Source organism: Leuciscus leuciscus (assembly GCF_965113295.1).
Source record: "Leuciscus leuciscus genome assembly, chromosome: 17".
In the NCBI taxonomy this organism is placed as follows: Eukaryota; Metazoa; Chordata; class Actinopteri; order Cypriniformes; family Leuciscidae; genus Leuciscus; species Leuciscus leuciscus.
Window position 1 is genome coordinate 4,991,572 of NC_138741.1, and position 144,179 is coordinate 5,135,750.

General features: G+C 40.7%; 3 protein-coding genes across 3 annotated transcripts in view; 2 read left to right on the forward strand and 1 right to left on the reverse strand.

Annotated features, from left to right (window-relative positions):
* The first annotated feature begins 46,958 nt into the window (after window positions 1-46,958).
* Window positions 46,959-90,215, forward strand: LOC309479643 (uncharacterized protein). Its single transcript, XM_082143826.1, has 2 exons — window positions 46,959-47,231; window positions 87,651-90,215. The coding sequence occupies exon 2, from the start codon at window positions 88,282-88,284 to the stop codon at window positions 89,644-89,646; it is 1,365 nt and encodes a 454-aa protein (XP_081999952.1). The 5' UTR covers window positions 46,959-47,231; window positions 87,651-88,281; the 3' UTR covers window positions 89,647-90,215.
* An 8,158-nt stretch (window positions 90,216-98,373) lies between these two features.
* LOC309478969 (uncharacterized protein) lies at window positions 98,374-100,672 on the reverse strand (the record flags this gene model as incomplete). The annotated part of the gene is made up of 3 exons (XM_082142815.1): window positions 98,374-99,688; window positions 99,832-100,114; window positions 100,236-100,672. The coding sequence occupies 3 exons, from the start codon at window positions 100,670-100,672 to the stop codon at window positions 99,029-99,031; spliced, it is 1,380 nt and encodes a 459-aa protein (XP_081998941.1). The 3' UTR covers window positions 98,374-99,028.
* Window positions 100,673-121,518: 20,846 nt separating this feature from the next.
* LOC309479602 (leucine-rich repeat and fibronectin type-III domain-containing protein 2) overlaps window positions 121,519-144,179 on the forward strand; it is a 131,148-nt gene continuing 108,487 nt past the window's right edge. Inside the window, exon 1 of the mRNA XM_082143759.1 lies at window positions 121,519-122,049. The gene's annotated coding sequence lies outside the window, so the exon portion shown is untranslated. The remainder of the gene's footprint in view (window positions 122,050-144,179) is intronic.

A 144,179-nucleotide genomic window follows, 5' to 3' on the forward strand; every position in this document is an offset into this window, starting at 1 on the left:
CCACATCAGCTACATAAATTTAAACATAAACAAAAAAGGTTTTGAAATTTTCAGGACACAAGCTGTTGTAGCTCCGCCCCCTGTGCCGGGAGCAGCAGCTCATTTGTATTTAAAGGGACAGACACAAAAATGGTGCATTTTTGCTCACCCTTAAATGTTAACATGCTATATAAATATCTGTGGGGTATTTTGAGCTAAAACTTCACATACACACTCTGGGGACATCAAATACTTATTTTACATCTTGTGAAAAGAGTATTATACCACCCCTTTAAGCTAGATAAAATGGTTCTGATTGAACCAGTCCACGGAGACTGGTGAGAATTATACATTAGATGGCACACAAATGGATAGCATCAGGTTTGAGGTCTAAACACTGTAAAAAAAAATATATATAAAAAATTAATAAAAAAAACTTGCATAATCTATTAAAAAAGTTGAAAATTGCTTAACTTATTTTAATGAGTTAAAGCAATTTAAAAACACACTTCAAATGTGTTTTGGTAAAAAAAAAAAAAAAGAAACGACATTTCAATTTGCAAAATTGAACATGTACAAAATATACAAAATGATTGCAGACCCTGTTGATGTTCAATACATTCTTGACAGGGCTGCTGTTTTTTATGTTAATTTTGTGCACAAATAAAGCATGTTGATTTATCCTCCTTTTAAATGATCTGCTCTGTCCTGCTGTGCCTCCTGCAATACAACATCAATGCTATTAAAATAACCGATGCAGTCACTATTGATCATTCTGGAAGTGGTTTTGCTTTTACTGTACAAAACGTACCAAAAATTACTTCTAATTTTTTATTCAATGTTTCTTTCTTTCTTTTTTTTTTAAAGAAATATTGAGGACTGCATGTTAATGTGACATCTGAGAAATTAGTAAAGGCTCTCCATGAAACATTCATCCCTTTTTAAGGTTATTAAATGGAACCAATTACATGAATTGACCAATTTCACACCCAAATCTACAAGCAGGATCTGTTATTATTGTGATTGGCAGACGATGGGAGAAATAAAGCAAAAAAGGGTTACACTTTATTTTGATGGTCCACTTTAGACATTCAACTAACTAGAAGTAACTTTGCAACTACATGTCCACTAACTCTCATTAGAACTTATAGGGCTAGGGTTAATAGTATAAGTTGACATGTAGTTGCAAAGTTACTTATAGAATGTCTTTTGGGGAGCATCAAAATAAAGTGTTTATAAAATAAAGTGTAAGCCAGTCTACTAATACTCTGACTAGTAGTTGACATGTTGCAAAGTCACTTATATTTAGTAGAATATTTATAATAAAGTGTAACCCCCCAATGTTCCCCATGGAGCACTACTTAACTTTTTGTCTAGTTTGAAACATTAAATTGAGCCAACGAATCCTCATTCTCAGCTTCATAATTGTCACGATAGACAGACAGACAGACAATGATGTTGTACTTGTTATTGGAGGATGTTTATTTCAGAATACCAGAGTAAAAACAGTAACAACCAAGGTGAGAGACAGCACTGTAAGTTGCAGGAAAATGGATGAATCCTAACTCTGTTTGATCACAGGAAACATGTTGCTGAAGAAGGTGAGGAGACACCACACAATATACAACTCAAACTCAGAACGACACAAGATGAAAAGTGAGAGTATAAAAAATTGTCCATGATGAGGGAGGTAACAGTGAACAGGTGAAGGTGATTCTGACGAATGAGAAGACATGGGGTTGGAGAACATGACAGTAATGTTGCTGCAGCATTGCATGTGTACAACTCAGCTGTTGGCTCAATTTTTACTGTCAATACAAATGATGAACCCTCACATACCTGCCCAGCAACCCAATGTTGGATAGCCTGTGCCAAACTGGTTATAACTGGATCATTTTCTTTCAACGGTCATTTTGTGTTCTGTACTGAGAGGAATCTTCCTGAATGAAATTAAGGTTTGTATTAGCCTGCATTGTATTCCTATCAAATTATTATTGTACAAATAGGAAAATGTCTGTGGTCTCACATTTTACCTTTTTGTTTACATGTGCGTCGCATATTTTATCCGTTTGTATGTTTTCTTGCATTGAACCCATGGGAATTGAACCTTGGCATTCCTAGCTGCATGCTTAAAGGGATATTTCACCGCAGGAAAGATGAATATGTATATAAATTGGGTCATTTATGTAGTAGAAATGTGAAATTATTTTAGAAGTTGGTGCCTTCTAGACTGAGAAAAGCCAGAAAATGTATTTTTGGCTCATAAGGGTGAAAGACAACAACTCCCAGAATGCACTTGCTTCGCTGTCCTACGAGGACACTCCCAAGCCACGCCTACCGGTTACAGAGGGCAGTATCGGAAGAAATGATTCAACTAGGCTACTAGTCGTCTCGAAACTGAAAAGACGCCGTTTTATGGTGAGATCCCGCTATGGGCGGGTTGAACACATGCAGAACAAGCTCCTCCTACTGGCTGTAGTCTCTCGCCTCTGGACAAAAGAGCCTCAGATGACGCTAAATTACGATTTTTGTGTCATCAGAGTTTTTTTCCAGACACACAATACAGAAATCTCTCGTCTCAGGGGGACATGAGGGAGGGAAGCACGGTCATTCGAAAATACTACCCGGTTTCTACTGATACAAAGCTTAATGCTAATCGGTGGAGTATCCCTTTAACTACTGATTTACAGAAATCAGACCTTACTAAACCTTAGATGACTTCACAGTGATATGATACAGCTAATCATCCAGGCTATTTCAGGATTTCACTTGTTGTCAGATATTCAAATAACACTGCCAAAACTTTGACTGCCTTCCCGCAACTAGCAACTGTTTTTTGTAAGGTGCCATTTTGGGTTGTGTGTTAAATAGATTCAAGTTTATCAGGAAGGAGAATCATCTAAAAAATCATGCAGACCCAAAGACTAATCTACAGTCATTAGAATTTTTATTTTATTTTATTGTTATTATTCTCATGTTGCCTATAGTTGTCTGTTTATTCGAGTTCAGGTCTGCATGTTTTGCAGTGTTTTTCTGAAGTCTTCCTCCTCAGAATGTAGTGAAAAGTCTTGAATCAGGCATTTAGTAATCAGAGCACTAATAGATGTAGGAGGGCAAGCTGTCATTTAACTAGAACTAAATTATATATATTTATTTTTTTCTTTAACCTCTGATTAATTATACAAAATCTGAGTCATCGAAAAAGTTTCTTGTTAAAATCCACATTCTGGCACGACTAGTTTTCCTGGAGGAGGTTAGGTAAATTTGTGTTTCACAAACATTATTTATTTGTTAATTCTCATATCACAATCAAACACAGAGCATACTCTGAGAAATCTATATAAATCTTTCCTAGGGTCTTTGCTGACTATCATACCTCAGCTGCCAACTTTTTGTGTAAAGTTACGGTTTAAGTCCTAAGATTTATTTTGTGAGGTCATTTCTTATTGTCTTGTTTATTTATAGCACTTTACACATTGTTTGAAAGAAGCTTTAAAGAAAACCATGATGTTAATATCTTAATATCTTCATGCTTTTCACATTTAGCAGATCAGAGCTGGGCAATTTTTTATTATCAAGCAGATGAGATTTACTACATAGTATATATTGCTTTATGTGAGTATACATGCAAATAAAGTTGTATATATTTCTAGCTTTATATATAGAGCAGTGTGATCACACAGTTTACAGTTTTTACGGCATTACAAACAGATTTGCAATATATGGTATATATTGCTTTATATGTACACAGATATTATATTATATTATATTATATTATATCATATTATATTATATTATATTATATTATATTATATTATATTATATTATATTATATTATATTATATTATAGCTTGCACAATGGTGTAGTTCAACCATCTACCCAAAAAAATATAAATACATGCATACATTTTTGGCAAAAATCATCTCAGATGTCATTTAGAAAAATAATACCATCCAAATAATGATGATTTCTTGTAAAAGGGTTCGGCAAAGTTAGGTTTCACACAAACTTGTACTGATACTGTATAAGCGCCACGGTGTGGATTTAATAACCCAATAATGGCATTTCATAACTGTTTTAGATTTTGGCGAATTGGTTGGCTGAATTCATACAATCCCATTTGCACATTTTGTACAATCTGCTTACGCCCCAGTGATGGTTATGTTTAGGGGTGGTCCTTCATGTTTTTTTTTTTTTTTTTGTTTTTTTTAAATCATACAGTTCAAAATCACCTCCTCTTAAAACAGTTACATTTATCCATGATATTGGGTTGGATTCACCCATAAAAACTCAGTGTTTTACACTGGACTAAAATTATCTCGGCTAGAGCAGAAGAAATGTGATAATTACTTGGCTAAATATGGACTGTAAATGTTTATCTTATGCCATCCCGAGTGACATGCTTCAGATATGTTTTACAAATAACCAATTTGCACACAAACTGCAAGAAGTCTAATTGATGTTGGCTGATTAGATATGTTCAAAATATGTTAACAAGTGACTGCACACCAGAGAACATCTAGGTTTTCAGAGTTAAACTTGTCAAGGCCATTCAAGGCATGAATCATCGCAAAAATGTATGCAAAATCTCATTGACAGCATGTTGCTATTCATAAGAGACAGGCTTGTTAGTTGAACCATCCAGGTGGTTTCATTAAATATTAACAGAACTTTATAGAAATAGACACAATTCAGATAACAATTTCTTCCCCTTTTTGTCGCCCATTTTTGATGTGTTGGTACATTTTGTTACAGAACCAGCTGAATGTTACAGTCTTTACAGTAGCTTTGTTTGCCCTGGCGCACTGCAGGGATTTCTGCAGGGAGAAATTTTTATCCTATTTCTCAGCAGGCCCACGGAGAGTTGTCTAAGAGAAGTGTCTGATATGGTAAATAGGCGCAGAATTACATAAATAATTTAAGGGGGGGCGTTCATTAATAAAACCTACTTTACAAGTCTCTTTTAAGCAGAGAGATGCAAGCTTGTGAGAAAGTGCTGACAATTCTGACCAGAGACGGACAAGGTCAGGACAGGGTCACTTGTCTCTGTGGCACAGATGAATATCTGTTCGACCCCTAAACAGATTAATCATAACAGAGAGGGCCGCACCCCACCTCGCTCATGCATTTTACTTCCACACACAATCAAATAAGCCTCACTTGTGGCAGTGCTGTTCGGCATCTTTTTCTTACAAGGTCTTTGTAACCTCCATTCATTCATCTCCGATGAAAGCCTACATTACAAGGACTCAGTGTCAGTAATACAGGCCATTCTTTGTCGAGCTAACAGCTATAATGGAGGATGGATATATCAGATAATAAATGTCAAAATAGGACATCGGGACCCAAATATCAGAATCAATGATCTCATATCGAGATCCGAAGTATTGTCATAAGATGACATTAAAATCACAAGACGTAAATGTGCGTGTTAGTATGAAAGGAAGTGAGGCTCTTCTTAAGTACATCAAAGCAAAGGAGACCTTTTAGCCTAATTAGTTTGTCCTTTATAAAAGGATTAAGGGCTCAGATTGTTATATATTCATCATCAGATAGCTTAGGAAAGCTAATGGATGAATCAATGCTTGCTGCAACTGGTAGATTCTGTACACATAGTTACTTGTAGTAACATAAAAGTTCTGCCATCAACTATTCAACTTTTTCCTTGAATTTGCTCTCATTAAGCATTAAGAAAGTGAGAACCAACTTTAGAAAGTTTGGATCAACTTTGGATCAATCAAATTTGTGTGATAAAACCTGTCTGTGCAAAGTTACAGCCAAATGTTTGTTTGTTTTTTTTTTTTTATTATATGAATGACTTGGTTCAAACCTTTAGATTTTGATTTAATATTAATCAAAAATATTATTTTTTTTTCCAAAGACACAAACATTCACAGAAATAAATGGTGTTCTTTTTTTATTATAAACACCATATTAATCAATTTATTTCATTCAGACGTAAGCCATGTATATATATGTGTGTGTATATAAGAGGCATATATACAAATGATAATGCACATAACAAGAAACAGGTGCTCAACATAATCAGTAACTATAACAAATCAGTGACTAAGGAAACTCAGGGAAACAGGACCTATAAACAGAAACAAATGGCAAAAAAAGAGTCCTCAAAATACAAACAGAACGTGACAGTACTCCCCCCTTCCAAAAGGTGGCTCCTGACTCCTAACTTTGACATAAACCAGGGTGGCGGAGGGGGAGACCACGGCAGAACTGGCAGAGTGGGATGCCCTGATGGAGCTAAAGGGAAGTAGACCCACACCGGAGCCTCAGGAGGTGTGGACCAGTTGGAGAGATGGAAGACCGAGGCCCGGTCGGGCAAGTCGGAGACCAAGGTGGAGCCGGAGGGCTAGAGAACCAGGGTGACTCTGTTGGACTGGAGGTGGAGCCAGGGGATCCAAGGACCAAAGCGGAGAGTTTTTAGGCAGAGCCGGTGGGAGTGTTGATAACAGTAAAACTGAGGAGATGGAGGAGCCCATTGGATTTGAATGAGTGGAGGAACCAAGTGCAGCCACAGGCCCAGAAGTATGCAGTGGAGCCAGGGGGACAATAAACCCAGGCAGAGACGCTGGGACGAGGGACCTGGTGCAGGCGGAGGGATGACAGGACAACGGTGGAGCTGAGGGAGCAATGGAGCTTTTTCAGTGTACTCCATACAGCAGCATTGCAGATAAATAGCAGATAACACATTGCATCAGTTGTATCAGTCAGTGTAGTGGCATATTCTTTGAAGGATGAAAGCTGTTGTATTTGAGCCCGCTGTTGCATCTATGAGCATCTATGGGTAAATCATAAATCCTTGTATAATAAAAAAAAACAAGGCTAGTTAATTAGTTAACACAAAAGCAAGCAACAGTACAGACTACAGAATACTCTGAGAAAACAGCTAGTCTGCCAGTCGATAGCAAGTGTTTTCCAATGCAATAATGTGTCTATGACTGTAGCTTCAAGCAGAGCTGTTAAGCGCCATCATTTCCTTTCATTGCTCAAGAACCTCAGAAAACAGAATGATTCATTTTTATATATAAAAAAAATATCCAAGCCAGAAACCTTGGATAGATGACATTGTAGAGCGGGTTTGTATATATTGACAGTGGGTAGACTGAGTTGGTAATATCTTTAATAATAATAATAATAACTTGTATTATTTTCCTTCCTGCAGGCATAATGACTCGATTACAGTCATCTCTGATTTAGCATTTAACACAGAGGGAAATTGATAGGTTGATTCATAATTGAAATATGATCACGTGCATTTTTATAATTTTTATTTACTTTTCGTTTTCAGGGCTCTGACCTTCTGAGTGCAGGTTCATCTGTTATATGTCTGAGGTCATCTGAGCAGAGATCATTACTTTATTACACAATATCTATGTTTTTTTTCCATTGCTGGGCTAAAACTGTGGAATAGCCTTCAGTATCCCTCAGAGTCGTTTTAACAGATCCAACAGCTAAAACCACATCTTTTTGCATAGGCTCTGTTCCTAGAGTCTAAGAACCACTTATAACTGGTTCTTCCCACTGCTTTGCAGTCTGTGATGTTTATTTTAGTATATGGTTGAACACCACACTGGTGAGCTACATGCTAAGATGGTGGCGCGCACAGACGCTGTGGCTTCGTGCTCCCCACATAGGTGCTGTTTTATGTCAATTTTTTTTTTTAAGATTGACTATCATTATATCACAAACGAGTGCGAACACTTACTACAGTCGCCAGAAGCTGCTACAGATCGGCTTGAATTACACAGACTATTATTATAACTTGGAAACAATACCGCTGGAGATTCTCAGATCACCGGGACTATCCCATTGATTCCTATTCACAAAGGGAGAAGACGCAGACGGCGCAGGGAGAGGAAGGTAAGCGAGCAGGCCTACTAGTGAGACTAAGAGCTGCTCCCCATTAAACCCCACTCCCTAGTGTCTTTCTTGCGAATACTAGATCACTTACCAACAAAATGGATGAGCTTCGACTGGACATTGTCACACATAAAACTACAAAGGAATGTTGCCTTCTGATTTTCTCAGAGACTTGGCTGAACCCCAGCATACCGGTGTGGTGAACAAATGAGTCCTACTGAAGAGATGAGTCCGAGCTTAGGACCCCATTACCCCGAGCTTGCGCTAATTATAATGATAAAAAATAATGACATAATTATAATTGCTGTGAATACGGTAAGGCAGTGTCAGGGCAGTATAAGCTCAGGTAAAGCTCAGCTAGCATGATCATCGGATAACGTTAGCTGTATGCTATGCTACTATCTAAGCTAACTAAAAAAACACACTAACAACGAGAAATGTTTAATTTCACAATCTATAGCTTCGGTTACATACTAGTATATGAAACGTATAAGTTAAAATACATTAATGAGTCGTTATAACTTAGTACAAACGTCTTCTATAATAAAGTGATTTTGTATGATTTGTAACCAGGCACTAAACCGATTACCCATAAAACGTGCTTTGAACCAATCGGATTGCTTGGGTCCTAAGCTCGGACTCATCTCTTCAGTAGGACTCATTTGTTCACCACACCGGACGCTGCAGTTGAGCTAGCAGGCCGTACGCTACATCGTGCAGACAGAACGTCCGAATCCGGTAAGAAAACAGGAGGAGGACTTTGTTTTTATGTTAATGATTCCTGGTGCACTAATTCAACTACAATCAACAAGTTTTGCACTCCAGATTTGGAATATTTAATGTTAAGATGCCAACCAATTTACTTGCCCAGGGAACATACAGTTGTGATTGTTATGGCCATATACGTACCACCTCAGGCTAATGTTAAGTAAGCATTGGAGCAGGTATATGACGTCAACAGAACAAACACCCTCATGGAGTTTTTATCATCGCGGAGGATTTTAATCAAGCGCATCTTAAGACTGTACTTTCCAGATTTTACCAACATGTAAAGTGTAAAACTAGAGGGGAAAACACCCTAGATTACCACGACCCCACCTCGGACAGTCAGACCATATCTCCTTGTACCTCGTTCCTGCATACAAAGCCCTTGTTAACAGTGCTGAACCAACTAGCTGGATTGTTCAAGTTTGGCCTGCAGTTGCCATTAACCAACTCCAGGACTGCTTCGAACACACAGATAGGAACATATTTTCCCATCAGTCAGGCTTAGAGACATTTACTTAATCTTTGTTTGTCATATATTAGTTATTGTGTGGATAACGTCACTGTTAATACAAATATCAGAGTTTATCCAAACGAGAAACTTTGTATGGACAATGAAGTCAAACAGCTGCTCAGGGCAAGGGACATAGCCTTTAAATCAGGAGATATATCTGGTCTGCAAAATTAAAGTACAAACAGCAGGATTGAAGAGGAATGTGGCAAGGCATCCGATCAATCACAGACTATAAAAAGAAAAATGACACACAGCATATACCATTCAACAATAATGCTAACCTTGCAGAGGAACTTAACAGCTTCTTTGCTCGGTTTGATAAAGATAATAACCAATTTCCAGTTCACTTGACAGGGGACTCACAGCCCCTTGTCCTACATACACATGAGGTATGGCGGGCACTTGACAACAGCAACATAAGAAAAGCAACTGTTCCTGATGGTGTACAAGGACGTGTGCGCTGACCAACTGGCGGAGGTTTTAACAAACATTTTCAACTTCTCCCTCTCCTTGTGTATAGTCCCCACATGCCTGAAATCCACAACCATCGTGCCTGTTCCAAAAAAAAACATGATAACATGTCTCAATGACTATCGACCGATTGCTCTCACTCCTGTCATTGCAAAATGTTTTGAACGACTAGTAATCACTCACATCAAAGACTCTGTACCAGCTGATCTAGACCAATTTCAGTTTGCCTACCGGGCAAATAGATCGACTGAGGATGCTATCTGTGTAGCTATGCATGCTGCCCTCTCACATCTGGAAAAGCCCAACACATACATCAGGATGCTCTTCGTTGATCACAGCTCGGCATTTAACACCATCGTACCAAGCCAGCTGATCAACAAACTTCATGCATTAGGACTAACTCCCTCCATATGCAACTGGTTACTGAACTTTCTCGCCAACCACTCCCAGTCAGTGCGGTTGGATAAGCATACATCCTCTACCTTAACCTTAATTACTGGTGTGCCACAAGGATCTGTGCTAAGCCCCCTCCGTTATGCACTTTTCACCCATGACTAAGCGCGTTTCCATGACAGATTTGCGCAAAACTTTAGCGTTTTCTTCTTCTTCTAAATATCAATAAAAAACTATTGCGAAATGACGGCGTTTCCATTAACCGGTGTTATGCGACTAAAACGTAATTTTTTCCTCTCGCGATAAGTCATTCCAAAAATCATGGCAACGGACGTTGGTAGGTTTATATATCTATCACAGCCACCATACTAGACATTATTATTATTATTATTAATGGAAGGAAACCAAGGTGTGTTATCCAAGTATTAATGGCAAGGAAAGACCCTTACAGTGAGTGGCACATATGAGGTGTTTCTGGCTGTTTCTCACTCATTTCTGCTCCGAGGTCTTGATTGTGGCACCACTATGAGGTTTAGAATCCAGTATTTCTGTAATTCTTTTGTCTTTTATGAATTTAATGAAGAACTCGTATTCTGTCCAAACACACCGCGTTTTCTGTCCAAAAACGACCTGTAAATGCGCAAAAACTGTTTCCATTGCAGTTTTGCGAAATATTCCTTTTTTTCTAATTGCCTGAAAAACCACCTCATGCGAGCGTAAACAATTTTTTTGCGATAAATGGGAGTTTTTGCGAATTTTGTTTTCCATTGGGCATATTTCGAACATTCTGGTCAAATTTACAGATGATACGACTGTCATTTGGCTTATATCAAACAATGAAGCTGCATATAGGGAGGAGGTTCAAAACCTGACAGCGTGATGTGATATCAACAACCTGGGGCCTGTTTCAGAAAGGAGGTTCAACCAACTCTGAGTTAAAACTTGAACTCTGAGTTGACTTACCCTGAGATGGGAAACTCTGAGTTTTCGGTTTCAGAACAGCTGAAATGAGTTAGTTCAATCAACTCTGAGTTGACTGACTCTGAGTTAAGCGCGTGCACCACAACTATAAAAAGCCATTATCAGTGGAGCGCAGATATTATGAGTCACCATGACAACAGCGCCAGACAAAAAGAGGTCTGCATATTTCTCAGCAGAAATGGATGTGCTTCTGCAAGCATGGAGAGTACGAACACATATTATTATTATTATTTTTTTTAAATATAATAATAGAAGGACAGTGAGTTAGCTATAGGGAGAAAATAGTTGCTCGAGTCAATGCGTAAGTTTACATTTTAATTACTGTTATACAGTGTTGGGTGTAATTAATTACCAAGTAATCTAAATACTGTAATTTAAATAAAGGGCTTACTCTTAATTCTTCTGTAATTTAAAGTAAAATCTGATGTAATTGCATTTCTGTATATTTAACATACATTTTTAAAAGGTATATTTTTAATGTAACCTTCTCCCTCTACACACTTTGGTCAATTCAAGAATAATTCATGCAATTGTATATTGTTTATTTGACAGCATTAAAAGTTCAGTTTCTTGCCTCTCCTTGTATTGTTCAAGTGGTTGAGGTTGATATGGAATTTAGTAATAAGTAGACCAATACTTTCTAAAGATAGTCATTATTAATCTAATTACACTGTTGAAGATGTCATTTGTAGTTTAATAACTATTTTAGAGTAACTTACCCAACTGTTATAATATCAGAGGTGAAACTGGAAGAACAGTATGTTATTCAACCTAATTTTAATTTTCATGTAGGTGCAATCCTGCAGGTATTAAAAGAACATGACAGCAGCTGAAAATTAAATATAAAAACATAATTCAATCAGGTAAGGCTTGAGCATATCATGGGTGTAGGCTACAAACATTTGACATATTAAATAACTAAATAGCATCCAGTGTCTATAGTAGTGCAGCAGCATTTTTGGCTGAGGGAATTCCTGGAGGGACTTCAGAGCCAGTCATTGTGTGTCTACACATCAAACAATCTACACATTCAGATTTTTTTCACATTTTTATGTGGAGTAGCCTATAGAATCTAAGTTTATATCTACGTATAAACGGGTATTCATATCTCTCCCCCGCCCCCAGAGTGTGGAAGAACAGCAGGAGGACAGTCCATCAACTTCTGTTGCACAGATGAACAGAGTTCAGTGATTTCCAGTAAATGCCAGTTTAATTCTGTAGAATTTGTTTAGAACTACATTATGTAACTCTAATCTACTAGTGTATTTTCAGTTGCCAGTTAAGGAGTTATATAGACTTCATCTTATTAAAAAAATGGGGGAAAAAACAGCAGTAAAAACAGCAATAAATGTTCTGAAAAAATGAATAAGGGTGTTTAAACACCGCTTCCTCTTTAAAAAAGGGGAGGAGACCGAAATAAACGTACTCGGTTACTAACGTAACCTCGGTTCTCTCTAGAAGAGGGAACGAGTACTGCGTAAGATATCTTACGCTAGGGGAAAATCCTTTTCCGCGAGATATTGAAGCCAAAAATTATCCTTAATTTTGTAATAATGCAAAACGCGTTGCAGCAGCAATGCAGACATAGGCGAGACAGCTCGCGCGCCTATTGGCTGCTCTGCGGCAACTGCAGCAGCCTATCGAGCGAGGCCTGGCGTGACGTCAGACCCAATCAGGGCACTTCGCGCCCGCTGCGTCACGTCCCGCCGAAATGGGCGTGGTCTAGGCCTATAAATATCGCTCGCAGGCAGCTATTATCTGGTTTTTCATCATCGAAGCAACCAGAGCGTGTGCATGCACGGCAAGATACGCAGTACTCGTTCCCTCTTCTAGAGAGAACCGAGGTTACGTTAGTAACCGAGTACGTTCTCTTACGAGAGGTCTCTCGTACTGCGTAAGATATCTTACGCTAGGGGACCCAATGTAAAACGCCGTGCATGCTGAGATCTGACACCAAAGACCCAAGGGCGAAAGCCCGGGGTACATATAGTGCACAATCACTCAGGGAACTCACAGGGAGTCCGGGAAGAGGGAGGGGTGCAGCCTCACTTTTCCACATATAGTAGCGTCGATGGGACGCGAATTTCATCATACAGACAGGGCGGGGTACGGCCTGAACTGATGGGGAAATGTGGGTCTTACACAGTTTGCCCAGCTTTATACTGTCGAACATTGAGCTGTGCTCAGCAGACGCAGCATTCTGAGCTGATCGCATCAGGTCAGATAATACTGGTAAATTTAGACCGACAGCAGCCTGGCCTGCAGGGCGGGAACCTCTAGGTTATAAAACCTTATAAATGTAGACGGGGAGGCCCAGCCTGCCGCCATACAAATATCTTGCAAGGCAATCCCACTTGACCAGGCCCACGAAGAGGCCATGCCTCTCGTGGAGTGCGCTCTGACACCCAATGGGCACTGCATGCCCTTGGAGGCGTATGCCAGCGCTATAGCATCAACTATCCATCTGGATAGGCTCTGTTTCGACGCGGCTAGTCCCTTAGAACGTCCGCTAAACGAAACAAAAAACTGCTCCGTCTGTCTGAAAACAGACGAGCGAGACACATAAGCTCGTAATGCCCTGACTGGGCAAAGGAGGCTCGCGTCTCTTTCCTCATCAGGGACCGGTAGGGCTGACAGGGAGATAACCTGCGCCCTAAACGGTGTGTTGAGGGATTTTGGAACATAACCGTGCTTAGGTTTGAGTATAACTTTTGAGTCATTGGGCCCAAACTCCATGCATGCCGCGCTCACAGAGAGCGCGTGCAGATCCCCTATGCGCTTCACTGAAGCGAGAGCCAGCAAAAACACCGTCTTGAAAGACAGGTGTTTCAAATCGATTGACTGTAAAGGCTCAAATGGCGCACCTTTCATGGCTTCCAGAACCGTAGAAACCGCTGTTGTGATAGTCGCGCTATCATGGATAGTGAGTCCAGTTCTGTGCCCAGGAAAGATATTTTCTGACTGGGTGACAGGGAGCTCTTCGCCCAATTGACACTCAGACCCAAATCCTCGAGGTGATCGAGTAAAATGGTCGTGTGTTCTATGAGCACTGCGCGAGATTGCGCTAGAATCAGCCAATCGTCCAAATAGTTCAGCACTCGCATGCCTCTCATTCTGAGGGGTGCGAGCGCCGCATCCATGCACTTCGTAAATGTACGGGGTGCCAGGGACAAACCGAACGGCAGGACTGTGTACTGATATGCCTGGCCCTCGAAGGCGAATCTCAAATACCGCCTGTGACGTGACGCTATCTGTATTTGAAAATACGCGTCTTTCAGATCTATTGACACAAACCAATCTCCTTGGCGAATCTGCACAAGGATTTGCCTGGTCGTGAGCATCCTGAACTGTCGCTTCATAAGCACTTTGTTCAGTTGCCTTAGATCTAGTATGGGTCTGAGACCCCCGTCTTTTTTCGGTACCAGGAAGTATCTGCTGTATAGCCCTCCTTCGCTCTGAACTTGAGAGAGAGGCTCTATGGCCCCTTTGCTCAATAGTTTCGTCACTTCGGCTCGAAGTAGATGTGCTACTTCTGTTTTTACCGTGGTCTCGACGCGCGCCACATAGCGGCGAGGGCGTCGGCGAAACTGCAGCGAATAGCCTCTTTCTATAATGTTCAGCACCCACTTCGAAACCCCGGGTAGCTTTGCCCATGCGTCTGCATGGATAGCTAGGGGTTGAATACGAAGCGCGCTCCGCTCGCTCAGCGATGGAGAAGCTTCGGCGTGCTGTAACACAAGCGTGGCGCTCGTGACATTTGAGGCATGGGGCGCGCTGATGACAGCGGGCAGATTGCCCGCGCTCGACTCCTCTGCGGTGGTTAACCGCGAGGGGGAGGGCTGGGCGGTTCCCGTGGGAACTGTCATGTCTATGTGTGGATGTGGGCGCGGGACAGCGGGCACATTTATCACACCGAAAGCATCGTTCGCTTGCGTGAAGCGAGTGCACGTTGGTTTCGTTTTTACAGAAACCGTGAGACATGCATAACGTGGTGTTAGTGGGCACTGGGTAGTGGGCACGTTCACCATGTTTGAAGCGCAACCGATCTGAGTCGGTTTTATGTGCGCGAGCCCTGTGTGACAGGCTGTGCTTGTGTGTAGGGATGGGAACTGGGCAGTGGGCATTCTTACTACACATGAAACACCATCGGCCGTGGCCGGGACACCAGAAAATACACTCTTTTGGGGATTTATCTGGGTAGCCGTGAAAACGGCATTTGTGTGCAGGCAAGCGGGTGACAGAACCGACTTGTTGGCTGCAGAAAACACTGGAACAGTCACATTTTCTGGAACTGGACGAGCGAATAGCTTTGGTGTGAGTCCGGCCGCAGCGGGACTGGAACACCGTCGTTTTCCTAGCTGTGCTAGGACGACTTCGGGGCCTCGGGCTTCACCGTGATCCTAGGTCGCGAGCCACGTCCTGCGGGGCGGCGACCGGATGAGCGGGAGCGCGGTCTCGCGCTTCTGGCCTGGCGGCGCTGTGAAGTGGAGGCAGTGGACGGTGGCTGTGGCTGTGAGCTCTGAGCAGACGGTTTCGCACGGCCTGCTGCAGAGCTGGAGCGCTTCGGGAGGAAGTGCTTCATAGCCTGAGACGCTTTCTGTACCTCTGCGAATCTCTCCGCGAAGTCCTTGACGGAGGATCCAAAGAGGCCTGTGGCGGAAAGCGGGGCGTCGAGGAACGCGGTGCGTTCAGACTCGGCCATTTCCGAGAGCGTCAGCCAAAGATGTCTCTCAGACACGGTGAGAGAAGCCATAGTCCGTCCAATGGCTTGTGCTGCGGACTTAGTAGCACGAAGAGCGAGGTCCGTGGCACTCCTTAAGTCCGGCACGCAGATCGCGTCAGGTCCTTCCTCATCCAGCTTACGGAGGAGATCGGCCTGGAAGATCTGGAGCGTTGCCATGGTGTGCAACGCTGACGCAGCTTGCCCGGCGGCGGAGAAAGCGCGGCGGAGCAGGCTTGACGTCGTGCGGCAAGCTTTAGAGGGCAGGGCCGGCTTAGCGCGCCGTCCAGCGGAGGGCGGGCATAAGTGGGCCGCTATCGCCTCTTCAACCGGCGGCAGCGAAAGGTATCCTTTGTTCTTGGCATCGTCAACGGCGGAGAATGCCAAAGAAACAGCAGGACGCACTCTAGCAGAATAGGGGGCGTTCCAGGACATGGCGACTTCTTCGTGTAACTCAGGAAGAAAAGGCGCCGGTCTGGACGCAGGCGAAGCGCGCTCCCCAGGCAGGAAAAATCCATCCAGCCGGTTGTGAGCGGGCTGCTCAGGCGAAGACCACTCGAGGCCGAGGCTCGCCGCGGCCTGTGCGAGTACTCGCATGAGTTCCGTCTCAATGGAAGCTCTCTTGCCTGACGACGTGCGGGCAGGGGGTGCGGGGTCCTCAGAGCCCGCCCAGTCCTCACTGCCTGACGCCAGGATAGAGCAGGAATCATCCTCTCCCAGCAGGGCTTCCTCATCCGCGAAGTCAACGGAAGCGGCGGCAGACGGCGGCCGCTGTCCGTCAGGAAGCGATACAGACGAAGCCGGGGAAGCAAGCGGGCGAACCGGCGAGCTTTGGCGGCTGAGGGAGGGTTCCGGGGCCCGCTGGGTACGGCGCTTTTTACGGCGCGACGCCGCGGCGGGCGGGGGAGCAGTCTCGGTGAAGACGGCTAGGCGAGTCCTCAGAGTCGCCATTGCCATCAGCTCGCAGTGAGGGCATCCGCCGTCAGCGAGCGCGAGAGCTGCATGTTCCTCACCCAGGCAGGAAACGCAGATCACGTGGCGGTCCCCGCTTGAAGGAGTGTGGCTCTGCACGAGCCGCAGGAAGGCATCTTTAAAAAGACGCTAGCTCTTTTAGAATGTGTCGCGGCGGCGACACACACACACAAATACAGAGTAATAAAGAGAAGGATATAAGCGCCGGAAAGCGCAGCAGGAAGGCAGGAAGGCAGGAAGGCGGCGCGGCCAGCGACTTCAGTGACTCGTCCCGCTGAAGGTGCTCTCTCTCGACGGCGCGGCTTCTAATCCAGCTCCAGCGATGCGTGTGCTTCGCTTGAAGGATGAAAAAACCAGATAATAGCTGCCTGCGAGCGATATTTATAGGCCTAGAGCACGCCCATTTCGGTGGGACGTGACGCAGCGGGCGCGAAGTGCCCTGATTGGGTCTGACGTCACGCCAGGCCTCGCTCGATAGGCTGCTGCAGTTGCCGCAGAGCAGCCAATAGGATTTTCCCCTAGCGTAAGATATCTTACGCAGTACAAGAGACCTCTCGTAAGAGAACTCTGGGTTTCCCGAAGAAAACCTGCTCCTGACCAGGTTAGGTTCACAGAGTAAGTTGCCATGGTAACTGACTCTGAGTATAAGTTACCTCTCTTTCAGAAACGGGCTTGACTTACTCTGCTTTCTCAGGTTTGACATACCTCCCATTCTGAAACCGAAAACCCAGAGTTTCCATCATTTCAGGGACATACCTCCTTTCTGAAACAGGCCCCAGGTCTTGAACATCAAAAAGACCAAATAAATGATTGTGGATTTTAGGACCACTAAAAAGATCACCCACAGCCAACCTCCACGTTTCTAGGAGTTACCATCACAGAGGATCTCACATGGGGAGACAACACTGCAGGTATAGTAGGCAAAGCACAACAACACCTCTACTTTCTGAGAAGGCTAAGGAGAGCTAACCTTCCCCACAAGCTGTTGGTCAACTTCTATAGATGTACTATAGAGAGCATCTTGACTAATTGTATGAGAGCCTAGTATAGCAGCTGTACCAAAGCTGCCAAGAAAGCCCTGCAGCAGGTTGTAAAAACAGCATAGGACATTGTTGGCATTGATCTGCCATCACTTGAAAACCTTCATAACACTCGCTGTTTGAGAAGTGCCAATAACATCATCAAGGACATCACTCACCCTTGTCGTAACTTGTTTCAGCTCCTCGCATCCGGCAGGCGCTTTCGGTCAATCCGTTTACGCACAAGCGTAAGAAGATGCAGAAAAGTTAGTTCATGCATTCATGACCTCGAGACTGGATTACTGTAATGCTTTATTAGCTGGTTGTCCTGCATCCTCAATAAACAAGCTACAGTTAGTCCAAAATGCCGCCGCTAGAGTTCTTACTAGATCAAGAAAATATGATCATATAACACCGATTTTATCATCACTGCATTGGTTACCTATAAAGCTCCGTATTAATTATAAGGTATTGCTACTGACTTATAAAGCCCTAAACGGCTTAGCTCCAGTCTATTTAACGGATCTTCTATCGCCCTATAATCCATCGCGCTCTTTAAGATCACTAAATTCAAGGCTTTTGGTCATACCTAGGATATCCAGAACCACCAAAGGAGGGAGAGCATTTTCACATTTGGCTCCAAAACTCTGGAATAGTCTTCCTGATACTGTTCGTTGCTCAGACTCGCTCTCCCAGTTTAAAACTAGATTAAAGTCGCATCTCTTCAGCCAGGCATTCATATAGGCCTAATATTTTTAATCTTACAGTTCAAACTACAATCCTGCCTCTAGCTCATAAATGCCAGAGGAGAACTGGCCCCCGACTGAGCCTGGGTTCTCCCAAGGTTTTTTTCTCCATTAGGTCACCTGATGGAGTTTTAGGACACCATTAGGTCACTTGATGGAGTTTTTCGGTTCCTTGCCACTGTTGCCTTTGGCTTGCTCAGTTGGGGATATTTAATTTAATTTTATCAATCAATAAATTCCACTTGAAACAAACCTTGTTGTATTATTTTAATTTAATACTGTGAAGCTGCTTTGATACAATCTGTATCACAATCAATTGTGAAAAGCGCTATACAAATATACTTGACTTGACTTGACAAGCAGACTAAAAAACTGTTTTTTCCCCCCGACAGCAATGACCATGTTAAACTCTGATATCGCCCTGTTGAACCATGTATAATAAGGATGTTGGCAATGTGCGACTCACTGTTCAAGTGCAATAATAATTCATAATGCTATACACTTGTGCAATAATAATAGTGTTGGTACCCTTGCATTAACAATGGATATGGCATTTTGACAATATTCTGAGCAATTTTGAAATATTTTGTATTATGATTCAGTTTATATTGCAGTTATTTATTATATTGTTATGCAAATTATTTATATTTACTAACTATTTCATCTTGAATTGTATTCATTTGAATCTTAGTACATGTATTGTTAACTTCTTGTGCTGTTTTATTTTAAATGGATATTTTTCTCTTGATTTATCTTTTAAATGCACCTTTGGGGTTGTCACAAGAGTAATTTCATTGTTCTACACAATGACAATAAAGTACTTGAATACTGTTGTTTTTACTGTGCTTTATAAAAAAATTTTTTCTATGAAACATCATGAACATGTTTCTTGCGTTTGCCCCTGTTTATAGTCCTTTTGTTCATTGGTTCCCCCTGTTCATTAGTCTTAATTGTTCCCAGGTGTGTCTTGTTATATTGTTAGCCCTTGTGTATTTAAACCCCAGTGTTGTCTGTGTGTATTTTTTTTTTTTTTTTCAGGTCTTGTTCTTGAACAGTATGGCTGTTTGTTTAGTGCAGGGGTGGGGAACGTTGATCCTGGAGGGCCGCTGTCCTGCAGAGTTTAGCTCCAACCCTGAAAAAAACATTCGGCTGCCTGCAACTTCAGTAATCCTGAAGACATTGACTACGTTTACATGCAGCCAATAACCCGTTCAAAACCGGGATATTAGCAATAACCCGGTCGCGCACGGCCATGTAAACACCGGCAAAAACCCGGATATGCTCATATCCCGGTTTTTAAAAACCCGGATATTATACCTGGGGTACCCCCTTTCTAACCCGAATATTTGGTCATGTAAACGCGTATCGGCATATCCCCATCAAAAGGGACATTGATTTGTGTTCTGCGCATGTTCTATTCGCAAGGAATCTTGGTCTTTTGAGGAGAGACGGCGCATACAGAAACCCGCGTGCAGTATACCGGAAGTAAACAAGTAGAGGTAAACATGGCGAGACGCAGCACAGCACCAGACTTTTGGAGCGAGGAGGAAATCGCAAACAAAGGTGATCGCTATCTGACCCGAACTATTCATTATCCGCGTGCTGCTGCTGTTGTTGTTGCCTTTGGATACAGGAAGAAGAGTTGGAAATGACGCACATTGCGTCTTAACGTTGTCCGTACGTCCAGACGCTAACCGTGCGTCGCCGTTTACATCGGGGTATTGCCAATTGATTACAAATTGTATACAGGAGTAACTCTCTCTACTCACGCATGTAAACGGGTTATTCTGAATGTTTCAGAAACCCAAATAGTGACCTTAACCCGACCATAACCCGATATTTGACAGCATGTAAACGTAGTCACTGATTGGCTTCAGGTGTGTTTGATTAGGGTTGGAGCTAAACTCTGCAGGACAGTGGCCCTCCAGGATCAACGTTCCCCACCCCTGGTTTAGTGTTATCAGTTCTACTCCAGGGCCCGTATTCATAAAGAATCTTAATGCAAAGAGTAGCTCCTAGTGACAAAATTCTAAGAAAATTCTTAGAAATGTGGCCGTTTACTCTTAAAATTAAAGAAAAAATCCTAGTAAACAAAAAAGTAATTCAGAAAGCATCTTAACCCTTAAAAGAGGTCTTAAGGTCAAAATTGTTAGGAGCACAGACGAGGACTTTTAAGAGGCTTAAGAGTTTCTTTAGCAGAGGAGAAAATGGCAGAAAGACGAAGAGGGAGAAGAAATGTGTTGCAGACAATGAATAACAGTGAGTTAAGACGCTATAGATTAGATCGTGCAGGGATCATGTTTGTGACTGATCTTATTAGAGACACGCTAATACCTCCGAAACAGCACAGAAATGCCATAGCGCCAGAAATGAAAGTAATCACTACATTACGATATTTGGCAACTGGGAAAATTCCATGTTTGATACAATAAAACCAACATTCAAACCACCACTTAAATAGACATGCCAGCAATCAGTGTAATTGGCTTAGAATGATAAAAATTGTTCCACTCTTTCCAATCAAATACCTTATAGGAAATTAACCATTGCATGGTAAATAAATAAAAAAAAGGATTTATAGACACATATATAATGTGTGTGTGTGTGTGTGAGAACTGTCAAATAGGAAAAAATTACGCATGTAATTTCAAAGTGAAGGCTTAGAATAGACCCTATACTTAAAATCACTTTTTTTTTTTCTTCTTGGACAACCAATCACAGTCTTCAAAAGATTGTGTCATACATAGCAACGGGGTCAACCCCGCCTCCTTACTTAGATGAAAGTTTTTGTCTTTTCCTTACTCAGAGTTGCTCTCAGATCGGTCCCGAATCGCTTTTAAGCTAAGACTCCTACGTAAACGTTTTTAAGCTAAATTAAGAGTTTTCTTAGAGGATTCTTAGAATCTTTATGAATACGGGCCCAGGTCTTTTTTGTTATTATTTTAAATCTTATTTTAAGTAAGTCTTACTCTGTATTTGGATCCAGCTTTCCCTCATTTCTGAATTTCATCAATGTTTTTTTTTAAATGATGTGTTGTACTTAGTAGGATTCAGTGGTAAACAATTTTGGGAATAAAATGACCAACTAAATTGACTTGCAAAGGCTAATTTCAGCTGGCATTTTATATTATTACTATTCTCATTGTTATTCACAACGCAAATTCTTAGGCATATTTTAATTTTATTATTTTAGAATATTGGTAAACACATGGAGTAAAATGATAACACTACAATAAGGTCACTTTAACATTAGTTAATGCATTTGTTAACTAACTATGAGCAATATTTTCTACAGCATTAATCTTTGTTACTGTTAGTAAATAAAAATACAATTGTTCATTGTTTGTTCACATGCATTAGCTAATGTTAACAGATAACACTTTCTTTATCTGTTGTATTAGTGTACACAAATATTGTAACACATAAGTTCAATAAAGATGAAGATGAGGGTTATAGCACACAAGGTTTATTAGAATAATCCTAACAGCCAACATGTGAAACAGCGTGCAGATGCAAATAATACCGGACAAGGAGTGCAGGTGAAGGAACAACTTAAGAACATAGATGAGGATAATTAATCACATACAGCAGCTGGCACATATGAACTAATGATAACGATAACCAAGGGGACAAACGAGAGGCGGGAATCTGAACAAAGAAGACGTGACAAATGAAAACAAACCGAAACTTATCAGTACAGAATGGTGACAAATATATTAGAAAATGTAGAAATTAACTAAAATTAAAAAATGTTCATGTTAACTAATATAGTTAAATACTATTTGCACATCAGTGCAGTGTACCCTAACCTACCCCCTAACCCTACCCATGGAAATCTAATATTTCTAATATTAACGCGGGTCCTAAAGCTCTTGCCTGATCATAACCCTTCTTTTTCCAGTGAAATTCCTCTGAGCTTTTCTCTTTTGTAATGTCTCTCAGCCATCTCTCTGGGTGCTTCTCAATATCCCTCCTCGACTCCTCGCTCCTCCGTCCTCCATCCTATGACCCGGAAACCGATCGAGCTCAGCCATCTCGAAGGGCATCTTAATTCTCTAATTGCACCGCGAGGAGTCGAGGATCGAGGAGTGAGGAGGCTTCCTGAGGAGTCATGAGCGAGGATACACAGGTGTATCCTATGTGGAAGTGTTTTATCGACTAAACGTGATGCACGTATAAATTCTCCTCCCTCTGACGTCGGTCACAATCATTTTAATTTAGATTTTACCTTTGCAGTTTATATAAACCACACATCTCACATATTTCAACAGGGTATCTTGCTTATTATTATTCATTATGAATTTCTTAAATAACCAAACTTCAACAACGTAAGGGCAGATCCTTTGAGCGTAGCTGATGACACGGTGATGCTCGAGTGATCAAGTATTCCAATGTATAAAAAAAGCTTTCATTCGATTCCTCTGTCCTCATTTTCTTTCCTTGCAGCCTTCCCTCGTATCCTACAGGGGGAGGAGCTGAGACGCGAGGAAAGGAAATGAGGATGTACAAATAAGAATTGAGAAGCACCCTCTTTCTACAGTCTTTCTTCAAATCTCGCTCTCTCTCCTCTCTCATTATGAGAGGACACGCCCCCTACTGCTGATTGGCTACAAGTGTGTCGCGCTGCTCGGTCCGATACACTTTCAACAGCGTTTCTCAGAAATCGCTTGCGGTACCTTTAAATACTAGCCTGGTCCTACCAGACTCTCATTTGTACAGAGAGTCTGGCCACTCACATTGACAAGCGTTAACTTCCTAGAAGGCGGGTACTCTGTTGAAGTTTAAAACTATTGGATCTGCCATAACCAATCGTTAATGTTTGGTCGTGACGTAACCCTACAACTCAAACTAGCGCACGACATCAACGTCATCGTTCTCAGCCACTCCCTCTGTTCGCTGATTGGACCAGTAAAAATTTGGCTGGAGAAAACCCACGAGTATACCGCAAACCCAGACAGAGTAAAGAAAATGAAAATTGAGCGGAAGTACGTAGGAGGGCGGAGCCAGGCTATTTAAATACCCCCTAGGCACTTTCATTAATTCATTTTTATTTAAAATAAACGATGGGAAAAGAGAGAAGAATGAGTTCGGAAAAAATGGCAGATTCAAACTCAGGTCGGTCGACTAACGCCACCCTCCTTACTCTCTACTTCACCGGACAGTTGACCACATCCCAAATCCCACAGTGGGATACCAAACAAGTGTTTAAAAAAATACCATTAGGTTAATTACACAACCGTGTTCTCGAAAAGGAAAAAATATACTTCAATGCATTTTCTCTCCACAGTCAGCACAGAAATAGGATTTTGCTGAGAATTTGGTAGCATCCGGTTTCAACAATTTATATATCAGGCAGGCAGTGCTCCCTGTCAAGTGACGACATGTTATTAGTGCTTCCGTGATCGGTCTCCCGAGGCATCTCACTCCTGTTATCAGAGAGCCAGGGTTACGTAAATAGCCTCACATTCTGGAAAATCACTATCAGTGTGAAAACACCACATGAGCCTGCTGGTGCAGCTACACTACTTTCACTTTTAGTGTGAAAGGACCTTTACATTTGCCAGAATTAGAACTTTATTTGCAATTAAAAAAACAACCAACCAAGCCCAGCCCAGGTGAGAAAAAGTAACTTAAAGACCCACTCCGATGAAAATCATGTTTTTCTAGGTGTTAACATGTTCTTGTGGCATTTTTCTTATGCTAGAGGACATATCTTGAGAAAAATAAGCTCAAAGTTGTATTTCTGAGTATTTCTGCATTCAAATGGCTGTGAATCAGTAGCAGACGCTAAAATGCCGGCTAAAATAGACTGGAGTTGTGACGTAGTAACTCCACTGGGCGGGGCCCGCCCGGTCGGTCAGGTTATGAGGAGTAGAGAAGACGATGGCGGATCAATACCTATGTGCGGTAGCGGGTTGCAATGCTAAGAGGAGAGATATTGGTATTAGCTTTCATGCTTTACCAAAACATGTTGCTGTGAGAGATGAATGGATTACGTTCCAGGGTTCCAGACTGCGACCATTTTTTGAGAATGTGCGAGTTAAAATTTTATGTGGTCGCATTTGTGCGAGTGCATGGTTATGTACTACTCAGTTAAATTCACGCATGAATTTTCCTGCATTGAACTTATTTTAGCGCCCGCCAAAGTGATTTTTTGTCCCGCCAAAGTCTTATTTGATCGGTGAGTAATGTAGATGAACTGCTGCGCTTGTGACAGGACATGTTTATAACTGAAAGAACGAGCAGAGAGAGAGACCCGGACGCGCGCGCGCGCACTCTCTGTCTTCGGAGCCAGGCGAAAATGTAAACAAGACCTCACCGTCTCCAAACTAAGCGCTGTCTTGCTCTCTCTCCCTCGCACATATTAATCAAAACTAGATGTACCGCATCGCGGTACAAAATATGACCGCCGCTCAGGCCTGCACTGGCTTTCCACAAAAATAAATGACGTGGAGTAATTTGGCTGTATTGCGTGTTTATGTATATACCTAAAAAAAGTAATAGTATGTGCATGTCTGTCTGTGTGTGTGTGTGTGTGTGTGTGTGTATGTGTGTGTATTTGTGTATGTGTGTGTCTGTGTGTGTGTGTGTGTGTGTGTGTGTGTGTGTGTGTCTGTGCGTGTATGTATGTGTGCGTACATGTGTGCGCGTGTGTGTTTGTGTGTGTGTGTGTCTGTGCATGTGGATTTGTATGTGTGTGTATGGGTGTGTGTCTGTGCGTGTGAATGTCAGTGTGTGTGCATGCTTGCGTTTGTTTGTATTCCTGCATGTGTGTGTGTGACAGTATCATCCTAAACCAGCAACCCTTCGCTCAACAGCACCATCTACAGGCCGATGATTGTACAGTCACTAAATGTGCACATAAATGAATTTATTTTATACCCCCCCATGGATGAAATTCTACAAAACTTAGCAGAGGATACCCCCAGAGGTTGTCAAGTTAATCATACACATGAAATATGGTGCAGTTCTGAACATCTCCACTGAAGATAGGGGCGATTAAAGCAGAATAATATTGCATTTTCATTTTTTATGGGAGGGGCGCAAATCACAAATGAGTGATTATGGGCTAGGTTGATGTGCCATAAAAATGTCTTCATCCTCGGTGCCACGGTTCAGGTAGTTATTTAGGAAAAACTGCATTTTTTTGGGTTTGGGGGGGCCCAGCGCGGGGTTGGGGGGGTTGGGGGGGTTGGGGGGGGGGGGTGGCCCCGGGGACCAAACGAAATTTTTCCGTAGAAGTCTAGTGGGGCTACATGCCCACCAAATTTCATGTTTCCCGGTGTTTCGGTGTCCCTGGTATCGTTGACGAAAAATTTACGGGGGCCCCAGCGCAGGGGGGGGGAAGTGGCCCCCGGGGACCAAACGAAATTTTTCCGTAAAAGTCTAGTAGACCAACATACCATAAAAATTTCTTCATCCTCGGTGCCACGGTTCAGGTAGTTATTTAGGAAAAACTGAATTTTTTGGGGTTTGGGGGGGCCCAGCGCGGGGGGGGAGTGGCCCCCGGGGACCAAACGAAATTTTTCCGTAGAAGTGTAGTGGGGCTACATGTCCACCAAATTTCATGTTCCCCGGTGCTTCGGTGTCCCTGGTATCGTTGACGAAAAATTTACAGGGGCCCCAGCGCGGGGAGGGGGGAGTGGCGCCCGGGGACCAAACGAAATTTTTCCGTAAAAGTCTAGTAGACGAACATACCATAAAAATTTCTTCATCCTCGGTGCCACGGTTCAGGTAGTTATTTAGGAAAAACTGAATTTTTTTGGGTTTGGGGGGGCCCAGCGCGGGGGGGGGAGTGGCCCCCGGGGACCAAACGAAATTTTTCCGTAGAAGTCTAGTGGGGCTACATGCCCACCAAATTTCATGTTCCCCGGTGTTTCGGTGTCCCTGGTATCGTTGACGAAAAATTTAAGGGGGCCCCAGCGCGGGGGGGGAAGTGGCCCCCGGGGACCAAATGAAATTTTTCCGTAAAAGTCTAGTAGACCAACATACCACAAAAATTTCTTCATCCTCGGTGCCACGGTTCAGGTAGTTATTTAGGAAAAACTGAATTTTTTTGGGTTTGGGGGGGCCCAGCGCGGGGGGGGAGTGGCCCCCGAGGACCAAACGAAATTTTTCCTTAGAAGTCTAGTGGGGCTACATGCCCACCAAATTTCATGTTCCCCGGTGTTTCGGTGTCCCTGGTATCGTTGACGAAAAATTTACGGGGGCCCCAGCGCGGGGGGGGAAGTGGCCCCCGCGGACCAAACGAAATTTTTCCGTAAAAGTCTAGTAGACCAACATACCCTAAAAATTTCTTCATCCTCGGTGCCACGGTTCAGGTAGTTATTTAGGAAAAACTGAATTTTTTTGGGTTTGGGGGGGCCCAGCGCGGGGGGGGAGTGGCCCCCGGGGACCAAACGAAATTTTTCCTTAGAAGTCTAGTGGGGCTACATGCCCACCAAATTTCATGTTCCCCGGTGTTTCGGTGTCCCTGGTATCGTTGACGAAAAATTTAAGGGGGCCCCAGCGCGGGGGGGGAAGTGGCCCCCGGGGACCAAACGAAATTTTTCCGTAAAAGTCTAGTAGACCAACATACCATGAAAATTTCTTCATCCTTAGTGCCACGGTTCAGGTAGTTATTTAGGAAAAACGGCATTTTTTTGGGTTTGGGGGGGCCCAGCGCGGGGGGGGAGTGGCCCCCAGGGACCAAACGAAATTTTTCCTTAGAAGTCTAGTGGGGCTACATGCCCACCAAATTTCATGTTCCCCGGTGTTCCGGTGTCCCTGGTATGGTTGACGAAAAATTTACGGGGGCCCCAGCGCGGGGGGGGGGAAGTGGCCCCCGGGGACCAAATGAAATTTTTCCGTAAAAGTCTAGTAGACCAACATACCACAAAAATTTCTTCATCCTCGGTGCCACGGTTCAGGTAGTTATTTAGGAAAAACTGCATTTTTGGGGGTTTGGGGGGGCCCAGCGCGGGGCTGGAGTGGCCCCCGGGGACCAAACGAAATTTTTCCTTAGAAGTCTAGTGGGGCTACATGCCCACCAAATTTCATGTTCCCCGGTGTTTCGGTGTCCCTGGTATCGTTGACGAAAAATTTACGGGGGCCCCAGCGCGGGGGGGGAAGTGGCCCCCGCGGACCAAACGAAATTTTTCCGTAAAAGTCTAGTAGACCAACATACCATAAAAATTTCTTCATCCTCGGTGCCACGGTTCAGGTAGTTATTTAGGAAAAACTGCATTTTTTGGGGTTTGGGGGGGCCCAGCGCGGGGGGGGAGTGGCCCCCGGGGACCAAACGAAAATTTTCCTTAGAAGTCTAGTGGGGCTACATGCCCACCAAATTTCATGTTCCCCAGTGTTTCGGTGTCCCTGGTATCGTTGACGAAAAATTTAAGGGGGCCCCAGCGCGGGGGGGGAAGTGGCCCCCGGGGACCAAACGAAATTTTTCCGTAAAAGTCTAGTAGACCAACAGACGATAAAAATTTCTTCATCCTCGGTGCCACGGTTCAGGTAGTTATTTAGGAAAAACTGAATTTTTGGGGGTTTGGGGGGGCCCAGCGCGGGGGGGGAGTGGCCCCCGGGGACCAAACGAAATTTTTCCTTAGAAGTCTAGTGGGGCTACATGCCCACCAAATTTCATGTTCCCCGGTGCTTCGGTGTCCCTGGTATCGTTGACGAAAAATTCAGTAAGGTGACGAAAAAAAAAAAAAAAAAAAACTTTGACAATCCCTATATGACCGGCTAGCTACGCTAGCGGCGGTCATAATAAATCGACACGGCGGTAAAAGGTCGGAAGACCAAAGTTTCGTGTGGAGCATTCGGAGATTTTTTTTTCTTTTTCTGAATTGCCGCTGGGTGTGAATTGTGCTTAAAAAGTTGCCTTATCTTCTCTGAAAAGCGTTCCGGACATTCAGCTGACATAAAACAACACTTTAATTAAACGAAAAAAACTATCCAGTGATGAAATGTTTTCTGTGTTGACAGAAAGAAAGAAAGACAGAAAGAGGCTGTTGCTGCCTATGTATCTCGCTTCAGCCAACGGCTCCGCCCACAACGCAGAGGCGAATTGCTAATGAGCTACTGCCGCTCTGCTGAAGCGAAGTCCCAGAAAACGGCACAGGTTTTGTGATTTTGGCTAAAAACGGCATAATCATCATTTAAAGACCACTGAGAATGTTTAAAAATAAATCTAAATATGATCGGAGTGGGACTTTAACACATTACTTCCCATAAAAAATAACTATAATACAATAAGTTACTTTTTTCTAAGGAGCAATGCAATATTGTAATGCTTTACTTTTATAAGTAACTTTCCCCAACACTGATCCTAAGCTAGACTGTCACCCCTTATGCTTTTTAGAGATCTTTTTAATGTACTGATTCCCAAGACAAAAAAACAAAAAAAACAAAAAAACAATCAACCCAAATGATTTCTGCCCTGTAGCATTTACTCTTGTGATTTGAGAGGCTAGTCAAAAACTACATCTGCTTCAGTTCTCATCCCTCTCTGGAAAACAATGCGAGAATGTTTTATGTGTGTGTGTGTGTGTGTGTGTGTGTGTGTGTGTTCATAATTCAGAGTTTACAGTAATTCCCATCAGACTGTAAGTAATTAGGACTGACACCCCCCATCTGCCAGTGGGTCCGGGACTAAAAAAATAAGAAGTTTCAATTAAAATGCTTAAACTTAAATGACACTCTAAAAAAATAAAAAAAATAGTTTGCAATTACATTTTTGAGTTATGACAACTTCTAATGAAATTATGCTCAACAACAACAAAAAATACATTGAGTTTGAGAAATAGTTGCTTATTTCCTTTTCCTTTTCTTTCTTTTTTAAATTTTTTTTTTTTTTTTTTTTTTACATCATTTCACATTGATAGGAACTGGTAGACAAATAATTTCAATGCAATTGTACAAGTGTGTATTTGAGGAATAAAACACTGAACTCTAATGAACCATGGGATTAAGGAAAGACTACTTGACTCAGTAAACTAGTTCATATTGTGATAGCTTATTGAAAAAGCTACTCTACTATGCTACTGTAGTATATTAATAGCAAATGTTGATTTATTGTCCCTTCATAACTATTGGTTGTGTGGGCCTACAGGGCTGTGGAAATTTCACTTACACCGCTCAGAAAATGTAATTTTACACAACTGTGGACCTCATAAAGATTCTGCTCCAGTGTGCAAAGAAAGGCAGAGAGACAGAGAAAAAAATGGTCTTGGCCCTGGTTTAGCCCTCACTATTGCACTCTGTTCCTCTCCAGTTTTTATCTCCAGCCTGTCCCTCACTCGTACATCTCTGTCATTTATTCAAAGTCCTGAAACCATCCCACAGTGCAGGGTGATTTACATCTAACACCTGTTAGACTCTGTGTGATGGACCTTCTAATTGAGTCCTACTAAACCAGCAGAACCCAGTCGGACACCTGAGCCGAAGTTTACCTGGAAGCCCAAACAATATTCTGTGGGGTCTACCCCCTGCATGATGAGGAGGCGTAATGAAGGCCCAGTTTACAGGCACCATCGAGCACAACTAATCGTGTTTTGCTTGGCAACGGTAGGTTACGCTGGCCTCAGACAACTGCAAAGGCCACGCTGTGTAGTCAGGCTGAGAATTCTTCCTCTACATCCTTCATTGGGACTGACAGTGACTGCCAATTCACTAACATTTCATGCCAGATTTTCAATCCAGCGATAAGGCCGTTTAAATGCAGTGTGACAAAGCAGGGGAATCAGTGTAACTTTCACAGCCAAACATAAACAAAATATCTGGAGTTTAAGATACACTGTTTTTGACGGATTTGTACTGAAGAATACATTGCAATTACTATTAAGAAAATGAACCATGATTTTACTACAAAAAAACATGATTATTGTAGTTAAACCACGGTAAACGAATTAAGTTTCCCGACCGGCTATATATATATATATATATATATATATATATATATATATATATATATATAATGTATATGTGAACCTGGACAACAAAACCAGTCACATGGGTGTATACATAATTCATAATCTGAAAGCTGAATAAATAAGCTTTCCATGTACATATGGTTTGTTAGCATAGGACAATATTTGGCCGAGACACAACTATTTGAAAATCTGGAATCTGAGGGTGCAAAAAAATCTAAATATTGAGAAAATCTCCTTTAAAGTTGTCCATTTGTATTCGCGATTGTGCTGCATTCACTCACAAAAATAAATGTTTTATATATGCACGGTAGGAAATTTACAAAATATCTTCATAGAACATGATCTTTACTTAATATCCTAATGATTTTTGGCATAAAAGAAAAATCTATAATTTTGACCCATACAATGTATTGTTGGCTATTGCCACAAATATACCCGTGCGAAATGTGACTGGTTTTGTGATCCAGGGTCACATATATATGAACACATTTTTTTTTTTTTTTTTTTTTTACAACAAAAATTAACCAACACTGAACTTACTTAAAGGTATAGCGGAGGATGTTTTACTTCCTGGTGGGTAGTCTAAACTATTGGTCCTCCTAATTGTCAATCATTCTGGTGAATCAATCAAACTTTTCAAAAAGTGGAGAGGGCGGGTCTTATCTAAAATTTGGAAAGATCCTCCGCTATACCTTTAAGCTGGACTATGACACTATTTTCTTCTAGACACAAACTTTGTTGCATTATATTGCTGTTATCACTGTAAAGCTGCTTTGAAACAGTCTGTATTGTAAAAAGCGCTATTTAAATAAAGATGACTAGACTTGACTTGACATAGTTTAACCATGGTATTCGTAGTAGAACTGTGGTTATAAAAATGGTTAATTTTCATAAGGGTATACATATGATGATATATTTCACCACCCTGCATCCATTATATTGGCTGAATGAAATCCAATACTTTTTGTTTTTGTTTTTTGGTGTGCTGATTACAAATTTTTTTGGGGGGTTTTGCTCCAGCATGTCATACTTTGTCATAAAATATGATGTGCATTCCGTATCATTTACTTTCGACAAACATTTATAAGGTGTGTTATAATTATAATTACCAGACAAATTTCTGCAAAGACATGATTCCTATCTTTTTCTAAACCTATTTGTTTGATTCTCATTCTTTTATGCCTATTTTTTCTAGATGCAGGGCTCTGTTATTTTTAATGCATAATCTATAATGATTTTATTATTTAGCATCATTTATTTGTTATTCCAATCCAAGGATCATTCAGCAGAAGTCATAAACATAAATAATAATGACAGTAACTAACAGATAATTCTTCATAAAATGAACTGAATGCTCAGAAAAATGCTGCTATAAGGGAAAGTATCATTAATCTTTCTTATCACGGATAATTACAAATAGGTGTTTAATAGAACTCCAGTGAATTACAAACGATCTGAAGCTAAAATCACTCAATAACTTTAATCAACAACCACCGTTGGAATTGTGATGCTTGGATCAATATTTACATACAAATGATCTGCATTGTGCCGCAGGTCATGGACAGAGCTGAAGGTGAGACGTGTTACTTTGAAATATAGTTAATCTGACTTAGTGAGGGCTGAAGGTTGCTCATTTTTAATTTATATTATCCACAAGATGAATGGAAGCGCAAACCTAATCTTGAACAAAATGGGAGAAGTTGAGCTAATCTACCCGAGCATTCCTATCAACTCCTCGCTTCTTCCCTGTGAAAGTCTGATAATATAGTCCTATCCTTTAATGAAGATGTGGCTTCTGTCAATGTGCTATAAAACAAGAAAATGTCGAACTTTGAGAACTTCAAAAAAGCAGTAAAAAAGAGAAAATGTAAAATTGTTTTATTGTAAAACTTTTTTTGAATGAGGCTCTTGATTTTTGCATTCATCAATGCACTGAATAAACAGTATATTAGCTTGCATTGATTACTACTATATTGCTGATATTTACAGGTGAGGAATATGGCAAAAACGTCTTAGTGACTTCTCCACTATAGCAGGCCAAATCCTGCCGTCAGTCATTTTCATCAGCTCTCCAACTGATTTTTATGACTATATGATCTATATTTGCAGAACACAGTCCATCTGAATCAGTTTTCGTGTCTTATCCAATCAAATGTATTTATGCAAATCGCTTATCTGCAGACAGATATTCAAATAGTCACTGCTAAATCATGCTTGCAGAGCAAGAAAAGGCTATTTTTTCCCACTGAAAATAAAAAGACAGAGATGTGTGTTGAGTGATGCGGGTTGTCAGGTGACTTTTGTCTTTTCCCAGAACCTCTCTTATGTAATCACCTCATGCAACTCTGTGATGATGATTTAGACTGATGAGTGATGCAATGTTTGAGAAACCGCAAAAACCCTTTAAAAAGACACCGAACCTCTCCGTCATTAAAGTCTCTTGTGCTCGATGATCTTCCTTTGCTTCTTAGACATTCCATTTGATGACATTTTCTGAAATCTCTTTGATTTCAACCCAAGGACTATATGGACTGACAGGAACAGCCAATAATGAGTTCAAAGAAATGAAGAGCTTATTGAAGATTTTTTATTAGCTTTTTCCCCCCTGCTCTGTCATGCCATGAAAACCAGTGCAGCCCGTAGCAAAACACCACTCATTTCAGGTGGTAAATAACATTATGGAATGAATAAGCTGCTTAAAATCTTCAATTAGAAATGACAGTAATGCACAGTGTGATAAAAATGTTTTCCATCAATGGCAGTGACATAAAAAAAAAAAAAAAAGAACAATAAAATATACATGTGAAAGTGATTAAGAGAAAACCAACTAAATGGGTTGTACGTCTAGCATATTTCAAGGTAATTAAGAAACTCAAGTTCACCAAGTGTTACTGTTATTAATTCATTATGCAGTGAAACGTCTCAAGGGAATGTTTTATCTAGATTTATACAAGGCAGATAATTTTCATTACTCTACCCATAATCCTAACTGAATAATACATTCATGGAGCCGGAAACACATTAATATGCATCTAAGAAATCCCAGGAGACACAGTTCTAATTTCTCGACTCCCAATTGAGGAAGGTTGATACATTATCCCCATTTGTAAATTTGGCATAGTAAGTCCCAAAGATGACTTTATGAGTCATTATTTTAAATGGCATATGTATTTTAAATTAACAGGAGGTTACGTCTGTACTTATATAGTGTGGAAATCGGATAGAGAGATCTCTAGATGGAGTGTAATCATTTGTTGACAATTAAATTGTTTAATAAGTCGCTGTTTATTATCTGTAATAATTCAGTGTCTGAATTATTTATACACTGTGAATAATCATGCCTGAAACAATTATATTAATAATGCTTTAGGGCTGCCAAAAGAACATGAATTTAGTAAAGCTAATGCATATCTAACCTGGGTTCAAATTCTGTAATAAAAGATGGGTTTAAGCATGCATATATAAATAAATAGACATATATATGATTATATATATGTATATATGTCTATGTATTTATATATGCATGCTTAAACCCATCTTTTATGTGTATATAATGTGATTAATAAATAAATAAATAAATATGTAGAGGTTTAGATAGATATAAATGTGAAAGATAGATAGATAGATAGATAGATAGATAGATAGATAGATAGATAGATGTTCCCTTCCCTCTTTGATTTTTTTGATTTTTTATTATTGTTTGATTTTTGGTTTGTTTGCTTGTTTTTAAGGAAAAAAGTAACTGAAAAGTAAGAACCAACAGATACAATTCTGATTTAGGTTGAAATGACAATTCATTAATGTAATAGTTAACAATATCATGTTCAACATCATAAGAACGAACACCCAACGTTTCAACCCAGCTTCTTTTGTCACAGCTATTATAATTCTAGAGGTCTAATTCTCAGTGGATTACCTCTGTATCTGAGCAGGTGCACACACACACACACACACACACACACACACACACACACACACACACACACACACACACACACACACACACACACACACACACACACACACACACACACACACACACACACACACACACACACACACACACACACTGAGACTCTGGACCAAGGCTGTAGACATGCTTGTTATTTCTATCACACACTCTATGGAAAGCAAAGAAAAAGGACACACACACAAAAAAAAACCTCTTCTCATAGCACTGTTCATCCATTTTAATGCAGTATAAAGCAGAATGAAAGCCTCTAAAAATGTCACCAATAATAAAATACCCCGCGATATTTTTCTTCTCTGATTACTAAATAATTATCTTATGTGTAATTCCCATCCTTAATCATTATAATAATGGCACGGAGTTATGCATATTACATTTAATACGCATGCTAATTGGTTTGAACGTTAAATAAGGCAAGGAAGAATATTTCTCAGTGTCTAGATATGAAGTCATATGAAAGAGACAAGACCTCGACCATGCCAAGATCTTCTGAATCTGATTTCACACTGATTATTTGGCAGGTTTGCTTGATAGAAAGCGTTACCAATTATGTTACACAGATAGTAATACTGCAGAATTACTGTGTTAAATGTAGATTGATGTATGATGTCTTGGGTTTGATGAATGAATAACCTCAGTATATATACTGTATAATGCTTAAATAAAAGAGTAATACATTGAGCACGAAAGAGAGTGAAAAGAGAAATATGACTGTTCTTTCCTGTAAGATACAATCTTACACATTTTGTTCTTATCTCACAAATATTACAGAAACAACAGCAATCTGCACAACTTCAAAAGTCACTGCCATAAATTATTATGTATTTTGTGTATTTGTGTGTGTGTGAGTCCAATGTCCACGGTGTCTGAAACAAACAAATAAATAAAATCTATAGCTTAATATAATGCTGTTGTAGTCTGGAAATCCAGACCTAAATCTGAAAGATTAAAGGTCTGGCGTCGACTAATGAAAATCGGCCAGCTCGAGGGGCGGCACCAAGCAAGCATTTGAAAATCTCACTGCACGCAATTGGATAACACTACGACCAATCACAAGAAGTTATCGCTTAGCTACCAGCGGAGCTAACTGGTAGATTAGACTCTTACGTATCCGGTCGGCAAAACAGCAAAAATGCCCTTCTTGCAAAGGAATGATTCGAGCGGCGTCTTCTGTTCCTCTTTTAGATAAAAAGCCAAGTCTAAATCGTTCATTGTAGCGGCCAAAGCCGTTTCAAACAACTGGTGTTCATCCATAGCCATCTTGCAATGTTTACTAATGACCTCGACATCACAGCGCTGTTGTCATCTGTTCATCTCGCCTCTGGCCCGCCTATATCAGATAACCCGACGTGATTGGTGCAGCTCGGATACAGGGGCATATTTAATGAGCATCATTACTCGACACCAGAGTAACTCGCTGAGCAAATTCAACTTGTGCTCTCGAGAGAACTCTGGATTTCCAGGGTAATGCTGTTGGAGATAAAGAAAAGCAATGTCCAGTGGAGCCACACAGGGGTGAAGATGGGCATTTTAATGAAGGCACTCTGTTTGATTTGAAAGGATATTTATTAATTTCACTGAAATCTGCCCTATCTCTTCTTGTGATGCTCATGAGAGAAGTCTTATTTGTGAATGAGTTACTCTTATCAATCAGATATTTTCAATATAGGTTAATCCAGTTTTTGGGTTCTCATAAGAGTCTCAGCTCACTTTGACGCGTCGAGTTTAAACATCTCATGTCTCTGTACAGACTTCAGAAGGATCCCACAGTGTTTTGGCACAGTGTAATGGTGAGTTTGCAAATAAACTTCTGATGAAAGCCAACTGTACTGGATCTGACAGCAGCTGCATCACAATGAGGTATTAATGCTTTGTCTGTAAATTATGGTTTTATATGGATAATGTTTTCAAAACACTTACTCACGAGGCTCAGAATGAAGGTTGTAATAATCGTTTTCCGCATTTATGTTTTATAAATTTTTTTGTGCAAAAAACTTTTATCATTATAAGTGGACCTCACGTCAAGTCAAGTCAAGTCAAGTCACATTTATTTATACTGTATAGCGATTTTTACAATACAGATTGTTTCAAAGCAGCTTTACAGAGATAACGGGAAAATAATGCAACAAAGTTTGTTTCCAGGAGAAAATAGCGTCACAGTCCAGCTTAAGTTGAGTGATGTTTCATGTTTGTTGTTTGTTGTAAAAGTTATTAATTTAGTTCAGTACAGTAGCCGCTGTGATGTCATCGTCCAGGGGTGTGTTTCCCATACAACGACGTAACTCGCTGCTTCACTACCATAGTACGATGCAGCGTTGAAGAAATCAACTTGCTAGTCACGACTTTTTCCCGAAACCATACTGTCGCAAATTGGTCGTTTAACCACGTTGGTTAATGATGTCATGCAGGTGGTGGAGTAATTTCTTATTTTAATGAATCTGTTTGAGATCGTACTCGGTTACTAACGTAACCTCGGTTCTCTCTAGAAGAGGGAACGAGTACTGCGTTTTGTAAAAACGCTACGGGAAAAGTCTCTTTTCACGAAATACTGAAGCAAAAAATTATCCTTAATTTTCATACATGTAAAGCGCGTTGCGGCAGTGCTTAGCTATGGCGAGACGGCTCGCTCGCTCATTGGCTGCTCTGCAGCAACTGCATAAGCCTATCGAGCGAGGCCTGAGGTGACGTCAGGCCAATGAGGACGCTTCGCGCCCTCCTAGCCATTTCCCGCCGAGACGGGTGTGGCTAGCCTCTATATAAGGAGCTCGAGAAGGCTGATTCACTTGATTTTCATCGCCGAAGCGAACCAGAGTGAACCGTACGCACGCCAGAGAACGCAGTACTCGTTCCCTCTTCTAGAGAGAACCGAGGTTACGTTAGTAACCGAGTACGTTCTCTTACGAGAGTCCTCTCGTACTGCGTTTTGTAAAAACGCTACGGGAACCCCTTGTAAAACGCCGTGCGTGCTGGGATAAAGACACCGATCACTGGAAGCAAACCAGGTGTACAGTGCATAATCACCAGATAGACTCACAAAGAGCCTGGGATTACATAATTCCCTATATTGTGACGTCCGCGGACGTAAAACATGACCTCACATAGAGAGTCTAGAGACAAGAGGGGATTCCTCTGTCCTTATAAGGTTGCGTCAGCAGACGCGAATATGACATCACATAGACAGGGTGGGGAAACCTGAGCTAAATGTGGGAAATGTGGGTCTTACACAGTTCTGCCCATAAGACAGTCGGCAGCGCGTTGCGCATGCGATTTCAGTGTTCTAGTTAGACAGCTGAATCGGCTACACCGATAGTAGCTTAGCCTGCAAGGCGGGAACCTCTAGGTTGTAAAACCTAATAAATGTAGACGGCGAGGCCCAGCCCGCCGCCGTACATATATTCTGTAAGGAAATCCCGCTGGACCAAGCCCACGAGGAGGCAACACTCCTCGTGGAGTGCGCTCTAACTCCCAACGGGCACTGGAGGCCCTTGGCAGTATAAGCCAGCGCTATGGCGTCAACTATCCATCTGGATAAGCTCTGTTTCGAAACAGCCATTCCCTTGGAACGTCCACTGAACGAGACAAAGAGCTGCTCAGTCTGTCTGAAGACAGCAGAGCGGGACACGTAAGCTCTTAAAGCCCTAATGGGGCAAAGAAAACTTGAGTCCCCTTCCTCACTTGATCCCGGCAGGGCAGACAGGGAGATAACCTGAGCCCGAAATGGTGTGTTAAGGGATTTTGGCACATAGCCATGCTTAGGTTTGAGTATGACTTTAGAGTCGTTAGGTCCAAACTCTAAGCACGCTGGGCTCACAGAGAGCGCGTGCAGGTCGCCTATGCGCTTCACTGAAGCGAGAGCCATCAAGAACACTGTTTTGAAAGACAAATGTTTGAGGCTAATAGATTGGATAGGCTCGAAAGGGGCACCTTTCATGGCCGCCAAAAACGTAGAAAGATCCCACATAGGGACTGAAGGAGGTCTGGGAGGATTCAGCCTCCTAGCTCCCCTGAGGAAGCGGATGACTAAATCGTTCCTTCCTAGAGACTGCCCCAGCGTTGTTCCAGAGAACGCTGTAATAGCCGCCACATAAACTTTGAGCGTGGAAGGGGATCTGCCCTTATCCAACAGCTCCGGTAGGAAGGAGAGGACCTCCGTCACCTCACAATCGATAGGTGATATGCTCCGAGCTGTACACCAGCCGGAGAAAACCGACCACTTCGAGGCATAAAGCCGCCGAGTCGACGGCGCTCTGGCCTGAGTGATGGTATTTATCACTCCCTCTGCGAGGTCAACGGATATCCGTTGAGCGCCCACGCATGAAGGGACCACAGCTCCGGGTGTGGGTGCCAAATCGAGCCCCCGGCCTGCGAGAGGAGATCTCTCCTCAATGGCACTGGCCATGGAACGAAGTCTGCTAGCTGCATCAGGACTGGAAACCATGCTTGGTTCCTCCAGAACGGTGCTACAAGCAGCACTAGGCATTCTGTTTCCCTGACCCGCTCTAACACCTGTGGCAGGAGGGAGACGGGGGGGAAAGCGTATAGCGGGCAGCGCGGCCACATCTAGGACAGCGCGCTGTCATTCTTGGAAAAGAACACGGGGCAATGAGCGTTTTTCGCAGGACGCGAATAGGTCCACCTCCGCTCTGCCGAATCTCTCCCACAACAGCCGGACTGTTTGTGGGTGTAGAGACCATTCGCCCAGGGGAATGTTGTTCCTGGACAGTCTGTCTGGGCCCACATTCTGGAGCCCAGGCACATGCACTGCCCTTAGCGAGCGCAAATTGTGCTGAGCCCATATTAGGAGGCGTTTCGCCAGCCTGTACAGGGATGTGGATTTCAGACCGCCCTGGCGATTTATATGGGACACCACGGCCGTGTTGTCCAAACGGACTACGACGTGTTGGTCCTTGATATGGGGACAAAAACGCGTCAGCGCGTTGTGCACTGCCAGCATTTCCAGGCAGTTGATGTGTTGGAGCTTTTCTCGTTCCGACCACAGGCCGAAGAACGGTCTGCCCTCGAGCAGCGCTCCCCATCCCGAGGTGGATGCGTCTGTCGACACCATCCTCACTCTCGAGGAAGTCCCCAGGCTTCCACCTGATTGGTACCAGCCGTCCGCCAACCAAGGTATCAGGGCTGTCACACAGCTTTGATTGATCTTGAGGCGTAACCGGCCGGACACCCACGCTCCGCGCGGTACTCGCGCTTTCAACCAGAACTGCAGCGGGCGCATGCGGAGCAAGCCCAGCTGGAGAACTGATGATGCTGAGGCCATGAGACCCAGCATCCTTTGAAACTTCCTGAGCGGGGTGAAAACGCCGCGGTCTTTCCGCCGCGCGCTGAATGTGCAGCACACGCTGTGGCGACAGCCGCGCCGTCATAGACTGCGAGTCCAGAACGATACCCAGAAACGAAATCGTTTGACTGGGGTTCAGTGAACTCTTCGCCCAATTGACCGTGATACCAAGATTCTCGAGGTGATCGAGTAAATGGTTCTGTGCTCCACGAGCTGAGATCGTGATTGAGCTAGGATCAACCAGTCGTCCAAATAGTTCAGCACTCGCATGCCTCTGAGTCTGAGAGGAGCGAGCGCTGCGTCCATGCATTTCGTAAATGTACGAGGTGCCAGGGACAAGCCGAAGGGCAGGACTGTATACTGGTATGTCTGACCCTCGAAGGCGAATCTCAAGTATCGCCTGTGATATGACGCTATCTGTATTTAAAAATACGCGTCCTTCAGATCTATCGACATGAACCAGTCTTCTCGGCGAACATGCGCGAGAATTTTGCTGGTCGTGAGCATTTTGAAACTGCGTTTCACTAATGCTCTGTTCAGCCGTCTTGGATCCAGTATGGGTCTGATACCACCGTCCTTTTTGGGGACTATAAAGTATCTGCTGTATAGCCCCCCTTCGCTTTGAGCTTGGGATACATGCTCTATCGCCCCTTTGCTCATCAGTTTTGATATTTCGGCGCGAAGTAGGTGTGCTACTCCTAAAGTCACCATAGTTTCGACGCGCGCTGTGAAGCGGGGAGGGCGTCGACAAAACTGTAGCGAGAAGCCTCTGTTTATAATGTCTAGCACCCAGTCCGAAACCCCTGGAAGCGCTGCCCATGCCTCTGCATGGCTGGCTAAGGGTTGGATACGAAGCACGCTCTGTTCTGCAACAGAGGTGCTTCGGGGCGCAATAACATAGGCGTTACGCCTGTGACATTCGAGGCGGGGAGCGCGCTTATTACAGCGGGCAGAACGCTCGTCCTCGACCCTACTACAGTGCTTAACTGAGTGAGGGAGGGCTGAGAAAGTCTCGTGGGACTCATGCTGTCTGCGAGTAAATGTGGGCAGGAAACGGGCACATTCACTGCTTTGGACGCGCTGCCTGCCTGAGCAGAGCGAGCGCGCACAGGTCCCGTTTTCACAGAGAGCCTGTGATCTGTGAGACATAGTGTTCGTGGGCACTGGGAAGTGGGCACTTTTACTATGTTGGAAGCGCAATCGACCTGAGTCGATTTTATGTGCGTGAGCCCTAGGGGGAAGCGCGCTGATCACAGTGGACAGAATGCCTGCGCTCGACCCCGCTGCGGTGTTTAACCGAGCAAAGGAGGGCTGGGCGAGTCCCGTAGGACATATAATGGCCGTGAGTAAGTGTGGGCGCGGGAGAGCGGGCACAGTTACTGCAACGAGTGCACTGTCTGCCTGAGCAGAGTGAATGCACACAGGTTTCGTCTTTACAGAAACCACAAGGCATGCAGAACATAGTGTTTGTGGGCACTAGGCAGTGGGCACGTTCACTATGTTGTGTGCGTGATCGACCCGAGTCGAATATATGAGCGCGGGCTCTGTGTGGAGGGCTGTGCTAGTGTGTAGGGATGGGCACTAGGCAGTGGGCATCTTCTCTACACATATAGCATCATCGGCCGTGGCCGGGACTTCGGTAGAAGTCTGGCCATGTACCAGGTGCTCGTGGGCTGCAAAAAACACGTCTGCAGTTGCCTCTCGGGGAACAAACAGAGTGATTTGCATTCGGCGGCATAAATATTTTCTGCCGGCAGACCTGGGATTCGAACTCGGATCCCCCGCGCGAAAGCCTAAGAATCTACCACTGGACCACAGTGAAGATACATAGACAAAGTCAGCGCGAGTATTATCCACACTGGCGTTTGCTTGCAGGCATGTACCACGTGCTCGTGGGCAGCAAAAAACACGTCTGCAGTTGCCTCTCGGGGAACAATCAGAGTGATTTGCATTCGGCGGCATAAATATTTTCTGCCGGTAGACCCGGGATTCGAACTCGGATCCCCCGCGCGAAAGCCTAAGAATCTACCACTGGACCACAGTGAAGATACATAGACAACGTCAGCGCGAGTATTATCCACACTGGCGTTTGCTTGCAGGCATGTACCACGTGCTCGTGGGCAGCAAAAAACACGTCTGCAGTTGCCTCTCGGGGAACAAACAGAGTGATTTGCATTTTCAGACGCCTGCAAAATGCCAGAATGTGAGAAGAGTGGATATCGCCCAGCTACAGCGGGGCTGAAAACCCTCCATTCTCCTTTCGCCAGTGACGCACGGGAACCGTAGAAACGGTGTTCGGTTGCAGGCAAGCGGGTACTACGCGCTCGCTGGCTGCAAAATGCATCTCTGCAGTCGCCTTCAGGGGACTGACAGAGCAAAGCATTGGCGGCATAAATATATATGGCGCTAGACCGGGATTCGAACTCCGGTCTCCCATGTGGAAAACCTATAATTCCACCACTGAGCCACAGGGGGATACAGGCTTTTGAAAGCGGCGTCAACATTTATTCTTCGGCGTTTGCTGGCAGGCAAGCGTGTTATAACAGACTCACTTGCTGCAATAATATTTCCAGTCGCCTAACAGGGAACTGAGAAATGTGAGAGAAAAGAGGTCAGACCGACCAACGGTGAGAACGCTCTTTTCTCCTTCGCCGGTGAATGACGAGTGCAGAGGCAGGGTAGCTTTTCTTGTAACGTAAAGAAAAACTAATCCCGCCATCCGCTTCCAGGAAGGGCAGCCTCGGAAAGGATGCCCGGCGAGTCCTCAGAGTCACCGTAGGCAATTGGCTCGGAGTGAAGGCGTTTCGCCGTCAGCGAGCGCGAGCGCTGCATTTGAAGGCATCTTGAAAAAGACGCAGCTCTTTTAGGGGTGAGTGTTGCAAAGCGAACACACACACACACACACACACACACAAGAACAAGAATGTAAAGGATATGGCGTCGGAAAGCGCAGCAGGTACGGCGGTAGAAGGCGGCGTTGGCCAGCTGCTTCGAGGGCTCGTCCCGCTGAAGTGCTTGCATCAGACGACGCGTGCTTCCTCGTGATCCAGCGATGCGTGAGCTTCGCTGAAGAGATGAAAATCAAGTGAATCAGCCTTCTCGAGCTCCTTATATAGAGGCTAGCCACACCCGTCTCGGCGGGAAATGGCTAGGAGGGCGCGAAGCGTCCTCATTGGCCTGACGTCACCTCAGGCCTCGCTCGATAGGCTTATGCAGTTGCTGCAGAGCAGCCAATGAGCGAGCGAGCCGTCTCGCCATAGCTAAGCACTGCCGCAACGCGCTTTACATGTATGAAAATTAAGGATAATTTTTTGCTTCAGTATTTCGTGAAAAGAGACTTTTCCCGTAGCGTTTTTACAAAACGCAGTACGAGAGGACTCTCGTAAGAGAACGACTTAACGCTAGATGTTTTACTATATATTATGGACATGGCATCTGAGAACTATTTGTCATTTTTCTCAGTTATTTTGCTTTATTTCCAGATTCAATCTCGTTCTTGCGTGCTACAGCATGTTACATGCGCACTATTCAAAAATGACGTTTTAAATCTCTTGACAAACTAAAAGACGTAAATTACATATGTATTCTAAATAAAATATATAGATTGTACTGAATGTCAGCTTGCTTATTTGACTTAACATAAGGATTTATTGAGTCCACATGTCATGCAAACAAGAATCTATTCTTCTAACCACAGATCGAGAGCTGTCCACACAACTTTGTGATGCTGTTTGCGAATGTTCGTTCAGGAAACACTGACTCGTTGAACTATGCTGATAACGACGGAACTTGCGACAATAGTTGGCTAACGAACGATGCTTTTGGGAAACGCACCCCTGCTCCGTTCAGTTCTTATAATGATGTCAATGCATGCAGATCAATATTATTGTTGAATATTAAATTAAGTGTTAAATTTAAGCAAGCCGAAAGCCAATGGCAAAAGGTGAAAAAAGGCGACAGGAACATATTAAAATAAAACATTCAAGGAACATTCAAGGAACATATTAAAATAAAAACAAAATGTAACTTTCATTTTAACCTTTAACTCTTCAAAGAGGAGCGAGTCTTTCAGTCTTCAGTGACACAACAGCTATTGTCCATCTGTCACTCGGGCAAAATGACCACCAGGATATTCATACCATGCTTTGTGGTGCAGATCTGGTTTTCCATGTTCGAGGAGAGAGGGATTGCATTGCTCTGTATAAATAGACCAGGCTATGCAAATGGATTCACATCTTGTTTTCAACAATTAAACTGGCCATCTGCATGACATTTCTACCTTTGCAGAGATTTGTTGAAAATGAAAGGAACATTTTGCAGTCAATTCTGTACTATGTACATAATACAAATAAATGAGCTTGTATGGATACAATTCCTGCTAAAGCTTTTGCCACTTTCCTGTTAAAACATTATCTCAATTATATGATGTGCATTAAAAATACTAACAAATAGCTACTCATTTTTAGCTAATTTTATTTATTATACAAATTGCAAATAACCTATTAGCCTGTCTTTATATCTGTCTTTTTTTCTGTATTTCTGTCCATGGAAATCCATGTTTTAAAAATAAAAAGGCATTACTTTTACTTGGCCTTATGCAGTCATGTGGCTTATAGTACAGTAGGTGACATTAGCAAATGGTAATAACCTTACCAAGAGAGGACAAAACAGTTTACTAGAGCCTCCACAAACAAATAATCCTCTTGAAAACATGGAAGAAAAAAAATCTATGGGAGTTTTCTATAAGAGTAGAAAGCAAACATTGCCTTTTCTTCAGGTCTCAACCCTCATTTAGATTTTTCTCTCTTCCTTGCTATTTGTCTCATTACTCTCCTTGTTCTGCTTTGTTTGAGCTTGGACAACAATCTTGCACACGCGTGTCCTGAAAGCATATCAGAACAAACAATTAAATTCCACTAGGCTAGGACAACTCTCAGCATTCGATTAATTCCAACACCCAATGGTCTCTTGGGAAACAGCCATTTGGACAGCCATGTATGTGTCACTTGAGGTACGAATAGACCCTGATTCGAGTAATAACCCCCCTAGTTATCATCATTATATTGGCTTCACATAGCAACACCCTAGCAACCACACCGAGTACCCTAGCAAAAACATAGCAACACCCTAGTAACAACCCAGAATACCTTAGCAAGTCAAGTACCTTTGTTTATATATAGTGCTTTATACAATACAGATTAAAATGTCATCAATTCATTTGTTTTGATGACATTTTTTTATTTTATTACTACTATTAATATTATTTTTTGAATAATAATACAGTACTCTCCTCTATAGAAATAAACAGCAATGAGTCATACAAATTAAGAGGAAACAGTGTTCCTTTAATTTTGTGAATTATTTAATTAACTTATTTATTTTGCATTTCAAATAATTCAGTTGTTCAGTTTCACAAATAGCAAAGTAGCAAAACATCAGATTATCAGACAACATGGCATTACTATTAAGTTATTTTTATTTTTTTTATTTAGCCTGCTTTTTAAAATGTATTTATTCAGAATTCTTGGAAGCGCTTTCCATCTTTTAAATACCACAGCCCTGTTGCAACAAACCCCTTAAGCTAAGAAAACCCGTAGTTGTTATTGTAAGGAAATGATCACTAAGGAAGTCACTGTTCTTAATTTAAGGGATTTGTTGCAACCAGCTGCAGGCCCTTTAGAAATGTTGATATAATACAAAACCATACAGTTTAGAGCCACAAACAGGAAGTTTTAAAAGGGGTCAAGTTATGCTATTTTAAAAGTCTATTATTTTGATTATTGGGGTTATAATATAATATTTTAACATGATTTAATGTTCAAAAACCACTTTATCTTTTCACATACTGTACATTATTGCAGCTCTTCTATTCCCTGTCTGTCTGAAACACACTGATTTCTACAAAGCCCCTCCTTCTAAAAAAGTTCTGAGTGCTCTGATTGGCCAGCTGACCCCCTGCATTGTGATTGGCCAAACCCCTCAAGCGTCATCACGAACTTCAGCTTCCAAGGCTTTAAGCAGTCGCAGTAAACAATGTTGTCTGTTTTACCATATCAGTTACAACCCGAGTCGGATTCTGAGAATGCAGATGATCAAGCCGATCGATCGGAATCAACTTTGCAAGCACGACTTGAGCGGAAGATTTCACAGCGGTAATAGCTGTTGTTCTCTCCCAGGTTCAAGAAGCTGTCCTTTAAAAAATGCACAAGCAAACTTTTATGCACAAGCTTTACAAATTAACCTCTGAAAGCAAAAGCGTCTTTGCTTTTGCATCCAAATACACAGCATCTCTGCGACACGATGGAAACACTTCAATGCACTGAAACCTGGCCTTCTTTCTTTGCATATGCCTTTGGGTGGGCATTATGTTAATATTTCACATTGTGACATGGAAGTTTTAGGAAGTCATATCTGGACATTACACACTAAAGCAAAAGTCAAACAATTAAAAGCATCACATGACCCCTTTAAAGTAGACGTATGTTTTTCAGATGTCAGGTAAGGTTGGATGTCAATGTAGAAAATGTGTAATTTGCAATCAGTGTTTAAATAACTGCAAGACCGGTTTACATGAAATTGTGATTAGACAACCCGACTGCAGAGCCTTGTATTGACTCCCGTAATGGAACAGAGAGTGAGCACATGTGTTTTTGTCCACTCAAGGCATGTAATGATGCTGAAGTGATGTTGGCACTGTGTCAAGATCAGCGTCCTGCTCCACCAGGGCTTTGTGGATTACAATGCAGGGCATAACCTGGGGCTGTTTCAGTTCACATGTTCATATAATCTATAAAAGGGATGTGGGAAAGGCTAAACAGTTGCTTGCTGTCTGCAACTGAGGTTTACTGGGTGTTACACTCAACTCCTTCTCAAAGATCCCATTCTGAACCTAATTATAAAGGAGAAGAGGAAACCAGGGACAATGGAATTAAATAAACATCAAAATAAGTGTCTAAGTCCCAAAAAAAACAAAAAACAAAACACCGGAAAACTGTGACATTTACTGTAGTTTCACAACATTATTAGTATTAAAGGACAATTTTTGTAGCCAAGACATTAAGCCCGGTCTTGCACCCAGCGCAATTGACTTTGTACACCGACGCATGTATCATTCCTATTTAGCACCCGACGCACAGCGGACTTTTCCCTTCACAGACGCACGTCGGTAAATTAGGGAATGAACTTGCGCTCCGGGGGCGGTTCAGCGAAAAGAGGAGGCGTGTTCCGGCGCAAACGGTGCTATTTTGCAGGTTTAGAAAACAATTCCGCCACAGACCAGGAAAAACCTAGTCTAAAGTCAGTGTGAATTATTCAGTGTCATTTTCAGATGCTATTTTAAGGGTGCATGCTTGGCCATAATGTAGCGTGTGCACAATGCTCATGCACTTTGCTTCTCTCATCTACACACAGACGCAGCAGTTCACATTTTTGCAAACCATACATAATTACAAGGAAAAATATTCCACATGAGGGAAATCATTGTGGTGTCCATGAAGATGAGAAAAAATAGGCATAAATCTAGCTAACACATTTACCAAAATTATCATACGCCTGTTTAACCGAGGCTAGTTTGGGTGTGTTTCTCCATCCCCAATGTCACTTCTCTGTGTTTTACGGCCCTGACGAGAACGTCGGTCTCCTCGGCTGTGAACTGCTGCCGGCGCGCGTCTGGCAAATCCGCCGTTATAATATCAATCCGCCATGGAACAAGCGCGCCTGGTCTTAAAGGGAATGTGAGCTGACGCTCTGATTGGTTTATTTCACGTTACGCCCAAACCACACCTATGAATAATGAAGCTACTTCAGACCAACCCATTTTAGATTTGCGTCGGGCGCAAGAGTCATTTATCCCGCCGGTATAATAGCAACAGTGCCCGAGATCTGCCCACAAAGTTACTTGCGTTTCGCGTTTGACACTTGCGTTTCAGATCGTTAAAATAGGGCCCATGGTGTAGTTTCACAACATTATTAGTATTAAAGGAACATTTTTGTAGCCAAGACTTTGTGTTTCTAAACTGGAATAAAAATTGTGACAACCACTCATTTGTCTCCCAGATTTTGTCTCATTATACTACTGCAGAAGTTTGTAACTTCATTTCACAAGTTCACATCTTCATTAAACCTCTAAGAACAATGAGGAAAAGGGTAAACATATTTGGGTCTCTGTGCAGAATGGAGTTTCAAGCATAAGATTGTTTGATTGTATTATTGAAAGACAGCAACACAATGCCGGCTCACAGAACCAAATATTATGTTCTGTAAAAAGTATGAAATACCTTACAAATAGCATTATGGGAAATAAGCATTGATCGGTTATACATTAGCACTGTGTACAGTAAACCTGATAATAAGAATGTGACACGTTGTGTTTACAACATGTTCTAGAAATAATATACTGAATCTTAATTATATACATTGAAACAAATGCAAGATGACAAAATTCACACCTTACAAAATAATAATAATGAACAGGAAAAAATAAGGTAGAAATATAATTCTAGATTATTTTTGTGGATTATTTTCTGCAGTTTGTACACATTTAACACAATGTGTCTTATAAACTGGGTTGGTTGAAGGTATAGTCAAACTATGTATTATTAAAAAACAAAATTCAATGATTGATTGCATAAACTATGTTTGCAGAATACTGTGTATTTTTGGAAAAACCAGAGAGACACAATGTTCAGTATAACTCAAAAGGTCAGCATAATTTTTTTTTTTTAAACCAGCAACATCATCATGATGTTTAGTCCATTATAGAGTCTTTGGCCTGAAATAAGTAAATGAACAAAAGCACTAACATCTATTGAAGGTTATCTTTTGGTCATAAACTATTTATAGTCTTTCAAATGCATGATGAATGTGTCTCATTGAATACATTTTATATTGCTTTTAGTGTATTAACAAAAGAGTGTCTGCAACTGAATCAGGTATCAAGAAAGATTTATCAAAGAGCATCAATTAATAATAGCTCTTTTCATTCGAAGTCTCATCTAATTAAAGAGGTATTGTGTGATAAAATTGTCAATATGAGAGGGTAGTTATCTAGTTATATCATCACATCAATGTGGTAACATGCATTTAGAAAAATATTCATGCATGTGTAAAAAGCTTTTTGATTTGAACTTTTTTAATGACCCTGAACCCATATATATGTATATATATATATATATATATATATATATATATATATATATATATATATATATATAAACACACTTAGATACACAATCAAACATCGTCTATTCAGATTTCAAAGCTATAGCTGGTTTAGTTTCAGAAATTCAATATTACATTTAGATCAAGCTCTATATCTGAATATATAAATCTTTTTTTTATACCATGGTCTGTCTGAATACTTGATTCCGATTGGCTCAAAGGTATGCAATGAAACCTTTTTAATGCACAGATAGTTCCTGTTTGTCAGGATTATGTTTAGTGTGTTTAGTTCTGTCATTCTAAATTAATCTGTGCCTGTTTCATTCAGTTCACCGGTTGTTGATTAATGAACTCATTAGTTCCCTTGTTCAGTCTGGTATAGCTACTCCCTGTGCTGTTCACTTCTTTGTCCTGCTGATGTAAAGTGCTTGTGTTTGCCTTATTCTCCTGTGGATTTAATAAAGACAGTTTGTGTTTAGATATTCTCATTCGTCGAGTGTTTGTACACAGCCACCCGTGACAGAAGACAAGACCAATAAAGTGGACTTATTGCGGCTTTTTTCACCTGAAATGCATGCAAGCCTTGATAAGCTGAAGGAAAAAGATGCAGAGACTCTGTGCATTGAACAGCACTTGCTGTTTTTTCCCCTTTCCTTGTCAGACTAGATGGAGGCATAAAAAAAGTGCATGTTGTTTGTCAGAGTAGCAGGTCCAGTTCATTCTGGGTGTGCCCTGACCTTTTCAGATGTGATTTCCAAGAGCCTTTCAATCCTGATGGGCCTTCTCCAGAGGAGTGTGGCCAGTGGCAGTCCTCCTCAAAAGGAAAGGTCAATTCTTCAGGAAATCCGGAGGCCCAGATACACAGGAGCTGTTTTCTAAGTGGCAGAGTCAAGGAGAAGAAAAGAGACAGTGAATAATGCTGCCAATGACGTAACAGAAATGAAGACAAGTAGACAAAGCCGATTAAAATGGAATTGTCAGGATGGGCTGGAATTGAGGTGTGAGATCGTATTTGTGATCTAGGCCGAAAAACTCAGTAGGAATCATGTTTCTCATTTTCATGTTTCAAGTCCCTACACCATTTTAGTTACCCTGGAAATCCAGAGTTCTCTCGAGAGCACAAGTTGAATTTGCTCAGCGAGTTACTCTGGCGTCGAGTAATGATGCTCATTAAATATGCCCTTGTAGCCGAGCTGCACCAATCACATCGTGTTATCTGATATAGGCGGGCCAGAGGCGAGCTAAAGATGACGACAGCGCTCGATGGTGTTTTAGGCCCCCAATGGCTCCTTAGAGGCAGCTAACCCTACCCTCAACCTTAAACCTACCCATCCCCTCGCTGCCTGGAAGGCGCTGTTGGGGGCTTAAAACACCAAGTGCCGACGAGAGCGCTGTGACGTCGAAGTCATTAGTAAACATTGCAAGATGGCTATGGATGAACACCAGTTGTTTGAAACGGCTTTGGCCGCTACAATGAACGAGTTAGACTTGGCTTTTTTCTCTAAAAGAGGAACAGAAGACGGTGCTCGAATCGTTCCTTTGCAAGAAGGGCATTTTTGCTGTTTTGCCGATCGGATACGGCAAGAGTCTAATCTACCAGTTAGCTCCGCTGGTAGCTAAGCGTATGGGGCTTGTTGTGATTGGTCGTGGTGTTATCCAATTGCGTGCAGTGAGATTTTCAAATGCATGCTTGGTGCCGCCCCTCGAGCTGGCCGATTTTCATTAGTCGACGCCAGACCATTAATCTTTCAGATTTAGGTCTGGATTTCCAGGCTACATTTTAGTACTAGTAATATCTGAATCGTGTCACCTTGTGTAATTTTAGAATCAAATTTTATATTAGGTGTTCTTAACTACCATACATTTACATGATAAAATTAAGCAATTGATACAATGTATTTACTGTCTATACATATTGATCTGCAAAACTCATGCCAAAATAGCATTTGCTGCTATACAGTGCTGCAGAGATGATGTTTTATTGCAGGACTAAACCTCAGAAATTAGTTAGCATTTTTAGCACTCCTGTTTTTTTTTTTGGGGGGGGGGGGGGGGGGGGGGTTTAAGAAGATTCACTAAAAACCCAAGGTTTGGAAGATGCATTTACTCTATGACAGAAATATATAATCAGACACAAACAAAAGGCACATCAGCTTAAAAACTTGCCCTTTAATTGGGTCAGAGAGTGGGTGGAAATGGTCATGAAAAGTTTTTGCACAAAAGCTTTAATCATTATAAGTGGATATCAGGGAAGAAAACAAAATGGTATTTTTTATTCATTTATCATATGACCTCTTTAATTGTTATAAAAATCAAATGTGTAATATAATTTGACCATGTAAAAGTTTGTTTTGATGAGTAATGTTCTCTTTAATTAAATATGTGCTTCCAAGTAAAAGAAATACAATTTTTGTTCCTGCGGCTGCATATTTTTCCATGATTAACACGGTGCCCTACAACAACATGACTACAGTACAACTCATTGTTGGAGTTATAGTAAAGTTAGACCTTAATGATATGACATTTTATTATCAGATATCAGAAATGATTTGCAGATGGCATCTATGTGGCAATCAAGTTGGATTATCCAGTGGAGCTACATTCAAAAATGTGACTTAATCTTATATCATTTCCAAATAAAGAGTGCAGTCAGATCTGCCTCCTCCTTATCTGTAAATGTGATGATCCTTTCGGGGTTGTGGGAGATAATCATGGGCTTGTGGAGTCTGTGACTCCTACACCACAGTAGGTTTAATTGATTCTGTCCCAGCTGGCCCTCACTTTCAAAATGAAAGAACTTATCACCAACTCAATTTGGTTGGGAACTATAGGGATGCCCATGCAGTCTTCATCACATACTGCTTTGACTATTGGCACCTATGGCTTTCTCACTGCCGGTGTCCTGGCACAGTCATCAAGGTAATTGGATGGCTTCAATAACAAATGAAATTCTCTTCACATCTACTTCAGGGGCTTTGCTGACCTTTGAAAGGAAAACGGTATAAACAATTTCAACGTAATAATGGAATACAGCTACATCAACCCCAGATCAAAACTTAAATTAAAAGAATCGTTTACTCCAAAAAATGAAATTACTCTTTTTCCATTCCCTCATATCATTCCAAACCTTGGTCTATATGCTGAGACCAAAAACAAATTAAAATGATCCTAGTCTGTATGATTTCTGTTATTCACTGATGGTTACTCTCTCTGCCGAAACTCAATCACATTTGTGTTCACCTTCAAAACCGGTGTCAGGTTTGACTATTAGTGCCACCGGTCCATCAAAGGCATTATCACTATTCAACTATCATTGGGAACAACATGAGAATTTTCATTTTTGTGTTTACTCTCCTTTTAATTTCATACATTGTATAGACATATTAATTAAACAGATGATTATGTGTTAAATTAGATGATTTTCCTAATAGTCTAATACCACGTGTAAACCTAGAATCAATTACTATAAAACCTAAAAAAGAATAAATGCTGGGTAAATATGCTCAGAGATGCAATAGTACAAATTTCACAGCCAATAAGGGATGTGCTCTGGCTGCCAAATAGCACATCACTGGAGCACATGTTCCTGGCAGAGAAATGTTATTGCATGCGGACGGTGCTGCCAGTCGTTGGAGAGCTGAGAATAGATGCGTTGGCTTCTTTCCAAACCTTGCACCTGGAAATGGGCTATCATGGGGCAGGAGTAGGCTAGACAGGGGGAAAGCTTTTATTACCACAACCTTATTGGCTGCATTTTATCAAGGTCAGTTATCCATATAGTTCATTACTTATGGCTAATTATTACTCATTATGAGTACTTATTATGACTCGTTAAAACTATTCCTTTACATGCAATTATTACTCTATTTTAATTAAAGGAAAAACCAACATTGCTTTTCAATTATCATTTTTCAATGGTAGTAATATACTTTTACAATTTGCAATGCTAGTACAAAAAATGGATGTTTAGATCCATTGTGCTCTAATTATAAATCCATGATTTGTTTTAGTTGTATGCAGTTTCAAAGGACAGTGATAATTAATATGCAGCAATCTGAGTGCAAAGAAAAGCATTCACCTTAAAGGGATAGTTCGCCCAAAAATGAAAATTCTGCCATTAAAGGGATACTTCACCTCTGGAAAGATGAATGTGTATTTACAATAGGCCATTTATGTAGAAGAAATGTGAAGAAATTTTTGAATTTGGAGTTTTCTAGACTGAGAAAAGCCAGAAAATGTATTTTTGGCTTATGTGGATGAAAGACAACAACTCCCAGAATGCACTTGCTTCACTGCTCTACGAGGCCACGCCTCCCGGTAAGAGAGCGCAGTTGAAAACAACAAGGTTATGCTACTAGTGAGTCTCCGTGACGAGTTTGCCCGGTATATCGAGATCGCCCAAAATGTCCGGGATTCGGCTTTTGCGTTCTACAGTCGCCATTCATCATGGTTACTGTGGCGAGCAGGACGAGGCTGAGGGCTGCGGGAGAACGGCGTGAGGCCGGTGGCGTCATTACTGAGACGCACCGATCTCATATCTCTCACGGAGGAGCGGAAATTTTCTTAGCAATGTTAAAACGCACATCGACCGATCACTTGTTTAGCGTTCATGTAAACACTACATTCAGATTCACCAATCGGAATGAATTAAGTTAGATTGAAACAAAAGGTGTGCATGTAAACAATGAATGGCGACTGCAGAAAGCAAAAGCCGAATCCCGGAAATTTTGGACGATCTCGACGGCCGGACATGTCCGGGAAAAAGAGTATGGTAACCGCTACTACTCAGCTTTCTCCTACTACTCAGCTTTCTCCACAGAACAAGAGCCTGCTAGCTTAGCTTCCAAAGAAAGACGGCTGATACTGTGTACATTCTGTGAGTGAGATCCCACCCTCTATGGGCAGGTTGAAAACATGCGGGACAGCCCCTACTACTGGCTGTAGTCTTTAGCCTCTGGCCAGAAAATCCTCCGATGACGCAAAATGACGATTTTTGCGTCATCGGAGGATTTTTTCCAGACAAAAAATGCATAAATCTCTCATCTCAGGGGGATATGAGGGTGGAAAGCACGGTAATTCGAAAATACTACAGGTTTTCTATTAATACAAAGCTTAATGCTAAATCCTGAAGTATCCCTTTAATTACTCACCTTCACTCAAAAAATTAAACCTTGACTTTAATTAATTTTTTCTTGTCAACAGGTTCCTCTTAATTTAATTATGAAAGTTGAAAACAAATAATTAAGTTTATCTAACTTAATGTGGTTGTTTTAGGGATACATAATATTTTTGACTCAAGCCAACTATTATCAATGATTTTTTCTCAACAAGAGACGTTTGAGTTTAACTAACTAAAGTCAGTTAAGTTATATGGACTAACAAAATTTGTGAATCCAACTTAATTAATATTCCATTCATTTTAGTGACACAATTAAATTGATAGACTATAAATAGCTATCAGCTAGCAGTAACACATATTTGCATCTTAAATGGTAAGATTTACATGTTCCTTCAACCAAAGCATTTGAAAGTAACGGATTCAGTCCACAGCCAAACAAAATGCTCGACTCTTCTCCACAATGGTAACCCACTGTAATTTAAATGGTTCTAATAATGCCAATGTAATTGAACATTAAACACAATTACACACAATCAAGTCTTCCCCTTTTCTCATTGTCTCAAAAAAGCATGCTGGGAACTAACAAGCACCGCCAAGTTTCAGTTAATGCTAAAGTAAACTTAAATTTTACATATAAGCAGATTGAACACAATCAAATTAAGTTAGGGCAAAATGGCAGTTGGCGTCGCACTATACTGCCACCATCTGGATGTAAGAATTATGTACTTAACATAAATGGTTTGTGTTTAGACAACGCGTTAGTATTTTGTACTGTTAAGTTGAGACATAATTACGTGTACCTTAATAGAATAAAACATTTCAAGTCAACAAACACAATTATTATAAGTAAACTAAATATAAATATATTATGTAAAGTGCACAACCTTCCTCGTTCATTTTTTTGAGTGTTCATGTCACCCTCAGACTTTCTTTTTAATATTTTTGATGAAGTCAGACAGTTTTCTGTCCCTCTATTGACAGCTAAAAAACGTCTCAGGTTACGTATGTAACCCTGGTTCCCTGAGAGGGAACGAGACGCTGCGTCGAGACGCGGTGGGAACGCCCTGCGTGATTGCGTCGTGAAGCACGTGTATAATCAGTCCAATGGAAAGACGAGAAGTCATAGGCGGGTGACGTCATCGACCAGGAAGCTATAAAGCACCCCTGCGACAGACCGCGGCAGCTTCTGAAAGCCGAAGCAAGTCGATCACAGGCATGCAGGGAGTATGGCAAGGCGACGCAGCGTCTCGTTCCCTCTCAGGGAACCAGGGTTACATACGTAACCTGAGACGTTCCCTTTCAAGGGAACTTCGAGCTGCGTCGAGACGCGGTGGGAACCCTGTACCCACGACGCCATATGACAAATGCCTGTTCTGTATGAAGACCATGCTCATACTAGGAAACAAGCACCCTAGACCCTGGAGTGGAGCCTAGGTCCAAGTCATAAAATCTAACAAATGTATGCGGTGAGGACCTGCCTGCCGCATTACAGATATCAGAGTGAAACTCCTGATAATAAAGCCTTAGAGGCAGCCATACTCCTGGTAGAATGGGCCGGGACAGCCAAAGGTGAAGGCTGTCCGGTCGCTTCATAAGCAAGTGAGATAGCCTCAACTACTCACTTGCTCATTATCTGTTTAGATGCAGGGCAACCTATCTTAGGTAACCTGAAGCAGACAAATAACTGCTCTTATATATATGCCACAGGGCAGCTCTGTGGACATAAGCATCCAAGAGCCCGGACAGGGCAAAACAGATTAAGTTCTTCCTGATCTGGCTTGTATTAAGGTGGAGGACAGAAGGCCTGCAGCACAAATGACCCACAAATTTAGTAGGAATACAACCCGGCAAGGGGCGAGGAAAGACTATCACCATACCAGGTGCAAATCCAAGTACGTGCAGGCCTCAGCCTCAAGTACCACGGAGAAGATGAAATAAGGATCTCTCCTCAGAGATAACCCAGCAAAGAAACATTCATGGCAGAAATCAAGTACTGTACCATAGGGCAGATAGCAAGATTTCAGAAGGCATTCTCCGCACCAGGCAGAGAACAGTTTCCATTTCAATGCATATTCAGTCTTCTCGTGGAGGGAGCTCTAGACTGGAGTATGGTCTCCACGACCTCAGTCGAGAGACCTGAATCTATGAGCTGGGCCCCCTCAGAGACCGTGCCCACAGTATCCATAACTCTAGATGAGAGTAACTCCCGGGAGCAAAGATATCGGGAAATGCGTACAGGTGTAGTCTCAACCACACCTAATACGTTGCATCCCGTTCAAGCAGAGCTGGATGCATCAGGGAGAACCAAATGGGCAATGCGTTGTATAAACGATGCGAAAGGTAGACTTGAGTTTTGACCGAAGTTCTCCTAAAGGAGCTCCACCACCTTGGGGTGAAGTCCCCATTCCCCGGGCCTCAGCCCCTGCCTCAACAGGATATCTGCTCTGATATACGAGATCATCAGTGTGTTGTCCGGAAGGACAAGCACATGGTGACCTCTCAGGTCTGGCAGGAAGTATTTGAGAGCTCGAAATACCGCCATCATTTCTAGCCGATTTATGTGCCAAGAACGTTGATGGTCCTGCAAAAGACCTTTCGCCGAGCGGCCACTCAAGACCGCCCCCCCATCCCGTGAGGGAAGCATCCGTCGAAAGCGTTACGCGTCGACAAGAAGCCCCCAGCACTGGGCCCTGGGCGAGGAACCAAGGTTTCTTCCACATGACCAAGGCACGAAGGCATCGCCGCGTGACCTTGATCGTGCGAAATGGATTTCCCCTCGGAGAAAACCCCTTGATCCTGAGCCACCACTGCAAAGGTCTCATGTACAAAAGGCCAAAAGTGATTACGTTGGACGCAGCTGCCATGAGCCCCAACAGTCTCTGATACTGTTTCACAGTGAGTGACTGGCCTAGTTTTACCCCCTTTACGGCTGTGAGAATCGCAGAAATACGTGCAGGAGACAGACGTGCTTGCATTATTGTCGAATCCCATAAAACACCCAGAAAAGCCACAACCCCAACCTCTTTATGTGAGACAGAACGACATCTCGATGCCGAACTGCCAACTGCTCGGACTGAGCTAAAATCAACCAATCGTCGATAAAGTATAATACGCGAATGCCCTGGAGTCTCAGAGGAGCCAGAGCTGCATCCATGCATTTTGTAAAGATGCGGGGTGATAAACCTAGGCCGAAGGGAAGAACCCAATACTGGTATGATTCGCCCCCGAAAGCAAACCTCAGGAACCTCCTGTGATGAGGATGGATAGATAAGTAAGCGTCCTTCAAGTCTATTGTGACAAACCAGTCCTCGGACTGAATCTGTGACAATCATTTCAGCGTATAGCATACTTTGAACTTGAGATTCTGAAACCTGCTGTTTAATTGACGCAGGTCTAGAATAGGACCTGCGTCAGTAGTCATCCTCTTTCGGAACAATGAAGTAACGGCTGTTAAACCCTGACTGTCTGCTGGGAGGAGAAACCCCTTCTATAGCTCCTTTTGCAGAAGTGTCAGTACTTCCTGCTCCATAACCAGAGCCTGCTCGGGGTCCACCACTGTGGGGAGGACCTCTAGAAATCTGTGCGGACGAGAACCGAACTGAATTCTGAAACCCTTTTCTAAAGTGTGCAGGACCCACTGAGAAATATATGGCAGTAGTTTCCACGCTGCCAGAAATTCTACTAGGAGAATCAGTCTCTCGAGACTGGCCTCTGGATTTGGTTGAAGGACTTCTTGTCTTTGGTGCCCTGAAGCGGCGAACCGGCAGGGAACAACCAAACTGACCGTTCTACGCCCCTCCTCGGAGGATCGTATGGGGACGCTGACACCTCGGTGCCCTGAACGGAGAACTGGCAGGGAACAACCGAACTGGCAGCGCTGCGACCCTCCTCAGAGAGTCGCACCCCAGAGGGTGCCGAGGAGAAACGATTTCTCAACACCGTCCCTGCCCCGGGGGAACCTTCAGAAGCCTGATAGCCTCAGCGTCAGGACTTCTTGTCTAAGTTTTAATAGAGATAACGACAGTCCTCAGATCTTGCCTACCTCTAACTAGCTTTGTTCCTACGACCCTCCTCTGAGGATCGCTGGAAAAAAGCAGGCACCTCGGCGCCCTGAAACGGCGAACCGGCAGGGAAACCGAAATGACTGCTCTACGACCCTCCTCGGAGGATTGTTTGGGGACGCTGACACCTCGGTGTCCTGAAACGGCGAACCGGCAGAAAAACCGAACTGGCAGCGCTGCGACCCTCCTCAGAGAGTCGCACCCCAGAGGGTGCCGAGGAGAAACGATTTCTCAACACCGTCCCTGCCCCGGGGGAACCTTCAGAAGCCTGATAGCCTCAGCGTCAGGACTTCTTGTCTAAGTTTTAATAGAGATAACGACAGTCCTCAGATCTTGCCTACCTCTAACTAGCTTTGTTCCTACGACCCTCCTCTGAGGATCGCTGGAAAAAAGCAGGCACCTCGGCGCCCTGAAACGGCGAACCGGCAGGGAAACCGAAATGACTGCTCTACGACCCTCCTCGGAGGATCGTTTGGGGACGCTGACACCTCGGTGTCCTGAAACGGCGAACCGGCAGAAAAACCGAACTGGCAGCGTTGCGACCCTCCTCAGAGAGTCGCACCCCAGAGGGCGCCGAGGAGAAACGATTTCTCAAAACCGTCCCTGCCCCGGAGGAACCTTCAGAAGCCAGATAGCCTCAGCGTCAGGACTTCTTGTCTAAGTTTTATTAGAGATAACGACAGTCCTCAGATCTTGCCTACCTCTAACTAGCTTTGTTCCTACGACCCTCCTCGGAGGATCGTTGGAAAAAGCAGGCACCTCAGCGCCCTGAAACGGCGAACCGGCAGGGAAACCGAACTGACTGCTCTACGTCCCTCCTCGGAGGATCGTTTGGGGACGCTGACACCTCGGTGTCCTGAAACGGCGAACCGGCAGGAAAACCGAACAACCAGCGTTGCGACCCTCCTCAGAGAGTCGCACCCCAGAGGGCGCCGAGGAGAAACGATTTCTCGAAACCGTCCCTACCCCGGAGGGGACCACCCCCAGAAGCCTGCAGCCTCGGCGTCAGGGCTTCTTCCATTTTTAGCTATTTTAGAGATAAAACAGTCCTCAGATCTTGCATATCTCTAACTGGCTAGACTGTGACCGCCACCCAGGTCCCCATCGATTGTGGATGAGCCCGAATGGCGAATCTTTGTTTTGCCGCCCTCTATGCTGCGAGGAGCTTAAGTATGCTGAGACTGCTCCCGCCCAGCAGTCTCAGGAACGTTAGATCGGTGAGGAAGAAACCTTTGGAACGCCGCTGAAGAGTTTATTTCTTCGTTTTTTTTTAAAGCGGAGCGTCCAGAAGAAAAGACATATTTAATCTTAATTTTTCTTTACATCAGACAAACTATATATATATATATATATATATATAAATATAACACTCCGTGGCCACCAGCAGGAAACAACCGAACTGGCAGCACTGCGACCCTCCTCAGAGAGTCGCCACCCAGAGGACGCCGAGGAGAAACGATTTATCGAAACCGTCCCTCCCCGGTATAGTTTATCTGTTGCGCGACGCAATTCTCGAATAGCGTCAGTGCTGTTACATCCTCACATCATCCATGCTTATATATTTGACCTACCAGTGCTGCCTAATAATATTTATCTATTATTTATGGTGGCTGGTGGGTAACGTCGGGGTTATGATGACACCAACACGGGAGAGAGATAGCTCGCAAGCGTCTCTTAAACCCGAGGCACTGTCATACCATGATACTTAATACCCATAACATTACTATAGTAGAAGTTTAGGGATAAAACACATAAACAGAAACCGGTTTATTCCACGATCTCGACACCTCAGTGTGGAGATAGGGAAAAAACGGCACTCCCCGACGAGGAGGCTGAGATATAGAGTTTTCTTTCATTTATTTATTTTTAAAACAAAAACACTAACGATACCAATTCCTCGGAACTGGAAATCGCAGCATGAGTGCCTCATCCCGGGGAGGAGAAACCGCAGAGCGTGCTTCTCCCCGAGATAAGGCACGTGGATCGAACAGGTGTTTGTTAGAACCATTTGCGATCCCCAAGATGCACGTCGACGCCGTGCCTCGGCAGCAGCGGGACCCGCGCCTCGGGGCGCGCGCACCGAACCGTCCTCCTCGAAGAACGGCCGGCGGGAGCGGAGCGTCCTCACGGACAGCTTCTCACAATGCTCACAGTCAGCCCCCTCGAGAACTGACTGTTGGCATGCTCCACTCACAAACAAGCAACACAAAGCTGAAGTGTGTGTCAACACCCGTGATATAACGTGGGGAGGGAACAACACAACGCTTGCTTGCTCTCTTTTGCCATAATAAATATATATATTGCAACTTGACAGACAACAATAAATATGACAAGGACAGAATACACAGATCGCTTGCTGAAGGCACAGAAGCTGCCGCGGTCTGTCGCAGGGGTGCTTTATAGCTTCCTGGTCGATGACGTCACCCGCCTATGACGTCTCGTCTTTCCATTGGACTGATTATACACGTGCTTCACGACGCAATCACGCAGGGCGTTCCCACCGCGTCTCGACGCAGCTCGAAGTTCCCTTGAAAGGGAACTACCACTTTGACGCTTCAAAAAGTTTCTAAAGAGATCGTAAAACTAATCCATATGAATTGAGCAGATTAGTAAAAATTTAGTCAAAAAGACTCTATTGCTTTATATGATGAACCGATTTTAATTAGGGTTTTATTCACATATAAACATTGATGAGCGGACATAAACAGAAGCTCAACCGAATCTGCTTGATGCGCAAGAACAAACCTCTTGCTGAAGCTCAAACGTGCTGCGTAACACGAGAATGAACCTCATTGGTTCTTTCTGAAGCTCAAACGTGCTGCGTAACACGAGAATGAACCTCATTGGTTCTTTCTGAAGCTCAAACGTGCTGCGTAACACAAGAATGAACCTCATTGGTTCTTGCTAAAGCTCAAACGTGCTGCGTAACATGAGAATGAACCTCATTGGTTCTTTCTGAAGCTCAAACGTGCTGCGTAACACGAGAATGAACCTCATTGGTTCTTGCTAAAGCTCAAACGTGCTACGTAACACGAGAATGAACCTTATTGGTTCTTGCTGAAGCTCAAATGTGCTGCGTAACACGAGAATGAACCTCATTGGTTCTTGCTAAAGCTCAAACGTGCTGCGTAACACGAGAATGAACCTCATTGGTTCTTTCTGAAGCTCAAACGTGCTGCGTAACACGAGAATGAACCTCATTGGTTCTTGCTAAAGCTCAAATGTGCTGCGTAACACGAGAATGAACCTCATTGGTTCTTGCTAAAGCTCAAACATGCTGCGTAACACGAGAATGAACCTCATTGGTTCTTTCTGAAGCTCAAACGTGCTGCGTAACACGAGAATGAACCTCATTGGTTCTTGCTAAAGCTCAAACGTGCTGCGTAACATGAGAATGAACCTCATTGGTTCTTGCTGAAGCTCAAACGTGCTTCGTAACATGAGAATGAACCTCATTGGTTCTTGCAGAAGCTCAAACGTGCTGCGTAACACGAGAATTAACCTCATTGGTTCTGGCTAAAGCTCAAACGTGCTGCGTAACATGAGAATGAACCTCATTGGTTCTTGCTGAAGCTCAAACGTGCTGCATAACACGAGAATGAACCTCATTGGTTGCAACACGAGAATGGACCTCATTGGTTCTTGCTGAAGCTCACATGTGCTGCGTAACATGAGAATGAACCTCATTGGTTCTTGCTGAAGCTCAAACGTGCTGCGTAACACGAGAATGAACCTCATTGGTTCTTGCTGAAGCTCAAACGTGCTGTGTAACACGAGAATGAACCTCATTGGTTCTTGCTGAAGCTCAAACGTGCTGCGTAACACGAGAATGAACCTCATTGGTTCTTGCTTAAGCTCAAACGTGCTGCGTAACACGAGAATGAACCTCATTGGTTCTTGGTGAAGCTCAAACTTGCTGTGTAATGGATTGGTTTCACGATCTCTTCATCAACTTGTAATTGTGGTAATTGCATACCTGTCAATGGAGGGACAGAAATCTCTCAGATTCATCAAAAATATCTTCATTTGTGTTCCAAAGATGGTGAGTAAATGATGACAGATTTTATTTTATTTTTGGGTGAACTATCCCTTTAAAAAAAGTTAATAAATAATTATTTCCTTAATAAATGGAAATGAATAAATCTCAAATTGTGTTTAAGGATTTTGGTTAAAATGAGAGGTTTTACCATGTCATGCACCATCTCCTCTAAAAAAACACATGACTCTTTGAAGTCTTATCTAAACTATAGCTCATGAGATTTCCAGCACTGTTCAAAGGATCAGAAAAGAAGAGTTACAGCGTGCTGATGATTATTTGATTTATTCATGATATCAAATTATCATGTGCCCCATAATTTCACTGCGTGTCTATTGGCTATAATAACTGCTTCTCTGATAACTGCTACTCAGCTACATCTTATGATCTTTTTGATTTATTTGATATTGCTTTCTTCAAGGCTAGCCTGAGAAAACTAGGTGATAGACGATTAGCATTTATTGGAGAAGCCTTGAAGAGCGCATAAGTGCTGCTATTGTTGTTAGCTCCTTTGTTGCTAATTATTTAACAGCACCTGGATTCCTATTCATCCTTGCCAGCGATTCCCCCTCGAGACGGAGCTGCAGGAAAGATCAGGCCTTGAGCACTTCTGAATTGCCCCAAAGTAAATACTCATATGCCAGGTGGTTAGCTCAGGGCAAAGAGTGGCAGACATCCAGACAGGTGCTCTGCTCCGAAAGCAAGACTCCCAGCCTGAGCAATGTATCGAGCGAAACGGCTGTCAGGCTGTTTCGAAAATGCTGATATTAGAGATGTGCACTCTGGGACGACTTGAAAGCAGGCCTCATTTAAAGGTTTCTTCCACGTCGCTTAAGGCAGGGAAGAGGATGAAAACAGCAGACATCATTCATCTGGAGATTCTGCACCAGCCTCAGCTGCAAACATGATGTGTGTGACTGGTCGACCACCATACATCAGATGAAAACAGGCAGATGATAGGAAATATCAAACGAAACGCCTCCTCTGTGAAAAAGGAAAGCATGTGAGAAACCACATCTTGAATGAAGTTCTTACAGTGTGCGGTTTACCATCATGCTTAACAACGAATTAATTGCATGGCTCATAATATGCAGACACCTGCTCATTGACAGAGTTAGAGCTTGATGGCTGTTTGCATCCATCACCAAATGCCTGCTTCAACTCTTAAAATGTTTTGGCCATCTGGGCATGTGGCAGTTTGTGGTTAGATATATAGTATGCTTTAGTATACTATAGTATAATATAGTATACAAATTAGAACTCTTTTGTTGCATACTGTACAGTATGTTTGTTCTGGAAAACATAATACATTTAAAGGTGAAGTCAGCAATCTTCTTCCAGCCCAGTTTAACCCTATGAAGCCTACTGTACCATATTTGATATGAACATGTATGAAGCCTCTAAGAGTGTGTTCACACTTGGCATGTTTGGTTGGATTAAAGTGAACCGTGATGAGGTCGCTCTGTTAGTGTGAACGCTGCCATCCGAACCCCAAGCGGACCGAGACCGCTGAAAAGATCTCGGTCCACTTCCAAACGAACTCTGGTGCAGTTCGAATGAAATATGAACGCAACACAGACCAAATACATCTAAACGAACCAAAAACAAGAAGATGAGACCCTAAAAAGGACAGAATGCTCACGCATATCGTTTTTTTTCTCGACGAGAGTTTGCCCATCACATTTCAGTACAGGCGTCAGAATCACGTCTCCTCACAGCAGATCTTCGTTTATGTGTTACGGAGGGATTTCTGCTGCTGTTTTGACTCATTTACACATTTTATAAGCTCTTCACGAGTTCTCAGCTGGTCAAAATACCATCACATCTACTTCACATGTTTTCTGCACATAGAACGAGCGCATTTAGCCCAGCACAGAGCATTGTTTTGGATGTTCGGTAAGTTCCGTCATAAAAGCCGACCAATCCGGTTGCGAACATATCCCTATGACTTTAGGTTCGGTATCTTTTGGTTCGGTGATAAAAATCTAAACACTAAGTGGACCAGTTTATTTATTTATTGATTGATTGATTGATTGAACGGACCAAACAAACCAAGCGAAGCAAACTACAAGTGTGAACACACCCTAAATGATCAAAAGTCTGCTGCAAAATCTGTTGTACTACATGCTTTCTTCCGTCTGATTGATATTTTATACTTTTTTAGCAAGTAAAAGGCCTTTTAGTATATTTCTAAAAACGTCCCCCTTCAGCTCGTGGTTCACATGTCTTTTTGCTGTAAAATGTTTACAGATTTGTATACATTAAACATAAAAATGACTTTATCAAGGTGGGCGCCCTGAAGGCTGATTAAGGCGTGGCAGGAAGCCTCCAGGGTAGAGCAGGATGAGCAGGCGACCAGGGCGGAGCAGGTTGAGCAGACCCCTCGGGCAGCCATGGCGGTGAGGACCCCTCGGGCGGCCATGGCGGTGCAGGATGAGCAGGGGGTTCAAGGATCCCCAACAGAGCCGGACGGACCCAGAGCCGAGGCGACACCACAGGTCCGGAGGGCCAAGGCGGACCCGAAGGCACATGGGACCGAGGCGGAGAAGGGGCTCTGGAAGGCCGCGGTGGAGCCAGTGCGAACGAGGACGACGGTGAAGCAGGAGGGAAGACGGAGCCCGGTGGAGCTGAAGGGACAAAGGGCAGAGGCGCAGCCGGCAGCTCGGAGTCCCGTGGTGGAACCAGGGTGACGGCTGACCAATGCGGAGATGGAAGGACGAGAGAGCCTGGTGTAGCTAGAGGGCTGACAGGACACGGCGGAGAGGAGGGCAATATGGGCTGAGGAGAAGCTGAAGGGTCGGAGGAGCAAGGTGGAGTCCGAGGTTCAGGGGACAGAGGCGAAGACAGGGGATCCAGGGGCCAGGGCGATGTTGAGGCCTGGACACCCTGAGGCGGATGAACAGAGACACATGCGTATAACTGTGGATGAGCCGAAGGATTGACAGGGCTCAGCAGAGGCAGGGCAGGAGAACAGGATGACTCAAACAGAGGAGGTGGGAGAGGGAGGCTGGGTGGGAACAGCCTCTTGGAGAATACTGGGCTGGACAGGATCAGTGGTGAGGGCTCTGTGCTGGACAGGACCAGCGGTGAAGGCTCTGTGCTGGGCGGGACCAGCGGCGAAGAGGGCTTTGAGCTGGGCGGGACCAGCGGCGAAGAGGGCTTTGAGCTGGGCGGGACCAGCGGCGAAGAGGGCTTTGAGCTGGGCGGGACCAGCGGCGAAGAGGGCTTTGAGCTGGGCGGGACCAGCGGCGAAGGGAGCTTCGAGCCCGGCAGGATAAAAGAAAACAGTAGTTCTGCGGGCATGACGCAGTCAGTCTCTAGCTCGGCGGGCATGACGCTCACAGTCTCAGGGGCGGCGCGCATGACGCATACTGCCTTAGGCTCGGCAGATCTGGCGTGAAGTGCGGGCTCGGCTGGACTGGCGTGAAGTGCAGGCTCGGCTGGACTGGCGTGAAGTGCAGGCTCGGCTGGACTGGCGTGAAGTGCTGGGTTGGGTGGCGTTCCGGACTGGGGCGCAACGCTCTCCAGACACCGGATTACAGTCTCTTTCCAACTCAGTCCGGTGGAGTCTGGGAGGTTGAGAGGACGATGGAAAGTAGCCCCGATCCAGAACAGGGTGCTGAGGGTTTCGTCGAGGCTGAGCTGAAAAAACTTATTGGAGAAGATTAGCAGATCGTGGCTCTCCTGAGCCACGGTGATGAACTTGACCCGTTCATCCATGGGGGGTCGGTTATTCTGTAACGTCCGCGGGTTGAAGAAGAAGACGAAGGTCAAGCGAAGATACAAAATACTCAATATTTATTTCCATAGGCAAAATCAAAACAAACTCGAAACAGTGTGCTAGTGCACAAACAATAACCAACCAAGACAGACTGAACAGAGAGAACTAAATACAGACACTAATGAACTATAACAAGGTGAGGACAGGTGACACGGATGATGAAGACGATGAACAGGTGGGTAATTGAGGGAGTGAGTTCAGGTGTGGAGACAAGGAGGATTCTGGGAAGTGTAGTGACGACGAAGACAGAATGGTGCAGACGATGACTGTGACATAAAGACCTCGGTATGTGTCCTTGTGGTGCTAGCACCACCCAATCAGCATTTTACCTCCGGATGTCATTTTCTGCATCTCTAGAGTATCATATTTTCTGGAATATAAATGTATGCAACTTATATTATGCAGTTCACGCAAAACATAAGCAAAGCGCACACATTTATTAATTGATTAATTGATTAATTGATTAATTGATTAATTGATTAATTCCAAGGTCAATAAATTAATAAATAAACAAATAAACAAATAAACAAATAAACAAATAAATAAATAAATTAATAAATTAATAAATTAATAAATTAATAAATAAATAAATGTATATTTATTTATTTATTTATTAAGCATTCAAAATGCGGCTGTACAAGTCTACTAAGAAAGTGCGTTTTACATTTATGTAAAATGCACTTTTATAAAAACAACAACAACAACAACACACTTTTATAAAAGCAGGCGCTTTTATCCTAAGCAACTTACATCGAGTTCAAGTTATACATTTCATTAGTTCATGCATTTCCTGAAAACATCAAACCTATGACCTTGGAATTGCTAACTTCATGCTCTACTGATTGAGAAACAAGAATGATTTCCGATTTACAGCAAATGTTTTGTTTTTGTTTAACTGAAATTGATAAGTGACTGTTGAAGCACTTTGGCATGAAAACAATAGCTTGTCAATGAGTGTACAATGACACTAAAGCAAATGAGCATTTGCGTGATTATAATTAGCCTGACACAGACTTGTCAGTAAACAGGAAATTAAATTAGTGCAGAGCAAAGAAAAAACAAACATTTATTTAGGGCGTCAAAGGTGAAACTTGATTATCACCGAAACAGCAGTTAACTCTCTGCAGTGGTAACTGCCTTGGCGGACTGGATTGTGACAATATACAGAATTTGACAAGATTTCTGTACATTAATGAGCTGGAAGAAAGTGTGTCATGGTTAACACATCCCAGCTTTAGCCCGATAATGATGCATATTTTATTCAAATGCAGCACAAGTGCATTCAAGGATGCCTTTTCAAAGCATTTACAAAACAAGCACTTCATTTTCCCTCTACTTCACTGCCTTTGTCGGACTTCTATGGACTCTATGGCATCTGTGTCAGGCAGTTAAGCCTAGCCCTTGAGCACTTTGTTTTCTAAAGAAACATTAACTGACTCTCAGGTTAGGGGCAGATGGTGTTGTAAATGTGGAATGATCTTCTGGCAGAGATTGTGTTGTGCTTCTACACTTAAAGGATACAGGCCATCAAACTTTCTGTTGAAAATGAAAGAACAGCAAGTTCTGAAATAACTGAAAGTTATTTTTAGAATAATTATGTAAAAAAAAAAAAAATTGTGATTGAATTATTGTAAAGTTATTTTCATGTTGGTTGAAATTAGTAGTCCACAGACAGTCTTTTTTTTTTTTTTTTTCATTATTATTATTATTATTTTATTTTTTTGCAACTGCAGAAATTAATGCAAAACACTTGTGGGAAATGCATAACCATTACACTCCAAAAGAGGACCTTTGACCATGTTTACACACTCTAGACCAGGGGTCAGAAACCTTTTTAACATGAATTGCCATTTTCATTTTTCTTTTTAATCACTGTGCACATCCACTCAGCCACCTGGTGCTGGAAACTATACTCATTTTCCCAGCATGCACCATGGCATGAATAAATCATGCAAATTACAGCCATAGTTCAGAGGGAGCATTTAGAAAGGAGTAAATATTACTGGTAGTTTGCATTTCGATGGATTTTTATGTTCAGCATGTGTGTCTCAGGTTAATAACATCTGCCCTAAAACATTTGCATGTTTAGAGTAAGTGCAAGTTTTTCTGTTCAGTCTTGACATGTGGTCTCTCAGTGCTGTTCGATTTTAAAAGGAGGTTTGCAAGCCACAGAAATACAGCCCGTCTCAGCTTAACTCAAACCCATTTTCATGCCCATTAGGGCCACATATGGAAGGTTTTGCAACAGTAAAAAGTCATTATGAATCCTATTGGGATTTGCTTTGATAATGCAATGAGTAAAGGTTGGGTTTAGTCATTATTTTTAATGCAGTCATACAAAAGTAAAGACCTTATTAAAAAGTACAAATGATTTTTTAAATGTGAATTCATTTTTACAGTATCAGTGGAAAATGCAAAGGCTATTTACTCATGTGAATATATTTGGACAGGGTCTGAGGATTCTGCTGAGTCTGAACTGGTTGGTTAGACTGATTACTTTGTTGTTGTTCTTTGTTTTCATTGTAAGTGATCATTTACATTTATTTATATATTGCCAACCAACAGCCCATTTCCTCAAACACACAGTCAATTTATTCCTGAGCTAAACTTGCTGATGAAGCTGATGACTGAATGTAGAGTCATATTCAGATTAAAGGCATACTTAAAATGTACATGCCGTTGCATTATATGTGTGAAAAAAACAGCAAACAAAACAAGGGGGGGGGGGGGGGGGGGTATAAAATAAAATGTATGAATTTCTCTCTTCTGCTGAACACAAAAGAAGATATTTTGAAGAATGTCGGTAACGTCTCGGTTACGTATGGTGCCCCTCGTTCCCTGAAGGAGGTATATATATATCTTTCTCATCTTCAAATTCTCCTGAGGTAAATCCAAGGTAAGTGAAAGTGAAAGTGAAAGTGACACATGACGGCCAAGTATGGTAACCCATACTTGGAATTTGACCTCTGCATTTAACCCATCCAAGTTAATGCACACACATTAGGAGCAGAGTAGTGAGTAGTTAACACACACACTGCAAACGTGGATACACACACCCAGAGCAGCGGGCAGCCTTGTGTGGCGCCCGGGGAGCGATTAGGGGTTAGGTGCCTTGCTCATGGGCACCTCAGTCATTTCCCACCGGTTCTGGAATCGAACCAGCAACCTTTGGGTCACCAGATCAACTCCCTAACCACTAGGCCATGACTGCCCCATAAACAGCACAGCACAAACATGGTCAAACTACTGAAGTCTCTGATTCATTGTTTTTGAGGTAATGAGGGCGTTTACAGGTTTGCGTTCCTTCACGTGGACGATTTGCATGTGAATTGCTCTTGCGCGTGGGTGTGGTCACATTCGAGCTAATGAGCAGAGCAGAAACTGTACATCTCATTGCTTTCATACGGATTGCTTAAACAGAGAATATTTATTTTTTAATATGATGTACATCATTTAAAAATAGAGACTTCAAGCTTTGTAAATACATATGTCTCATGTCAGTGTAGCAAGCATTCGCTGAGTTACAGATCATTTTCTGTCGCGTTTCAGAATGAACTTCACATTGAGAGAGACTGCAGAACGCCGCACATCATGTTTATATTCTTTATTTTATGAAAAACACAACATTTTGTTTTTATTATGAGTGTACACAAATAAAAGAAGACATTTAACAGTTTTGAATGATGTGTAATATGAGTTATTTGAGTCTCTTTTGCACTGATAAGAAAAAAAGCGAGACAATCGCACCGGAGGGGTAAGCATGCATTCGGATACATTCGAAAATGCGCTTCTGCATGAGCATTTTGAATGGAAGCTTCCAAACAGAAGCAAAGTTTTCTCTATCCTATTTGCAAGTCAAATGGCCAAACCATCTTTATCAGCTCAAGCTCAGCAGCAACGCAAAAAAACAACAACAAAAAAACATGTATCCGCCTCAGGACCACTGAGAGGGATTCACAGATAACAGAGCAGAAATGTGGGTCACTCGTGTCTGAGTGAAAGAAAGGAATACTGTTGGGTCACTCGTGTCTGAGTGAAAGAAAGGAATACTGTTGGGTCACGCGTGTGTCTGAGGGAAAGAAAGGAACACTGTTGGGTCACTCGTGTGTCTGAGTGAAAGAAAGGAATACTGTTGGGTCACTCGTGTGTCTGAGTGAAAGAAAGGAACACTGTTGGGTCACTCGTGTGTCTGAGGGAAATAAAGGAATACTGTTGGGTCACTCATGTGTCTGAGTGAAAGAAAGGAACACTGTTGGGTCACTCGTGTCTGAGGGAAAGAAAGGAATACTGTTGGGTCACTCGTGTGTCTGAGGGAAAGAAAGGAATACTGTTGGGTCACTCGTGTGTCTGAGTGAAAGAAAGGAATACTGTTGGGTCACTCGTGTGTCTGAGTGAAAGAAAGGAACACTGTTGGGTCACTCGTGTGTCTGAGGGAAAGAAAGGAACACTGTTGGGTCACTCGTGTGTCTGAGGGAAAGAAAGGAACACTGTTGGGTCACTCGTGTCTGAGGGAAAGAAAGGAATACTGTTGGTTCACTCGTTTGTCTGAGGGAAAGAAAGGAATACTGTTGGGTCACTCGTGTGTCTGAGGGAAAGAAAGGAATACTGTTGGGTCACTCGTGTGTCTGAGTGAAAGAAAGGAACACTGTTGGGTCACTCGTGTGTCTGAGGGAAAGAAAGGAATACTGTTGGGCCACTCGTGTCTGAGGGAAAGAAAGGAATACTGTTGGGTCACTCGTGTGTCTGAGGGAAAGAAAGGAATACTGTTGGGTCACTCGTGTGTCTTAGGGAAAGAAAGGAATACTGTTGGGTCACTCGTGTGTCTGAGTGAAAGAAAGGAACACTGTTGGGTCACTCGTGTGTCTGAGGGAAAGAAAGGAATACTGTTGGGCCACTCGTGTGTCTGAGGGAAAGAAAGGAATACTGTTGGGCCACTCGTGTCCGAGGGAAAGAAAGGAATACTGTTGGGTCACTCGTGTGTCTGAGGGAAAGAAAGGAATACTGTTGGGTCACTCGTGTGTCTTAGGGAAAGAAAGGAATACTGTTGGGTCACTCGTGTGTCTGAGTGAAAGAAAGGAACACTGTTGGGTCACTCGTGTCTGAGGGAAAGAAAGGAATACTGTTGGTTCACTTGTTTGTCTGAGGGAATGAAAGGAATACTGTTGGGTCACTCGTGTGTCTTAGGGAAAGAAAGGAATACTGTTGGGTCACTCGTGTGTCTGAGTGAAAGAAAGGAACACTGTTGGGTCACTCGTGTGTCTGAGGGAAAGAAAGGAATACTGTTGGTTCACTCGTTTGTCTGAGGGAAAGAAAAGAATACTGTTGGGTCACTCGTGTGTCTGAGGGAAAGAAAGGAATACTGTTGGGTCACTCGTGTGTCTGAGGGAAAGAAAGGAATACTGTTGGTTCACTCGTTTGTCTGAGGGAAAGAAAGGAATACTGTTGGGTCACTCGTGTGTCTGAGGGAAAGAAAGGAATACTGTTGGGTCACTCGTGTGTCTGAGGGAAAGAAAGGAATACTGTTGGGTCACTCGTGTCTGAGGGAAAGAAAGGAATACTGTTGGTTCACTCGTTTGTCTGAGGGAAAGAAAGGAATACTGTTGGGTCACTCGTGTGTCTGAGGGAAAGAAAGGAATACTGTTGGGTCACTCATGTGTCTGAGGGAAAGAAAGGAATACTTTTGGGTCACTCGTGTGTCTGAGTGAAAGAAAGGAATACTGTTGGGTCACTCGTGTGTCTGAGGGAAAGAAAGGAATACTGTTGGGTCACTCGTGTGTCTGAGGGAAAGAAAGGAATACTGTTGGGTCACTCGTGTGTCTGAGTGAAAGAAAGGAATACTGTTGGGTCACTCGTGTGTCTGAGTGAAAGAAAGGAATACTGTTGGGTCACTCGTGTGTCTGAGGGAAAGAAAGGAATACTGTTGGGTCACTCGTGTGTCTGAGGGAAAGAAAGGAATACTGTTGGGTCACTCGTGTGTCTGAGGGAAAGAAAGGAATACTGTTGGGTCACTCGTGTGTCTGAGTGAAAGAAAGGAATACTGTTGGGTCACTCGTGTCTGAGGGAAAGAAAGGAATACTGTTGGTTCACTCGTTTGTCTGAGGGAAAGAAAGGAATACTGTTGGGTCACACGTGTGTCTGAGGGAAAGAAAGGAACACTCTTGGGTCACTCGTGTGCCTGAGTGAAAGAAAGGCACACGACTTCCACTTCATTTCCAGTCATGTTGCAGTTCGTCACCACATGAAGAGGACATTTCCATTTCCTCATCCTGTTTTTACACACACTTCGGCTCTGCAGGATGAAGGTTAAACTGGCTCACCCGCATGAATTATACTCATTTATTAATTATGCTTTTGGCACAGCATTCAGTCTGCTTATCGGCACAGTGTATTAATGAGCAATACAACAAGTGTGTAACGAGTGGAGGGAAACTGCTCTTGCTTTACATGGCAGAATGTCATCAAATAAAAATTCAAAGGAGTCTTTTGATGCCAGAGCTCGTTTTCTGATTCTAGATCTCCTGGAGTAGAGAATGCCCTTGGCTAGATTTCTTCAAACTCAGATAAAATAAAGGAAGTCTGGGAGATATGCAGCGATGGAAACTGGTGGTTAAACATGAGCATTTTCAGTTGCATGAAAACACTGAATGACATTGACTCTACCTCTTGTATTTGTTGTGTAATAATGAGATTCAATGTGCTTTCCTTAAGTGAACAAGTTTTCCATAGATTACATATAATTGTATAAAACATGTTGTCATAACTCTTTTGAATAGAGTAAATGTCAGCAATAAGAGATCTAAATCAAATGGTTATACCATGATTATCATCAACAAAGCAATTCATTCCAATAGAAGGCAATTTGGTTGGACCATTTTAAAGTGTCCCTGTTACAGTGTAATTATAAACTTAAGTGTGAGTAATATTGATTAGCTACATGTTACATAGGGTTAGGGTGAGGGTTTGCTTCAGGGTTAGTTGCATTTATAGTTATTACTATAGTAAATACATGTAACGTGTAAGGACATTAAAATCAAATTTTCAAAAATAGAATGAAGCTGACATTTATAATATATTTTTAACAGTTTATGATCATAAAAGCAATCACTTGGGGATTGATGCATTACTTTCATTGTTTTTGTGAAGATTAATTTAAATATATGTAATGAAGCTATGGTCTATGGCCTCAAATGTCTGCATGTGCACTGTATATTCAGCTGCAGGAATATACAGGAACAGGAACCGAATGAAGTTCATTGTTCAAATATTTATGCCCCTGGGAAATGGGATTGTCATTCTAAATCGCAACAAAATCAATTAGCTCAGTCTTGTGATTAATGAATGTGTCTATTATTTCTTGGCTTGTCTAGAGTTGTACAAGCTTATTATACAGTATATCACACAGGCCTACTTTAATATTGATTTTATTTCAGACATTATAACAATCGCACACAATGCAGTCTACATACCACACAAGGCATCAAAAAGAAAAAGAAGAAAAAAGCATCACTTTGGTCAACTATAAAAGCAGACATGCAGAGACTTTCAGAATGAGCTCACTTTTTCTTTTCTTTTGTACAATAATACTATGAATGAATGAATGAACTTAAATTATAAAATTATATTAAAATTATTAATACAAAATAAATTAACAAAAAACAGGTGAAGAAAGTGGTAAACAAAAACTGTTAATCTTAAAGGGGCTATATGCAAGATTGTTCATGTATTAATGGTTTTTCTATTGCCAGTGTGTGAACAGCTTGTAATAAAACTTAAAAACGAGACCATACCCGACCTCCAAGGTTGTCTATTGAAGCCTGTAGACTGATTTTTTATGTGAAGGACTCGGGGCGGTTTCACCGCGAAAATCAAAATGATGTGATGTTTACAAACGCTCCCAGAGCCTCTCTTCTGTTCAATGACACATGAAATGAATGCTTGTAATATTATGAATAATTCTGAAAGAGCTGTACTGTAATCTATATACTTTTAAAACATATACTTTATAATAAAACTATCACAACAGTGTAATTTTAATGACCTCATCTGTCTACATTCCGGTGAATAGCAGATCGGGTTCAAACATATCCATAACTCTATGATCAGATGCTTTCTTAACTGCTGCTTTCTCACCACTGTCTGTTATTTTGTTATTGAGAGGAAAGCGTGCAGCATATATTTACACATTCATCTAAATGTCGCTCTCAGTAGTAATAGTATATCGGAGCATTATATCATTTCCAGTCTCCTGTACCATAGGTGAGCACGAGCACGAGCTTGAGCAATAAGTTGGTTGTGCCGACCCCATTAAAACAATTTCACAGTGACACCTAGTGACCATTGTGAAATTGCAGTCTTAACTAAATAAGTCCTTTTAGAGTTGCCGTAGCTAGTGTTGCATCAGAAAAAAATTCAACAGAACACCTTTTACAAACACATTGCAAATGTTTTATTGAAAGTAAAATCTATCAAATGCACTTAACTAATCATCTAATAAGATTAAATATCAAGTGTCTGTATAACGTGTTCTTTTATCAATTTTCAGAGCTTGTTTTCTTTGTTCCATGGATGGCTGCGCTAAACAGGCCAATAAGAGACTATTAACTATTAGTATTCCTTTTAATTATACTAATGTGTCATTAAAACGTGTGCAAATGTACAAAACTGATCAGAGATCTGGTTAAAATCTGATAGACACTTGTTAAATGTTTCGCCAGTGGGGGGCAATCTCAGTGAATCTGCGTGATACATCGGTTCACAGAGATCATCATTATTTGTGTCTTTTGTTCCTTCTAGTAAATCAAACTTAATCGAAATCAAACTGGCATCTTAGTCTTTGTTGGAGGAACCAGTTAGCCAGAATCCTATCTGCAGAGTTAGGCTCACTTATCATTGTAGGGGCAGAATATTGCTGGCTGCAGTTCACATAAAGACCACCGGTGTCACTAATAACAAGGGTTTCTGAATTATACATATAAAGGCTATACACTGATATTTCCCGCCGAAACACATCTCCTCAGCTGGACTGAGTGGCAAAAGATCTGATTAATAGGGGAAACTGCGAGAACGTGAGTAAAACAAACGATTATCAGTTTAAACTAAAGGTTGAACTCGATAGTGTTCCTTACAACTTTCCAAACATCCAGTGATCAATGGATATTGACATGCAGCCAGAAATCATGTTTCCTGACATTTATATGTGCCTGATTTCGATGCCAGGGAAATACATAAAGCAAAACGTTTTACGTGAATCCAGCCATAAAACTTGTATAGTTTTTGTCAGTGTATATTTAAAAACATCCAATTATACAGAATATATGAGGGTAAATATTAAATTGATGAGTTGTCAATACAATATATAACAATACAATATATAGGGAATTATTTTAACCCAAAATTCAACATATTGACAAAAAAAAAAAAAAATGATAAAAGCAAATCCAGTTGTCCAGTTGTTACTGTGAATTGCAGCGATCCATTTGCTTCTCTTTTCTGTAGCTTTCGGCAGTCTGTAAAAAACATACCTCAGATTTCATGTCAAATCTATTTGGACAGTCAATCTCAAAGCTCTTTCCTGTTTTAGATGTGTTTTGTGTGTTTTTCGCAGCATTCACGCTGAAAACAAATGCTGCCGCTCAGTCTTCTTGCCACTCAGTGGGCGTAACCAGACACTCAGGCCGACGGTGACGTCACGCGCATACCCTCTATAGTCCCTTTAAGATCTTAAACTCAACATCAAACTGTTTGCATCTCAATTTATGCCTGTAAATGTGACATATTTCCAAGGAAAACCATTTTTAATGAAAAATCCTTGATTAGAACTGATTATGACAGGTGTCTGGAGGGCCGGGTTTGACAAGTAAGAGGGATAGATGCTGTCACAAAGTGTATGTATCATCTGTGACTTTTAGTCACCCTCAATAACCTTTGTCCATGCAGTTACTTGTTTTTGGTTCTTATAACTTCTTCATTAACGCAGTCTCTGGGTGTGTAGAACATTGTTTGCCCTCTGCTTGCTTGCATTCAGCTTGGACTATAAATCTCAATGTCTTAGTCTTTGACATTCTTGCTGTAAGCTGCCATGGTAAAACAAAGCCATGTGCTCCAAAGCGGCTGTTCAGATCATTTCCCAATGATTCATTGTCAATGAACTGGCACAAATAAATTCTAATCAGTAATTTGCCTGAGGTTCCAGCAGAGCCATTTCTCAAAGAAAATGACACTATTTTTATGTTGTCTTATATCATGTTGTGAGAGCTGCAGAAGTTTGTTTTCCTCTAAACACACTGATTACAAGACATACAAAGTCATAAACCAGAATGCAGCTGACTGAACATTGCAGGATATTTTAAATTTAATCGTTTTTTAATGGCCTGTTTATCTTTCATTGTCATCTACGTACTTTATTTATTTATTTATTTTATATCAGTACTAATACCACATACACTGATAAAAATGATTTTGTGGTAAAGTAAATACTACAGAAAAAAACTATGTAATTTACATGAAAAAGTTAGTTCAGGCAAGAGTTAAAAAAAAAATTAAGTAAATTCTATATTAGTCCTCAATTCAAGTGTGTAGAAATGAAAGCGTAAATATCAACGTTATAAAATTAAGTAAAATTACTCAACTTTTCTGTTACTGGTGTTCCCATCATGCACTGGGCCTTGAATAATTAATGAGGTTGATTTTCACTGTTTTCAAACTGTATTTACACTGTTTCATCATTGCTTTTGTTGTTAGGATTAGTAAAGTGCCATTTTGTGACATTTGGAGTTCATTTTCTACTCAAAATTACACATTCAAACACAAAAACGAGCCATCAAATGTTACCGTCATTGTGTATTGTCTACCAAGTATTGAGGTCTCTGCGTTCACATAATGCTTAACCTTTGATATGTAGATATACTGTCTTACACAATATCTATTGTATTAATTACTAAGGTATTTTTAAGTAAAGCATATACTTAATTCAATATTGTATTGTTTTAAGTGAAATGTATTGCAAAGGAGACTTCAACTAATTAATATTACTCAACCTTTTACTAGCCAAGTTAAAATTACTTATTTTCTTTGTTACTTTCACTTAACTTAGTTAAGTAGAGTTTACTTAATTCCATATGTGAAATTTACTTAAAAAATATTCGTGCAAAAACTTGCCAAAGAAAAAAATGAGTAAATGTTACTTATTGTTTTTTTCAGTGTACAATATCTAATGAATTAAAGCTTGTTGGGTTTATCCAACATATCATGCTTACATACTGAAGTTTAATTGTACACAATTAAATGCAAATGACGTTTGAAAAGTTAGTGTGAAACACAGCCTGATGACAACCAGCTTAAATATTGCTGTATATGTGAATTGCATAATATTCATTGTAGATTCACACAACGCTTTCTGACCTGCCAGAAGCATCGGTAAGATAATAACATATATGCTAAAATGATGAAATATATATATATTTCTGCGCACACACGGAGAGAGAAAGGCCAGATAGATGGAGGTTGTCAAAAGAGAGTTAACTGAAATACTGCAGTAGGCGATATACCATTATTTTTAATCAAGAAATGCAATTGGCAGGGAAACAAAAGATGATGCTCTTTCATTTCTTTCCAGGATCCCTCCCTCAGTGTTGTGGGTTTATTTATTGGAAAACCACTCCCATCAGATTAGAAGGTGAAAAGCCTTTCTGATTTAGGTCAATGTGTCAAGGGGAGATTCACAGTATCACTGTAATAAAGTCAGGCGTGTGTTAGGCAGAGTTGGGCACAATTCCGAATTTAAAAACTGTATTATTAATAACAAAATATTTTACATATGTTTCCTAAAAGATCATTCAATTGAATTTTTATTTTGCTTCCTTGAAATCGCAGTATAATAGTTCTGCATCCTGAATGCTACCTCAGTTCCAATTCAGGCATTCAATTGGATTTTTAAAGCCTCAAGCTTCTCAATTCAATTCTGAATGGCACAGAAAACAGAATGAGCTGAAGTGTAAATTCTAAATGTCTGTTATCTGTTTGTTAATGGGGGATTTGTGGGCGCAGTAACATTTAGTTCTCTTTAAATCTGATTTCTTGGGCACACATAAAATACAGTCAAGATGCTGCATTGAAAATCCCTTCGGATCTTTGCCTTGGATTTTCCGTTTAACCAAAAAGTCAGCCAATAAAGTTGGACAAGGCATTGGAGAAGGCAAGACTGGGGCAGCGATTTTTGCTTTCACTTGAGATCGACTTCAGAATAAAAAGTGAAGCAAGCTCACAGAGGAGTAAAGACTGCAGTGGGACTGATCAAAGACTAAGTCAGCAGCTTCTTGTGTCTGGTTAAATCACATCTTCTCTACTCTCTTTTCCAAACTTTCAGACTGCTCTGCGCCAAGGAAGTCTATAACACCTGGAGAAAAACTTAGATTTCCAATTCATCTCAAAGGCAGTTGTCTGTTGATACATGCAGCCCTGGAAGTGCACAAAATGTATCCTGCCATCTTTACTAGTGAGCACTCATTTCCAGAAGCATTATTTTTATTTATTTTTTTAGCCAAATGCCATGTGGCTTATTTTGCAACTACAAAAATCGAAATCTTTCTATAAACTATCATGAACCTGTATCTCTCAACCTGCAATACACATGCCTGGGAGAGAATCGCTTTTATTAGATAGTGGAAAATGGACAGAAAGCAAAGTGGGAGAGAGACTAGAAGGGTCTACAAGCCATGATTTGAACAATGTGCGACTGCACTACATGTTGGAGCGCTGCCCACATGGCTCTGACAAGAATCATTAGCCGCGTTTCCATTACCCTTCAAATTGTGCAAATTGAAATTGCGAATTGAAAATACGGCCAATGGAAACACGTCAATTTCGCAAAAACTCCCATTTATCTCAAAAAAAGTTGTTACGTTCGCATGAGGTGGTTTTTCAGGCAATTCGCAAAAATTCATATTTCGCAATTGCGCATTTACAGGTCACCTGACGTCGATGACGTGGTGTGTTTGGACAGAGTACGAGATAGAATTCTTTATTAAATTCATAAAAGACAAAAGAATTACAGGAATAATGGATTCTAAACCTCAAATGAATGCCACAATCAAGACCTCGGAGCAGATTTGAGGGAGACACACCCAGAAACACCTCATATGTGCCGCTCACAAGTATAATAAGGGTCGTTCCTTATCATTAATGCTTGGAAACACACATACATCTCCTTCGATTAATAATAGTGGCCAGTGCAGTGGCTGGGATATAGTACATAAACCTACCAATGTCCGTTGCGTCGCGAGAGGAAAAAAAATCAGTTTTAGTTGCATAACATCAGTTAATGGAAACGCCGTCATTTCGCAATAGTTTTTTGTCGACATTTAGAAAAAAATGCAAAAGTTTTGCGCAAATCTGTAATGGAAACGCGCCTAGTGTATTATAATATTATTTAATTTTATCAGACTAGATCTTCTTAATTGGCCATCGGCAGAGAAACAGGCTTTTTGTCAGCACAATGGTGTAGTTAGGATATCTACCAGCAGCGGCTACCTGTCTATTTAACTTTCAGTCACCTGTACTCTTTCAGAAGATGTGTCATAGCGCCCCCTACCGTATAACAGTGAAAACACGGATTGCGGTCAATGGTGGGAAAGAGTTCAAATTGGCATGAAACAGAAGTTGCCATAGTCTTTTCTTCCTTATTGTGATGTATATCTGAAAAGCTTCTCGAACAAGAAAAGATGTAGAATGAGACTTGATTTTGTCCATTAGGATTTGATTGGATGGTTGTGATTTGCTATTGCTGTGATCTCATGTGAGTGACAGGTTGCTCCGCCCTCACGCCACTAAACACGTCAGAGAAGAGAAGAGATGATTCGGAGATAAAGTTATTTTGATTTAAGATTAAGAGGGCATGTTTTTTGTTTTTTTTAAATGATGTGCACATAAATCATTTATAATAATACTGCATTCCACAATTATTATTTTTTTTATTGAAAATTGATTTCATGGTGACTGTAAAGCAGCAAAGCCTTGACCACTTTGTCAGCACTGTTGTTAAATCCTGCATTTAAAAAAAAAAAAAAGTTCTGTGTCGCATTGCATCCTTTATGCTTGTATTCAGTTGTAGTCCTTTAAAAGGTATGGTAAGACAATGCACGCACTGCTTATTAAATGCTTAGCTTATTATTAAGGAGCTAGAACTAACCATACTGTATGTACCATATAAGCATATGTCTTATATACAGAAGAATAAAGAATAAAGAGAAGATTATCTGTTCTGCATAGCAAGCCTATTTCAAAATCTTATCGTCTAACAAAAAGAAGCAAGATAAGTGCTTGCGTTCAAAGGCAGCAAATTAGCTGCGCATGTCCCGCGATCCAACCCTAACTCGCACCCCTCACCCTCCTCTACTCCACCAATTACTGCAGACACATACATTTAATGGATTGTTCATTTTCAATTTTCCTCATGCGTAAGACTTGAAGTCTGAAGGAATTACACAAAATTTGAAATTGAACAATTGTATGCAGATGTGGCTCTGGAATGTAAACGACAATTTAATTCCAATCTTCCACACGAAAGCCATTATACTATCTGTTGCAATGCTGTTAATAATATAATGTCTTGAGAAGATGAAGTTGCAGGAAGAAAACTGTTAATTCAGTAATTATCTGTTAAGCTCCAAAATACTTTTGAAAGTGATCCAACTCAATTTTGCAAATGTAACATGTTCTAAAATGTTTCAGAAATAAGTTCTGGTTCTCGAATCTGATTGGCTGAGAGCCTTTTCTTGCCCTGCGATATTCTACTAATATCACATGGAAACCGTTTCACAATTCATATCAACCCGCTTGTTTCTGCCGGATCTATACTGGCAGCATCAATGGTGGAGGAGCAAACCCACTGTAATTTTACAAATACTACTGTTGTAGTCATGCAATATGGCTCTATATCATCATAGCCGTACTGATATAGAACCATACAGCATTCCTACTTGAGGGATATTGTTCATATATATTATTTATTTACTGTATTTATTTAGTGTGTCCCTCACTGTAAAAAAAAAATATTGTAACTGTAACAGTAAAATACTGTAAACAATGCTACAGTAAAAACCTGATGAATTGTGATGGACTTTGATTCTTCATATGGCTTTCTCTTTACTCCACGTGTTATTATGGTGATTGTCAATATACAGTATGTATTTATTGGATCAGAACTGATTTTAGCCTGATCATGCTTATTCAGCAGAAAAGCCTGTTGAATTCACTGGTTTAGACATGTTTTTTTTTTTGTTTTTTTTTAGTGCAGTTATTTATTTAATTCATTATTTTTATTCTTAGGCCATGGCAGCATAGTCATTTAGAACCCAAATATTTTTTGCATTATTTTGTGAACTGATTAAACCGATTAATTGACAACACAGACTCAAAATGATGATTCATTTATAACTCACATTATGCTACTAGTTGAATCACCAGCAGTGCTCATATAGGCTTCTTATCCCATGAAAGTGCAGCTGTCAGCTATTGCTAGTTGGCAGTCTATTGTAAAAATGGTATGAAATACATTTTGAAACCCAGCATCCCACGAGTTGTTTTATTCCTCATTCTGAACATGCTTTCTGGCTCATGATATACTTTGGGGAATAATGATAGCTTTCAGAGTTGTTATCCCACTCATTCTGTAAAGTTAGACTGATCTACTACCCAACTATTTTGAACCTCCGCAGGGCCATTCTGACTGCACTCGAATTTCGCTGCTCTCTTTGCTCTACAAGTTCTATTTCATGCAACAGTGGCTGGGTACAATGACAGCTCTCTTCAGCGGCAGAGCACACGACTTTATATTAGAAAGACTACCGCCGTGGACGTCACTGGGCGTCTGAGAAAAAAGGTCAGGATGGCATTCCGAGTGAATACCCACAGGTGAGCTAAGCATGAGAGGGGCAATTAGGGAAATAATGCTTTGACAGTGTGTGGATCCACATTCAATGTATTGTAATTAATGCGAACTGCCTCATCGGAGAAGGTTAAATGAACATGACTGATGTTTAAATTGCTCAAGGGTTTGCAGTAGTTTTTATGTAAAACAATAGAAATGAAATGCGGAAGACAATGAAACAGAAGGCTCAGGTTACATTAGCATTTTCTACCACTGAGTTTGACTTCAACATTGCTTCCCCAGCTGTCAGGTTTCCTGTGCTGATAGGACCTCAGTAAGGCTCTGCCTGACTGGCCACACAGCTTTATGGCATTGTGACAAAAGGCACAACACAATTATTGTCCATTACCCAGGCGACTGGGACGGAATGAAAGGGAGCACACCAATGTGGCCCCCTTGATGGATGTGATTCTGCATGCAAATACATTCAGCTTCCCCGGTTCATGTCACACCTTGTGCATTCAGTCTGCGTGATTCATTCTTCCTGCCAGGGTTAAGACACATTTCTCCACTTCTACAGAGGAGTGCAAGGGCAGTAAATGTCACAATTCTAAGCCTTACTACAGTATGTACTGCACAGAGATTACTAAAGTGTCATTAGCTAGTAAATGATCAGGGGTGCTTGCTAAAGCAAACTTGTCACATGCCATCCTATGGACATGAATAGTACCTCAAATTGTGCTATACACTTCTCTAATGCCCTGTTTACACCTGGTATTAAGATGCATTTTTGGTCGATAGGATTACAAGTAGACGAGGGAGATGTTCCCGTTTACGCCTGGTGTTTTAATCTCTTTTGTCCACTTTCAACCACTTCTGTCCTGATATCTTCGAGGGGATGTTCTATGGGTGGGTAAATCTATGTTTTTTTTCAGATCTTTCAATCTAATAGACAAAATAAGCTTGCAAAATTTACATTTACGTTTACGAAGAGGACAGAAAATCACACGGAGAGCAGCAGCTTTTTTTCTGCTCTGATAGTAACAAGACCACACCTAACCCAGTGAGTGTGTGTCAGAAATCTACCCTGGTAAACCAGAGTTCTCGCGAGAGCACAAGTTGAATTTGCTCAGCGAGTTACTCTGGTGTCAAGCCATGGAGCTCATTAAATATGCCCCTCGATCTGAGCTGCTCCAATCACATCGGGTTATCTGATATAGGCGGGCCAGAGGCGAGCTAAACAGATGACGACAGCGTGTGACGTCGAAGTCATCAGTAAACATTGCAAGATGCCTATGGATAAATAGCAGTGGTTTGAAACGGCTTTGGCCGCTACAATGAATGAGTTAGACTTGGCTTTTTCCCAAAAGAGGAACAGAAGACGGCGCTCGAATCGTTCCTTTGCAAGTAGGGTGTTTTTGCTGTTTTGCCGACCGGAAGAGTATAATCTACCAGTTAGCTCCCCTGGTAGCTAAGTGTATGGGGTTTATTGTTGTGATTGGTCGTAGTGTTATCCAATTGCGTGCTGTGAGATTTTCAAATGCATGCTTGGTGCCGCCCCTCGAGCTGGCCGATTTTCATTGATCGACACCAGACCATTAATCTTTTAGATTTAGGTCTGGATTTCCAGGCTATCAGAAATCAGGAATGGTGAAAGAACATTGAAGACGACCAAGCACAAACCAAACTTGAGTCTCCAGCTGACAAAGTTTAAGTCCCGTCTGGCTATCGCGCTTCCCATTATGTTTAAGCATTAGGTCAGTAGACGGTCTTTTGAATGCATTCAACCACATGAGCGTTTTTACGAAAGCAATCCGGTCGAATGTGTTTCGACTATACTGGAAGTAGTCAAAAGTGGACAAGCTAAAAAATGTTTAGACCCCGTCTGAATACACCTGTATTTAGCGTCGTCCACTTGTGATCTGATTGACCAAAACGCATCTTAATACCAGGTGTAAACAGGGCTAAAATGCTTTGAGCTTGTCCACTTTCAACTGCTTCCAGAGGTAGTGGAAAATGAACTCGACCGGATTGCTTTCATAGTGTTAAACGCTCATGTGGTCGAATGCTTTCAAACATCCACAAAAGACCGTCTACTGACCTAATGCTTAACCATTATGGAAAGCACGCAAGCCAGATGGTATTTAAACTCTAAAGACCCAAGTTTGAAGATGATAAACATACCAAGCACAATGTTCTCTCACCATTCCTGATTTCTAACACACACTCCCGGTCCGCCTTGGTTGAAACCGGGTTACCAGGGGAACCGCAATATGACCGAAAGGGCACTTTCCTATAAGCGATCAAAGGGGCAGGGGCTCAGTATGAGTTGTTGTCTTATATTTCTATATGGTTTTACTAAGCAATATCACAAAAGCAAGCGTGCTGTCGTTTTTTTTGTTTGTTTTTTGAAAATCAGCACAATTACAAATGTTATATAATTATATATTGTATACAAAAAAACAAGAAGTTAATATTATGAGTTACTTTTTAGACAATATTGTGTTTTTGCCAATGGAAATAGTTCCAAACAAAGCTGCATCAGAACCGTTGCTTGGCAATGTCTTCGCATCGGGCAAACCTTTCTCACATTTTCCAGATTTATGTCATTTCACAGTTCGAAATCACCACAATCTAGCCTACTTTAAAGACAATGTCTGTAATGACACTAAAGACCTGTTCCTAATGTAGTGTAGGTCTGTTGGAATTTACAGTGTCACAAGGCAGTTCAGATACAAACCGTGGCACTTGTCACAAGTAACATGCAGGGGTGAAAAATTGAGCTGCCATTTCATCTTGGTTATGCTGCAGTCAGAAAACATTCACTAGCTTGATGTTGCTGTCAAGTGCAGAGAGAAAGCAAACAAGTGTGCATTAGATTAATCTGACAGAAGACACTGCATGTTACGTTGCTTCTTTGAAGAGTTTGCAATCTGTTCACAGACAAACATTAAAGAAACAGATGTTTCCCTTCCCTTTAAACTCAACATTTGGAAATGATGGTGCAGAACATCTCAGAACATTCAAAGGCAGGCGGTGTCGAAACTCATCTTGTTATGAAGCCTGCTGGGATGTTGTATGGTTATTTTGGGAGTCTATTTCCCAGAGTAATGTTCCTTGGGTATTTTTACTTTGATGAAATAACAACAATTCATTGCAAAAACTTTGTTTATAACATAATATAGTTAAGCAATATCACTAGAGCAAGAGTGCTCTTTTATCGAATATCAGCACAACAGCAAAATGTTATATTAATTTTATACAACATTTCAACAAACAATAAGTTGATAATAAATTGACAATTTTTAGACACAACATGGTCAGTATTGACTGTTTTTGCTCCATTTGATCAACAAAAGTAGTTCAAAACAAAGCAGAAAAGTTGCATCTCCCAGCAACACACAACAGTGTTTTGTTACTGAATTATTCACTGTTTTTGAATTATGATGAGTCAATGATTCAATGACTCATTCATAAAGTCAGTGTACACTTGGACTGCATCCAAAATCGCAAACTTACCTACTATATAGTAGGCGAAAAACAGTACGGGCCCTATTTAATGATCTAAGTGCATGGTCTAAAGCACACGGCGCAAGTTCAATGAGGGCGTGTCCGAATCCACTTTTGCTAGTTTAACGACGGGAAAAATGGTCGGCGCGCCCAGCGCATGGTCTAAAAGGGTTGTCCCTATTCTCTTAATGGAGTGTAATTTCCCATTCCCTTTAAAAGCCAGTTGCGCTCGCGCCATGGTGGATTCGCTATTTACAGTACATGACGAAATTTGCAAAGAAAAGACTGATCTCCTGAGCGCAAACGGATCTGCTTGTGCGCGAGGTTATTTATTTATTTATTTAATTATTTATTTGGCATGTTTGTGTGCTGCTGTGCATCCCTGTGTGTGTAATAAGCAGAGTGTACGCGCTTGTTGGACCCGCGTATAGGTGCACATTACTAACGTGCTCTTTAAATAACAAAAAAAAGATTGCATCTATTTGCATCTATAAAAACTGATCGATTTCAGTTGCCTCAACACAGCAACGCGCCAACAATGCACCAGAACACACCTCATTTTTCAGACCAGCAGCCCATGGGCGCACAAATGCATTTGCTATTTAAACAACGTGGCGCAGAACGTGAAAATGATATCTGCGTCAGGCTGAAACTAGCAAAAAACACTTGTTAGGGCCCTGTGTGACAAAAGTTGTATGACCGAATTCACAGTTCCCGGATGATCTACTACTTCCTGTGAGATTCTGAAGTGTGCATATAACTCTCCCATGAGGTCAAAATTTCATATTTCTATATTCAAAATGTTATATTTAGAACATTAATCTCATAACATAATTTAATTGTAATTGCTGTGTAAATGCATTTTGATAAGTAGTAAGATGGATCTAATTTAACTGGTAGAACAGCCATAGCGTATAGTGTTAAACAGTATAATTAATGAAAATATGATCAACAATGTGTAATTACAAGATGCAGACTTGAGCACCTGCCCCCCATGTGTCTGTGCATGGCTCCAACAAATATGGACATGTCTATTCCATCTTGTTCCACTTGAGGTCATTTATACACTGTAAAAAATGTAATCATGGGTCTTGTAAATTTTATTAAAAAAATTAAGATGATAATTAAAAATATTGTGTATATTTTATTAAGAAAATTGTGTTTCAGTGTTTTATTTGAAATTATTGAGAATATTTCACTAATAAAACCAAGGATACATTTTTTTTTTAGGGAAACATGTGTCATGTGATGAAAAACCTTTCACATCCAAGTCTAAACGTAGAGATCTTACCCAGGGCTACGTTTGTTTATTTTATTATTATTATTGCAAAACATTACTGTATTCTGTTGCATCTAAAATACTAAACTAATGCTATACCCACTCAATGAGCCCTTTATGTGGCTTGTTTGCAGTTGCATCTTTTCTACTGTTTTCCAGTAGACTAGAAGGTTTAAAAGACTTTGTAGCAAAGTAAAAACTGCATTAAAGATTTTTTAATGTGACTCTGCTAATGATCTTGTCAAGCACTGGGTGGCCCTGGAAAAAAACATTGGTTTGTTAAAAAAACTCCTGTAGGATTTGTGTTTTGTAGTCCTCCTGCTAGCAGAGTTTATTTTAAAATGTGCATTCTTTAACATGAATACAAGAGGTTAAAAATAGATAAAGGCTGCCATGACGCTGTTGCCAGTTCAGAATGCACAGAAAAAAAACAGAGCAAGGCCCTTATTTTGGAAGCTTTGGTATTCAGATGAAGAATCACACAAATGTTGCTACTATTACCGGTAACAGCTTGTTAGGCCACTGTATTTTAAGCATGAAGCACACACATCTTTTAGTGACAGACATGCCACCACAAACGAGCTGAGGTTTGATAGGACATCTTCCACATTGAACATAGAAATAGATTGGGGAGCTCTATTTAAAAGGTCTACAAACATATAGCTAAAGAGGAAGAATGGACGGATGAATTAACTGTTGTCACAGTACACTAGTTTGGCAGAGTCTATGTAAACGACAGTGTTCTGTGGGGAATCTCTGATGCTCAACCGCAGGTGGCCACACAGCACATGTTCTTCCTTTCATGTGCTAATATTTTGTTAGAAAAACTGTGGGAGCTTTGTCAGTGATCCATTGGTCAACATTATGATGAGTAGCAAATGTGTGAGGTACATACACTGTAGGGTGCTTTCACTGCATAGAGCCTATGAAGTACTGAAGTGAACAAATACACTTGACAACTAATGTGTTCATGATGTTTCAGCATTGGAAATGTACTGTACATGATTCAGTGAGGGGAACAGGCACATTTATAATACAATTTTAAAGAGACCATGTCTCATTAAGCACATGGATAAGCAATGCAAAGTAAATTTTGCTCTAATTTAAAGGACAAGTTCGGTATTTTACACTTAAAGCCCTGTTTACAGACCGTTTCTGATGAAATAGAATGGTTAAGATAAAAATTTGGACACATGCTGCTGTCCCAAGAATTTTAGGTTCCCTTTCAGTCGCTCACGTTCGACGTAACGTCGACGTGACGACGTAATTGGGATCACTTCAGGGAGCCCTATCAACTTCGAGTGTCTACAGAACGAGCCAATGAACGTTGGCGTGCGTGAGTCGCATCACGCGCCCCCGCCCCGCAGCGCGGCTATAAACAGGAAGCGGGCGCACGCACACATTGTCTTTCACTTCGGAGCCGAGCTTTTGCTTTCACTTCCGAACTCTACAGGAAAAGACTGCCTTTGAGAACGAGAAGAGGACTCTCCTTGTGTTGGTGTGACGGCGCGATCAGCGGTGGCCGCGAGCATTGCAGCTCACAACTGCTGTTTTCACAGCACTATTGTTCTGTGTCTGTGTGTGTGTGTGTCGGTTCGGTGGGCGTTTCCCTGTGTGTTCATTCACACCGCGGCTACCCCTGGGTGCCTCAGCACTGAGAGAGTTATTTTTCTATTTTTTTGTTTTCACTAAAAGAGCAACACAAGCGTGACCCTGCGTCTTTTTCAAGATGTCATTCCGCTTGTGCGTTTCTGGATGCCGTCGTACCCTGGCGCCAGCAGATGGCCACAATAGTTGCATCTCGTGTTTGGGCATTCAACACGCTGAGGCAGCTTTTGTGGATAGTTCATGTTCCCATCAGCGCTTAGATCGAGACTCGCTTACCTCAAGGGAGGTGCAGTCCCCTCGCCTATGCCCCGATCTAGCGTTTATTCTGCCCCGCAGAATAGACCTACTTCGGTGCATGACCAGGGTGATCTGAGGATTACCGTGAGGGCTTCCCCGTCGAGTCAACCTCCGCGGGCCCCTCACGCCTCACAAGCGCTGTTGCCATTGGGGCCCCTTAGTGAACGTCTTGGTCCTTCTCCGGAACGACCAACCGTTTCCTTTGGGGCTCCAGCTGACGATCAGATGTCGATCGCAGCATCGGAGGGGGAGCTTCAGTCCTCTGGAGATGACGACTCGGCTGCGTTGCCCCCTTCGGGGCGTGTAGCGTTGTCTGAGACCGATCCAGAATGGGCGGCTATGCTTTGCCGGGCCGCCGAGAAGGTTGGGCTTGCGTGGAACCCTCCACCACGTCCCGAACCTTCTCGGTTGGATGATTGGTTTCTCGGGGTGGGCCGTGCTGGTTCTCAGTGCGCCGCCCCGGTACCTTTCTTTCCGGAGGTGCATGAGGAGCTTTCTAGGACGTGGAAGGCACCGTATAGTGCCCGAAGCCGTTCTAGTGGCTCCTCCCCCCTCGCCACCCTCGACGGCGGGGCAGCTAAGGGGTATGTGGATATCCCCCCAGTGGAGCGGGCCGTCGCGATGCAACTGTGTCCGGCGTCCGCTTCCTCTTGGCGGGGTAATCCACGCCTCCCGTCCAAGGCCTGTAAGTTTTCGTCCGGTCTAACGGCAAAGGCTTACAAGGCCTGTGGACAGGCTGCTTCCGCCCTCCATGCCATGGCGCTCTTGCAGGTCCACCAGGCCCAGGCGCTCATGGACATGAACGAGGGTGGTTCTGACCCAGAGCTCCTCCGGGAGCTCCGTGTGGCAACCGACCTCGCCCTCCGGGCGACGAAGGAAACCGCACGTTCAGTCGGTCAGGCGATGTCCACCTTGGTGGTCCAGGAGCGCCACCTTTGGCTCAACCTGGCGGATATGAGGGACACCGATAAATATCGGTTCCTGGATGCCCCTCTTTCCCAGGTTGGGTTGTTCGGCGACGCGGTCGAGAGCTTTGCCCAGCAGTTCTCGGCCGCACAGAAGCAGACGGAGGCCATCCGGCACATCCTGCCCCGGCGGACCGCTGCTGCTCCCACCCGTCCGCCGGCCGCAGACCCTCCGTCTACTCGTCGCCGAGGTCGGCCTTCTGCGGTGTCCTCCGCTCCCGCTAAGCCCCAGCAGCAGCAGCAACCATCCAGGCCTCAGCGTGGAGCAAGCCGTAGGAAGCCGACCCCGCCCGTCCAGGCCGCTGCCAAACCAGGAGGCAAGCGACGGTGCAAACGACCCTGAGACGGGCGGCCCGGAGGTGGATCAAGTTGCTCTTCAGGAGATGGCGAAGGCGCCACTCCTTCCCCCGGTGGAGGGCCGGGCGGAGAATCTTTTGTTTCCTTTCCTTTTTGTTCCGCCACTGACCCACGGGTACCCACGTTTTCAAAAAAAGAGCAATTTCTGAAACCTCTGGGCCCCAAGAGGGCGCGCTTGGCAGTCGACGACGCCGCCATGCCTTGTCACTCCCGAGCCCCTCTTTCATCGCCAGCGAGCAGCAGTGGCTGTGTTCTGGACGTACTGACGCCTCCGCTCACTCACTCTGCCCTTCGACGGAAGCAGGTATGTGCTGCACCACACACTCAGACCCCACTTCGGGCCGCTGTGCTGTCCGAGTCGGGTCCCTGCATTCCGCCGCGCTGCCCCACCCCGGGTACGTCTGTGGTACCGTTGGTCCCGCTTGCTCGGTCTCTGGGAGCCTGGTTAATGCTTCCCAACCCGTCTCGCTGGCTCATCCGTACCATCAGACTCGGCTATGCGATTCAGTTCGCCCGGCGTCCCCCTGCTTTCAAGGGCATTCTGTTCACCCGTGTTTTGGCGGACAATGCCCCTGTACTCAGGTCAGAGATCGCAGTCCTACTGGCGAAGGACGCGATCGAGCCGGTCCCTCCAGCCGATATGAAGACCGGCTTCTACAGCCCGTACTTCATTGTACCTAAGAAAGGTGGTGGGATACGACCAATCTTGGACCTGCGCGTCCTGAATCGGTCCCTTCACAGGCTACCGTTCAAGATGCTTACGCAGAAACGCATTTTAAAAATCCTGTCCTGTAAGACAGTACTCCTGGTTGCATTGGCTTCTATCAAGAGGGTAGGGGACCTGCATGCATTTTCGGTCGACGAATCGTGCCTAGAATTCGGCCCGGATAACTCTCACGTGATCCTGAGACCCCGGCCCGGATACGTGCCCAAGGTTCCTACCACTCCCTTCCGGGACCAGGTAGTGAACCTGCAAGCGGTGCCTTCGGAGGAGGCAGACCCAGCCCTGGCTTTTCTCTGTCCCGTTCGCGCTCTGAGTCTGTACGTGGACAGAACGCAAAGCCTCAGGACCTCAGATAAGCTCTTCGTCTGTTACGGAGGCCAGCAGAAGGGGACGGCTGTCTCCAAGCAGAGGATGGCCCACTGGATAGTGGATGCCATCGCCTTGGCTTACGAAGCCCAAGGCGTGCCCTGCCCGCCCGGGTTGAAAGCCCACTCCACTAGGGGTGTCGCTTCTTCCTGGGCGCTGGCACACGGCGCCTCGCTGACAGACATCTGTAGAGCTGCGGGCTGGGCGACACCTAACACGTTCGCTAGGTTTTATAGCCTACATGTAGACTCGGTTTCTTCCTGTGTGCTCGCTTCATCAAGCCGGTAACACCGAAGTTCCCGCTCTAGTGTCGCCAGGCCTAGTGCTCGTATGCTTGTTTAACTTGTGCTAGGCTGGGTTCCATATGTGGTGATCCCCGCGGCGATCCCATATGTGTATTCTTCCACGACCAGCTCCCTGCGGTGAGCCCGTGTCTTCCCTCGGCAGAGTCTGCTCTGCCGTCACTGTCGGTGTAGTCTCCCCCTTCGGGTGGAGCCACCCCAGTGACATTCCATATGTCGCACTGCCCCTTCGGCCAGTCCATATGTGTATTCTCCACATGCTACCTCCCTTTGGGCAGGATGTGCTCCGCAGCGTCCTTTCCCCTGGAAAGGTACGCTTTCCCCAAGAGTTCCACTGTGTGGGGTATAATGGAACAGCAGTTGAACTCCCTCTACGCAGGTCTTCCGCCCCGGCAGTTGGGGGTCTGAGAGTCTTGCGTAGGGCGCTGGATGTGGCAGCAACCGTGGCGTTTTCCATGGGATCCCAATTACGTCGTGTAATTCTCGGGACAGCAGCATGTGTCCAAATTTTAATCTTAACCGTTCTATTTCATCAGAAACAATCTGTAAACAGGGCTTTAAGTGTAAAATACCGAACTTGTCCTTTAATATAATATTTAGTGTTTTTTTTTTTTGTTGTTGTTGTTTTATCTTATAGGTTTATGTAGTAAATGAGAATCAGTATAATTAATTAAAGTGGTTGGCTGAATGGGCTTTTAATAAAACTTGACTGCCTATGCAGTAAAAAGGTTGAAAAAATAAAAAATAAAATCAGTTGTACCTGTCTAGAGAAGATGTCTCAGGTATCCGGTTCCCTGAGAAGGAACCAAGACACACTATGGGAATACAGACAATTAGAATCTGGGGATTCCAGGGAAATCTTAAGAATTATTGAATAAATAGAGATACGAAAGATATAAGGAATGAAAAAAGTAATGGTAGGTATACAAATAAAATAAATACCCACATTGGGAATGAGAGTACTTCTGGAGTAAAATGCATCATACTCAAGTTTTTCTTTTGTATATACAGTATATATATATATATATATATGTATGTATATATATGTATGTATATATATATAAGGATGTAATACAAGGATGTAATAATATATATAAGGATATATACAAATGTAAGGAAATGTTGTAATTACTGTAATAAAAAAAAATTAAAAAAAAAATATATATATAAAAAAGAAAATAATCTGTGATGTAGGTGCCCTTTTACGTTCTCACTGACACGTTACATTACGTCACTTAACCTCAGAGTCAAATACCGCCTTGCTTTAGTAGGAAATACCTCTTAGCAAACTTTAGTCACAATGGTGTCGACTTGTATCGTTCCCGAATGTAACAATTCAAACGTTTAGCAGAAGTGAGTTCGTTTCGGTTTCCAGTGAAGCATCCAGTGTGTTGTAGGCAGCGGCTAAAGGCTGCAAAGAATTGTAGATAACACTTTGATTGCAAAACTGATAAACCTCTGTGTTTCTAGTCAATACTTAAAACTGGATGACTATGAACACTGGCCAAATGGTGTGTGAAAAAAAAAACAAAAAAAAAACTGCTGTTCTCTCAGTTCTGCCCAACCCCCGAAGCAAATCGCTGTCATGTACAGGTAAGAAAGCTGTTGCCATGGTGTTCCAATTTTACCATAATGCTGCCAAGGCCATTTTATGAAAGCTTATAATGTGCATGTGATCCAAGTTGCTGACTGTTGTTACACTTCTCCAATGATAGACACGGTGATCTCAACTTGATATCAACAGACCAAATGTAGCCCCCAATCCACTGATATGCACAACACTGGTTTTGATGGGAAATCGGGCTAAGTAACAAAGACATTATTGACTTTCTGACAATTTACTTCCTTTTACATTGTCATGTTTTCTGAATGCTGAGTATTACATCAAAACCAGTTGAGCAGTCTGTCACAATCCTCATCCACATGATTGTCTTCCCCTATATGAACTCCCCTTCTCTCTGGCCCAATCTCTGTCTGTGTTAAGGCAAGAACTGCTGCAGCTTCCTAATTTAGGAAGTTTTGTGCCCTATTTGCAGATTGTTATTTTCCTGTGCTGACATTTGGCTTTTGAAAGCAAAAAAATTGCTACGACACCATTTTCATTGTTTTTAGTTGCTTTATTTTGCCTTGTTGTGAAAAACATCCGACATCCTGCAGCCCGAAATCATTCAAATGGAAGTCCATGGCCTTTGGATATAGGAAGACAGGAGGCGGGTAGGTGGGAAAAATAAAATGTCACTCACGTCTCGATCTTCAAAAGTCATCATAATAATCTTGGCCGCACATTGTTGCTTTGAGCAGCTCAGGCTCTTTGTCAAACATATTGAGGAATGTAATTCTTGGAGGATTTGTGGCAAATCGCTTCTGCCAGTTTATGCAGAATGAAAGAATACAAAGCACAAGTTGCTCACACAAAACAGGGAGACAGTAGCAGATAGAGAAGAAAAAAAGAGAGAAAATACTGTCTTGCATTCACAACAAGTGGCGGGTGTCACAAAGGCAAGATGGCTCAGCCGAACATTTGCAGTCACAGTCGTTTCGTTTGACAGCTCTTTCCCTCTCCAAACCAGACCAGCAGCTCCGCTGTGACCATTCATCCACTCTGAGTTCCTGTTATGTAATTCTTAAAAACCCAGCTGAGGACTTATTCCTGTCTCCACTTCATTTAGTTTTGTTCTGGAGTGAACGAGCAGTAACTAAAGCTATCGTTGCCGATTGCTGGGTAACGCCGTAATCCCCGGCAATTAGAGACGTATGATTCAGCTTCAAAAGACTAATTTCCCCCCACCACAAATAAGATCCTTGATGACATTTAATGCACTTATAATTTGCTTTGAAATTGCCCTTTCAAGCCGACACGCACGTAAAGGCGGCTTATCGATTACTACTTAACGGGAAGCTGATCTGCAGTTAAAATGGGCAATTAAATGGCTGGTAATTATATATTGATTGAAAGCTGCGGCATTTGTCAAAGGCCGGGTGTGTAACCCATGCCGATGTGGAGGTAGGTATGGAGGGCGAGCAGGAAGGCAGCCTATACCTCCAGCTTTGGGATTTCCTCCAAGCCATGATGAAACCTAGTTATGACCTTTCTGATTTTGTTTTCATCACCTAGCTCCTCTGAGAATCTCATTGGTCTGATTACCTCTTTCTTCCACCTTTTAGATGGTGAGGCAGCAGAACTGAAGACAGCAGGATTTGAGCAGGCTCTGTAATGGCACCTCTTGGGTGGATGTATTGATTAATCAGCATTTTGCAGCCAGATACCGGAGTGTGTGTTGGGATCAAACCTCGCTGGCCAGTTAATTAGCAGCAAAGATTTTCTTTCTATGATGGAAGACAGAAGAGAAAGGAAGGGAACATGTTTGCAATAGTAATGTAAGCCTGGAAAACAAGCTAAAACGTGTTTTACGATGGGGGGTTATTCGAATACCAATCATGTAAGAACACAAGTTGTGTCTCCATGTGTTATTCCGCACTCCCGCTCTTGCTCGGTCACCGTGATTTTGCCAAGTAAGATATGTTCCTGGATCAACATATTTAGTTGATCCTTGAACAACGTTCCCGTCCACAAAATTGATCCCTTCCCCTAAACCTAACCCTACCCATAACTTATCCCTAACATCAGAGGTGATAGGTGAAGAACACTGATGTAGAAGCACCTAACCCTAAATGTAAGCCTAATCTTGACATAAACTATAAACTTGTCCCTCAAATCTGATTGGTTGATTGGAATGTTCAACAAAGATGTAGATCCAGGAACATTATGTACTTGGTGAAATCACATTCACCGCTCTTGCTCACCATCTGAAAATCTCATAATTCCATATATACATTAAAATGAGGCTTACAGTCCTTATAAGGCTTAATACAGTCTTTTTTTCCTGCGAATGCTGTAAGGTAATGGAGTAGTCACATAGTGTTAAATGTGTTTGCCTGTATGTGGTCTTTTAAGTTCCACAGTGATACTAATAGGATTGGCTAGTGCCTCCGCTGGGACGGCTGATAAGACTGCATTACTCACCTCACACCCTGCCAACAGCGGTGGAGGACGTGCCCCTATATGCTTTCATCCTTACAAAGGGAAACATGATATCATTTTGGTTTATTATTTTTTGTGTGTTTTGGAACATTTTAAAATGCCAAACTCTCAAAGGCATGCACATACTGTATGCCTAAATGGCTGTAAATTAATTCATTTTCTTATTTTATTAACAAAAACTATTTCCAAACACCTGTTTTAGATGCCTTTTTTTAATCTGCCAATAAAAGTTGCAGGTATGCAAAGAATTTATATCTGGAGTTAAAACGGGTAAATTTAGTGGATACAGTATGTGCCTGTCTCTGTTTCTGAGAGGAATAAACAGTTAAACAGCTGCTGATACTGTCCAGAAGAGACTTCATGAACCACATAAGTCTATGTGTTAATTATAAACATATACATTAATTTCTGTAAAGCTAAAACAATGTGTATTGTGAAAAGTGCTGCACAAATTGACTTGTTCATTTGTCTCTGTGTGTCTAGACTGCAGGGTGATTGGTTTTGGAGGTTCGTCTTGGAATAAAATAAATGTACTCAGTGTTGTCTACTGCTGATTGTTTAGTCTTCAAATTCTGCTGGCTTTTGTCTAATTTTGTTCCATTTTATTTCTTTTTTGCATCAAAAGAGCTCAGATAATGTTTAATGCGGCCTCCAAGAAGAGCCATAAATATTGTAATTATGAGTTAAGAGAGAGCATGCACAAACAGACGCACGCACACACGCACACACACACGCGCACACACACACACACACACACACACACACACACACACACGCACACACACACACACACACACACACACACGCACACACACACACACACACAGTCACACACACACACACACACACACACACACACACACACACACACACACACACACACACACACACACACACACACACACACACACACACACACACACACACGTTGAGTTTCCATGTTTTAATCTGACTTTCAATAGACAATGATTTGTATACTGTACAAATTCTATATTCTATCCAGTATATACATATATATCCCTAAAAACAACCCTCACAGAAAACTTTCTGCATTTCATTCGGGTTTTACTATGTTTGTGCTGTGGGGACATATGGTTTCCCCGGAAAACACACACGTTTACTAAGCCACACAATAATCCTAACCTATAACATAGAACTTTGTGTTTTTACACTGTAACAAACATATTTACCAGTAGGAAACATAAACGATGATGGAAGGCAACTCTAGAGCAGATTGTATCGATTGACTTTGCTAGTTTATTAAATTTCAGTGCTGTATTTCAATAATATTGAGATGTTCACTATGACCGGCGTCAAGCTAATGAGTCTTTACTCACCCTTCCTGGCTGGCTTTATGCAACTTCATATTGACCTGAAATCATGCAGAAATAAATCACATGGGATGTTGTAGAAATATATGTTGTATAAAAGTAATGTTATGCATCACATATGGTACAACACACAGATTTTTCCATTGATTACTGTTTATTTGTAGTGATTACGCTTCAGATGTGTGAGCTTCATGGGTGTTGAAGACAGAGTGTTCTGTTTGGCCTATAGAGATATAATGATTGATTTAATGATTAGCTTACTTTGAATGCCAATGGCAGAACAATAACTACCTTTTAGCTGTTTAGTTGCTTCACAAAGATAAAAATGATGGCATTAGACTTGCCATTTAGCTTCTGGCCGTGTTGGCACAGGTGCATATAATTATTATTATTTTTATTTCCTCTCTCTTTCTCTCTGATTAATCTGAAAAGGTTTAGCTGAGTTCTAAGCATATTTCTGCCATGCATTGAAATCTACATCTTTTCAGTCTATCTACATAAAATAAAGCATTATACAAATAAAACAATACACAAATCTTTCCATTTGGCTCCAGCATGCATTTATTAAAATAATTCTAACCCATAAAATATAGAATGTTATAGGAATATGATGTTTCTTTGTAACATAATTCTGTACCTTTCCTCAAAAAACAAGGTGGTTTATGTGTGTATAATCCTTGTGTTTTTGCACTTGGGTGGTGGCCGGTGCTCATCTATGCCCGCTGTGAAATTTTCAAGAAACTTCAGCTGCAACTACATATAACTGTTTACAGACTTAAGCAGATATCTGGATACCGTCAGCCACATCAAATGTTTATTTTGTAAATGAAAAGATGGAAACGAGATGTAAAGAAATTCAAAGTTAACTTCTTGAATTGAGCTGATTGGATGAAAAAAACAAAAACAACGAGGTGTAAGCACCCTAGGTTGATCTATTAATTTAAGGTCCGTTTACACAACACCATTTTCAACTAAAAACAGTCATGTATGCATGTTGGGCGTTCATTACAGTTTTTTTTTTCGATTGCTAAATGACAGTGAGCACAACTGGAGCTACATGTGCAAAACTCTAACTACAGTCTGCACTACCAACAGTCACCTGAGCTAAACAGTTCACATCACCTGCAAAACTCACTCCAAGCAACACAACTCTTAACACATGGCTCAAATCAGGCTCAGTGCAGCCAAACACTACACACAACCCTCACTGAGATAACACACACTGTCACTCAGAACACACTGAGAGGAAACACACTACACACAACCCTCACTGAGATAACACACACTGTCACTCAGAACCATGGGCGTCGGAAGCAAAAAAAAAGTGGGTGGGTCCTCCCCCAGAAAAATGTTACTTACACCATTTCATGTATTCTGATGCCTTTTAATTAAACAAGTAAACTAAACTCGCATCCACGTCGTGCATTACATGCACAGCTATCCGTGGATTAACCTGCTGATACCATGGTAATTTGCCAGCATTGACAACTTAAAGCTGTTATTGATGTTTGCAACGCAATATTTGACTGGAAGAGTACAACGGGCGTTTTTTTCGTCAGTTGCGGCTCGTTGAGAAATATAATGTAGCTATTTCAGCGGAAATGGAGTTTAATTCATTAGGGCATTCCTCAAGTGGAATGGATTTGACTGACGACGCTCTGAAAAGCGAACAGCTATGCGCTGAATGTAAAAGTAAGCGGGTCCAATATCATTGGTCTTAAAAAGTGGGTGGGTCTTGTCCCACCCATATACAATGGTTCCGACGCCCATGCTCAGAACACACTGAGAGGAAAAACACTAGCATCAAACACCAATACAGAAAATACTAACTTTTCATCTTTACAGTTTGAACAATTTCAGTGACTTCATACAAAGTAATGTTTTCTTCAAAGAAAAGAGTGACATTCTTTCACATGATTTATTTAAATTTTTAGAACATAACAATTCTTTACAGTTTTTTACAATCGCTATGACAGATTTTTCAATACATTTAACAAGTTTCCTAAACTCTTAACGCACCAACACACCTAAAACACACAATTGGCAAAACGGTTAATTTCATGCTCAAAATCACACATTGTAAACTAAACTCCAAATCTAATTTTCAAAATACAATAATACACTAACACAATATACTATGTCTACCAAAACACTGCAAACATGTTTCAAAATCAAATAATTATTCAAAACACTAACACATGTTCTCTTCCAACAGGAACATTTAGTCAATCATAACACAATGACAAAAAGAACACTATCATCAGCTGAAATTACAGAAACTGCATTATTTTATGTGACAGGTCTGCCCTTATACAATGGACAGTACAGTTTATTGTATTGATCAGAGATTGTGTTTTGCACTGTAGTTTCTTTTGAAGCCTCTCTACATTTTTGTTTTGTTGGGTTTAGTAAATGCATGCATTTTGTCACAAAAAATGAATGACCATCTCAGAGTAGCTTTATAGAATGTACAGTTACAGTTCTAAAAAAAAGACAGAGACAGAATTGCTGCAGTAAAGACTTTATTTGCAAAAGGACATTACTGCAAGATATACAAACAGAAAAAGCACCGGAATAATAATAAAAAAAAACAAAGTAAACTTCTAATCTGCCCGGTCTTCTGCATTTGGCCACATGTTCTCATCCACATCACACCTGATATCTTCTCTGGCAAGGCATCGTGGGAAGAATCTTTTTGCATGCCTTATCCACCCCTGGCAGTGTTCAGCTGTGATGTCTTGGCATGCAGCATCCATTGCATCCAGGAGGGACATTTGGTCATGTGGGCGATGGTCAAAAACCTTCCATCTCCAGGATGAGAAAAACTCCTCAATGGGGTTGAGGAAAGGGGAGTAAGGAGCAAGGAAAAGGGACACCATCCTAGGATGGGCGTCAAACCATGCTGTGACTGCACGGGAATGGTGGAATGCCACATTGTCCCATGTGATCACGTATATTGGCAAGTGGTCTCCCACCTGTCCCCTTTCTACCTCTGGCACCAATCTTTCGTGCAGGTCTTCTAAAAATAGGAGAAGGCGGTCGGTGTTGTAGGGGCCAATCTCACATTTATGCAGGAGTGCACCATTGTTGGAGATTGCGGCACACATGGTGATGTTGGCTCCTCTCTGGCCCGGCACGGTAACTGTGGCCCTTTTGCCAATTATGTTTCTCCCACGGCGACGCCTTTTCGCCAAGTTGAAGCCAGCCTCGTCAACATAGATAATTTCATGTGGGACTTGATTGGCCTCCAACTCCATGACTCTCTGAAAGTAATTAGACACAGTGTATGTACATGCTGTGCTGTACTGTATATCTACTGTATGTCCTAATGTACTCCAGGTTTATAGAGTAGTTTACTGCAAAACACACTGTATAGTACAGTAATGACTGTATTGCATAACCTTACCTGGACGTATTGGTGACGGAGTTCTTTGATGCGCTCACTGTTCCTTTCAAAAGGAACTTTGTATAGTTGTTTCATTCGGACTCTGTGTTTAGCTAGAGTCCGAGAAATGGATGTTATGCTGATTGCTGCAATGTTCCCAAAGACAAGGTTGTCCTCTACAACTCTGGACTGAATGTCCTTCAGTTTTATTTCATTGTCAGCAATCACCATGTTGACAATAGCAAGTTCCTGTTCTTCATTCAGGAGCTTTCCTCTGCCCCCTGAGGGAGGTAGACGTTGAATCCTTAGAGGAACAAAATACAGTTACATATTAGAGACCGGAGGCATACAGTCACTCTAATACTGTAAATGGTAATATTACAGTATTTACAGTACACTTTGCTGTAGGAGAAGCAATATCCTACCTGTTGGTTTCTCTGAAAATACGGACAATGGATGCCACTGTGTCCCGGCTGAGATTTGGTTGTACTCGTTCACCAGCCTCTCTATATGATAGCCCATGGTTTATGACATGGTCAATGATAGTTGCTCTTATTTGATCAGTTACCCTAGCTCTGGTCCTTCTTTGAGCGCCACCACGTATTCTAACTCCTCTCCCTCTCCCTCGCCCCACTCCTCTGTCTCGTCCTTGTCCTCGCCCCACTCCTCTCCCTTGTCCTTGCCCCACTCCTCTCCCTGGTCCTTGTCCTTGCCCTTGCCCCACTCCTCTCCCTTGCCCTTGTCCTTGCCCCACTCCTCTCCCTTGCCCTTGTCCTTGCCCCACTCCTCTCCCTTGCCCTTGTCCTTGCCCCACTCCTCTCCCTTGTCCTGGTACTCGTCTTCCTCTCCCTCTTGCAGGCATTCTTTCTTTCTTTCTTTCTTTCTTTCTTTCTTTCTTTCTTTCTTTCTTTGTGTTGCTCTATATTGTTTCTTTTCCACACAAGATCAGCCCAAAGAGTCCTCTTTTAGAACATATGATCATGTGATTGAAAGAACCTCAACACCTGAGTGTGCTTCCTAGATGGGAATCAGCTGTGATTTATATATTTGCATAACTTCAATAAGCTGTTTCTCATTAGCAATGGAATAAAATACAGGGAATATATTTGTGTTTCAATTCACAATATGAACAGCTGTTTACCTTGACTTTAGCCTGTAAGGTTAGGTTTAGAACATGGTGTTATCTGTTCTGACATAGAGTGTTAAATCATTGGTAAATTTGGCAGTAAAAATCCATTGTTTTGGTCTTGTTTGAGCTTGTGTGTAAAAGAAGTTCAAGCATTTTAAATTTGTGTTAATTGTATGCATTTTGTGTTAAAGCAACAAGAAATGTGTTAATAGTATAGCTTACACAGGCGGATGTAGTGCTAACTGTGTTAAGAGTTTTGGAAAATTGTTAAAAGTATTGAAAAATCTGTCATAGCAATCGTAAAAAACTGTAAGGTAAATGAACATTAGCAGTTTGCTTCAATAGTCTGTAGTAATTTACGGAATTACAGTAATGAGAAAAAAAGGTTGAAACTAAAAGTACATACTGTAATTCCAACAAATAATTGAGGGGCTAATCCTGCCTCTCTCGAGCATCAGGCCACAGTGTTTTAAAGGCACAAGGCTGAAATCTATTCTGTTTTCAATGTGTGGTTCACAGTTTTGACAGCAGTGTGTTAGCATTTGAACAAAGTGCTGTAAATCCACAGTGTTGTGCAGGTTGTGGTTAAAGTCATGGGATAAGTGTGTAGAGTTTTGAAAACTGTGTTCAAGCAATGGAAAATGAACTAGAGTTTGGTCCACATGAACTGCTGCTGTGCAGACTGTAGTTAGAGTTTTGCACATGTGACTCCAGTTGTGCTCACTGTCGTTTAGCAATCGAAAAAAAAACTGTAACATGACAATTGTATGTAAATGAATCAGTTTCAAAGTGCACGTTTTTGAAAATGACATTGTTAAATTTGAACACGTGTTCAGTCTAGCTGTGTAGTGTTTCTTTACAAACTGACATCCCAACTACTGGTCTGGTGTGCATAATTTAGCCTGTTTAGTCGTTTTCATGGATCTAAGGGATCATTTTGACAACGTTGTCAACTGCACTGTATTATGCCATATAACACTTACATAACCCAGAGGCTTTGGGAAGAAGCTAAAGTGTAACTCTTTGGCTACCATCATGTAAGGCAGGATTTAAAAAAAAAAAAAAAGAATAAACGGAAAAGCATCTGAAGGAAAAGCACAATATGTCAGTAACTGTCAAGTAGTCTATCTCTCTTATGCCTCAGGGCTATTTGGCAGCTAGTCGTACATAAGATAGTCGCAAAAGAAGATTGTATTTTACCTTGTCAATAAATCCTGGGAGCATAAGTGTGAAACCTGTAGCTGAAACGTGGCTGGATGTTACATTTACTGTATACACATTTCATTGAGACTCATCTAAAATGAGTGAATGCATTCAGGTTACTCTTTGCTAGTAAACTATGTTTGCTCCTTGGGGATAAAATCCATGATCTTGACATTATAGTTTCATGATCTTCCTGTTGAACTGGAACATGTTAAGTCTGCTTTTAGAAAAGAAAACAAGGTATTTAGAACCAACACTGACAGAAGATCAATGGCTCTACAAGAGGTACACAAGAAAATATAGAAAGCATTCCCAAAGCGAAAACAGACAGGAGAGGAAATGGAATATGACTGTCTTACACATGCAACATTTAGATTTCTTTAATGCAGTTGTTGTTGTAATGGATTTGATTTTTATTTATTTTTTATTATTATTCAAAAATCTACAACAACATCTAATTTGCCAGTGGACTTTTAGTGTCTGCAACAGGATTTTCTTTATGTGGCACAAAATGGCCTGTGAAAAATGAGAGAATCAGATCACATAATTCAAATGTGTATTGACCGATCTCTTCCAGTGCATGACATCAATGACTATCAGATCTGCTCATGGGAGCTCTTAAGGGACAAAAACATTATTTTTAGGAGATCAATAAATCTGCAATGTAAACTTAGAGAGGCTTCTGTCAACTAAATGCAACACCAAAAAAAAAAAAGAAAAAAAAAAGTGTATCTTTCTGCAAATCTGCCTGTTATTGTCACTTATAATGACTTTTATCTCAAGTTATGCAGTCTTAAAAACACAAACTGCATTTGGGGATCAGTCCATAAGCTGATTTAGTAAATGCTAATTATTCCAAATCCATCTTTTTCAGAAGAATATCCCTTTTAGCAGCAATCTGTGTGGTTTATCATGATGATAATCATGAAATAACCTAAATATTTCAAAGGAATTATCCAGACTTTTCCAACAAGTGTAATATAAAGCTAGCATTTATACATAAAAAGGCAATTATTAATGGATGTTTCCTGTCTATAGTAATACATTAATTCATCAGTTAGTTTACTTTAATCCATGTTAGTTTGTGAGCAAAAAAAAATAAAAAAAAATACTAATGTTAAATTATTAGTGCATTATTGCATTATTCTGCATTATTCTGTTTTAGCTAGTAAATGTGTATATCAAGCTAGGAGATGTTCAAACTGTTGTAGTGATCTAATAAATGATAGATTTTATTCTGAAACTCGGGTGCACATAGATGTTGCTGTGGCTAGGTTAGGGATATAAATAATACATTTTATTTATTATGTTAAGCGCTACAAGTATACAAATACAATACAAATACAACATAATAAAACAGAACATTAAGTAACTTAAAACGCAATTAAAAAGCATAAGCCAAGTTAATCATTGTAAGCTCTTTAAAAGCTTACAATAAGTTGTTTGAGCATATACAGTATATATCTCCATATTAATAACACTCAGCGTAATTATTAGTATTGAACAGTAAACTCTCAAGTATCAGCTTTTGTTAGTTATGTGTATAGTCAGAATCACTCGTGACTCATGAGCAGCGATCTTTATATTGGGTGTGTAATAAGTGCAGCCCCTGCCAACATGGCCAGTGGAAGAGAAGGGGATAAAAGCCTGACACAATCCCAACAGTGAACGGAAGAGCATCATCATCTCTATCCAATAACAGTGGCAAATGTCCAAAACAGAAGAGCATCTTCGTCATCTCTCTCCAATAACAATGGCAAAAGTCCAACAAGAGGAATTTGCGGGCTGGCAGCAACAGCGAATGGTTGAAGCCACTGTCACCAGCAATGACCCGATCCTCTGGTGACATTAGCCCAGCAGTAGACACTACTGATCAACTAGCCCAAAGCAGATGCCTCTTAGTGGATTAAACACATTAAAGCGCTTGCACTCAGTAGGGGGCGGTATCACATGTGGCTGCCCCCTAGTGCTTCCAGTGAATCATAGCAGTTAATACTTGGCAAGTAGCCAGGAGTCAATTGCCATTGTGGTCAGTTGTCACATTCCCAGTTCCCCCATGCAGTCACTTACCACTTGGCAAGAAGCGGATTGCACATGCAATTGTAAATGACGTTCCTTCTGCGTTCTGCTCTGATCTCTAATCAGATACTGGTAGAGAAAAAAGACTTTTGAAAAGAGGCCGCTGCCTAATTTAATCTGTTTTCTATCACTTCACATCCATAATTTGATTCTGCAGCTGTCACACACACACACCGACACCCACACCCACACCCACACACACACACACCCACACCCACACACACACACACACACACACACACACACACACACACACACACACACACACACACACACACACACACACACACACACACACACACACACACACACACGTACATTACTGGGACGATCCTTCTGAACCAAACTGGGGTTAAGCACCTTGTTCAACCTTGATTCTTTGCAGAGCTCAAACCTTTCCAGTTACCATTACTCACCAAACTACACCACACCTGTTCGGTACCCTGTATATTTTACGGATAATGTGCAACTAGATGGACATTATCACATTATTATAATGAATGCACTGTGCTAGGATTTTATTACTGTTGACCTGACTCGTTAAACCCATTGATTTGAATAGGATCATCATGTACCATATAGATATAAAGAGAGAGAAAATGTATTCCTTTTCTTTGTTATCAAGTGCATTACACATTACATTATGTCAGGGTTTCCCTTACTGGGGTTTGTGATGGGAGTGCAGTGGGTTCATAAAATGATGAAAAGCTAATGATTAATCACATCTGCAAGAGTTCTGAACATACGCAGTAGGCTTTTTAGAAAGGAAATATTCAAATAAAAAAGGAGAATTAGGGAGAATCAATAAATGATGAACAATTTACTTCCATTTTGTGAATATATTATGTAATCATGTATTCAGCTGTCGGATTATGAGTATTTGAATACATAATGTAATCTAACTGCAAGCATTTAAGATTACACATAATCGGTTACTAGCACTGTGTGCATTTTTAGCATGTAAGTGTAATTATGTTTTCTGTACATTATTCTGCTGAATACACAGCTTCTTTAAAATTAACAAATACTGTGATTTGAGAAAAATTACTTGTAGTAAAACATTCAGCCTATAGAAAAAAGACGATCACTGTCTGCAACAATTGTAAAATAACAAATTTTAATAGTAATATGATGCAGTTTAACTTTTTTTATAGTATCTCTGAACTAGTTAAAGAATTAAAAATGTTCTACTTTGTAGCAAGTACATTTTACAACATGGCAGCTTTCAGTGTCATGGGAAAAAATATATCAACTTTAGAGGTCAATATTCAAAATTACTTGACCGCTCACATTTGCAACTAACCAATCAGAATCAAGTATTTGAGAGAGATGTGTAATTACATGCAATTTGTTCATTTTACCCGAATGTACAAATGAGAATAATGCAAGCAGAAGTGATTAATTCAAGGAAGAAACTAGTGCTACCTTACTATCACGGGTTGTAGTATATAAGTAACGAACAAATACGAATAAATCAGGAAACCTTAATACAGAGCTCACTCAGGAATACTCTGTAGAAATGGGCCACACAACACCTTAACATTGACGTGGACATGACAAAGACTGCAGGAACACAAGGAGGATAAATACTAGACTAAATGAGGAACTAATACGATATTAATTAGAGAGTAGGTGAACCGAACACAACGTTTAGACACTGGGAAACTGGGTCAAATGACAGGACACACACACAGGCAAACATGACAGAACCAAAAACACAATAACATGTTACACAAGTAAACTATACACCCAAGGCATTACTTCCACGTGGAGCACTGGTTCATCTCAGCTTTTGGTTGAACTCTTTTCCCTTTGGCTGAACTCTTTTTCTGTCTGGCTCTAGTCCCCAATTTTAGTAATCTGCTTTGTGACAGTTCCAATTGCTAAAAGTGCTTTACAAATAAATCAGGAATGAATTGAATTAAGTCGCCTTACTCTTCGCTAATACCATGTGTAAAACACGGAAGAAGCTTTTACTGCTCTCGTTTACTGGCATAAGCAGGCCACGTATTGAACGTGGCCTTAGGCTGCTAGCGAACACAACATGTCCCAGGAGAACGGGAATGGTCAGCTTCAGGCAAAGGCACAATCACTCACCTACTCACAAACAGGGACAACATGATCTTCAACTCCCTCTGGGATACTAATTGGCTTATCGACCTCATCTCTGATGTACAACCTGCCTCTGAAGGTAAAAAAAAAAAAAAAAAAAAAATCATCCTCTGGAAACAGATGTGTAACTGCTCACCCAGATACAGTAAGTGATGTTTTCATGTTGGGAAAAAGGGGGGCAACTGTTACAAAGGAGACCTGATTTTTGTCTAAAACATAAGTTACTCAGTAGTGAGTTACAACACTTGCAGTTTTGCTTTTGAAATTGAATTACCTGCAGCCGAATCACAGCCATACTGTTCAGAACAACTGTAAACCTGGTTCTACTTCTTTAACCTTCTGCTAACTTCTGCTCATGCGAGTGATGCAAGTTTAAGTCTGGCCTATCTAATAATTTCTGTCTCATCTTCACTGTCAATCCAATAAATTAGCAAAAAAAAAAAAAGAGAATTCTGTCAAATCCAAATATCTCAGAAGGCACAGCCAGTTTTAAACAGTCGATGTAACTTTGTCAGACTGATTTCATCAGTGTGTTGACTGCACAATCAGTAACTTCAGAGGTGAACTGATGAAAGAGGCATTTGAGTGACTATTGGTGAATGCATAAAAGTTGGCAATTTTGTGCCAAAGTATCTTTTGCACTTGAATGCTTCTTCAACTCACACTAAAATGGCATTTTGGGGGCCTGGAAATACAAACTTTTGAAAACGGGTTTCAAAATGCAAGTTTTTGAGGTCTCTGAGTAAACTACAAATGTGCGAATGTGTGAGGTCATGTGCATGTGTTTCACGTGTTCAGTCTATAGGCACATAGTGTTTATTTCCAAAGTGACATCGCCAACTACTGGCCTGACAGCAGAATACAGCGTTTTCATGGATCCGTGCGAACGGGGATCGTTTTGACAACGTTGTCGTCTGTACACGAAGAACACAAAGAAAAAACTTGCCAATTTTTAGTGCATCGTTGTCATGTAAACGTACCCTCAGTGTAGTAGTCATTTTGTTATTGTGTTTCTGTTTCTTGTATTCCCTTATCTGGGGGGCGTTTCCCAAAAGCATCATTAGCCAACTATGGTCGCAAGTTCCATCGTTATCAGCATAGTTCAACAAGTCGTGTTTCCTGAAACCATAGTTCTAACGAACATTCGCAAACAACAATGCAAAGTTGTTTGGACAGCTCTCGACCTGTGGTTAGAAGCATAGATGCTTGTTTTAATGACATGTGGACTCAATAAATCCTTATCTTGGGCAAAATAAGCAAGCTGACATTCAGTACAACCTATATATTTTATTTATAATACATACAAATGTAATTTACGTCTTTTAGTTTGTCAAGAGATTTAAAGCGTAGTTTTTGAATGGTGCGCGTGTGCGAACTTGCTCTAGTAAGTAAGAACGAGCCTATGATTGAATCTTGAAATAAAGCAAAATAACTGAAAAAAATTTGAAATAGTCCTCAGATGTCGTCAAGTCAAGTCAAGTCAAGTCAAGTCAAGTCTATTTGTATAGCGCTTTTCACAATACAGATTGTATCAAAGCAGCTTCACAGTATTAAATTAAAATAATACAAGAAGTTTGTTTCAAGAGGAATTTATTGATTGATAAAATTAAATTAAATATCCCCAAAATATCCCCAACTGAGCAAGCCAAAGGCAACAGTGGCAAGGAACCGAAAAACTCCATCAAGTGACCTAATGGTGTCCTAAAACTCCATCAGGTGACCTAATGGAGAAAAAAAAAAACCTTGGGAGAACCCATGTAATTTATAGCAAAACATCTAGCATTAATTCGATCTCAAACAGATTCATTTAAAGTAGTTATTACTCCACCACGTGTGTGACATCATTAACCAACGTGGTTGAACAACCAATTTGCGGCAATACGGTTTCGGCTTTTAATTAATCTTTTTGAGATTAAACACAACTTTGTGATGCTGTTTGTGAATGTTCGTTGGAACTATGGTTTCGGGAAACACACACTCGTTGAACTATGATGATAACGACGGAACTTGTGACCATAGTTGGCTAACGATGCTTTTGGGAAACGCACCCCTGGTTAGTTCTTGATTACCACTTATTGTTGGTTGCCTTACTTACTGATTAGTTTCACCTGCGCCTTGTTTAGTTTCCATTGTTTGCCTTATGTACTTTAAGCTTTGTGTTACAATTCCTCCTGGTTGATTTTCATTTGTTCATGTGTGGTTTGCCACACCACCTAACCTGTTCAACTGTAGTTTAACTGATGTGGTTAAACTTATTGTAAAGTGTTGCCAAGGCATTTGAAAAGTTATGCAAATAAATGATGGAAAAAAGGTTTTCAATATTTGGCTGTATTACAAAGAGGAAAAAGCTAGAATCTTCTTTTCTTGAAAGCTGTGTGCATGATCTGCAGAGGATTTTATTCTTCAGCACTACAGTCATCCTCATTCAGAATATCTTACTGAGTCTTCAGGCAGATGCAGTTATTTTTAATAAATCATTCAAAGCTATGAAGCACTTAGCCAAGGTCAAAAGTGCTGTGAGCAGTGTTGAATGGAGGCTAAATAGCTTCTCTAGTAACACTTGGCGGCATATCGAAATGGAGTCCATGAACAAGCTGTTCACTGTTAATTGTAGAGTAAAAGAGCCTCTTTAAGACAGGGTTGGAGCTCAATGACAGTGTTTTCCACAGCCAAATGTAAACAATGCAATGTGTCAAGCTTTATTTATTCATTTATTTATTTATTTACAGAGAATCTGTGTCCATTTGTCTGTAACATCTCAGGTCAAATTTTATGAGCCCTGAATGTCTTGAAAAGAATCACATTGCAGTTGGGCTGATGTACGACCTTGAATGAAAGAATCTGTCATGCCCTTCATGTATGTGTCATGCACACGAATAATCAGCAAGTGTGCATCTTGACACACTGTCCTCTGTGTGGATGTTTGTATTTTAGAATATGAGGGAAAATGATACACACTTTATTGCGTGTAATACGCACATACCCCACACCACTAATCCTACCCAAGGGGTTTACAGTGCGAATCATATGCACGTAAAAACTAATTTTTGCGTATAAAATGCACGATAAACACAATGCGTGCTGTAGAGACGCATCGAATGAGAATGGGTTGATAAATGACACTGTGAGACTTTTTAGGGAGTGAACATTTCAGTGCACTGGAAGGATTTTGCAATTGAGAGAGCCCTTAAGTGCCCTGAACTAGGGAGCTGATTAAGACACACCCTAAGTCTAGCATTTGCCATTGAGTCATAGCCAATACTATGAGATTTTGGCGAAATGACTGAAAAAATAATAAAATACACATGCACACATAGCTACAATAAACTTCAAAACCTGTAAGTTGGAGAAAATGTAATGAGAATGATGGGAATGTCATTATCTGATTACGTTGTAAGCACACCTGCTTTTATTCTTTTCATTCCTCAAGGTGTAATTCTGTCTGAGCTGTTGCACGATCTAAAATAGTTGCATGTTTATTATTCAAATCACCTTTATCTTTTAAAATTGTTAAAAGTCAATGTATTAAGTGTCACATCTTGTATTCTTGTATTCACATCTGTGACATTACAGACAATGGGCCCTATCTTGCACCCAGCGCAATTGACTTTGTACACCGATGCATGTATCATTCCTATTTTGCACCCGCGCACAGCGGACTTTTCCCTCCACAGACGCACGTCGGTAAACTAGCAAATGCATTTGCGCTCCCGGGGGCGGTTCAGCGCAAAGAGGAGGCGTGTTCCGGCGCAAACGTATTTTGCAGGTTTAGAAAACAATTCCGCCACTGACCAGGAAAAACCTAGTCTAAAGTCATAGTGGGTTCTGTCAAACCTAGTTCATAAAGTCTAAACTCTAATGGCGCGTTGCGCATGTTATTCATATGCTATTGTAAGGGCGCAAGCTTGGCCATAACCAATGTAGTGTGTGCACAACGCGCATACACTTTGCTTATCTCATCTACACACAGACGCAGCAGTTCCCATTTTTAGAAAACCATACATTATTACAAGGAAAAATATTAACACATGAGGGAAATCATTGTTGTGTCCATGAAGATGTGAAAAAATAGGCATAAATCTAGCTTACACATTTACCCAAATTATTATACGCCTGTTTAACCGAGGCTAATTTGGGTGTGTTTCTCCATCCCCAATGTCACTTCTCTGTGTTTTACGGCCCTGACGAGAACGTCGGTCTCCTCGGCTGTGAACCGCTCCTGGCGCGCGCCTGGCAAATCCACCGTTATAATATCAAGCCGCCATGGAACAAGCGCACCTGCTCTTAAAGGGAATGTGAGCTGACGCTCTGATTGGTTTATTTCACGTTACGCCCAAACCACACCTATGAATAATGAACCTACTTCAGACCAACCCATTTTAGATTTGCGTCGGGCGCAAGAGTCATTTATTCCGCCGGTATAATAGCAACAGCGCCCAAGACCCGCCCACAAAGTTACTTGCGTTTCACGCTTGATACTTGCGTTTCAGATCGTTAAAATAGGGCCCAATATGTGAAAGTGTTTCTTAAAGAGAGAGTTCACTCAAAAATGAAAATTATCAATTATCACTCTCATGCTGTTCCAAACACATAAGACTTTCGTTCATCTTCTAAACAAAAATGAAGGTATTTTTTATAAAAAATTAGAGATTTCTGTCCCTTTATTAAAGGTCTATTAAAAAAAACTCTAATGGTTCAAATAGTTTGTGTTTATATTTTAGACCTGACAGGATGGTTTTCATAATAAATTGTGTCTATTCATATCCGTAATTAGAGAAAAGTTGCTCTGGTTACTTTGACTTGTGTCTGGTGTGGGAATGACAGATATCAAAATCTCTGGGGAATCAAATCACCCAATAATAAAACATATATAAAAAACTCAGAACAGACGAGAGTCTGCTGGCAAAAAGAGAACGTGATCAAGCTCGTAATAAAACATGAATCAACATTGGCTTGGTTTTTCGGAGATGAACAGAGGGATTTGAAAAGCTGTAAAAGCAATGCAGAGATGATGGTGTTTTTATAACTCAACAGGAGAGTAAGGTATTTTATAAAACTGATAAACTGCCATATGTATCTCTCTAACAGAGTTCATTATAAAGCATTATCTATTGTGAACGCTCATTTCTTTATGGTTCTTGTAGCAATGTGCTGGAATTTATTTCCAAGGAAGTACTGTGACTACTAATGTGTAAAGCTACAGTAACGTCTTCAGCGAGTCAGCTTGAGATCCTTTCCATCTAAACTGGTTATATCTCTTAAGCCTAGTAGTGAATGTTTTATGAGCAGTAGGATAATCACTCTCTTTTTTTAGTTATGAGAAAGAATCTCCTTTAAAGTTGTCCATTTATGTTCGCGATTGTGCTGCATTCACTCACAAAAATAAATGTTTTATATATTTACGGTAGGACATTTACAAAATATCTTCATGGAACATGATCTTTACTTAAAATCCTAATGATTTTTGGCATAAAAGAAAAATCTATAATTCTGACCCATACAATGTATTGTTGGCTATTGCCACAAATATACCCGTGCGACTTGTGACCGGTTTTGTGATCCAGGGTCACATAATTATTCATATGCACAGTCACGCAGAGCCGAAGTACAACCAAAACAATGTTCTTCCGCAAAGTGCATGCAGTTTTGTTTTTAACTGCTGGAGGGTCAAAAGTTACATACTGTAGTGTCCCTTCAATGTAGGCTTTTGTTCAACTATAAACATTGATCAGCGAACAGAGCACTCACACATGGTAAGCGGAACCATACTTGCTTGATGTCCAAGAACAGACCTCATTGGTTCTTGCACATGCTTAAATGTGCTGGTGTGACACACGAGAATGAACCTCATTCCGTTTACCATATTTTGGGGGCTCTATGTAAGTTTGCTGATCACGGTTAATGCTTGAATAAATGGCAAAACAAAATCTGTTCATCATTTAAAGTGATTATATCTCTTCAGAAAACTTGGATTAAACGGCTTGAAACAAATGGATCTCTTTAAGAACATTTTGGACCATCAGTGTTTTGTTTGAATAGATTTTCAATGGAGGAACAAAAAGCTCTCAGATTCATAAAAAATATCTTAATTTGTGTTAAGACGATAAATGAAAGTGTTATAAGGCTGGAATGACATGAGGGAGAGTAATTAATGACAAGCTTTTCATTTTTGGGTGAACTGTCCCTTTAAGGTGCGGTTTTTCACAAGGATCTGTCTTTACGGATCAATGCTCTACCAGCAGGCTTACCTAAACTAATGAAGACACATGAGTAATGTTGTCCTGATCCCCTGTGTCCCTCATCATTGCTGTTGTAGTTTCAAGGTAAAAGTTGAACAAGCATTTCCTCCTGATGTCTGTTTGTGCACACAAACTTTTAAGAGTTGTCACTGGACAGAATGCTGTAATATTAAAACTATGCCATAAGCTCTTTTTTGTTTTTGTTTTTTTACGACGGTAAGATGTATTAGTGGGCATAATCGAGCAAACATTGCACATTTTCATGTGACTATATTTTTAGACCATTTCCATATTCAGCTGCCTGTCCTTGAGAGATTTGCAATAAACACTTTTGTGGGGTGTGAGTGTAACGGAGGTCAGTTAGTAGTCGATGTGTGAGTAAACCTCACTCCCTTGGCCTCAAGAGGTGCACTAGCGGCTGATGCTAGTGGCTACGGTTTTTAGCGTTCTTGTCAGCGCGCCCACCTCCCATGCCTGGAAACTCCAGTTTGAATCCCGCTCGGAGCGGTGTGAGTAGATCCGGAGGGGTTACACATGCCTTGTTGATGTATTATTGTGTCATGACTTTATATGAGGGGGTCCATCATAGTTAACTCACTGTTATTACAAGGCTCTGTGGAATGCTTGATTCTGATTGGTCAATCTTGCCATCCAGCGGTATGTTACCACTAAAAGCAGATAACACAGGCTCATCTGGGCTACTGAACTCAGCAGCGCCCTATGCTTTGAATGTTTTTTCCTTGTGGAAGCTCTGCGTTTGGTGAGCTAATAAAATATTAAAACTCATTCAAATCAATATTTTGTGTACAGTTATTTAATTATGTCATCCAGTATCGCAGACTCGCTCTCTCTTGTTTTATTCAAACTTAATGGATTAGAAGATAAAAATCTCAGATCAATATCTCTTATCCCCATAATTATTTATGTGGCGAAATGCTGTGTAATAAGTGGTATGACTGTATACCGTATCTCTTAAATGTCCGTCTAGTTTGAACTTGCCACGCTAGCAACTGCTCTCCCCGCGAAGCTTTGCATTTAAAGAGCTAATCATTTTTTTGGACTCAGATCAATATTTCATGTCTAATTATTATCTTAGAATAAACACTGACAGGGTGATCAGGACCCTGACGGTCTTCATCAGCCTGAATGTGTGCATTATCCCTTACTTAACAACTAATTAAAATCAGGTCCATGACTTATTAGAAAATAAGACTGATTAGAAAAATCAGGTTGAATGATATATGAAGAAACCCCTCAGTAAAAACCTTCAGAATATATATATAAATATGTTTTTAAGTGTTACAGAAGTGTTGGAAAAAAACCCCTCATCTTTAAAGATATGTATTGAATTTGAAATCTACAGATGCACAAAGATCAAATGTAACAAAATAAAACACTTGTGTTTTTTGGATATTATCTTTCAATTATTAAACGAAGTGCATGAAAACAAACATTGTTTTTTTTGTTGTTTTTTTCATGTAGAGTCTCGGCTTAATTAAAGCACACAATGATGATGTGAGAGTCAAAGGATACAGATGATGACATGTAAAACTTGCTATAAAACACATATACTAATAAGTGGTCCCAAGCTAATGTTCCTCTAACTGTAGTGTTTATGGTTCCTGTTTAGTTATTTATTTATTTATTTTTAAACTTTTTTTTTGGTTACACTTTATTTTGATGGTCCACATTATACTAAGTAACTTTGCAAGTACATGTCAACTAACTCTCATTAGAGTATTAGCAGGCTGTAAACTGTTAAGTTGGGGTTAGGATAAGAAGAATAAGTGGACATGTAGTTGCAAAGTTATTTATAATTAGTAGAATGTCTAAAGTGGACCATCGAAATAAAGCGTTACCTTATTTTTAGCTTTTGTATTGCTGTATAAGCCACGGTAGGTTGAGTTTGAAAGGAGAGAATCATGCAAAACCTACTGTCAAATTATTGATGATAGTTATTGTTATAAGTGTATTTAGAATTGTCTACTTTTGAAAACAAGGATCAATGCAAGTAATCACAAACTAATGTACCATCCAGGGATGTTTATGATGAATCTGCAGATGTCAAAATTTTACATTATGAAAATGTTAAATATAGTTTAGTACTTCTTGTTTACTCGTATTGAGTCCGTTTGGTTTAGTTTTTACCTAAATTTTAATATATTTATCTATCAAACATGTACTAACATGTAGTTAAGGTTGCCATTATTCACGCATGAATCCAGTCGTAGTTAAGGTTGGGTACTTTATTCTTTCTTGATTGATTCATGCCTTCTCTAATCATTAGTTCATGCTGAAGTGTAATTATTATTTCAGGTATTAATACAAGATCATTAATGTGCCCTTATAACTTGCTTCCAAGGAATCTATCCAAGTCACACACACACAAAAAGTGAACTGTTGGTGAATTGACTGAGTAAAAAAGTGAATCAGCTTGTCACTAAAGGGACAACTTTGTACCCTAAAAGTTGTATTTTATAATCTTAGAGTAGTAATATGTAAGTTCTGCTTGAAGTCAAACTTCAGTAATGAGGTCCTGAATTGCGCTCCTCCTGAAGCTGTTTTCTGAGCTCTGGTATTTTGTGTAGCTCGGACACAGCTGTCAGTGCAGCTGAGAGAGGAGAGAGACGGCGCTCCTCATTCTGTCTCCTGCGGTCTACATCGATCATTCTCCGAGGGGAGTCTGTGGAGCCCTCTCTGTGAACCCAATCAAAGGGGGTGTTCATCGAGAGTGTCTGCCAAAAAACACATTCATGCCTGGGTTAACCTCCAGCAAGCACAAACCAACATTCTTCATCAGCAATGATATATATATATTTTTTTTATTTTTTTTCTTGGCAGGTGTGCATAATGAGAATATTACATCAAAAAAGAACAAGTACAGCCTTTGAAATGTCAGAACTATGCTTTTTGACATAGAATGTGTCAGAAGTTTGAACCAACAATATAGTAATGATATGATGTAAAATGGCAGGGATTAAAAAACAAACAAACAAAAAAAAACTTCTGAGTTTTTTCAGGGTACATTATATTCTTTTAAATCACTTTATTTAAATACTCAACACTGATAGCGTTTTAAGGGAATAAGATGTTTCCTAAAACAGCTTTTCTATTGCCAGTTTGCATAAATAAAACTGATACTTATTTCAATGCTTGACACTTTTTAGTCATACAAATAATGATGGTCCACTGCATCCCACGCTTTACACCACTTGCACGAGGGCTTTTTGGTCATTTTTAGTGGCATTTCTGCCCCAATCACCTGTTAATTTCTGACCCTGATCTGGTTTACACTTTAATATGATGGTCCACTTTAGACATTCTACTAACTATAAGTAACTTTGCAACTATGTGTCAACTAAATCTCATTCGAGTATTAGTAGACTGTTAGGTTATGGTTCGGGTTAGTAGAAAAAGTTGACTTGTTGCCAAGTTACTTATAGTGTGTCTTCATCAAAATAAAGAGTTAGCAGATATTAAGCAGACAGTCTACTAATACTCTAATGACAGTTAGTTGACATGTAGTTGCAAAGTTACTTTTAGTTAGTAGAATGTCTAAAGTGGACCATCAAAATAAAGTGTTACCCTGATCTGCACTCCTATGGAAATCTGTCGTAGTGACGGATAACTTTAATCCCTGCAACTAATCTTTAATATTATATATTTATATTTAATGCACCTCTATTGAAAAAAAGAAGAAGAAAAAAAAGAAGAAAAATCCTGCAGCATCCATGGATCCCCTGTTGAAGACCCCTATCTTCAAGAGCAATGCTGTTCTGCTGAATTTGTTTTGGGCCGTTTTTGCTTTCGGTCTGAGCTGAACTGAAGTAGAGTGATGATATTGCCCTGTGGTGATCTTTCTGCTCTCTGGCCTTGAGAACTCCTTGGCCACTCGAGCAGTTTGTTAGAGGTCACTGTCCGACTGCATGGTCAATCACCAGTGAATGATTTTTAAGGCATTTGTTTGATTCTGAGCCAATGTTTCTGCATACTTCAAATTCATTCTGCCTTCAGCAACAATATCTTTAACAAAAACAACTGAGCCCGTTCTTATGCCAGCTATGTTTCTATATATATTTTTTTTTTGTGCTTTCGACTTTTCATTATTGAAAACTGGCCATTCTTTGAATTTTCTGTGGGGAAAACAGCCTCTAGGGAATAATGATGTTAAAAAAAAAAAAGAATAGCAAAACAGTTTTTGTTTTTTTTCTGCTGTCAGTGAAAGATATCTTCTCCACCTAATCATTCACAGACATTTCAGCATATGAGTGGCAGGGATATTTCTTCCATATCAGCGGCAGAAAGGGAATAAAGTACAGTAAATCTCACGCTGCAGTTGTGTCACTCATGATGGATTTATCAAATGCATAACGTAACTCCATGGGAACAGAACCATCTCATCATCTTCCTGGAATGGAAAGAGGCCTGACAGCAACTGAAAAATAACAAGGAGAAACCATTCCATTATAAAGCAGCAATAAGCCATGGGAGGCTGTGTGTTACACCGATTTTACCACTGTTCACGACTATATTGTGAATACGGACATACTCTTTTTTTTAAAGGTCCCATATTGTACACCTTTCTGAAGTTTTATTTTAGGTTTTGATGTCCTTAAGAATATATATTTGAGGTATAAGTACCAAAAACCATCTCAATATATTCTTACAGCTCCTTTCTCAGGAGCTCTGCCAAGAACAGGTCGATTTTGGCCTGTCTACTTAATATTCATGAGCCTCTCTTCTGATTGGCCTGTTGTTTTCTGAGTGACCCACCATTGGTGGGGGTGGGACTGAAGGCGGTGACTGAGTAGTTCTGACATCACATTTATACGGAAGTCACAACTACTTTATGTAGGCTGTGTGCTTTTGTCTGTGCATTGTCTGTTTTTAAACTTATATGGTAGTTTCATAACCCCTAGACCTCCGTTATCATGAAAAAAACCCCAGGAAATTTCAGTTTTGACAATATGGGACCTTTAAAACACTGTTTTTAAGCTACTATATAGTAGCTTTATGCAAATATTCGGATGCAGCCAAGTGTTTTTCCATTAATGCACTTCCAATGGAAGCCTACAGTATATAAGGCAAGGCACTGACTGGTATAACTGATAAAATGAACAATAACTTAAATTATGTGTTACCATTAGACTAATTATTGGAAAAATCACAACCAAAAGTTCATACTACCACGATTAAGAACGTTGCAGCTCAAGTGACAAGATTAAAAACTGTAAAAACGTTAGTTAATGTGCTGTGAACATGAACAAAGATTAATAAATGCTCTAAAAAAATTAATTGCTCACAGTTAATGTAACTATATTAACAAATGAGACCCTATTGTAAAGCCTTACCAAATAAACTTTTGTCACATGTAGGCATTTAATATGCACAGTCTTTCACTTGCGGGAATACAGTCCAAAGATATTGATGCGCTGAGATCATCTTGCACTGAGATGCGTAATCTTGTCCAATTAAATGTGCTCTAGAATGACTATGTCCCCTCAGTACCACCTGCTATGGACTAGCAACAGCAAGAAGCAAATCACGGTTCATGGCTGTAACATATGTTTCGTTCGCGCCATGTCCTAATTACTGTATGAGATGACAGCTCAGAGATTCGACTCTGACTTCATGTGTTGCTCGGTTGTTAATGAAAGGAAAGTATTTAATAACTACATTAATTCACCTCTGCATGTAGGAAAATATTGAACATATTTAATAGCAAAAGTCTTCTTCCACTCTGTGCACCAGTCTGGAACGCTTTGGACAGAAATGAGTCAGACATACAGTGAAATGTCCCAGCGCTGTTTTAAATGCAGTACTAATGGAACACCCTCAGACAAATCAGTTTTGAGTGCTGGAACTGACTATTGTACAATCGGAATTGTAATATTGACAATTATAAAACACTTTAAATATAAATTATTCACAGTCAATAATGAAAGATGGCAATTTAAATGCCCACTGAAGTGCCTTGAACGCGCAGCATTATTCAATGTGTTGATGTAATGTCCACTGAAACACAAAGACAGCTCCTCCCCTTTTTAAAATAACCAATAGCATTTTGTTTATATCACAGCTGGGCGACACTCCCATAGACCTCCGTTGTAAAAAATGGCGGCGCTTTTAACCGCCTACTTCCGGGATTTGAAGATCGGATTAGTTCCAAACACTGTCATTTGGGCGTTGGACCCCATTCACTTACATTGCTGCGCGTCGAGTTGTTCCAGAGTTAAGTTGCTGAAATATCGACCTCTTTTGAATTGTCAACTGTCTATATTGTATCAGAGGCCCTTTGCGATGTTTATACTGGTCTTCATTTGTATATGCACAGCGTAATTATTTCACTCTGCACTTACCTATAGACCCAAACATAAAAACGTAAATTCATTTTTAATCCGTTATAGTTTTGTTAATATGTGTATGGCTTAATCTTAAAATTATATTCTTAGTCTTAACATGATCATGTTTCACGTTGTGGTCCTGGGGGTGGCCACTTTCATCAGACGAAGTGAGCTAGCTTCTAAGCGAATTCTGAATGGCAGACCTCTTTGCGTGATCACGAAGGTAGGCTAATGGCTGAATCGGAATTTATAAGCAAAATCTCGGGAATCAATAGCCTAATACAGCCCAGTTGTGCTAAAATAAATATCATGAGACGTCCATCATCAGATGAATGATATGGAAAAGTTAAGTTAGAGCCGCTAAAGCCAGTGCCACTACCCATGCGAACATGAACACTAAGCTTTTCCCTCCAAAAATATAGCCTAAAACTTATCTAAGTAATATACAGTATTTTGTTGTCACCCTGCCTCTCCAAATGCAATAACAGTTGAAAAAGTACTTGGGTGTGTGTTTTATTTTATATTTACCATTCAATAATGCAATCGCTGCTGTCTGTCCCATAGAAGAACATGACAGCCAGCGTACGTTTTGGAACTATTGGGGCTTACATGAACCACGTGACAGCCATAGCGACGACATCAAAGAGTGTCGCAACTCTTTCTCTCTATGGCTCTGAGTTCGGTAAAGCCGCAATTTCCTCCTAATCTTCTCCATATTGCTTTACAATATAAAATTCCCTGTAGAATTGAAATGGGTCCGATATGTGGTCTGCGCCGACTCGCACATATGATCCGCTCTGTGCTATCGTGTCTCTGGACTGGAGCAGACTGTGTGCGAGCTGCGCGGTTCAACAACGTGAAACCAGACTTCATTCGCCCCAGTGGAAAGCATATTTAAACTGTCTGAATCGTTCCCTATCCCCTACTGTATATTGTGCCATTCACCATGTAAAATATAAATATGTGAACAAGTGACCGATTTTGCAGCTTCAGTGTCTATTTATAATGTTGGGGGCAGGACGCTTTAGATTCTAGAGAGCATTTGATTGGACAGAAAATCTGATGAGAAGCTGAAGTGCAGAGTGATGTCATCAAAATCATTGATCCATATTGGCTGAAGTGAGAGACTGTATGTTTTGAATGCTTAATTCTTCTAAATGCGGATTTTGCCCCCCATTGTTTTGGAGCACATTAGCTTATAGATAACAGTAAGACTAACATATTCATACTAAAAGCCAAAAAAAAAAAAAAACAATTTTGATTTCATGTGGACTTTATAGGCTATCTTTTTTTCTAGGCGTTGAAATATGGCATGCGTTCTATGTATTATCAGTAAGTTAATTGTAACAAATCTGCGCAAACTCTCAAAGACTAATCGTCTAGGTTAAGTAAGTGTACAGATAATCCGTATACTCCCAGTTCAAGTTGATCCGACACAGTCGGACATCCTGCGTCTAAGCGCAGTCAACCCAGATAGAGTAGGGGAGACCGGGGACAGTTGCAACAGGGGACGGTTGCAACATGTCATTTTTCTCCAATCAGAAACAAGCTAGAGTGATGACACTCATACTGTACATGCACAGTTAGACCCTCCACCCACCAAGAAGACAGTAGACATATTCAACATCTGCTGATGTATTTATTGAACAAAACTTGTTTTGGAGGTATGAAAGTAAATTTTTTCATGAGATATATTTTTGTCATACTGTCCTGAAATTTTGTATGATTTAATCAAAACTTACATAGTTTGAATTGTTGTTGTGTTGACTACTAAGTGACATGGTTAGCATGTGTCAAAGTCAGCGTGTCTAGCAGGCACATGATGTTCTGTCATGGCTGATAGGGTCGGGGACGGTTGCAACATGTTATAAATTGCATGTTTAATAAAAGTTTGTTGCATTACAAATTGTTAAATTCTTCCTGTCTGACACTGAAATATGGAGAGATTGAATAGCATCTGTAACACCTGCACACTGAATCTATGTAGGCCTATGTTCTACACATGAACAAACAAAACTCAATAACTGTTATTTGATAAATATGACTAAATAAATAAATAATAGGCTACAATAATATTATTGAAATAAATAATACTATAATATTATAGTAGGCCTAAAACAGTTAATATTTTCAGAATTCTTTGCTCATTGAGACAAAAAGCTTAAGTTAATTAATGAAATTTAAGGTATTTTTAACATGTTGCAACCGTCCCTGGGTTGTGTTGCAACCGTCCCCTGGGTCGGGGTCAGTTGCAACATCTGACTTCTTCCATTCAAATAAATACTGTGAACGATATGTCATATATAATCATCTTTAAATGGTATGGGTAATTAGCAGACAGATGCAAGTTTAATATATACAAATTTGGTTGGTCTAGTCCAAATAGTCTCTGAGTAATTGAGAGAAATGCAAAAAGTGTTGCAACTGTCCCCGGTCTCCCCTATTCCCCGCAAAGACTAATAAAGAAGCTTCAGTGAACATACATATAATGCGTAAATCCGGACGCCTTGGAATGCGCCATACGCCCGTCTGTGCATTACTGTTATCCTGATAAGCTTCTCGGAGTTGTCCCTGCAACGCACCATGTCCGTTCTAACTCGTTTGTGCCATCTACAGATTTGCACGGCTCTGGAGAGCTCATGATCGCCGTCTACACACGTTCGGTACACGCTTCAACTGACCTGCGCTTCTTGTGACCCATTCTTTCTCAAACTGGGCTCTTTCCTCGGGGTTTATCTGGATATCTCTTTAGTTTGCGAACGGGATTGCCCATCGCTTTTACTGGATTCACTACAAAACAATGAAGAAACAGACAGCAACTGAAACACGGGAATAAACGGGTGGCGTTCGGAGAGGAATAACAATTTAACGAGAGATCTGGGGATAATGGTCTGATCTAGAAGTGCGTGTGGCCGTTTTCAGCTCAACTTGGTGGAAACTACACATGAATGGTGTGGTAGGACTCGGGTATCAGCTCAGGTCGGTGTGCACAAGAATGCACCTTCCTTCGTTTCTCTGCTTTTCTTTTACATGAAACAGGAAGAGAAGATGTGTTGAAACAGCAGAGGCTTTAAGCGCATCCGTTTAGAATTTAGTGCAATCAAAACGAATGGATACGTTCCCAATGATTAAGGTAAGTGCTGGGCTTGTCACGCTGCTTATCGAGCACATGTCATTTGTGAAAGGATTTTAAAAACACTACTAATAAGACATCGACACGGCTTTTAGTGTTTTTATATCGGTTAACGCGTTCAATTAGTTACAGTTAGAAACTCTGCATTCGACGTGCCCGCTTTAACAATAAATCACCTCCAGTCCTGAAGAAGGGATTCGTGCACTTTCAGAGATTTGTAGATAATTGTGATAAGGAAAGTTGAAGGTTCTAATAATATGCAATGTGTCCATTACTGGTCCCGTTTACGAATCAGCCGACAATTCAGGGATCCCAGTTTGCTTCCCAACCTAATTCTCAGCTGAAATCACTCACAATTACATTACTTATATATGATTTCGTGACGACCTAGTATAGGTTTCATTGTATGTTCTCCTGTAATTCCGTTGGCATGAATATTTGATCTGATTAATGTTGTTCTAGAGGTAAAATTTGATGGCTTATCAATCAGTAATTTCAGTTTTTCCTTGTGTTATTTCAGAGCAATATCCAAATTCGTATCGTGTTGTGTATATAGTAAGCTTATGCAAGCTCTGCGTATACAGTGCATAGATGATCGTTTATACTTACCTGTGTTCATGGGAGTGGTGGATGAGTTTCTAATGGCTATACTATATTGAACAATGCTAATATAACCTTGCAAAACATATAATTCACATGCACAGGGTGGCTATCAAGTGGCATAATACCACCCGAGTTCACACTGGCACAGATAATTATAGTCTTTGCGAAACACCACACAAGTGCACATGGGAACAGAGAGCTGGGAATTTCAGCACCGCGGACAGCACCCGAGTCTAGTTTTACTCCCATTTGCATTGCACTGATAGCTACCAAAAGATTGCAAAGATGCCTCTTGATTGAGCAGTTTTTTATGGGACCTTAATGAGACTCTCTTGCAGACGTCAATGATGATTGAAAGGGCACAAAGAGCATTCACCTTGAGGGCCAGCTCATGCAGCGTGTCAATGTCTGAGGAACACATTCATTAGACGAACAAGCTTCAAGCACAAAGGCAATTTGATTAGGGCTCACGTGCACTGCAGCTCTAATAAGTCCCCTCCCTTTTGTGTACCTTTTCACAGCATTTCCAAATATAACTGAGGACAAAGGCTGCAATTGTCACGATTAGTGAAATATAACAGCAAATCAAGCCTTTAGAGCCCTTAATCAGTGTGCTGTATCTATAATTCTACAATTCATTAATACATTATTACAATTGTTATTTGACCCCTAATATAAGTACAATGATGCACAACACCCCAAATTAATGCCTTACTATTCCATCACATGGAAGCCATAGGGTCAGGAAAGTGATGACAGTTCAAACCAATGGTCGACTTTTAAAGCCACTCCACCTCTCAGACAATTACTCCCAATTGGCCTATGATTAACCTTACATCAACCTTCTTAGCTTAGACTTAGCCACTTAAAAGGCTCTTTTACCATTCCAGTGGGCTGGACAGATGGTTTGCCATCTTTTCACGGGCTGCCCGAGCATAGCAGGGCTCGTGTACTTGTTGTCCTCCCCTCAGCTGGTGTCAGTGTAAGAGAGTTGACACAAATTTCCCATGATGCCACCATCATTTGTATGCCAGTGTGCTCTGAACAACCCAGCCTCATTTGTCTTCTCTATATGCAAATTATAATTTTGCAGTTGTTTTTATAGAAAGGGATCCAAATGGCGTATTGAATGTTGGTTTGCATTTCAGCAGTTCAATAATATGAGGACATGTGTATGAGGTCACTCTGTCTGATTGAAAATTTCAATTCATCTGCTCCTTGGTGTACTGCTCATCTTAAGGAGCTGACATTAACCAAACTAAGACGGTGTAATCTCTGTCTGTCGGCCAATTATACTTGAATTCTCATAAGACAGAGATTATGCAAACTCTGAAAGGGCCCTCCAGACTAAGATTCAACTAAAGTCTACTATAAAAATGCTGCAGAGACCTCTGGGTTCTTAACTGACGTCCACTCAATCAGAGGAACGGCAGACCAGAAGTGTTGCCAGGCTAATCTCTGTGACTGGCAGTAAAATACTTACAGTGCCTTAGTCCACAGGGGATTAGGGAAATTTCCCTAATGAACTTACAGTTAAAGCCTCTCACCCACTGGACCCAATTTACAGAGCCCTCTTTGAAGCACCCTGGACTCTGCATATAAATGCATCAGTCTGGATCGAGCATTACGCAAATGATTGAGGATATCTTTGCAGGACTTCTATTTGTTAATTGTTTGTTGTTGTTGGGTTGGCAAGCATCTATGTGTAGGTTATCTGAAGACTTGATCTGACTTGATTATTGCTCTGACTGTACAGACGCTGTTGTATGAGATCTGAGCTGAGCTGGACAATAATGACATCATCTTTTGCCGAACTGCTTTATATACAACATTAACTAATTTATTAAATGATGATATTTACAACGGAACTAAATCAACACTGAACTGACTTCAGCTGAACAACAGCCGAAATGCATTATTTCAAAGTAAAGCTGCTTTGAAACAATCTGTATTGTATAAAGCGCTACATAATTAAAGGTGACTTGACTTGACTTAAGCTTTATTGATAAGTGGCAATTATTTAGAAACTCAAGAAAAGGCAACCCTAAGTTTGTCCATTTGTCTTTGTGTTTAAGTTGATTGGAAGTAATGGTAAAATCAAGGTGTTTAAAAATTGTTGTGCGAATTAAAGAATTTAAAGATTGGCCACACCCGACAGAAAGTTTATTTTAAACAGGGAGATGAACTTACTAATTTGAAATTGTAAGAAATTCAAGAATATCAGCTCTGATGGTCATGATATCTGGCCACCCAAGAGGGAATTACTGGTCATGCCACATTCATTTATTTTTAATTTAATTGAGGTATAAGAAAACATTTTTTTTTCTTTTTTTCTTATACCTCAATTATATTCAGAATAAAATGAATATGGCATGACCAGTGATATATGTTCAGTATATACATATATATTCAGTATATACACATCTATATATACATATACAGAATATATATATATATATAGTATTGTGAATAGAGAGAAAAAAAATACTGTTGTTTAGGGGAAATCTAAAACTACTTTGTCAATTCTGTAAGTATCTGTCATCTTCTAGCATGTTGTTATTATAAAACTAATGTGTCAGGGGCAGTAATTCCTCCTTGGGTGACCAGAGATCATGACCATCAGAGCTGATAATATTTCCTGTGTTCTACAGTGAACAAGGTCAGATAGTGAGGGAGATGCAATCATTTTTACAGCCATTGTGACAGAAGAAAAGGCAGTGCGTTTGGGCAAGTCTAGGTATATTTATGTGTGCATGGCTATTGTGTGAAAAAAAAAAAGTAATGTGGAGATAGATAATACCATATTTATATGGACGTGTATGTTTTGTAAGCGTGTGCAAGAGTGTGTACTTGTTTTCTTGAAAATCAGCAGTAAACAACTTAATGGACTCATTGATTGGTGTTTGAAATGCTCCCAGACATTCCTTAATTACACAGAACAAAAACATCCGCTTACTTTGCTTTCATTGCATAATAAATGCAGGCAGAACTCTAGCCTATTATTCTTATGCCCAACATAACTTATATTAAATCATCCACAATATTCTTGCTAAACATTTTTAAGGGTGGAAACTGAAAATAGCTTTGTTTCCATCCACCTATTTCCGCCAAAAAAAATCCGCCAAGATAAATTCTATAACTCTGCATACATTTTTGTATCCGATAAACTACAATGGAAAGACATTTACCGAATAAATCCCTTGATGCTCAACAAAAAATGTAACTTTGCCTCAGTGGATGTGATTGGATAACTGAACTAACCAGAGGACCAATCACATCACAGCATCTCAAATGTTGGTGTGATCATTCTGAAATACCTGAGGCAAAGTCTGTCATCAGAATGATTTGGTTTAATTCTCTCCCAAAAGCGTTTCACACAATTGCATTCATAAACACCAGCATCCAAACGCTAGAGAAGCGTTTATTACTTTCCTTCTGCCGCTCTGAGACGCAAGTCATTTATGATAGAGGAAAAAAGAAAGAGCCACAGTTTCTTCCCCGATTGCAGCAACTTCCATTTTTATTACAGATATTTTGCACCAATTTCCCGGGAAGTGACGGTTTTTGTTCTCTTGAACACATGGGATGGAAACGCTGCTTTATTCACAAATGTTTAATGCTATATATTTCAATTCTGCACACAAGTTAAATTCATAACTTTGGGTGGAAACACAGCTAATGAGAATTCTAATATCTTGAGGTCTGATGTGAGTAAGTATGGCATATGCATACCTTTGATCTAGATCCTGATGCTATATTGGATCCAGTGTGGTGGCCCTCAGCATAAGCCTTTTTTTTTTCTGTCTATTAAAAAGATTGTGATCATTTTCCTTTGGGGAAAATGAACTGATCTCGGGTCAGATGTGGTGATAAAAGTGATGATGAAGGAATGGCTTTTAAGAGCTGATTTCTGATAAAGGCAGAGAGTAACTGGAGCAATGGCACCTCAGGGACAGTGAATGGAAAGGAGCTAGGCCGCGGCCTGAAGCCACACTCTGAATTAGAGACCCCTCCAGGGACTCGGGGGAGCAGTTCTCATCTCACCGTGAAATATAAGAACATCATTACTCCCACCCAACATCAGAGATGAGGCCTGTGTTGCTCACGTTCACGAATGGCACGGACAGGTTCATAACTTCATTTCTATATTCCCACACCATATAAATGGGACCTCTGGCACATGCTATTTGCATAAATAATGCTAAGATTGAACTATATTGCATTGTTTGGTGCAAATATTATTAATAGTTTCTCAGTGTTAAAATTGGTGTTGGGGGAATAGTGTAGGAAACAGTATGCAATGCATGCACAATATGGAAAAAAGTGTTTTTATTGCATTGTGATGTGGTTGCTAGGGGGTTATGTGTGGTTGCTAAAGTCGGATTAATTATAGCACACAACTCTTTGAAAAACTACACAGCTTGAAACACTGAATGTGCACGTTTCATACATTAGTTTTTATTAGCATTTTGAATTAGATTTTATTCTGTTTTCATTTTAGTTTTAGTTAATGTTTTAGTCATTTGTGTTTTTGTCATTTTTATAGTTTGAGTTTTAGGGGCTGTTTACACGACGCCGCTTTCAACTAAAAACGGGACACTTTTAATGCGTTTTGGCCGTTCATTTACACGATGGCAGCGTTTTCGTGATGCAAGCTTTTAAAAACGGGGAATGGAAGTCCAAGTTTTTGAAAACAATATACTGTAAAAAGTGATCAGTTGATTTAACTTAACATTTTAAAATAAAATTAAGTAAATAAACTTAATGCGTACTTGAAAAAAATATTTGAATAATTTAAATAACATTATTTATAATGTATAATTTTTTTTCCAATTACGCATGGTTTATTTACTAAATCATTTCAAGGCAAAAAGGTGAAATCATGCGCATGCGTATGTGTTCAGTCTATAGTTGTGTAGTGCATCTTTACAATGTCACATCGCCAACTACTGGCCTGGCAACAGAATACAGCGTTTTTAGTCGTTTTTGTGGATCCGTGTGAACAAGGATAATTTTGACATTGTTGTTATACGTGGAAACACAAAGGAAAAACTTTTCAGTTTTAGGACATATATATATATATATATTTTTTTTTAAGTTAATGTTTTATTATTTCAAGTAATTATTAAAAAATTTAGTTTTAGCTAACAATAATAGGGCTTGAGGTTTTGAAAAAGTGCAACGTGTGCTTTAAGGCAAGTCAGTAGACAGACATTTGGTAACACTTTATTTTGAGGTGACGTAGTTAGACGTTACTACATATACTTAATATATTAATAACAGTAAATTATGCATAATTACAAGTTACTAACCTTAAACAAAACCCTAACAGTAATATAGTACTTACTCTATAGTAAGTACATGTAATTAATTAATATTACTCAGTAATTATTTGAGAAAGTACTATAACTACGTCACCTTAAAATAAAGTGTAACCGGACATTTTTGCAACATCACAGGCAAGACTGAAAACTCTCACACTCTGAAACAGTTTGTATAGATTACGTTTCAATAACGCTTTAAATTAGCTATATCATCTGACAACATCATCTGATAATAATGTATGCTTATTTTGCTGAAATACACTGCTGGCCTGGGGTAAATATCATAAAGACATGCTTTTACTTACCTTTTACTTACACTCTGTATAGCTGCCGACCTCTGCGTGTGGTTATAGGAAGCCCTATTCCCGTGTTATATTCCCTGAGTGATCCTTGGATACTCATGCTTAAGTTCATAATGTCCAGAGAAACCAGTGTGCTGCAATAACACCAGGGGTTTACAGCATATAAACGATCACACAGAATGTTTTGACAGGAGGCCAGAGTTTCATATGTGGTTTTATTATCAAGCCTTGGGCAGTTGGATCCAGTTACATTTAACATCCATATTTAGATCTGTATCAGAGCAGAACTATGTGTAGTAAAGACATCAGATGTGTTGGGTAACTGCCTTTCTCAGGACTCACGTTCGGAAGGATTAAAGGAGGGGGGAGCTGTAGTCCCTTAGGAAATTGTTAAAACAGTTTCGCTCTTACGGACCGAAAATGGAGAGCTACGTGTAGAGTGGCGGGGCGATAACATTCAGGCTCAGCTGGGGACGTTGGCTCTGTGAGGCTGTAATTTAGAAAGGATCCAAGGCTTATCTGTCGGCATCCTGGTGTTGGAGAGAGAGAGAGAGAGAGAGAGAGAGAGAGAGAGAGAGAGAGAGAGAGAGAGAGAGAGAGAGAGAGAGAGAGAGAGAGAGAGAGAGAGAGAAGAGAGAGAGAGAGAGAGAGAGAGAGAGAGAGAGAGAGAGAGGAGAGAGAGAGAGAGACGAGAGAGAGAGAGAGAGAGAGAGAGAGAGAGAGAAACATAGCTAACCACGTACACACAAGCTCCATTCCAAAACCTAGTGTCCTGCATTGCTGTCATTTTAAGGCAGGATCGTAACTGGAATGGAATGGAACCTAATTTAGAGACTGAACTGCAACACTCAGTAAAATGTAATTCTATAATTCACAAGAAGTGGATGCGAAACTGAACTTTTGATTGTTTACAGAAGTTTGACATTAGCATGTTGTTAAGCTAACAACATGTGATTATAATAAAGGGACGTCGAACCAAGGACGATAAATATAACAATAAAGTATTGTATAATCACTATAACTGCTATATAATCATAATTGTATAACAACAGTAAAGTCCACACCACAGCAATAACGATAATGACATTTACATTAACATTTAGTCATTTAGCAGACGCTTTTGTCCAAAGCGACTTACAATCTAGGACTAAATTAAGCGAGTCATCGTGAAGAGGCCAAAAACAGTGCAAGAAGTGCTCAAAATATGAAGTTCAGGCATTGGTCAGAGTAGCATGAGCTCATAAGGGAGGATTAAAGGGAAAGGAATTTTATTTTTTATTTTTTATTTAAGTGCTCACGGAAGAGATGAGTTTTCAGTTGTCTTTTGAATGTTGTCAGGAATTCTGCATCCCGGATGAGGGTTGGGAGAGCATTCCACCAGCATGGAACTGTGAATGAGAATGTTCTGGAAAGTGATTTTGTGGCTCTCTGTGATGGAACCACGAGCCGTCACTCGTTGACCGATCGTAGGCTTCTGGTAGGGATGTAGACTCGTAGGAGTGAGTGAAAGTAGGAGGGAGCTGAGCCTGTGATAGATCTGTAAGCAAGCGTCAATGCCTTGAACTTGATGCGAGCAGCGAGAGGTAGCCAGTGCAGTGAGATGAACAGAGGAGTGACGTGGGCCCTCTTGGGCTCGTTGAAGACAAGACGAGCTGCATGACACAGAGGAACAATATCGTTAGAATGACTTTCGCAGCGTTTTTTTTTTTTTTTTTTTAGTAATGAATGATAAAAAAATGTATAGCCAATCAGAATCCTCCTGACTTTAAAAAGCTTGAGCATTTAAAACTGCAACTGACATAATCTGCAGTGCATACTTACAATAAACAGAACGTTTTGTGTGTAAAGTGGATGATAATAGTTATTGGGTAACACTTTAGAATAAGGGTCCGTCATTAATAAGTAACTATGCAGGAAGTAATGCAGGACTAATGAGTAGCACTACATTAACACTTCAGCTACTACCATTAACTAATATGGAAACACGCTTTCAAAATATCAAATTTAGGAGATAGTTCATTATTATGTAATCAATAATTACTTAATGAGATAAGCTTCACTAATAACTATTAACTAACTGACTAATTATTAAGAATATTATATTGTGTGTCTGAGACGTAATCAGTCATCATTTTTACTCTGAATGTAGTCATACAATGCATCACTAATTACTCAAGTGTTACCTAGTCACTATGGAGGAACTACTAGTGATCTGGACCATTTTTTTCACTTTAAAATAATGGTCCAGATCACTAGTAGTTCCTGCATAGTGACTAGGAAACCCTTGATGATTTTATGACCACGTTGAGAGTAAAAAAAAAGACAATTGCTAACGTCTCAGACATGTTAATGTTGTGATTAGTAATTAATTAGTAATTCTTTATAATTTGTCATAATTACCTATTAGTTCTTCATGAGAATGCTCTCATTAAGCAATTATTGATTACCTAATAATCTCAGTCCTAAATTCGACATTACTTACTGATTAGTTAAGCTTGTTTCCATATTAGTTAATAGCAGTAGCTGAAGTGTTAATGTAGAACTACTCATTAGTCCTGCATTACCTCCTGCATAGTTACTGTACTTATTAATGACGGACCATTATTCTAAAGTGTTACCAGTTATTGTTATAGTTCTTAGTGTGAATGGGCTTTAAAAATAAAAATACATAGCACACACACATATAGTAAAAAAAAAAAAAAAAAAAAAAGTTTAATACATAACCTACATTTTAATTGCAACTAGTTTTATTTTCACTAAAAGTATTTTAACAAGGGGGTGGGAATGAAGACTTTGAGGTTTTCTAGTGGATTTATGGCCTCAGTGGCCTGACACACATTGTGTCCATGAATATGCAAAATATCAATATCCAGGGCACCAAGATACTATCTATTAAACCAATTCTAAATGTCTTTGAGCTTGTAGTACTAGATCTAGCATTACTAGAGTAGAGAAAACAAGTTGTTTTTATCAATATTTACATACTTGGATGACACATAAAATCACAGATTTTAGTGCAAAAAACACACACAAAAAAAATAAAAATCTGACCTTCTACTTTCACTTAATTATGGTTATGTTATTAATAATAAAAAAAAAAGTGACAGATAATCTGTTCACAAGAAACCGCTTACAGTACTCAACAAAGGTCAAAATAAATGGAGTGAACTGGACAACACTGCGTGCTGCCCATGAGGACAAGCTATCGATAGAACCGTTTTATTATCATTAATGTGTGGTATGCAGTCTTAAGTCACCATATTGAAGTACTGCTGCTGAAAAGTGACCAGGAAAAACTGCCAACATTTATATTTTATATACTGGGATTCCAAATGCTGAGGTGGCCAGTGGTTTTTCTTAGGTTGGCAGGTGTCCCGGTAGAGCCACTTAGATTTCAGAAAGGTTTCATAAATATTTAAACCATAAACATTTATCTAACTTTGGACCGAATTGTCGCAGTGCATTCTGGGATTGCCTTGTCCACGAAGACCTCCTCCAGTCCAGAGAAAAAAGTCTGTTGTCTTCCCTTCTGCTTCAAAACTTCAACACCCATAATGCACTGGGCATGTTGCCGTCCAAGGCCACTCCCACCAGTCTGCTCCTATTGGATAGGCTTGATCAGAGTCAAATACTGCTTTGCTTCATTAGGAAATAATTCTTAGCAAACTTTTAGTTATTATGGTGTTGACAAGAGTGTTCAAAGAGTATTTCAGTGAAGGATCCAGTGTGTTGTAGTCAGTGGCTAAAGGCTGCAAATAATCTGATAAACCTCTGTGTTTGTAGTCAACATTTCAAATTGGATGACCATGAAAACAATGCTTTAGGCCAACAGGAGGGGAAAAACTGACAGAAACTGCTTTTCAATCAGTCCTCCCCCGAAAGCAAAACACTGTTGTGTACAGGTCAGAAAGCTGTTGCCATAGTGTTCTATTATTACCATAATGCTGTTTAAAGAGTAGACAGAGTATGATCCAATTTCCAGTGATAAACTTAGCCTTAAAACTGTTCAAAAGTCCGCCGTATGAGGCGTTTTGCTTGACAAATAAATGTGAATTTCTCGGTAACACGGATAATGAAGTAGACATTATTAATTTACATTTACTACCGTCATTGTAAGAATACAAAGCGGGTTGAAAATCTGTGAAGTTTCAGCTTTAAGAATCACGTGCACACTTATTAGGACACACTTAATTTCACATTCATGTTGTTTTCATGGCTTTAAAAGGGAAGTAACCATTCATTTGATTGACTTCATGACAAGTGGTGCTTTCAAAACATTACCTGTTGTATCATCCGCTAGGTAACATTCATTCTAATTGCTTATTAAAGTATTTTACTTGCGGGCATTAGGAAAGAGATCCTGCTGGTGTGGATGTGGTGAAGGGTCAGTGGAGTGGCGTGAGGGTTGCGTATAGGGAGCAGTGAGATGATTCTCTGCTCAAGGACACAGACAGAAACATCTCCATTTATTTTCATGTCAAGAGCCTCTGGGTGTTGTTTGCTCTGAAAAACACAGAGATGCTCTGTTCCGCATACTGAGCCTCTGCAAAGCAAACCGGCTCTCTGGAGAACAGGGTCTGTCATCGTCCTCCAAGTTTGAGGTTAGCTCAGTTGAGTAAGTGGGCGCACTGATTAACTCTTCATACCGTATGATCAGGTGGGTGTAACTTTTGAGGAATCCGGAACACCGCTGTTAAAACAGCTGTCTGAAAGTCTCCAGAGTGGGCCCAGAGCTCCTTAAGAACAAGCTGATCTGAATGTATTTTGGTAGAACAATTTGGGTTATGTGCACCATTCAGGGTTACAGTGCTGACAGGCGGAGGAGGGCAGAAATACTGGCGTGCACAGCTTCAGAAATCTCCAGACACCCTGCCTGGGAACACAACCAGTATCTCGACTCTTTCCAACAAAGCGCCAAACCCCCCTGTGGCATATAAATATTCCAAATGCATGAACGCCATGAAATGCTTTTCTTCTTTTTCCCGATTCTGCAGTATAATACTATTGAGGCTCTACAGTAATTTCATACTATTTCTATATTTCAGGACTGAAATTATCGATCTTCTCTGTCTAAAGCTGAACAGACAATCCAGAAGATCAATATGTCTAAAAAAACGTTGCTGAGCTTTTCGGTTTACTGTCATAGTGACCCACATTTCAGTCACAGGGTGTGTCTTGTGGGCTGGAGAGCTGCACTGTTAATCAAGAAAGAAAAGCTGAAACGAATCCAATTACAGTCATATAAATGTATTGATCTGACAAGAGTGTAATTTGCAGTTGCTACTAGAACTAGGCTACTTGTGAAGGACTATTAAAGGCAACAAATACACATTTAACTGGCATAATGTGGTGTTTTAGATTGAAACACTATTCATTGGGGAATAACGCATTTAGGTGATTTTATCCTTTTGAATTTGATTGGATCTGGAGGGGGCGAGACATATTAGGCTATTATGGTATTGGATAGTATTATTTTTCCTGTGTAATCTTGGTTTTGTCTGTAAAAGTAATTTCAGAGTTGGAGAACGTTATCACATTTAGTTGAGATTGTGAATGCATTTTCCCCCTGCTTTAGAAACACTGATGAATAAGACTGGGACTTAGTCAATTTCACTTTTCGTGCAGTTTTCATGGCTTTAAAGTTATAACTAAGCCATAAGTACAGTAGGTTGACCTAAGAAAAGTGGTGCTTTCAAAATGGTGCTTGTTTTTGTTTTATTTGCCAAGTAAAATAAGTGCACTTGCTTATTAAAGTAGTACACACAATTAATGTGTCATCCATGTCTGTAGTACAAACAATATGGGATGAGTTATGCTCCAAAGTTTAAAATTGGCATAAAATCAAAATTGACCCTATTTTTATAATGCATGTTACTAAACTTATTGTGAATGATTAATCTATGCATATACTGTATTTTTCTTATTGTGATCTTAAAGTCATAACTGCTGCTATGTCGCCGCTGTCAGCGGAAACTTTGTATCTCCATATTTCGTCTTTTTTCCCCCCATAAATCATTAGTGTTGGTTACCCTTTGCGTCTGTCTGTGGGTTTAATCAATGTAAAGTATTAAAAAGACCTTGTGACTAAACCTCGAAACTCCATTGGCTCCTCAAACTGTCAGTCAAACCTCATAACTCCACCCACCTCTATCGTGAATGAAGAGCCGCATGCAGTTATATCTGCTGGTTTGCAATGCAACGGTAAATAAATAACTGGTTCTTTGAATAAGCACAGTGTTTTCTTTGCTCAAGAAACACTTTATGTATATGGGCTAATGTTGTATGTATTGAGAAGCGAAGAAGAGTGTATTAGTCTAGCATTAGTCTAGCATTTGCCAAAGGAGAGAAAAATCGGATGCATTAGTTATTGCATTAGCTAACATGAACTGACAATGAACATTATATATTTACAGCATCCATTAACCTTCGTTGATGTTATAAAAATCTTACTGTTCATTGTTTGTTCATGTTAGTTCACAGTGGATTAACAAATGTTAACAGATACAACTTTTGATTTTAATAATACATTAGTAAATGTAGAAATTAAAATGACCTAAGATGAATAAATCATGTATATGTATTGTTTATCATTAGTTCATGTGTTAACAAATAAAACCTTATTGTAAAGTGTCTATCAACTTTGACAATGCAGTATTTAAATTGTTTGAAAAATAAAATGTATTTTCCATTTCTTGAAAAGTAGCACTTTGAGAAACACCTGACAGCGACGAAATGCAAAGCCACACTAGCCAATGGCATTCTCATTTTCAGTACACATACTGTAGCTCCGTTTTCACAACCGATGGATAAAACCCAGTCCCACATAGTATTAGCAACTTAATGACATTTCTAGAGAAACAAGCTTCTAGAACTTTAACAAGCCTAATGCAGCTCTTATCAATCTTCAAAACAGTTTAAGACCCGAGAACTTGTATTAAGAAAGAAGGAAGTGATTTTGTTGATTTAAACAGTCTCTTTATGTCAGATTTTCGTAGGTAGCTTTCTGAAAAGAGTAAATACTGTTGTGCAAAGTTGTGCTGTGTGTTTGAGATGTCCAACATTTGAACTTTTGACTTGACTTTTAGGCGAACGATGGAAGGGCGGAAGAATGTTTTAAAAATAGTTTGGAAACTATCAAATTACTGGTTATGCCACTTGTGTTACACATTTTTAACATTAGTTCTATAGACAGGCTTTACAGCTACTGTGTCAGATATTCTGTAAATACCAATTTCACTGTTTTTACTACAAAACCTTGACACACTGGGGTCGTACCCTTCTGCCTGTAGCATTTCTCGCCAGTGTCTCCTGCAGAGCATGTTTCTGCAGCTTTTCAGCAACACTCATGATGCTCATTTGTCTCCATCAGACGCCGTAGTCACAACTGTGCGCTTGTCAACTAAGCAATATCAGTGCCTTGGTTCCTTGACTTCCAGTGTGAAAACAAAGATAAAGAATATATATCAGTTATAATGGCATTGTGTACAGAAAACCGTTCTCGCATACAGTGAAAATAATGTCGTTTTTACCCCCTTTCTACAATGTTCTTAGCTAAAATGATAAATTATCCAAAATATAAATATTACATTTTATGGCCTGCAGTTGTTTGGACAGATACACTCATATACCTGTGGTATGTGTGTACATAGGCATTGAATAGACATGTTTAAGTTGCATTCAGTTGCTGTCTTAAATTTTGTATGTGTAATAATCAATCATTGGCTGCACAAGTCATATTAACTCGAATGAGAGGCTCATTATGAACTTATTTGTAAAATCTTGTCTTATCTTGTATAACATGAAAAATTAAGTATGTAGACTATCAAATATAAGAGGTTGGGTCTGTGCGCATTGTGTCGTGCCACTGTCCAATCAGTGCTGTCATTTTTTCCACAAATGATAGTTTTGAAATTATGTAATGTTGGGGGTCCTGCACCAGCAATTGCCATGAATGACAATCCTAACATATACTGTAAAGTAGATGGAATTATCTTGATAAAATAAATTGTTACAGACCCACCCCTGACAGATAATACTCTTCAAGTGTAATTGCTGTCCAAAAGAAGCTTTAGCATCATGGTTAAACAGGACACTTTAAGCAGACAGCACTGATTAATAAATGAGCGTTACTGATTTAAATAAAAGCTTAACGAGGATTACTTGTCAAAGTGTGATTTGTAGTATCTTATTCATTAGAGCTGTATGCAACAGGCAAGCAAGTGCATTTCCGTCAAGCACAAATGCTCTCCTTGTCATGCTTGTTTTTTTTCAGAAGTTGTGTTTAGGCTACATGTCCATGCTGATCATTACAAGGTCTGTTAAAAAAAGCAATGATTTAGAGCAAATAACATTGACAAAGTGCAGCTGGTGTCTGTAAACATAAACTCACACACACAACCCGTGCAGCTCAACACCCTCTCACAGCAATTATTGACACTGTCAGTCACAAACACGGCAGGCCTGTTACAACAAAGGCTTGAGCAGTCTCTCACATAAACAGGCACGTATGACCGTGAAATCAACTCCTCTGTATTCTACTGCCATCTAGCATGTGTCTCATCTGAAAGTTGCAATTTTTCGCCTGCTTTGCTCCGCAGCTGCCCATCTGAATGTAGCACGTGCCCTGTTGAGATGTCAGTCATGCGACAGTGATGGCAAACAAGCTCCAGGATTTGAGTGCCACTCCAGTGATCGCTGATGTCTGACAGTCCATCACTGCTTCCACACCAGACCCCGTGCCACTGATCGATTCAGTTGGACAAAGCTGTTACACGGATTCCCCTAAAAAAAACAAAAAAAACCCCAGAAGAATGCCCAAGTGAGAGATTTTCAATTTTGTTGTAGTATGATGGTTTGATCTTGAGTTTTGAGGTTTGTTGAGTTGCCAAAACTTCTCCAGACACATAAATTCCAGTTTGTGTCAGCCTGTTGTTGCTGTCTGCGAAACACTAAAGAACTCAAGCTGCCTACACCCAAATTTACAGCTTTTTCCTCGCAGGCTTTTATGGGAATGTTTATAAGGATTACTTGTCCCAGTAGTGTGGCTCGTTGTCTGTCTCTGTCACCTACAGCAGAGGTGTCGACTGCAGCGTGAAATGAAGTCGTGCCGTTGTTCTCATCGTCTCTGACATTCAAAGGGATTTTAATTCAAGCTAATGCATCTTTTAACATCTCTCACAACTGGCATTATCAATTATGAAATAATCGTGTTATCAATTTCAAAGGGCTGAAAATACAGAGTGACGATTTTCACGCTCCCCTTTGAGCGAGATGCGTTCTCTCCTCGTGTGATGTCAAGTGATTTATTTCTCATTAGCGTCTCTTTCAAAAGCATGCTCTGTATTCAGAAGTGTGGATCTTCTGGCGCGGTGCCACACCCCTACGGCAAAACCAATTAGCTGCAAAAACAGCTCTCTATAACTTCCTGCTACAAAGATAACTAATAATCATCTACAATGAAAACATCCAACTTTCTCATCACATGCCTTTCTCAGGTTAGCACACCATGGCGATAACCAATTGTTGTTAATTGCAAATTAGTAGTGATGAGATTTAAAATTAAAGGTTTTTGTACGAGTGAAAAGAGTTTGGTAGCACTTCAGCACAGCAAATAGAGCTAACCGCTGTACATCATAAAATAAAATCTTAACAAATGGCATAAAAAGGTTTTTAATTTGTACAGGAGAATATCTACAAATTCTATAATAAAAACTGTAAATGGTTTAAACATCACATTAGATGCAATTTTACAGTAGAATATTTTCAAATAAATGGTTATTGCAAATTAAAACGATGGATAACTGTATAATTGATGGTAAAATTCCTTGTGTGACGCATCACATATGATTGTTTTATATGAATAATTTAATTTCTTCTAATTTTTGCTATTAGTAATGTGTTAAGGTGTTTAATGTTGCATTTTCTGTCATTAAGTTAATGTTTATTGGATTATTTTAGTGTCATGTGTGTTACCATGATGCTTTGTTTATGAATGTGTTGGGAAAAAAATAGCAAGGAGACATTTTAATTATTGATTAATAAAGTAGTGTTTTCTGTGTCAGTTGACGATGCTGACTCGCCATCTCCACAGTACAGTGAACGCGAAAGAAAATACATAATCAGAGAGGATTTGTTTTCCATTCGAACTGGTTCGATTAAAAATAGACATTTTAAGCTTTCTATAGATATATTTCTCATGTCTGTGAGGCAAGTAGCATACGCTGAGTTTCAATTAATTTCTGTGAAAGCACATCCAGTTGGTTTTCTTTATTTTACAAAGGCACAACATGTTGTTGTTATCGTGAGTGCACACAAATTAAAAGTACGGTTTTACAGTTTCAAATGATGCATTACTCTTTTCTGTATGACTAAAAATGATGGATTATTTTAAGTTGTTTCCACTGTTGTCAGGAAAAGATGCAAGTGATCGTGCCGGAGCCTCCATGTCCTGCAGGAAACATTCTAGTACTTCAGCTTCCACACTTGGATACACGCCTAAAAATAGCTCACATTTATCTATAGGCGAACTGCCATTATCTGTCCCTCACAGACTGTGTGACTTCGACACAAGTTTTGTTTTTTTCTGTGACTAACCAACTAATACAATTTTGGTCGACTATTAGGGGACAGCCCTATTTTGGGATATTGCATAAAAAACGCTGGATGTAAACGCAAAGATGCGCATGCATTCTAAAGATTACGTATGCGATCAACAGAGGCGGATATATTTTTTATCTGATAAGAAGACATGCGCATAAACTATGATGGAAACACATTTTCCGAATGAATCACAAAAAAATCACATGACTTTGCCTCAACAGTGGATGTGATTGGATTACTGGACTAACCAGCGGACCAATCGCATCACAGCATCTCAAATGTTGATTTGATCAGAATCCCAGAAGCGTTTCACACGATTGCATTCATAAACACCAGCATCCGAGCGCAAGAGAACATAACAGCGTTTATTGCGTTTCGTCTGCCGCTCTGAGACGCAAGTCATTTATGATGGAGGAAGAAAGAGCCACAGATACAGTATTTTGTGCCGATTTTGAAATTGAAATGGCGATTTTGTTCTCTTGAACACATGGGATGGAAACGCTGTTTTATTCACAAATGTTTAATTGTGCACCCAAGTTAAATTCACTACTTTGGATGGAAACACAGCTATTGTCACTGTCACTGTCTTTGCCCGAGTTCTCGTTCATTGTTTCACATAGTTAATTATTTTCCAGATTTCATTTCTAATTGCGACACTGCAAGTTCTGAAATGGTCAAGTTAAAACCTCTAGATCAATATTTTAAACAGTATAAACACAATTACCATTAAAATTAATGCAAATAAAATCATCCCATGTGACTATTCCCACTCATTTAAAAATTTAAAAAAAAAATTCATAATAACTCCTTGTGTTGTTAAAAGACAGTTTATACCAACATTTTATTTATTTTTTTGCCTAATATTCAGTGATTACTGTGTATTCAGACATCTTGCTCATTTGACCCAACAGCTTTTTGAATACTAGCCTATATATTTGGGAAGTATTTGGATGCAAGAAATATTTCCCTGTTCCCTGATATTTCCTGTTCTTTCTCCTACTACACCAAAAAAAAAAAAAAAAAAAATGTAGCTGAAAAATATTGTCTATATTTTTTTCTTTTTCTAACAGCTAAACCATGTGGCAGTGGTGATGTTTAGGCTGTGCCAGTTGACAGCAATTTGAAAGCAAAAGAAATCCAGCTAATGATGCAGTAGCAGCTCTTTCTGCTCTGGAATATGTGCAGTTGTAAGCGATTCCTCGCGGCCACATATCGTATGTGATGTATATAAGGTGTGTGGGTGCAGTCTGCTTCTCAGGGGCACAGCGGAGGGTTATGGGGAGGGAGCAGAGAGGTTGCCAGAAGACTTCAGGAACATATGGTGCCTGCACCACAGCTCCTTGACACCTTTCAAGCTGCAGCTGTTTCGAGAGGTTCAGAGATTTTTATTCATTTACTGTTTAAGCAAGTATAACGAAACCCGCTGTGGAACAAGGCAATATGTGCCAATAGCAACAGCATAAAACAACAACAACAACAACATTTTTATTGTGTTAACAATCTGCTTTAGGAAGTTTCTTGGTCATATTGCATGACATTTATACATATTTACTAGGGTGGTCAATCTCACTCTTACAAATGTTACCTGGATTGCATAACATTCTGATTTATTAATTAAATGAATCTGTCAATATTTGCTGCACTCAAGTGAAGATAATAATAATAATAATTATTGTGGCAGATGAGTAAAGTTTTGAAAAGACAAAAAAAAGTGCCTATAGAAGTCAATATATGTGACCCTGGATCACAAAACCAGTCACATGTCGCACGGGTATATTTGTGGCAATAGCCAACAATACATTGTATGGGTCAAAATGATCGATTTTTCTTTTATGGCAAAAATTATTAGGATATTAAGTAAAGATCATGTTCCATGGAGATATTTTGTACATTTCCTACCGTAAATATATAAAACATTTATTTTTGTGAATGAATGCAGCACAGAGGCAAACATAATTGGACAACTTTAAAGGAGATTTTCTCAATGTTTAGATTTTTTTGCACCCTCAGATTCCAGAATTTCAATAGTTGTATCTCGACCAAATATTGTCATATCCTAACAAACCATACATCAATGGAAAACTTATATTTTCAGCTTTCAGATGATGTTTAAATCTCAATAAAAAAAAAAAAAATGTTTTGTGGTCCAGCGTCAACGTTGCTAACTGGTTTTGTTTCCATATATTTGAGCTTCAGTCCACAGCAGTTCATTTTACAATCAATTTGTCAGTCAGTCTGAATGCAGACTTAATATAGGACACCTAATGTATTCTGTCTGTGCTGTTTTAGAGTGTATTGTTGTTGTTGTTGTTATTATTATTTATTTATTTCGCCAGGACTTACCTGTGGAGTTGTTCTCATGACCATCTGATGCTCTTAACATCAAGTCTTGCTTCTCTCTTGATAAGGCCATTGAGCTTTGGCTAGACGTAGAGAAATTCGAAATATACTGGATGAAAAAACAGCTTCATTTCGCAGTCAGTTTGATCAGACTGACTCCTCATCTTTATTGCACATCTGTATAATTACACTACTAACACATGACTCTATAAATTACAGCCCATCTCTAATCTCGTGTATATGTGCACAGAGCTAATGCAGAATGGATGGATGTCAGATGTGGACCTACCCCAGCAATTTTTGGAAGCTTTCAATCATGTTGTATTGCCAAATGAAGTTTAACTGACAGTATGAAGGTTTACAATTATGTTCAAGTTGGAATTTGAGATGACCTGTTGCCGCAGATTACATGTATATATATATAGCCTAGATATGACATATTAATTCATTAATTACTTCTTGGCAGTAGCATAACTTATTTTTTCACTGTGTGAATGTGTGTCTGTGTGGAAATAAGTGTGTTTTTAGGAAATAAGGCTGTTGTTGAGTCCCAGTCCATCCGTGACTCGTGTGTCTTTTGACATTCAGATAAATCATTTAAGGAGACTCTCACTGGAAGCATATGTTGGTGTATTGACAAAATATCCACACAGATTATGCGTGTTTAATGCTTAATTTCATTCTCCTATGGATAACCACATAGACAGTGACATCTAACTTCCTTTTACACTGATAAACATTATTACATCATATAATGGACATTATAGTCATGAAAATGTTGCCATAATTGACTCACCCTAGTGTCATTCCAAAGCAATATTACAATGATTGTGGAATCTTCTATAATATATCTTATATATATTGTGGCCACAAATTAATAATTCGTTCCTACGAACATCTTTTGTTTGAGTAAATCGTGGAACAAATGATCACAACGTGGCCAAAATTTAGTAAATCAACAATGTATTATATTTTGCACACGATTTACTTAAAACGAGACAATGAATTAGTAAAATGTGCTGATGTATTAGTAAGTTGTGGCCACGATATACTTTTTAAAAATTTGATTGTTTTCTGCTTATCCATGTGCAGGTCTCCGTACATTTCCTTATTTGTTATCTTTTTAATTGTTCTTAAAAAATCACAAATCTGCTTCATGCTGAGAATATATATTAAATAAATAATGTTTCCCACATTTCATTTTTATTAATGATGTATAGGCCTACTTGTATTAAGCTTTTTAATTATCTGCAAGTGGGCATTACAGTCATGTACACAAAGCATTAGAAACCATTACTTTAAAAACAATAATGGAAAAAATAATAAGAGAAAATACAGTATCATTTAGATATGTTTGTTTAGTGTGGCATTGAGATTGAACAGATTTTTTAAGCAAGTTTTTTTTCCTGATCTTCATAGCCATTTGTGAGTTTTCGATCAGTGTTGAAGAGGAGGGTGGTTTGGAAAGAGACACAAGGGATTACTCTTGGCTGTTGTCACAGTTGTGTTTGGTTTAGTTTGTTTTCATTGGACTTGTCTGTCATCACATCACCTGTGTTTAGCTAATCATCATCTTCATCATCTGTATCACCTGTGTTCTGTTAATCACTGTTCATCTGTGTTTGTATTTAGTTCCAATCTGTTCAGTCGTCCTGGTCCGATCTCCGTCTTAAGTGTGTGTGAACCTGTCTGTACCTGTATGTATTATATTGCTAGTAAAAGTTTGCATTGGAGCTTGTGATTCTCCCTCGTCTTCTTCTGTGACACCGCGACAGCTGTGGAAATCTATATAAGTGCATGCAACCGAATAGTTCTAATTATTCATGTGACGTGTTAATTATTCACAAGCACAATTGCATGGTGCAGAACTTGGCCCCTTTATCACTTGATATCTTAAGCTAATGTAAATTTGCCTGCTTGGATTTATATCTGAGCGATCTCACTTTACAGAGCTTTAGACAAATCAAACACTAGAAGGAAAAATACAATTCTATGAAATGTTCAATCAACTTTAATTGTATTGCAAATTACATTTATGAGTTAATTGACTGCAAATACTTTCTTGAAAGCAACATACATACTAGTGACTAGCTCTTTAAACAAATTAGCTGAGCTCATATGGGCATGTGTGATGTTAGATGTCTACACAGATTATGATTGATTGTTAGAAACCGTTATTTTGCAAGTTTTGGTGTGACCCATGATTCTTTGTGGAATTAGAGCTTTGTCAATGCGCCGCAGGAAATTGCACAGACCCAGCTGTATTTTGACATGTATCTCTTTCATTGGCTGGGCTCACAGAGAACTGACCCACTGCTGCCTTCAGCATTGATATCACAGCTATAAATAATAAAGCAGCCGGTGGCCCTGGGAATACATGTATCTGAAACAATGAGCGTGCAGAGAATGCACTTTGCTGGATCAGATCAGTATATATTAATGAGACTGAAGCTCCGAATCTGTGATCATTTTTTAAAAGCTTGGCTTCATATGGCCCATTGCTTCAGGAGGAATGGTTTTGATGGCAGTGAAAACTATGCTATAATGTTATAGAGAGGGTAAATTGAGTCCTATCCCTGCCACCCTTACAAATAAAGATCCAATTAGAACTAAAAATGGTTTTGCAGCATAGGGGAACATCTTGAAGTCCTGCAGAGGAATGTTTATTCCATAGTTCTAAAAAAAAAAAAAATTATAATAATAATAATATTGTGCAAAACTCACATAACAAATACACTGGGCTTAATAACCTGCAATGAAATCAAACTTTTACATATTGTACAAAGTAAAAAAAAAAAAAAAAAAATTAAGACTTTTATTCTTTTCATAATTATGCATGATTATAATAATTGTTACTCTAACAGTTAAAATTTTTACTGAATCTTATCATCATCATAATTTTTTTACTTATATTTCTATACCTACTACAGGTAATATGTCAACTATAAAAACTTTAGATTGT

Excerpts from the sequence above, each read along its gene's own strand:
- LOC309479643 (XM_082143826.1), top strand. The coding sequence starts at position 88,282 with ATGTTCCCATCAGCGCTTAGATCGAGACTCGCTTACCTCAAGGGAGGT.